The sequence below is a fragment of the Hyperoodon ampullatus genome (genome assembly GCF_949752795.1).
Source record: "Hyperoodon ampullatus genome assembly, chromosome: X".
NCBI classification, from domain to species: domain Eukaryota; kingdom Metazoa; phylum Chordata; class Mammalia; order Artiodactyla; family Ziphiidae; genus Hyperoodon; species Hyperoodon ampullatus.
In genome coordinates this window covers 68002689-68146867 of record NC_136913.1, presented here as the reverse complement: position 1 = coordinate 68146867, position 144179 = coordinate 68002689, and the positions used below count along the sequence as shown (strand labels likewise).

General features: G+C 35.3%; 1 protein-coding gene across 1 annotated transcript; it reads left to right on the top strand.

The window, feature by feature from the left end:
• Positions 1 to 23085: 23085 nt before the first annotated feature.
• On the top strand, positions 23086 to 139777 carry BRWD3 (bromodomain and WD repeat domain containing 3; the record flags this gene model as incomplete). The annotated part of the gene is made up of 41 exons (XM_079727528.1): positions 23086 to 23116; positions 23251 to 23309; positions 23512 to 23541; positions 23943 to 24002; positions 34615 to 34765; positions 36130 to 36228; positions 67054 to 67214; positions 68510 to 68731; positions 72824 to 72924; positions 73431 to 73501; positions 74468 to 74568; positions 77292 to 77332; positions 80929 to 81033; positions 82065 to 82218; positions 86016 to 86150; positions 87178 to 87306; positions 88588 to 88813; positions 90581 to 90748; positions 93042 to 93225; positions 96551 to 96644; positions 98410 to 98559; positions 101263 to 101339; positions 101931 to 102099; positions 102991 to 103104; positions 107410 to 107517; positions 110148 to 110272; positions 117768 to 117850; positions 118934 to 119045; positions 119999 to 120060; positions 120164 to 120319; positions 120986 to 121106; positions 122119 to 122244; positions 122331 to 122409; positions 127370 to 127426; positions 128516 to 128656; positions 129536 to 129610; positions 130954 to 131103; positions 132423 to 132586; positions 132953 to 133050; positions 133596 to 133754; positions 139023 to 139777. 41 exons carry the CDS (start codon positions 23086 to 23088, stop codon positions 139775 to 139777), a joined length of 5403 nt encoding a protein of 1800 aa, XP_079583654.1.
• Between the last annotated feature and the right edge of the window lie 4402 nt (positions 139778 to 144179).

Genomic DNA, 144179 nt, shown 5'->3' with positions numbered 1-144179 from the left:
AATGATGTACACACTATCTAGCAGATCAACAGAATACTAAACATCTAACAACAATTAATGTCTGGCTTCCATAACACAAATATGATATCAGTACGCAGCATAACAGATGGTACTATTCCATACAGATGGTGCTTTGTGCTATATTAAATACATTTGTAAAACTTAGAAAAACATATTTATACTTTATAGCGCTGATATCCTGTAAATTGTGACACTGATAAAATATAATAGAGAATTTGGAGACACAAGGGAGCGTGCTCTTGACTAAGAATATTTCTTAATAACTTCTAGCCTAAAAGGAGTGATTTTTGGTTATGGAGCACCATCTAGAGGAAATGTGAGGAGAAAGAAAAAAAGTCTTTAGGCAAGAATGGAGTTAAATAACAATCATATTTAAAACAATCAAATAAAAAAACCCTAAGGAACGAACAACTTTAGGATTGTATATAATTTTGAATTTCTACAATCATCTAATTCCAATTATTTTTTACTTAAACAGTGAAACCTTAATAGTATTATATATGGTATTTATGGTTTCTATTTCTTTCAGAGGAGTTTTCTACAACACAGATCTTTCTAGAATGTCAGAGCTATAAAGGACCTTAGAAGTCATATGTGCTACTACCCTTCCTTTTACAAGTGAGGAACCTGAGGTCCAGAGTAGAGAAATAACTTACTCAGTGTCTTAATTACACCAAGAACCAGAACTAAAATCTCTGGAATCTCCTGATTTCCAGAATAGTACTTTCTCATTCTAGCACACTATCTTTTAAACTCTATCATAAGTAAACATACATTATTTTTAACTAGAAAAAGGATCAACAATACCACTGAAACCTCTGTAATCCTACTGAAGTGTTTACCACAGAGTGACTAGATCTTTACCCTTCTAACACCCCTGATTTATTTGCATGTAGTGGAGATCAATCTCTTTTCCTTTCTCGTTTAGAAAACTGTTATGAGAAACTGATGAGTTTCTGGTACTTTATATCATTAAACAACATGAAAACTGAGATGGTAGGGTGTAAATTGAGAAAGTTAATAACAGTTTCCCCCAAAGTAAGAATGGAAACTTTTTGATCCACCACCTTCTGCTGGTATTAAAATTTACTGTATAACTCATTCCGACTGGTGAATTACTCAGATGAAGGAAAGGTCAGTAAGTGTGAAAGTAAACTGGTTTTGTTGTCAGAGTTCTGGATTTGAAACTAATTTACACCATGAACTGTATAAATTTGGACAAGTTATTTGAGTTTCCTAGAGAACAAAGCAGGAGGCCTAACCCTCCCAGACTTCAGACAATACTACAAAGCTATGGTAATCAAAACACTGTAGTATTGGCACAAAACAGACATATGGATAAATGGAACAGAATAGAGAGCCCAGAAATAAACCCACACAACTATAGTCAATTAATCTCTGACAAAGGAGGCAAGAATATAAAATGGGAAAAAAGTATCTTCAACAAGTGGTGCTGGGAAAGTTGGACAGCTGCATGTAAACCAATGAGGTTAGAACACACCCTCACACCATGCACAAAAATAAACTCAAAATGGCTGAAAGACTTAGACATAAGACATGCCACCATAAAACTCCTAGAAGAGAACATAAGCAAAACATTCTCTGACATAAATTGTACCAATGTTTTGTTATATCAGTCTCCCAAGGCAATAGAAATAAAATAAATAAATAAATAAGTGGGACCTAATCAAGCTTACAAGCTTTTGCACAGCAAAGGAAACCGTAAACAAAATAAAAAGACAACCTACAGAATGGGAGAAAATATTTAAAAATAAAGCAACTGACAAGGGCTTAATTTCCAAAATATACAAATAGCTCATACAACTCAACAACCAAAAAACAAACAACCCAATTGAAAAATGGTAAAAGACCTAAATAAACATTTATTTAAAGAAGACATACAGATGGCCAAAAGGCATGTGAAAAGATGCTCAACATTGCTAATTATTAGAGAAATACAAATCAAAACTACAGTGAGGAATCAGCTCACACTGATCAGAAAGGCCATCATTAAAGTTTACAAATAACAAATTCTGGAGAGGGCATGGAGAAAAGGGAACTCTCCTACACTGTTGGTGGGAATGTAAGTTGGTGCAGCCACTATGGAAAACAGTATGGAGGCTCCTCAGAAAACTAAAAATAGAATTACCATATGATCCAGCAGTCCCACTCCTGGGCATATGTCAGGACAAAACTATAATTCAAAAAGACACATGCAACCCTGTGTTTATAGCAGCACTATTCACACTAGCCAAGACATGGAAACAACCTAGATATCCGCTGATAGATGAATGGATAAAGAAGATGTGGTACATATGTACAATGGAATACTACTCAGACATAAAAAGAACAAAATAATATCATTTGCAACAACATGGATGCAACAGAGATTATCATACTAAGTGAAGTAAGTCAGAAAGAGAAAGACAAATATCATATGTTATCACTTATATGTGGAATCTAAAATATAACACAAATGAACCTATTTACAAAACAGAAACAGACTCACAGACATAGAGAACAGACTTGTGGTTGCCAAGGGGGAGGGGAGTGGGGGGAGGAATGCACTGGGAGTTTGGGTTTAGTAGATGCAAACTATTACATATAGAATGGATGAACAACAAGGTCCTACTGTATAGCACAGTGAAATATATTCAATACCCTGGGCTAAACCATAATGGAAAAGAATATTAAAAATAATATATAGGGCCTCCCTGGTGGCGCAGTGGTTGAGAGTCCGCCTGCCGATGCAGGGGATACGGGTTCGTGCCCCGGTCCGGGAGGATCCCATATGCCGTGGAGCGGCTGTGCCCGTGAGCCATGGCCGCTGAGCCTGCGCATCCTGAGCCTGTGCTCCGCAACGGGAGAGGCCACAACAATGAGAGGCCCGCATACTGCAAAAAAAAAATAATAATAATAATAATAATAATAATATATATGTGTGTGTGTGTGTGTGTGTGTGTGTGTGTGTGTGTGTGTGTAACTGAGCCACTTTTCTGTACAGCAAAAATTAACACATTGTAAATTAACTATACTTCAATATTTTTTTAATTAGTTTATTTTCCTGAACCTCATTTTTCTCATCTGCCGATATAATACCAACTTCTCAGAGTTGTTACGGAATTAAAGTGAGATAATACATGTAGAACATTTATCACAATGTATAGCTAATAAACGTTAGTTTTTACCTGAAAGATAAGGAATGCCAAAGAATGAGTAAATTCCACATTCATTTCTAAAAATATGAACATTTCTTGGGTATAACATACCCTGTATGATAAGCAATTGTGATTTGTGTGTGGGGAATCCTCAGACCTCTGCTAAAATGCAAATACAGGAATCTTATTTTGAATATTGGACTGAAGGTCACCATGCAACTGTTTACCACGAATCTCAGAATAAGGTTGCAGTGTCTCTGAACCAGGGTGATTTTCCTCCCCAGGGGACATTTGGCAATATCTGTAGACATTGTTGGTTGTCACAACTAGGGTAGGAGGGGTGCTACACACATCTAGTGGGAAGAGGCCAGAGATGCTGTTAAACATTCTACAATGCACAGGCAGCCCCCACCCAACATACAAACATACAACAAAGAATTATCTGGCCCAAAATATCAATAGTGATGAGGTTGGATCAACGTAATGAAATTAGAATTTATCAGAAATTAATAGGTGAATATATGTTTAATTGATAAATGTTCAAGATATTCGCTGTGATATGCACTTGAAAAAATGAGTGATCATCTGTAAAGTATTAAAAAATTACAATATGTTATGCCCTATATAAATGTCCCATTTTCTAGAAAATGTGTCCACACTACCTAGGGATATTTTTTAAGAATGTTACTAGGCTTAAGCCTTTCACCTGTTCATTTTGATTTTTTTTCATTTCTATTATTCTGAGCTCAGACACATTTATCACAAACTTTAGATCATAGCCCTTGACTTCAAGAAGCTTACAGTATAGCTGAAAAAGTAGGACATGCATTCAGAAAACTCTAGTATATTATAAGCTCCATGAGGGCAAGAGTCCTGTCTATCTTTTTTTTTTAACTTTTTATTTTATATTGGAGTATAGCTGATTAACAATGTTGTGATAGTTTCTGGTTCATTCAGCAAAGTGACTCAGCCATACATATACATATATCCATTCTCCCCCAAGCTCCCTTCCCATCAGCCATTAAAAATAATGAAATAATGCCATTTGCAGCAACATGGATGGACCTAGAGATTGTCATACTAAGTGAAGTAAGTCAGACATAGAAAGAGAAATATAGTATGATATCTCTTACATGTGGAATCTAAAAAGAAATTATACAAATGAACTTATTTACAAAACAGAAACAGACTCACAGACTTAGAGAATGAACTTATGATTACCAGGGGGAAAGGTGAGAGGAAGGGATAGTTAGGGAGTTAGGGAGTCCTGTCTATCTTGTTCACTCTTGGGTCTCTTGTGTTCAGCACAGCACTCAGAAATATGTGAATAAAACAATCAGTGAACAAGGTACAGCAGTATATGTTTACATGAAATAAATAATTAATGATATAAGAGGGAAAATACTACATAAGTATGAGTTTGTACTGAAAATAGGTTAGGAAAGTTTCCTTTAAAGAGGGACACAATAAATAAATAATAAAATTGAGTGACTAGAGAGGATGAAAGTGGAAGCTTCAGAGTGGAGGCAATATAGTCAAAGGCAAAGGAATAGCAATGATCTTGGTAGTAGAAAAATTGGCATAAAAGGGTATGATTTCTGTAGAGAAACAGAAAAATAAGAGGTTAGAAGTTGAAAGGATGAACTTTTAAGGAAAACAAAAGATGTCAAAATGTGTTTTTTATTACCCGTACATAGTGAGTTTGATGTTTGCAGAATATCACAAGAAAAATGTCGAAGAAGTAGACAGTTTGAATTTCTGACCTCTGCTTCATTTTAGTCACTCTCCCCTTAAACTTTATGGTCTGGCTAATTGATCTACAATTCTATTATCTGAACTAACTGAAGTCTCCCCAAAACTCTATGCTGTCTATGACACTTAAGCTTTTGCACATACTGTTCTCTCTTCCTGAAATTGTCTTTCTAACTTCTTCCTCCCTTTCAAGGCCCCTCACTTAGTTAACTCCTGCTCATCCTTCAGGTCTCTGATTACATCTTTCCTCTGGGAAGTCCTCCCTGACCTCCTCCAAGATTAGGTTGGCTGTCCTTTTATGCTCCCATAGTACTCTTTACTTCAATTGCAGCACTTATCACACTGTATAATAATATTCTGTTTATTGTTATTGCTCACCACCAGTCAATAAACCTGTTGTGTGCAGTAAATGTGCCTTGTTCACTTTTGTATGTCCAGTATCTACCAATGTCGGCCACATAGTTGGAACTCAGTAAATATCTGTTGAATAAAAGAACGAATTATACAGAATTAAAGTTAGGAGAAATGAGAGGACTACAAACATAGATTGGAATTAATTATATCAGAGATGTTAACTGAAACCATGAGAATATGAGTTATCTAAAGAAGAGAAATAAACAGAAAGTAGCCAAAGGCTAGTCAGACTTTGGTAGTGACAGTTAAGAAGTATGAGCAGAAATTGAGTAAATAAAGAAAATACAGAAGGAAAACATGAAATTTCGGAAGACAATTGGAGTAATATAACATCATGGAAGCCTAGGTAAGAGTTTTAAGAAGTTTCTTCCACAAGCAGCAAAAAAGCAAGATGGAGAAAGGTGGTTGGATTTCATCATTTTTCAGTAGCAGTTGGAATAGAAACCTGATTGCAAACAATTAAGGACTGAATTAAGCTACAAAGAAATAGACTCATCTGTATCAGTCTGGGTTCACACAGTAATTTGAATAGGGAAAGTTTAAGGTAAAGAATTATTAACAATAACAGTGAATGGGAATAGAGGGGATTGGCTAGTAAGAAGCAAATCCTTTAAAGAATGTAAGAATAGCAGAAATAAGGAATAGCTACTACTCCTAGGGCCGAGATAGAGCACCCAAAGTAAAGCATCCCCATCCCACCCCCTGCCCAGGGCTGAGATCCAGACCTTATTGGAGTGGGCACTACCATGACAGAGAAGTCACTGTGGTGTTATGCTGATAGAACTTGCTGGAAATTTGCCTTCCAAGATTTACAGGAAACCACCCTCTGGAGTACCTAAGACAGCTGATCATGTGGAGGTATCAGCTAGAAAAATGCCCAAGGGGGAAGAGCTCAAGGGAAGCTGTGGGATCTGAGCAGTAGAGAAGCCATCTCTGCTGAAGGAGCTAAGTACTTGGGAGGCTACACGTGCTACAGGAGCCAAGCACTGGAGAAACTGCCCTTATGCTGCAGAAGCCGGGCACTGGGGAAGCCACATGTACTGGAGTTTGCAGGTGAAATTTCCAGTGAGGGAAACTGGAGAAGTTGATGTCCTCTTGTGAGAATGAGATTTTGTTAGACTGACAAACAGGATTTAGAAAAAAAGTGGAATTTGCCTACAAGCATCAGGGTCTCCACAAAGCACCCTAGAAGAGAGAAAAGGAAAAATGCAGGAGAATTGAGAGCACTATGGAGTAGGGTAGGGATATGTTGGATGAGTATTTGTTATCTTAAAGGAGGTAACAGAAATAAGAGACTTGCATCTTCACTGGATGGATATTGAAAACTGAAATGGATAAAGTAACGGAGTAGAAGTAAAGATTATAGTCACAGGATTTTAGAGCTAAGAGGAATATATTCATTATATAGTTTATTTTAAGTCTAAATAAGTTATATGATTTGCCTAAGTTCACACAGTTAATGATGGAGCCAGAATTAGAACAAAATTTTTCTGACACTCACTCCATTCATTATTTGTGCTGCATCATGTTGGAAAGAGCTATGTTCAGAAAAATAAAACTACTAGCAAATTCATAAGAATTTCAAAGGACAAAGTGTACTTTGATGTCGTTAGCTCAGGTAGAAAGCAAGTTTACTCAGAATAAGAAATTCACATCAGACACTTTTGTAGGGAGTTTTTGTTTGTGATGCACTTTGAAGAAAGAGGTGATATTTGGGGACTAGGTGATTTGACTTCAGCTAAACTATTTAAAAATATGAAACAATAAACTGAATGAGCAATATGGACTTTAATATATATAAAATTAATCACAGTGAATTTTCATTTTAATCAGAGAGCTGGGGAATTAAGAATTATGGCTTATAATGCCTGATTAATCAGAATTCCCGAAAACTTAAGGTGAAAATTTTATCTTACATTAGTAACTAAGAATGCTGAAATCAACAATATTTCTCTGAAGACTAAAAAATCTGTAGTAGGCTCTTAGATTATCACTGTGTTTTGTGGGATGCCATTCTACAGATTCATTGCATATACAGAGATTGAACTATATATGTCCTGCCCCTCAGATATTCCCTGAAATGTAAAACAAAATTACTTTTTTAAATTTTTTGCTGAAAGTAGAAAATTATATACAATTTTTTATAATGAAAGTTCTCAGTCAGATATGAATGCAACTTTAATATGACTTGTTCTGTTCATATTTGTTGATAACATCTAATAGTTAAATAAGTGGACAATTTTTAAGGAAGAAATCCTTAAATTGTGACTATTAACATTTTTTTTTTTTGGTACGTGGGCCTCTCACTGCCATGGCCTCTCCCGTTGCAGAGCACAGGCTCCGGACACACAGGCTCAGCAACCATGGCTCACGGGCCCAGCCGCTCCGCGGCATGTGGGATCTTCCCAGACCGGGGCACGAACCCACGTCCCCTGCATTGGCAGGTGGACTGTCAACCACTGCACCACCAGGGAAGCCCGACTATTAACTTTTTGAATGATGCTATATAATTTTTCCCCAACTAAAGGAAAAAACTAGTCAAATTTCAAAAAATAAATCCTCTACAGTAAGTTCCCTACATATGAATGAGTTCCAACAGCACATTCGTAAGTCCAATTTGTTTGCAATTTCAACAAAGTTAGCCTAGGTACCCAACTAACACAATCAGCTATATAGTACTAATAGGTTTATAATACTTTTCACACAAATAATACATAAAAAATAAACACAAAATACAAAGAAAACAATTCTAATCTTACACTACAGTACATTGAAAAGTACAGTACTACAGTACAGCAGCTGGCATACAGGGGCTGGCATCAAGTGAACAAGCAAGAAGAGTTACTGACTGGAGGAGGGAGAGGAGGTGGGAGATGGTAGAGCTGAAGGATCATCAGCAATAGGAGACAGAGGGCAAGGTACAATTTCACTCACGCCTGAAGTTGATGGCACAGGTTTTGGTTCCTTGTTGGATTCAATTCGATCTACCCTCTTGAAAAAATGATCCAGTGATGTCTAGGTAGTAGCTCTTTCCTGGGCTTGAAATAAAGATACTGTACTACTGTACTCTATGCACTACCGTACAGTAAAGTATACAAAAGCACAACCACATGTAGAGGATGCACACACGTGACAATGTACGCCAGGCACATGAACTAACTTACGTGATTGGACATGCTAACGCATATTTGCATCTTTGAAAGTTCGCAACTTGAAGTTTCATATGCAGGGGACTTACTGTAGTTTAAGAGGAATGGATTAAAAAAAAAAAAGAGGAATGGAGACGATGGGCATTTGGGTCACTTCTTCATGTCACTTACTTGTGCCTCCAAAGCCCACTTCAGCCCAATCCTCTATATACCACTTCCACTTGATAATGGTGTGTTGCTGTGCATGCCCAACTTTATGGCTTGGTGTGTCAGACAACACTCAGTTCATGATTGAAAGCTTAGGGCACATGGTAACTTGGTGGCCCACGGTGAAGCATTTAGTCGCTGGTAAGGCCCAGTAGCAGGCCAAGAACTCTTTCTCAAAAGGAAAGTAGCTATCTACAGAAGATGGCAGGATATTGTTCCAAAATCCTAAAGGTTTGTACTATAATTCACCTAGACAGGCCTCCCAAAGACTTTAAAGTGTATCCCTACCTGCTTTAAGCACCACTGAAGAGTATCCCTACCTGCTTTAAGCACCATTGAATATGCAGGATCATATGGTCCAAATGGCAGAGCAATTTGCACAGCAACCAGGACCTGTTGCAGAGACTTCTCTTGTTCTGGGCCCCACTAAAAGGTAGCAGCTTCTTGCGTCACTCATTAGATAGGCCAGAGAAATATACCCAAATAGGAATATGTTAACCTCTATAATACAAAGAGGCCCACTAGGTGTTGTGCCTCTTTCTTGGTTGTAGGAGGGACCAGATGCAACAACTTATCCTTCATCTTAGAAAGGAATTCTCAACATGCCCCACATCACAAGATCCCTAGAAATTTCACTGAGGTAGAAATCACCTGAATTTTAATCAGATTTATTGCCCATTTTCTGACATGCAACTCTCTTACCAACAATCTAGAGTAGTTGCTACCTCTTGCTTGCTAGGTCCAATCAACATAATGTCATCAGTGTAATGGAATAGTGTAATATCTTGTGGAAGGGAAAGTTGATCAAGGTCACTGAGAACTAAATTATGACATATGGCCACAGAGTCCATATACCTCTGAGGTAAGACAGTGAAAGTGTATTGTTGGCCTTCTCAGATAAAACCAAAATGCTTCTGGTGGATTTTTATGTACAAGGATATAGAAAAAGGCATTTGATAGATCAATAGCTGCATATCAGGTACCAGAGGATATTTTAATTTGCTCAAGCAATGAAACTACGTTTGGTATGGCAGCTACAATTGGAGTCACCACCTGATTAAGTTTATCATAATCCATTGTCATTCTCCAAAATCCATCTGTCTTCTGCACAAGCCAAATAGGAGAGTTGAATGGGGATGTGGTGGAATTACCACCCCTATGTCTTTCAATTCCTTGATGGTGGCACAAATCTCTGCAATCCTTTCAGGAATGTGGTATTGCTTTAGATATACTGCTTTTCTAGGTAGAAGCAGTTTTAAGGGCTTCCATGTGGTCTTTCACATCATAATAACCCTCACTCCACAGATCAGAGAACCAAAGTGGGGATTCTACCACCTGCTAAGTATGTCATTCCAATTATGCATTCTGGAAATGGGGAAATAACCACAGGATGTGTTTGGGGACCCATTGTGAGATAGATCTGAGTTAAAACTCTGTTGATCACCTGACCTCTATAAGTTCCTGCTCTGATTAGAGGGCCACAGTGACATTTTGGTTCTCCTGGAATCAATGTCAGTTCAGAGTCAGAATCCAGTAGTCCCCAAAAGGTCTGATTATTTCCTTTTCCCCAGTATACAGTTACTTTGGTAAAAGGCCATAGGTCCTTTTAGGTAAAGCTGAGAGAAAGATTAACAGTATAATTTTCAGGAGTGTACTAGGTCCTTCCTTGAAGGAAGGTGCCCTCCCCTTTATTCAAGGGTTTCTGGATCTGTAAACTCTCTCATCTGGGAATTGAGTGATTGTGACTCTCTGTTTCTATGATTTAGGTTCAACTTTGGTTTACTTGACTAAGAACTTTTCTGCTCATATTGATCAACTAAGGTTTTAGTAGGCTTCCTATCTCTTTCAGTTCTAGGAACACTATGATCAATTAGCCAATGCTCTAGGTCTGGACAAGTCATACTTTTGTAAATGCAGCTTTAACTTTGCTGTCCATTACAACAATCATGCCCACATTGCCTTTAAAGTTTGAGTGCAGCCAATTGGCCTCTGTCATCTGGGGATCCAATTATTCCCACTGCACTTAGGTTTCCCAATTCAGTAACTGTAGTTCCCACTGTGAGGTCTGGCTTATAAAGAAGAGTGATCACAGAACTCTTCAAGGATGCTGTGGCTCTCCTCACAAATATATGCCTCCCAGCATTGGCGAAATGTATGTCTTTTGGACCCTCCCAATTTGGGTGGGTTGGTCTTAAGTGACAAATCCACTCTACCATTCTAGTCTCCCTAAGCCCTAAGCCTTTGTAGCCCCTCCTCTGTTAAACCAAGGCATTTCCAGCGTTTTTAATTCACTCATGCTGGTTACATTTTAGCCCTACCAAAAAACAAACCAAACAAACAGAGTATTTTCTAACTCCCCTGGCTGCAACATTAAACACATAATTTCTGTTTAATGAGCCCATATCAATAAATTTGACCTGATTTATTATGTTCCTCCCAGCATTAACCACACCCTTCATATCCATTCCCACACATGTTCCCAGGACTTCTGTTTGTATAAATTAGAAAACTCAAGTAGCTCTTTTGGAATACATACCTCCTCATGGGTCACACATTGTACCTCATCTTTAGGAGCCTACAGGGACTTGAGTCTAGTTATAGGTCTAGAAGCAAAGAGTGGTGGTGGAGGTGGGCTCTGAGGAGAATCACCACTGTCTTACTTGGCAACTGCCTTAGGGAAGGTCTTTAGAGTTTCCTTGGGCAATGCATGGTTAACCCGCTTAGGTGGAGGTAGAAAGCCTGATACTGCTGTTGGTGGAAAAGCTGCTACCAATCAAGGTAGAGATGCCCCTGGCACCTCGCTGCCTCTACTGGAAGTGAAAGGCTGCTTCTGATGGGGGTTGGGAGGCCAATTCTGCTGGGATTGAGGAAGACAATTTCCATTGGTGGTGGGGAGGTCTCTTTGAACGGTAATTAAGATTAATCAGAATTTAGGGGTCCAATGTCCTCAGCCTCATCAGGATCTTCCCACAATTTATGGGATCTCATTCTTTCTCAATCCATGTCCTCACTTTAACAGTAGACACCCTGCAAGGCTGGGAGTTCAACTTGCATTGTAACTCAACCAGTCATAGGATGAGGTTCTACATTTGAATTTTAGCAATTTCATCTCTGCAGCTATAATCAATATGGTCTCCTTCATGACACACATAGAAGTTCTTAGGTCATTTTTGTTCCTCTTGAATTTGTGAATTTGAATCCCTGATCTCTTTTTCTTTCACCATTAGCGAGGTTAGGAACAATCAACCAACATTATACTTATTAGTTTTTCAAAAATAGTGGAAATTATCATATACAGAGTTACCTAGCTCCTTGCTCATTAGTATATTTGAATCTAATGAGATTAGAGAGTAAATTCCCTGAACCACTTTAGAAAACACACCCATAAAATTCTGTCCCTCTAGGAATTGGCTCACATGATTATGAAGTCTTGAGAAGTCCCAGATGTCTCCAGCTTGGAGGCAGTGGTGTAATTCACTCTAAGTCTGAAGCCCTAAGAATAAGGGCAGCCAATGGTGTCAATCCTAGTTAGAGGGCAGGAGAAGATGAGATGAGATGAGATGTCCCATCTCAAAGAGTGAAATGGGGAAAAAAAGGGGCAATTTTCTCCTTCCCCTGACTTTTGTTCTTTTAAAGTCCTGAATGGATTTGATGATGCCTACCCACATTGGGAAGGGCAATCTACTTTACAGAGTCCACCAATTCAAATGTTAATCTCATCCAGAAACACCTTCAAAGACACACCCAGTAGTGTTTAATATAGACACCCATGATTAGTCAAATTGACACATTAAATTAACTATGACAATACTCATAGGATATATTGTCTATAGTTTTCTTGTGATGTGTTTGTTTGCTTTTGAGATCAGGGTAATACTTCATAGAATGATTTACAAAGCATTATTTTCTCTTCTATATTTTGGAGGAATTTGTGAAGAATTGCCATTAATTTTTTAAATGTTTGCTAGAATTCAGGAGTAAAGTTGACTGAGTCTGGACTTTATTTGTTGGAAGTTGGAAGTTGATTACTTGTTGTTTCTGTGAGCTTGGCAATAATGTCTCATCTTTCATTCTTGATTTTAGTAATATGAGCCTATTTTGGTCATTTTTTTCTTGGTTAGCTTATCTAGTTTTCTCAGTTTTGTTGGTTTTTCACATTATCAACTTTTGCTTGCATTGATTTTTCTCTACCATTTTTCCATTCTCTAGTTCATTAATTTTTTTAAAAAATTTTCATTATTTATTTCCTTCTGTGAATTTTGCATTTCATTTGCTTTTCTTTTTCCAGTATATTGATACTATGGTGGAAGTTTAGCTTATTGATTTTGGATCCTTCTTCTTTTTTTTTTTTTTTTTTTTGCGGTACACGGGCGTCTCACTGCTGTGGCCTCTCCTGTTGCAGAGCACAGGCTCCGTATGTGCAGGCCCAGCGGCCATGGCTCACAGGCCCAGCTGCTCCGCGGCATGTGGGCTCTTCCCGGACCGGGGCACGAACCCGTGTCCCCTGCATCGGCAGGCGGACTCTCAACCACTGCGCCACCAGGGAAGCCCAAGGATCCTTCTTCTTTTGTAATATAAGCATTTACAACTTTAAATTTCCCTCTAAGCACTGCTTTAGCTGATTTCATAAGTTTTTGCTTCATTGCATTAATCTAAAATAATTTTTAATGCAATTGAAGAAGCTACAGGACTATGGCTATGCACTTACTCTGGTGAAACTGCCAATAGGACACATTCTAAATGTTTTTATAATGCTTTCCAACCTTATGTTAAATAGTTTTGGACAGTCTCAATGATAGGTGATACATTATCTTTTGAGGGTGAAAGCACATTTGGAGATATTTCAAAAGTAATTCAGAACAAAGTCTAGTGAACAATGGGGGGGGGGTAACACTATTTTTGTTTGAAAATTATTTCATATAGAGGACATTGTAAAACAGAGTAATATAATTCTAAAGTCAATCAATGATTTGAGGTATATTTCTGTACTTCACAGATACCCTTAGAGGTCTACAAAATGAATTTGAATGAAAAGTTTTGAGAAATTCTGTACAAATATTACTACTGAAGACAATGAAAAGAATCAATACTTTCTCTTCTTGTTCACCTAGTTAGCAATCATTTACTGAGACTATAACCACATGCAAGAAAATCTGAAGGTTCTACTGAAGGTTTTGTTGTTTTTTGAAGTCATACTATAAACATCTTATTTTATCATTAGGTACTGATTTCCTCAAAGACTAATTTCCTTAAAAGGTCAGAATATCAGGCATTTCATGTATATACCTCTTGAAACATGGACCAGGACTGTCCTTAAAATTTGATTCATAATAAAAGAGAAATGTAGCTCACATTCCAATTTCTTTTTAAAAGAAATCCAATTTATTTAAATGTAACAATCATCAGATAAATACTCCTTTGGACAAATAAAATTTCAATGCTTTCATCAAAAAAGTGAATAAATAAAATAAATTTAAAATTTCCTTTTGGTTTTCTTTTTTGGTAATTTAGGATTATGCTGTTTAATTTCCACATATTTGTAACTTTCCCAATTTTCTTGTTATTGACTTCTAATTTAATTCCATTTGGTCAGAGAACACAATTTGTATTACAGATCTTCCTTGACTTATGGTGGAGTTATGTCCTGATAAACCCATCATAAGTTGAAAATACTGTAAGTCAAAAATGCATTTAATATATCTAACATACTGAACATCATAGCTTAACTTAACCTCCCTTAAACATGCTCAGAACACTTGCCTACTCTTGGGCAAAATTATTTAACATGAAGCCTATTTTATAATAAAGTGTTGAGTATCTCATGTAATTTCTTGAATACTGTACTGGAAGTGAAAAAGAGAATGGTTGTGTGGGTACAGAACCATATGATGTTTACCCTTGTGATTGCATTGCTGACTGGGAGCTGTGGCTGATTGGGAGCCGCAGCTCACTGCTGTTGCCCAGCATCACAAGAGAGTATTATATTATATATATTCCTAGCCCAGGAAAAGATCAAGATCCAGAATTCAAAGTATGGTTTCTACTGAATGCATATTGCTTTTGCACCATCAGAAATTTGAAAAATCATAACTAGTGTCATCCTAAGTTGAGGACTGCCTGCATTTCTATCTTTTAAAAATTATTAAGGTCAGTCTTATGGCCTAGAATACATCTCTTCCTGATGTATTGAAACTTCTATCATTAGAAAATGTTCCTCTTTATCTCTAGTAACATTTTTTGTTTTTAATTTTATTTCTTCTGATATTAGTATACCACTCCAGCTTTCTTGTGGTTGCTGTTTGCATGATATATATTTTTTTTCATCCATTTCATTTTAATCTATTTGTATCTTTGAATTAAAAGTGTTTCACCTATAGACTGTATACAGTTGGATATTTTTTTAACATCTCTATTGGAGTATAATTGCTTTACAGTTGTGTGTTATTTTCTGCTTTATAACAAACTGAATCAGCTATACATATACATATATACCCATATCTCCTCCCTCTTGTGTCTCCCTCCCACCCTCCCTATCCCTCCCCTCTAGGTGGACACAAAGCACCGAGCTGATCTCCCTTTGCTATGCAGCTTCTTCCCACTAGCTATCTATTTTATTTTATTTTATTATTTTTTAAAATTTATTTATTATTTATTTTGGCTGCACGTGGGCTTTCTCTAGTTGCGGCAAGTAGGGACTACTCTTCATTGCAGTGCATGGGCTTTTCACTGTGGTGGCCTCTCTTGTTGAGGAGCACGGGCTCTAGGCACGTGGGCTTCAGTAGTTGTGGCACGTGGGCTCAGTAGTTGTGGCTCACGGGCTCTAGAGCACAGGCTCAGTAGTTGTGGCATTCGGGCTGAGTTGCTCTGTGGCGTGTGGGATCTTCCCGGATGAGGGCTCGAACCGGTGTCCCCTGCATTGGCAGGCGGATTCTTAAACACTGCACCACCAGGGAAGTCCCTAGCTATCTATTTTATATTTGGTAGTGTATATATGTCCATGCCACTCTCTCACTTCATCCCAGCTTACCTTTCCCCCTCCCCATGTCCTCAAGTCCATTCTCTACGTCTGCGTCTTTATTCCTGTCCTGACCCTAAATTCTTCAGAACCATTTTTTTTTTTTTAGATTTATATATATGTGTTAGCATATGGTATTTGTTTTTCATTTTCCAACTTACTTCACTCTGTATGTCAGTCTCTAGGATAATGTTTTTAATCCAGTAAGACAAAATGCCTTTTCATTGGATTGTTTTTTTTAACATCTTTATTGGAGTATAATTGCTTTACAATGGTGTGTTAGTTTCTGCTTTATAACAAAGTGAATCAGTTATACATATACATATGTTCCCATATCTCTTCCCTCTTGCGTCTCCCTCCCTCCCACCCTCCCTATCCCACACCTCTATGTGGTCACAAAGCATCAAGCTGATCTCCCTGTGCTATGTGGCTGCTTCCCACTAGCTATCTATGTTATGTTTGGTAGTGTATAATCCATTCATATTTAATGGCATTATTGATATATTTGGATTTATGTATCATTTTACTTTTTCCCAACGTTATTGAGATATAATTGACATATAACATTGTGTAAGTTTAAGATGTACAAGGTGATGATTTGATATAAATATATATTGTGAAATGATTATCATATAAGGTTAGTTAACACATCCTTCACATAGTTACTATTTTTGTTGTTGTTATGGTAAGAACATTTCACATTGACTCTCTTAGCAACTTTCAAGTATACAAAACAGTATTGTTAACTATAATCACCATGCTGTACATTAGTGTTGAGAGTTTAGCTAAACTACTCCACAACATTGCTTCCTTGGTATCCATTTTGCATGGCCAAGTGGCCTGCAGGACCCTTGAATTGACATTAGCTCCTCCTGGGAAGACCTGACCTAGAAACAACCTGCAGAGTCACAAGCAAATATAAGCTCCTGATATGACTGATATCAAAAGCCCTTGTGATAAACAGTCCTCACCATCTTCCAGAGCCTTCCCCTCATGCACCCCTTAGATAAAACCCTTGCAAAACTTAGCAAACACCTGCTCTTTTTGGTTTGAATTGATCAATCTGGCTTTAGCCTGGGAATGCCAAAGTGCTCCACCCTCAGACTCTGTTAAAGGCGTGGATCTTAAGTCCTGCTGTTCTCTCTCAGGCTGCACTCTGTTTTGACCTCCCACATTGCCCCTTGAGGCATGCTGTGTACCTCTTCTAGGACCTGGAGTAATAAACTTCACTATTTTTTTAAATTAATTAATTAATTAATTTATTTATTTATTTACTTATTTTTGGCCAAGCCTCATGGCTTGCTGGATCTTAGTTCCTGACCTGGGATGGAACCCTTGCCCCCTGCAGTGGAAGGGTGGAGTCTTAACAACTCTACTGCCAGAGAACTTCCAAAAACTTCTCTGTTTTAATTCCTTTCAGTCTTTTGTTGAACTGAGGCTCACCACCCAACACCCTGGGGCTCTACTTAAAAATAACTTAACACAACAATTAGATTCCAAGAACTTCTTTATCTTATAACTAAAAGTTTGTACCCTTTGACCAATATCTCCTTTTTTCCCCTGCTCCTGGCAAACACCATTCCACTCTATGTTTTTATGTTTGGCTTTTTGAGATTCACATATAAATGAGATCATACAGTATTTGTCTTTCTCTGCCTGACTTCTTTCACTTAGCCAAATGCCCTCAAGTTTCATCCATGTTGTTGCAAATGGCAGAATTTCCTTTCTTACTGATGAATAATGTTATATCGCATATATATATATATATATATATATATATATATATATATATATACACCAGATTTTCTTTATTCGTCTGTTTTTTTGTTTGTTTGTTTTTAGTTCCCTGACCAGGGATTGAACCTGGGCCACCTGCAGTGGAAGCACAGAGTCCTAACCACTGGACCACCAGGGAATTCCCTATCCATTCATCTGTTGGTTGACACTTAGGATGTTTCCATGTCTTGGCTATTGAGGATAATGCTACAAACATGAGAGTGCAGGTATCTGTACAAGACAGTGATTTCACTTCCTTCAGGTATATACCTAGAAGTGGGATTGCTGTATCATATGGTAGTTTTATTTTTAATTTTTTGAGGAAACTTATACTGTTTTCAATGCTGACTGCACTGATTTACATTCCCACCAACAGTTGTATCATTTCACTTTTTGTTCCTTTTTGTTCCTCTACTCCTTCTTTACTGCTTTCTTTTGCATTAAAGTTAATATTTTCTGATGCTACATTTAAATTTCTTTAATAATATTTTCACTATATTTTTGGGAGTTATTTCCATTGTGGTTGTTCTGGAGCTTACTATGTACATCATAACTCATCAGAATCATCTTAAAATTTATATTAACTTAATTCTGCTGAGATATAGAAATGTTACTTCTATATGACTCTACTCCATTTTCCCCCATTTTGTGGTGTTAAACATATTACATTTATAAATTTTTCGATCCAAACAATATATTGTTATAATCATTACTTTATATAATTTAATACTTTTATAGAAGCTAAGAGAAGAAAGAAGAGCTAGTATATATTTATAGCTTTTTTATATTAACCTGATTATTTGTCATTTCTTGCACTCTGCATTTGTTCCTACCGATTTGACGTACCACATGGTATCATGTTCTTAACCCAATACATCTTTCTTCTCACTCACCTTCTTTTTGCTGTTATTGGCAAATATATTACATTTCTATATGTGATATGCCAAACAATAGATTATCTACACATTATTTTATTTTATACAATTAAAAATAATTTAAGAATGTAGGAGAAATATGTATTTTTACTGTCTTTTATAATTACATAGTAATCTTTACAGTTGCACTTTTTTTTCCATGTGGATTTGAATAATTTGAGTTTTTGTCTGGATTCAGTTGCTTTCAGCCTGAATAACTCCCCTTTACAGTTCTTGTAATATGGATCTGCTAGCAACAAATTCTCACACTTTTTTTGTGTGTGTGTGTGGTACGTGGGCCTCTCACTGTTGTGGCCTCTTCCATTGCGGAGCACAGGCTCTGGACGCGCAGGCCCAGCGGCCATGGCTCACGGGACCAGCCGCTCTGCGGCATCCTGGACCGGGGCACGAACCCGTGTCCCCTGCATCGGCAGGTGGACTCTCAACCACTGCACCACCAGGGAAGCCCATAAAGTTGTTATTGATATAGTTGGATTTATGTCTGCCATTTTAATTTTTGTTCTATATATCTCATGTCTTTTTGTCCTATTCTTCCTTTTTTTCCCCTTTCTTTTGAATTAAGTAAATATTCCTTAGTGGAACTTAAATTTTTTTTTGTTTCGTTTTTTGAACTTTTTAAATTATTTTTTCACTCTTTTTAAAGTTATTTTCTTAGTGGCTCATCTAGGGTTGATTGTATACCTCTTAATAGAATGTAGTTCGCTTTTATACTAAATCAGTTCTTTTGAGATATACAAATGTTACTCCTATATAGTTCTATTCCCTCTTCCTTCTTTTTTTCCCCTATTTTTGTTATGCATATCACACCTATACAATGTATTAAAATATGTTAATATATTATTATGTATGTGATATGTTTTAATTCAAGAATACATTATTTTAATAATTACATTATATAATTTTGTTATTTTAAGAAACTGAGACAGGAAAAGAGAGCAACTATTTATTTACAGAGTTTGGTATATTAATATTTTTTTAAAACTTTTTTTTTGGTTTTTGGGCACTCTGAGTGGCTTGTGGGATCTTAATTCCCTTGCGGGACTAAACCCAGGCCCACGGCAGTGAAAGCACGGTGTACTAGCCACTGGACGGCCAGGGAAGTCCCTTAATCTTCTTATTTACTACTTCTGTCCCTCCATCTCAGAATTTCCTATTTTATTTTATTTCTTTCTTTTCTGGCCAGCCTGGGGAGAATTGTTAAATTTTCAAATTTGATCTTCCCTTAAAATGTGATTTTTAAAGAGTCAGAATAAAATAAATGATTTAGTGGGTTTAGTTATATATCTTCCAAAAGATATGCCCATGCCTTAACCCCTAGTACCTGTGAACATGACCTTATTTGAAAATAGAGTCATTGTAGATGTAACTAAGTTAAGGTTCTCAAGATGAGATCATTCTGGATTTGGGATGGGGCCAAAATCCAATGTTTGTTGTGCTTGTAAGAAAAAGGAGAGGGAGATTTAACACAGGGACACACAAGGAAGAAGGCCATGTTAAGCTGGAGGTAGAGATTTGAGTTAGGCTACCATAATTTCCAGGAATGCCAGGAGCCATCAAAAGCTGGAAGAAGGGTTCTCCACCAGAGATTTTGAAGGAATTCTGGTCTGGCGACAGTTTGATTTCAGACTTCTGGCCTCCAGAACCGTGACATAATAAATTTCCCTTATTTTAAGCCACTCAGTTTGTGGTAATTTGTTATGGCAGTCCTAGGAAACTAATACCTATCAGGTAAACATTCCTGATTTTTTCTATGTAAATCAATATTTGCTTTAGCTTATAAAAATTCCCTTCCCCTCCCAATTAAGCCTTTGGCCACAGGGTTAAGACTGGTGATTCTAATTGCAACAAAATAATTCAAAGCATTCGGCTTATCCTAAAGAACAAATGAACACTTTTATGTTAACACACACATTTTAATAACTTTCCTTTTATCAACCTAGTCCTTATAGTCAAGAAAACAGTAGGGAATTTGTGCCAGTTTATTGATTTGTTGCTCATCATCTCCAAATTCTCCATTATTGACTGCTCTACGAAAATGGATCTGGGCTATCTAAATATGTTTCCTTTGGTCAGCGAGAACTGAAGCTTTGTCAGTAGAGCAAACTGGAAATACAGTATAAGAAGAAAAGGTTTTGCATCCCGCTTCTGGAGTGCTTATGGAGTAGGCTGCTCCTGCAGCTTGTGCAGCTTTCTCTAGTGCCTGGTTCCTGTGGTGCATGCTTTTGGTAGCACCCAACAGCCTCCCCTGGCACCTTGCCTCAGGTGGTTTTGTAGTAAAGTGCCTCTGGTGAGACATTTCCCTGTGAACATTATTTCCCAGGTACCCTAGAGGGTTGATTCCAGAAAGTAGGCTTCTAGAAAGTTCCAGAAGTTGGAGTTTCAGCAAGGTACCACAGCATCTTTCCTGCCATTGAATGAGCCTTGGTTGGCTGTGTCCTCTCCAACAATGTCTGGATCTTAGCCCTGGGTAGGCAATAGGGATTGAGAGTACTCTCAGCTCTAGGGTTAGTGGCTATTAAACTATCTGCTATTATATTATATACTATGTCTTCTATTCCTATATTCTTTAGAGTTCTTTTTACACCTTACTAGGTAATTCCTCATTACTCCAATCTCCTGTCATTGTCAATAATTCTGTACCTTAAACTTTCTCTTTTCAAATTACTGTGTGCCTTGTCTCTCTTGATTGCACCCAGACTGATATTGAAGCGATCACTGAAATAACAATGCCCTATACAGTTTGAAATATGACACAAACATATTCACGTGACTTTTACAGCAATTACTGTGAAGTGGGCATGGCAAGTACTATTATATTTTATAGATGAGGAATAAGGTTCACAGAATTTCAGTGAGTTGTCCAAAGTCATATAGTCATTTTTATAACTTGTAAAATGTGGATAACAATAGAAACTACCTCCTAGGGTCATTATAAAGATTAAATGAGGTAAAATATGTAAAGTGCTTAGTACGCTGTAATGGCTTAATGGTAACTGTTGTATATATTATACTTGGTCTGTAAAATATATTTAGTCTGGTGTTTTGCTAAGCTACTTGCAATGAGTTATCTAGGGCTTATAGATCTTTTCAATATCTAATATTTTTCAGTTAATGACATTTGTCTTATCAAGTACTACAGCATAATAACCAAAGATAGACCTATCATATCACATCTTGTGTGGTTCTTTCTTTCTGAGGGGAAAATAATGGCCAGAGTGAGAACTAACCAACCTAGGCTAAGTTTATGCCAGCATAATGCAATTCTAGGCACACTGTGGTCAATGGCTGAACTCTGAGTGAGGAAATCAAAATCCTAAGAATCCAGCCCTAACCTTAAAAGGTGAACCTTCAAATCAATATTTCAATGTAAACAGTACATGCAGCTTAAACAGCATTTCTGGTCTCATCAGGTTCAGCTTCTATTAATTACTTTTTGGTCAGGGCTTGAGGTGTGAATATATTACGTGAGGGAAAGTAGGGAAGTAGACTGTTTACTATATGTATATCAATTACTCTACAAATCCTTTGATCACTTAAGATTTCAGTAACCAACTACTGAAAGTCGGTACTGTACTAAGAGTTAGGGGTTATATATTAAATAACGAAAGTTGCCCCAAACCTGTAGAAAACTACCTTGCCTACAGATATGCAATAATACATAAAAATCCATGGTTAACGTAAAATATTTTGACAGTATTTGAAGACACGATTGAAAATTATCTTATAGGAATGGGACAGATATGGCATGTGTTACACATTCAGAAGGGGAAAAAATAAAATGCTTCATGTCTGCCATCAAATTCTTCCTGAAAATTTATCAGAATCAGGGGACGTTTTGAGAGCTGCTCTTTCTCTATAACAGTATGAGCCCTGCCCTCCGGACTGCTAAGTTCACAGCATTTTCATCTGGTACAAAAATCATTTTAAAGAGAAACAAGTGACAACGAAGTAGGGGCTCCTTTTCTTTCTCAGCACGCGATCCTTTAGCGGCTAGCCTCCTTTCGGTGGAAGAGAGACAAAAAAACCAAAGCCTCCTCGGTGCCGGGAGGGAATCGAAGAAAGCAGCTGAATCAAGTCGGCTCCTCACATGTTCCTCACGACCACGCCAGAGGGAAAGGTCCTCAATAGGAAAGGGCCCGGTTGTCCTCACAGGAAGGGTACCACTCTGGAACTCGCCGAAGGGAACGTCACCACTGAGTTCTACGGTAGCTGCCAGAGAGTCTGCCATCAGTTAGCACCTCCCCTTCCTTCCGGGAGTGGTAGCTAGGTAACTGTCGGCTGTATTGGAGAGCTGAGGACTGGAGGATGCATTAGTGCCTCTGGCGGTGAACAACGAGCGCTGCAGGTCCCTCTCACAGTTTTTACCCTCCCCTCTCTCCACCCCCTTTGCCTCCGCCCACCCCTCCGCCACTTCGGCTCCTCCCTCCTCTTCTCTCTCTCCCTCTCCTTCCTCCTCCGCCTCCTCAGCTCTTGGGCTAGAATATCTATGGGTCGAAACGTGATGCGATGAATCCGAGAGAGACCGAAACTGGGACGAGGAGTGCGGCGGAAGCGGCGGGACTCCTGGGCATGGGGGCTTCACCACAATAGAGGCAGCATCCCCACCCGCCCCCGCCAGCCCCTCTGGAGCAAATCCCCCAAACCCCTTCGGGAAAAGGATGGCGGCGGCACCTACCCAGATCGAAGCCGGTGGGTAGCTGTGTCTGGGGGCTAAGAGGATGGGGGCTTAGCGCGACGGCTGTCAGTTTCTTTTGAAAAAGCTTCTATTTTTTCTTCTTTGCCTCCCTCTCAACCTCTTCCCCCCCCCCCCCCACCTTCCTCAGAGCTGTATTACCTGATCGCTAGATTCTTGCAGTCCGGACCCTGCAACAAATCCGCTCAGGTGAGAAGGGGAAGGAGATCTGGGAGTCTTGGGGAATGGTCCCAGTGGGGAAATCGAGGCAGCGGGGTGTGCGGTTCCGCTGTGGGTGAGGGAAAGGCCGGCCTTGAGTAGCCCTGCCGTCAGCGGCTGGGTTCAGTTTGGGGAGGGAGGAATGGGTCGATGGCCCGAGCTGCCCTCATATCCGTGTTTCCCTTTTGCTCAGGTGCTAGTGCAGGAGCTCGAGGAGCATCAGGTACGCAGCCCCTTCGGGAAGAGGTGGGGACGGTTGGGGTGAGACTGGAGGAAGGGCAAGTAAGGGGCGGAGGGCTAGGGCCGGGAGGAAGGCTTGGATCTGGGCACTCATAGCTGTTGTCACAGTGGTGAACCGGCTTCTTTCCTCAAAAGGGGCGGATATCGCTGGGGTCTTAACTCGCCCCCTCTTTATGCCTGTGGGAGGTGTTTTTTCAGGATTTCCTCCTCCTCGGCCTCCTTCCCCCCACACTCATCTAGCTCTGAGACAACAGCTATCAGGCCAACAGCAATAAAGACGCCAAAGGGTCGAGGACCCGGACCCAAACTGGGTCGGGTTGATGCGGAGCAGAGGCTTGGCCTTTATCGTTGCCCCCTCCCCCCTTTCTTTTCGCCGGCCCCCAGCTTATTCCGCGCCGCTTAGACTGGGAGGGGAGAGAGCACCGAAGAAGCTTCGAGGATCTGGTGAGTAAAGTTTTCATTTCAACTTAACCCAACTCTTTCTCCACTCCCTCCCCACCTTGTTCCCCCAACCCGCCCCCGACCCTTCAACCTACGCGGCTCTGGAGCTCAGTGCTGAGCCGAAGAACTGTCCCTTCCCCCCTCCCGGCGAGTCGGAGAAAGGGTACCTTGCCCTCCCCTTGGCCTCGTTTGTTTCCACCCGAAAACTTTGAAGAATGTGAACTGGTTATCAGAGATGCCGTATTGTGGATTATGAATATTTTACAAACATCGAGAAAGGCCCATTGTAGGGGGGAAAGGGAGAGAAACCAGGGGGTTATCTTGGGGCACGTACCAAGGACTGACGCTGGCCAATGACAGCGTTGGTAACAGCCCGGAGTTCCGGATTAGTGGAAGAAAACTGCTTTCTGGTTGGTCCTGGCTTGAAATACGGGAACAGAGGCCAGGCTGTTTTTTTTTTTTTTTTTTCTTGGTCTGGGGGCGGTGGGCCGCACGGCAGAGGTGGTTCAGGAGGGGAGTTGACGGACCAGGGACTAGGGAAAAACGACACAATTAAAAATAATAGCATCAAGCTAATTTCAAAATTTGCCGGGCGTTAGATAATCGACTACGGAATAAAAGCATAATCGTTGTATATCTCAGATTGTAGAAAATAGCTCATCAAATCATTATTAAATCGCGTTTATGCAGTTAACAGTTTCACTAAATAAGAACGGTGGATTATGAGCTTTTTGAGAATTGACGAAACACGATTTTGGATTTACAAGGAAACAACGATGGTCATATGTTAAAATAGAATATACTTTAGTAAAGGACCAAAAGCATTGGATTGACTGTTGTTTGTTCAGCAAATATAATTCATAGTGTAAATGCACCTTCTGTTCGGCATTGACACACACAAAAAGGTGATCCTTTTTATTTTTGGGAGGATGTTCCCTTGTGTTAGCCACTGGCACAGTCAGTTGGAAGGAAATGAAAGGAGAAAGGGGTGATGTTACTAAAATCTAAGTTCAGCTATCTTTCCTTCCAGTAAGATCCAAACAGAGGAAAGTCAGACAAAGTTAAAGAAAGTTGGAGGGGTATGGTAGACTCTAAATATAAATAAAATGATTTAAAATTTGCTTCCATCAGGAAATAAATTCAAAAGTAATTTAAACAATATTTAAATTACTTTGGTGTTAATTTGATATTTTTCTTTGTATTAAATTACAAGAATGAGGCCATGCTAATTATCACCAAATCTACTGACTAAATTTTTTTTAGTTTTGCAAAGCACAGAAAATGGTATAATAATTATGATAAAGATAAACTCAACCATCTGTAATATTAATGGTAAAAAGTTCTCGGATGGATAAAAAATATTTTTGAAAAACTGCATGCATTACCAGTTTAATTTGTAGTCAGACTTTTTGTTGGACTGAAGTTCTTTCAAAAAAAGGGCAAAAACAACAGTGCTTGCCGGTATGTTTTAATACTTTATGACTAATGTGGTTTTGAAGATAGAGTTTTATACTGAGGTGTATTGACAATATTTTTGTTTATATTTATTTGTTTCTAAGTAGACCATTTTAAGCAAGTAACATTTTATAAAAGGAAAAAGCTTTTTAAAAATTAACTTGACAGTGGCAAAATGTAAATGAGCATCAAAATGATTAAAAATAGTCTCCTAACCACACACATGCATACACACACACACACACACACACACACACAGAGAGAAAAAAAAAAAACAAAGCCCAGTTTACTAGACTTCCTTTCCTTATATTGTAAAGGCATATTTTCATGTAATTGTAATCAATGTCCACTTTATGCTTTATATTTTCTTAGGTAACAGTTTCACATATACTTATCTATATTTGAATAGTCATTGTTATTTTAATGGCAAGGAAAGATTCGGTTGTTTTTAAGTTGCTGTGATTAGAACTCAATTGCTAGTTGAACATTTGGTTTACTTCCAGTTTTTCACTAATATCTTTGCATAGTTAAGTAGTCTTTCTGCTTTTTTCCTTTTTTTTTCTTTTCTTTTTTTTCAGTTGTTTTTCTGGGCTATATTTCTGAAGTGGAGTTATCAGGTCAAGGGACTCATCCATTTTTTAGCTTTTGCTATATATTATAAAATTATTGTCCAGAAGATTATCCTAATTTATAATGTAACCATCTAGATACTTAGAATGAATTTTTAAAATATTTAAAAATCTTTTGGTGGCTTTAATAGGTGAAAATAGTCCTCAATTGAGTTAATTGGTTCTTTTTCCCATTATTAGTGAGGCTTAAACTTTAACAAGTTATTTTTTTAATTGTCATTAATCCATTTGTATATCCCTACATATACTTGATTTTCACCTTTATCTTTTTAATTTATTATTTTTATAATTCCTTATACATTTTTAATTTTTATATACACAGAATTTCTTCTATTGTTTGACTGTTATCTATGGATTAGTGTTATCTGTTTTGTTTTTAATTTACTTTTTGTATTGTACATATAGGTTTTTATTTTTCCACACCAGGATCCAATTTTTGTAGGGATATTACATTTTGATAATATGGTCTTATTTTTAGTCCTATGTCTGTTCTCTGCCTATAGATTTCTTTGTAAGGGAAGATGAGGCAGGGCTGAGAATTGAACAGAAGGAAAAGAAGTGGCTGAGAACTGAGTGTGCAGTGTTTGATTGCTAGATTCATCAGTCGTACTGTTGATAAAAATTATTTCAAATCTGACTTGAGATTTTGAGTGGCTTCATTGTAGGAGAGATGGATTTTTTTCTTGGGGTAGGTTTGTTTTGTTTTGTTTTGTTGTGTTGGCCACACCAAGGGGCATGCAGGGTCTTAGTTCCCCACCAGGGATTGAACCTGTGCCCCTGCAGTGGAAGCACAGAGTCCTAACTACTGGACCACCAGGGAAGTCCCGGGGTAGTATTTTTTAAAGTGCTATTAGAACAATGGATTTATACAGTGCGATCTTTGATTTAGCTACATGTTTTGGATTGAAATTTAGGGCAAAGTATTAATTAGTATAATTTTATAGCAGCACTTCAAACTGAAGATGTACTGGGATATACAAAGGAAAGAAGACACATGCATAATAAAGAGGTGAAGGACTATAAACAAGGATATCAAAATACTGAATTGAAGTTGCATAGTCATGTATACTACATACTTGAAACAAAAAGCCTGCCTTTCTGTCCATATGTATATTTTCATTTGAATTGTCTATACTGCTTAACTTGATTTATCTAGAAGAATATTAAGATACTAAGTTAGATTTCTTCAACACTTCATTACTACTGTTACTATTGCATAGCCTAGAAATCCCTATTTTTTCTTTCTTAAATCTGATTTAGTGTTTTACTTATAATTTGGAACACACGGTAAGGTGCTTTTTTGTTAAAGCTGCTTGCAGCCAAGTATTGACATGCCAAGATCTGAGGTGCCTTTAAAAAAAATGAGTCTGAACGTGAAATGTTTGTCAGTTTATGTTGAACTGTAACGTTTTTGATTATGACATTCAAAAAAATTCTAAATTAATTTTCAGAATTTTGTAATGATACAGGGAGAGATTTGAAGTCAGGGTGATTGTTTTTGAAGTTTGATCTGAGTATTTTTCTTTATTTCTGCTTGACTGTTATTTACAGCATAATAGAATTAGATTTGCTTCTTACATCTTAAGGTAGATAATATAAATAAATACAGATGTCCTTTCATTTGCGGTGACCCTGTTGAATTGTTGACTATTTTATTGCTTCCTCCTTGGAGCTTTATTGGGGATGACAAAACAGAGCAGTGAGGGGCGTGTGTGTGTGTGTGTGTGTGTGTGTGTAAACAAATGAACAGTTTTTGTTAATATACAAATTTTATATATTGGAATGGTGAGTTGGAAACATTTTTTAAAGGCATGCTTTAAGATTTTTGAATCACTGTATGGGTACTCCTATCATAAAACTGAACCAAAGACATAATTATCTTTAGGTGTGGTATATATTTTTACATTTATTCAGCATTTTTCAAATGTAGACTTGAAAGCACCAATTAGTGCTTACATTTGGAGTGACATAGATTTTATTACCTTCATTTTATATTCAAAAGACTTGAAGCAGTTTTCTGCTATTTAAAAAACTTTGGTCAAGATTGTATGTTCACCGCTGTCTTTAGAAATAGTACATCTATGGTGATATATGTCATTATAAGAATTTACATCTGCATTTAACATATTTGACTTTAAAAATGTTTTCACATTATCTCATTTGATCCTCACCAACTGCTTTAAAACACTGTATTTGAATTCCAGACATACCTGCATTTTTTTCTTACCTTACCCAGCTCTTGTTCTCTAGTTACTAGTAATAGCTTAAATTGTCTATTAGAACTGTAGAATGATCTTTGAGTGCTGGTAGCATGGTTATTGCATCTCTAAGTGTGGAAGCAATTTAAGCATGTGTGATTTATTAACTGTTATGTGGACACAGCCATAGTTAGGAGGAACAGAATGCATCATGGGAAACCAAAAAGCATGTGCTGCTTGACTCCCGTGTGGATATAATGTTAACTGATAGGTATTATGGCAGGCAGCAGTCAGTGTCTGTAAACTGGTATTCCTCACTACTGATTGGCTTGAGCCACGTGTACGCTCTTTTCTTTCTTTTTTGTTTGTTTTACCTATTCATCTGGATTGATCACTGGCTTTTTTTTTCCACAATTGGGCTCTAGAAACATACTTTCAATGATTAAAATCCTTTTGGAGATTTAGCACCAGTTCTAGGAAAACTGCTATCTCAGTACAAATAAGATGGTATTAAGGAAACGAAGAGAGCTGCTGTTAAAGAGTAAGAATTTGGATTGTGTGAATGTTTCTTATCAAATTTTGTCCAGAAAGCACCTTTGTGACATTTGAATATTAGTTTAGTTTGTGTGTTTTTGTTGAAGTTTTACTGATGTTGGTTATTGACTGATTAATAATTTTTTTGTAGGGAGCAAAATAGTAATTTAAAGTCAACTTAGTGTTTGTGTCATATTTTAGAGATGCCTTTGTTTGACATTTCTCAAATAGGATTTTGTGGGTAGTAGAAAAGGCCATAAGATTTAGTCCAGGAGATAGTCATTACTTGCTGAGCCACCCCAGGCAAGTTACTTAACCTCTCAGAGATTCAGTTTCCTCATTTATAAAAGAAAAACCCCTACCTGTTTTGCAAGGTTGTTGTGTGGACCAAATGAGTTAAATATGAAAGAATGCAAATGAGTTGGTTACTACATTTTACTACATTTTAAATATAGGACAGAGAGTTTGAATGGTTAGCATTAAAATCTGAAGAACTATGACCCCAGAATTTATGTTTTATTTGGTAATTGGCTAATTATCACCACCCAATTTTCCTAATATTTTTTATAAGGTAAGGGGCATATAAAATAGTACCATTAAAAACGCATTTAGGGCTTCCCTGGTGGCGCAGTGGTTGAGAGTCCGCCTGCCGATGCAGGGGACACGGGTTCGTGCCCCGGTCCGGGAAGATCCCACATGCCGCGGAGCGGCTAGGCCCGTGAGCCGTGGCCGCTGAGCCTGCGCGTCCGGAGCCTGTGCTCCGCAGCGGGAGAGGCAACAACAGTGAGAGGCCCGCGTACCGCAAAAAAAAAAAAAAAAAGCATTTAAAAAGTGTCAGAATTGAGCCCAAAATGAGTGTCTTTGAAGTGCATCTGTGTTAAGCAAGGAATGATCACTAGGTGAAAATATATTTAGTGTTATTTGCATTTTTATGAATTACAGAAAAGTAATTCAATATGATACTGGTATAGTATTAACTCATTTTTAAGAAGTGGGAGGTATGTTTTTCCCATGTCTTGTTGCAGGGATCCTCAACCCTTCTGACTGATCTCTTCTTATCCTAATCTTATTTTCTATACATTATTGACAATTTATTTCTTGTGTTTTAAATTACCTTGTTGAAGATGTTTTCTTATGCCTTTTAGTATCTACCATGGTGCTTTATAATTAGCTGGTTCTTAGTTATTACTTGTTCAATTTTCTTAACTTTTTTAGAAGTGTTTTCTTTTTTTCTTTTTTTTTAAATAAGTCACGGATGTTTGTAGTTTTTTTTAAAATTAATTAATTAATTAATTTTTTTGGCTGTGTTGGGTCTTCGTTTCTGTGCGAGGGCTTTCTATAGTTGCGGCAAGCGGGGGCCACTCTTCATCGCTGTGTGCAGGCCTCTCACTATCGTGGCCTCTCTTGTTGCAGAGCCCACGCTCCAGAGGCGCAGGCTTAGTAGTTGTGGCTCACGGGCCTAGTTGCTCTGAGGCATGTGGGATCTTCCCAGACCAGGGCTGGAACCCGTGTGCCCTGCATTGGCGGGCAGATTCTCAACAACTGCGCTACCAGGGAAGCCCTTAGGAGTGTTTTCATGATATATATTTTTTAGGCTTACTAATCTGCTAGCTAGTATGGAGTTCTTTTTATTGGACCTTTCTCTACTGAGAAACTTCTAGACTGTGGGTGGGTCCCTTGTTCTTCTCTTGATATCATCTGACCTCAGGGTTATAGTACTTTTAGTGCTTTCTTGAGGCAGTATAAACCAGAGAATACTTGAGCCCTACGTGGATTGCTCTGCCTGTCTCATTCCTGAGGAAATCTTAAAACTAATAAAAATAAAAGTAAATGCTATGAACAATGATTAATATTTTCGAAAGAAAATGATAGGAAGTCTTAACACTTTGTAGCCCACCCTGTTAACCAGTGGTATTACTACAATGGAAAGGCCTGCTTTCTTTCCTTTGCTTCCCAGTTTTTCGTTTCTCCTCCTTCAATTTCAGCAAACATTAAAACTCAAATTTTAAATTATAAAGATAATATTGGATTATTGCAGACATTTATATTTTACTGAACAGTATCAAGCAGAAAATAAACTATTAATTTTTTTATATTTTCTTTCATCTTTTTGGTATATGTGTGGGCATTTTTTTCCTTCAAAATCAGATACTCTGGATAGAGTTTTTTATTTTTATTTTTTTTAACTTAATGTTGTGGAGGAGCATCTTAAACGTTGAGGAGATATATGTACTAGTCACTGTGCAAAGTGTGTTTACTGGATGTGGGTGCCTTTCTCTTTGCCTGGAATGCGTTTCCTTCCTTATGTCTGCCTTGTTAACTTTCACTTAGAATTCAGGTATGAAATTGGACAAGAACCCCTACCCCCAGGCTAAATTAGGTACTGTACATTGCTTCCTTAGCTCTATGTACTAAACCTCTGGGCGCTTGTAGATTTGATTTGTTTCTAGCTACTAGTTTGTTTCCCCCACTGGGATTATGGATTTTCTTAGGGCAGCAGTTTAATCTTTCCATTATATCCCTGTACTTCAAATGTCTGAATGAATGAATGCATGAGTGAATGATTTTGTTTTTGTTTTACAAATAATATGAGGTGGTTATCATTACTCCCTGTTTTGCAGATGAGGAAGCTCAGGCTCAGAGAGACTGAATAACTTTGCAGGTCATATAAGTAGGATCCTGGGGATGCTGGAAAAATTCAAATCTAAGACTTTTCTACTGTAGCATACTGCCAGAAGGAGTAACAGCTAGTCAATTTTAGAGCCTGAGTAATCCAGGCTCTTAGACTTCAAAGTACCATGCTTATCTCTACTATACTTATATTGATATATTTAAAGCCTTGCTGTATTTTTCAAAATCTGTTTGTTTCCTGTCCCCAAATATCAAAAAGTCATGTGACTAACTTTATGGATGTTCATTTTCTATTCCCCCCCAAAAAAAAATTTCAAATCTCAGATAAAATGTTTCATTTTACTTCTTCAGCATATGGTCTCAGTTTCATTCTTCATTTTACCTGTGTAGTGTTTTTAGTTAGAAAACAAAACATACAATTTTATTTTCTTTGTTTTTTAGTTACTTGTCTGATCTTATTATTTCGAAAAGCCAAAGGAAGAATGCTATCATGGCTATCTGAAAATTAGTATTTCAAATGTAGCTCTTGGTGCAGTTCTGGCCCCCTGAGATTAGGTACCTTTTGTATTTTATTCAGTGCCCAGCTGGATTCCTTTTAACTAATTATGAGTAGTAGGATCATCTCAGTGAGTTCTCTGGTCTTCTCAGTTGTCATAATGATTCTCAAGTGTGGTAATTTCAGTTGTTAGATTTGCTCTTTAGGTCAGCCAGTGTTCCTATCAAGAAGGTTTATAATCTAGGCTTTGTTTAATTTCTTTCAGTTTATCAAATTTATAGTTTTAATTTTTTGCAGTCTGTGTTACTAATACAAATTTTCAAGGGGGAGAATATGAGAGTAGATGAGCCTTGTTTTAGTTGCTTAATTAATGATTCTGTGTTTTTAAATGATTACTGAGGAATTGATAAAAAATTTATATAACTAGCTGAAAATCAAACATCATTGTTTTTATAAAATGAAGTAGCCAGGGGGCCTAAGTTTAAGATATAAAGATATAATTCTGACAGATTTCTTTAAGAGGGTAATACTAAAAATTCATATCAGAGAACTCCCATTTTCTGGATTATATGTTACTATATATATATATATATATATATATATATATATATATATATATATAGCAAGTTTTAGGGTAGTTAGATTTGTGTAACAAATGAATAACTCTTGAGATGGTAATGAAATGAGGAAAAGAAAATTGATAAAAAAGAAAATGCCACTAAAGACATCAACTACCATTGTGTGTAAAGACTTATAACATTTACTTGGTGAAAAAGTAATGACTGATATCAGAAGCCCAATTTATACAAGACAGTGTTGGGGGAAAAAAGGCACAAACTATTATAGATGTTAATATGCAGTATGTTAAGGCTTTTTTCTTTGAGATATATGTTTTTAGGAGTACTAACTATATTTGCATGTAGGCCTATTTAGGAATGCCCTATTGTGGAGAGAATGAATTACAAACTAGGATTTTAGGACATCAGTGTCTCTAGGTAACAAAAAAAAAAGTCTTTAGATTGAATCATCACGTACTTTCACTTTAATATTACCTGTATATTTTAGTTCTATGTAGTTAATTGCTTGGAAAACAAAACTAGACATGTGTGAAATAACTGAAAGAATTTGCTTGATACTTTGTCCCAATCCAGAAGCTAAACCTTGTAGATGCAAATAATCAGGTTAAGTTGCCATTCTTTTTTTTTTTTTTTTTTAATCTTAGTTCCCTGACCAGAGGTCGAACCCGTGCCCCCTGCAGTGGAAGCATGGAGTCTTAATCACTGTGCCAGGGAAGTCCCATAAGTTGCCATTCTTCCTGACCATCATGACAGTTGCCAGGCCCCAGTGATTTTGGTACATTAAAATTCGTTTTTGCAGGGACTTACGAAAGATAATTGGCAGGAAATAATTTTTTAAAATCACAATAGAATCATTTATTCTCAGATTCCTAAGTACCTGTTGGATTGTAGTTCTTTGACCTGTGGTTCCTAAGAAAACAAAAAAGGCACCCTGATAGGAGAAAGCTTTTTCCTCTGTGAGTTCATATGATATTGCTTATAGGTAGACTTTGGTTTTTATTCATTCATTGATTCAGTGAACCAGTATTTATCAAGAACACACATAATCTCTTCTGGTGATCATTAGGGATGATTTACAAAATTATTCCTTTGTGTTATATTGTTTTTGACTTGGCGGTAATATATTGATATGTGTCCTATGTGATGGTAGGTATATATATGTGTATATATATATATGTATATTTCTCTCTGTAGCACTTATAAAAATTGGCATTGTAACTGTAAGTAGATTTTAGGGCCTTTTGTCAAGATGAGAATGTAGATGTTCTTTTTATCTAAAGATTTTTAATGTTCTAGTTTACTCTTTACTGTTTTAATAATTAGGTATTTATGAAACACATCAGTAACTTTAACATTAGCTTAGATAAAAAATGAAAACCAGTTTCGTTGTTTTATTGTCTCATCCATATCTACATTTGTTAATCATCTTCAGAAATTTACTTGTGTTTTAAAAATGAGTTAATGTTAAAAAATAAATAAAGCACTTGGAGGAAAAAAATGAGTTAATGTTGCAATGAATTTTGAGTACATAGCTTGTTTAGAACATGGTATTTAAAATAATCATTAATTTGATACTTTTTTGAAAACCAATTAACTTTTTTAGGAGAAAGAGTTCTGCTTTAATTAAGCAAATGTGTCCTGTTAATCCTAAAGGGACTTAAGTGAGAGTTTGGTGCAAGTATTACCTTTTGTTTGCATTCTTATCATTTATATAGAATCTAGATTCTCTGATTCTTGATCACTGCTGATCAAGTACTAGTAGAGTTTACCCATCATCTTTGTACTTCTTTGATTTTTAGGCATGCTCCTTTTTGCTGTTTTGTAATGCTTATTGCATTAGATTAACAGCTAAGCAAATGATTTAATCAAGGCACGAAAAAGTAAGTTAAACTGCCATGTCATTTATGTGTTATCATTTGTTTAAATGATGCTTACTTTTTGTAGCTGTTTCTTAAATTTGGTTGAAGTATTAAATATTTAAAATGTTATTTTCCTTGTTTTAAAATTGTACTTTTTTCCATGATGTTTGGTAATGGACTAGATTAATGTTTTTAAACCAAATTTGTTTTCCTGTATTTTACTTATGCTTTTTAGGTGGCAGCCAATGCACACATTCCTCCAGACTACCTCCTTAAAATTTGTGAGCGGATTGGTCCCTTACTAGATAAGGAGATCCCTCAGAGTGTTCCTGGGGTACAGACATTACTAGGCGTTGGTCGGCAGTCTCTGTTACGGGATGCCAAAGGTAAGATTTTTACAGTTTTTAGAGGAAGGAGTCAAGAGTAGTGTATTTTTATGTTAATTAAATGTCCCCATGCTTTTCTAAATACTAATTTTCTTTTAGTTTTTCTTATCTTGCCAACCTTGTTTTTATTTTCCTAGTGTACAAGTAAATTTTTAGAGGCCTAAATGGATCCCTTTTCTGTAAAACAGTGAATACTATAGAGGTAAAGACTATAAAATATCTTTGTAATCCTATGGAATAGAAATCTCAAAAGATTGCTGCTCTGATTAGTACAGTATAAATACATAAAATATTCTTTCATTACATTTTGATGTTCTTAATCTTTGAGTCTTGATATCATCCTAATCACATTGGGTACTTCATAACAGGTAAATAAAAATTATGATATGTAACTATGTTTATAATTAAAAATATTTAAAAAATCAATCCATCAGCATTCAGTAACAGTTTCTCTACTCCACTATTTTTCAGTCTTTTACAGATTTCTCCCAAAGTTTTACACGGAACCCCCATATGTAAATTATATAGATAGAATTTTCTGAACATAAAAATGTGAAATTAGGCGTTTAGGATGACTTAGTGAATTAAATACTTCAGGTCTAGCAACCAATTTATTTCTATGTTTTGTTTTTTTACCATAATGTTTTAAAAATCCTAATTTACAAATATAAATAGTTACATAAATGATGTCAGTTTTTAAATATCTCATTTTATAATTTAAGGAAATTCTTCAATTCAGTTAATTTGAAACCTTTCAAGAGAGTAGTAGAATATTTTTGTTTCAAATTTGAATTATTAGGAATATTTCATATTTGCTTGAATTTTTTGACATAAACATTAAAGATAAAAAACACAACTATTTTTACTCAATTATCATCTGATATGCAGTGTAACAACCTGTCATGGCACAGCTGGCAGGCGCTCCATAACATGAGCATACACGAAGTATAAATGTTTCTGAATTTTACCTGGCATACTTGTGCTGTATTCATTTCCTTGCTTATACAGTTTTATATGAGAAGATGTGTATAAGCCTAAAGATCAAGAAGGGGACAAATGTAAACTTAAAACCTTATTAATCCATGAGATATTTACATAAGATTCAAATATATGTATAATAAAAGCTTTGGTTCTATATCAGCATGAAAATAAAATATCCTGATGACAATATTAAGGCATTGGTGTTTACCTATCATAATATAGATTATAACACTTTTAAACATATGCATGTTATTTCTTATTGTTGTTTTAATAGTTAAAAATGTATTTCAATAAATAAAATTGAAAACAGATATTTGCCTCTGGGGTACAGTTAAAAGAAAACTGTTCTATTCCTTGACTGACTTTTGAATCTTTTTGTATAGACTGTAAGAGTATACTATGGAATGGCTCTGCTTTTGCAGCTCTACATAGAGGCAGACCTCCAGAACTACCTGTAAATTATGTGAAACCTCCAAATGTGGGTGAGTAATGTCCATGTGAGTTATAAACATATTCTTAATTTGTTCCTTCCTGAACTCATTATACAGCCAAAAATACATACCAGAATTAAATTTGAAGTATAAACAAACTGCTTACATTCTTGAAGAGTTTCATGGTTGGTCCAGATTTTTTAAAGCATTTTTTTTTTTTTTTGCGATATGTGGGCCTCTCACTGTTGTAGCCTCTCCCGTTGCGGAGCACAGGCTCCAGACGCGCAGGCTCAGTGGCCATGGCTCACGGGCCCAGCTGCTTAGCGGCATGTGGGATCTTCCCGGACCAGGGCACGAACCCATGTCCCCTGCATCGGCAGGCGGACTCTAAACCACTGTGCCACCAGGGAAGCCCTAAAGCATTTTTATGTAAAGCAAATATAATCATGGTTTTGTAAAAGGTAACCTTTTTTTAAAATTCATTTTCTTTCTTTCCCTTCCCCTCCTCTCCTCTCCTCCTCCCCTTCCCCTCCTCCCCCTCCCCCGTCCCCTCGTCCTCCCCTCCTCCTTCTCTCCCTTCCCCTTCCCCTCCCTTCCACTCCTCTCCTCTCCTGTCTTCCCTCCCTTTCTTTCTTTCTTTTCTCCTTCCTTCCTTCCTTTCTTTCTCTCTTTCTTCCTTCCTTCCTTCCTTTCTTCCTTTCTTCCTTTTCTTTCTTCCTTTCTTCCTTTCTCCCTTTCTCTCCTCTCCTCTCCTCTCCTTCTCTCTCTCTTTCTCTCCCTTTCTTTCTTTCTCTTTCTCCCTTTCTCTGCTTCTCTCTCTTCTTTCTTTCTTTCTCTCTCTCTTTCTTTCTTTCTTTCTTTCTTTCTTTCTTTCTTTCTTTCTTTCTTTCTTTCCTCTTAGCAGAAGCATTTCCTTTTTTATATATTTCAGGTGTTTTTTACCATATGGATGTCTAGTTACATATTTCTGTGCTGAGCTCAAAGATTTTACAGGGAACTATGTAAAGATAGATTTCAGAAGGAAGCAAAAGTACATTCTGCTTACAGCTGCTTGCCAAACTTATAATTATGTAATAAATTTTATGTCTTTATTAAAAGAAAAAAATCACCCTTCCCACTTGTAGTTTACTGAAATTCACATGTCCCGTTCATATTATTCCTGGGTCATCTCTGGCCAGACCATTATGAAGAAATAATAGTAGTGGTTCCCAAGGAGATCTAGCTAACAAAACCATTTATACTAAAGTTAATTCTTGTGAAGAATGTAGAGAACCAGGCAGCTAGATGAGTAACTGCCACTCTTTTCCTATTTTCTCACTCTTCTGAAAAATCACATTATTTTATATAGTGCCTAGTGCCTAGAGAATATGCCTTAAATTCAAATTGAAAAATAAGATTTTCAATTTTTTAAGGAATACTATTTTATATAATTAGCTTATAGAACTTATTTACCCAAAGAGGTTAAATAAATTTAGACTAGAAATAATTTTTTAAAATATTTAGATGAAGTCATTGATAAAGATTCATAAGTTTTATTAAGATAAATTGGATTCTTTGATATATATTGCTAACACTACTCTTCCATAGCATGGATATTACTGGAAAAAGTAGACTACTGGGTTGGGTCTAATTGGACATGGTGTTTTTAACTTTTTTTTTTTTTCATTTTCAGCGGCAGTTTGTTTACCATCCAGAATTTTCTGGTGTTCACTTTTCCCTTAAGCTTTATTCATAATTAATTTATTGAATTGAATTGAGATAGCTTTTATTTTTCATGCATTTATTTATGTTCAAAATATATAATAGTCTTAGTCGTACTATCAACATTGTTTATATGCTTTATACTTCCTTCAGTGGTCACATGTGAAGCACTGAAGAGCAGCCTGTAGAGTATTAGGTTTTCAATATTTCTTTATTCTTTCTTTCCTTCTCTCTCTCTCTTTTTTTTTTTTTTTTTTTTTTTTTGCGGTACACGGGCCTCTCACTGTTGTGGCCTCTCCCGTTGCGGAGCACAAGCTCCGGATGCACAGGCTCAGTGGCCATGGCTCATGGGCCTAGCCGCTCCACGGCACGTGGGATCTTCCCGGACCGGGCACGAACCCATGTCCCCTGCATTGGCAGGCAGACTCTCAATCACTGCATCACCAGGGAGGCCCTCTTTCTCTTTTTTTAAATATTTATTTATTTGGCTGAACCCGGTCTTAGTTGTGGCACGCGAGATCTTCATTGCCTCTTGTGGGATATTTAGTTGTGGCATGTGGGATCTAGTTCCCTGACTAGGGATTGAACCCAGGCCCCCTGCATTGGGAGCATGGAGTCTTAACCACTGGACCAGCAGGGAAGTCCCTTTTTCCTTCTCTTTTAAAAAATTCTTTCTACTGTGCATATACATTCAAACTTCTGTTGGTTTTGTACAGTAAATGCTTCACATTCTGACTTAATTATTTTGTTATTCATAATGATAATTGCTTAGGAATTTTAGTGTCCCTGTCACTGATGCTTTCACTTTCTTAAATCTGCCATGTTATTTGGGGATGAGCTATTGAAATAGAGATAACTCAATCATGATGTATTTTCATGTAGTATATACTAGTCAAGATACTTAAGTTCAACATATTTAGAATTCAGAACCTGATAAAAACTCAGGGGAGTTGACTACGAAAGTAAACAAGATGAGTAGAAAATCTTTTAAAATTTGTTATTTGAGACAGTTTTCTCATTGTGGGGTACAGTTTTCCATAGCTACTTTAAAATCAATTTTATAGTTTCCCTGTATAAATAAAACTTAATCATGAAGGTAAGTCTTGAAGGTTTTATCAAAGAATCTTAGCACTAGAAAGAACTTTTAGCGACACTGTTTCTTGATAAAAGGGTTCCTTGGTCAAGTAAATGTGGAAAACACTAAGTTTAAAAAAATACAGAAACAAATGAATGCATGTAGGACTGCTCAGATCCTTTCATATGCTGAAACGCATTGTGAATCACCTTAAGGGGAGCATTATCTAAGTAATTTGACAGTGGAAATCCTTTTCCCAGAACACCTGTAACATTCTGAAAGTTTCCTGGGAACAGATTTGGGAGACTGGGTTGCAAACCGCTGTTTAGAGCAGAAAAATCCAAAGCCCAGAGAAGTATGTGACTGGCATACGTTACACTGCTTGCCTTCCAGTCTATTTCTAAACCATTTCATGGGGAATTCCCTGGTGGTCCAGTGGTTAGGACTCCACATTCTCACTGCCGAGAGAGCCCAGGTTCAATCCCTGGTTGGGGAACTAAAATCCCACAAGCTGTGTGGGGTGGCCAAAGGAAAAAAAAAACATTTCATGGTCAGATGTTACCAATACTTCCTTTTATAAAAGATCTACACTTAGAACTCAAAAGATAAAGGATTAGCCACATTACTTTTATTTTTTAAGTCATATATTATGGTATATGTATGATTTACATAAAAAGGTTCTCCCCCCATTTTTTTTGACCACGCCGCATGACTTGTGGGATCTTAGTTCCCCCAACAGGGATCAAACCTGTCCTGGCAGTGAAAGCCCTGAGTCCTAACCACTGGACCACCAGGGAATTCCCAAGTTCTGCCTTTTTAAGTGTGCAGTTCAATGAGTTTTGACAAATGAATACATTTGTATAACCACCACCAACACAATAAAAATATGGAACATTTTTATCACCCCTTAAATTCATTTCATGCCTCATTGCAGTCAATCCCCTATTCCTCAATCCCTGGAAACCACTCATCTATCACTGTACTTTTGCCTTATTTAGAATGTCATCTAAACGAAATTATGTAGTATGTAGCCTTTTGTGTCTGTTTGATTTCGCTTAGACCTAATTCTTTTTTTATTCATGCATATCATTTCACCAAGTTGTATTCTGTTGTATAGATACACTGGATTCTGTTTGTCCATTCATCTATTGATGGACATTTGGGTTGTTCCAGATTTTGGCTATTATAAATAAAGACCTATAAATATTCTTGTACAGGTTGTTGCATGAACATCTGTTTTCATTTCTCTGGGTGAATAGCTAGGTAGTGGATTGTTGGATCATATGGTAAGTGCAGGTTTAACTTTAAGACACTATCAAATTATTTCAAAAGTAGCTATCGCATTTTGTATTCCTACTAGCAATGTATAATTTTAGAATTAGCTTCTCAATTTCTATAAAAAGAAGCAACTGAGACTTTGTTTGGGATTACATTGAATTTGTAGATCAATTTGGGGAAAATTCACATCTTAACATTGAGCCTTTCATTCCAGGAACATAGTATAATTCTCCGTTTATTTAGGTCTTTTTAAATTTCTCACAGCAATGTTTTGTGAAATTTTTCCCTAAGGGTTTCTGATGCTATTTTAAATTGTGTATTTTTAAATTTCAGTTCCCAGTTGTTGTTAGTAAACACAGTGTTTTTTTTTTTTTTGTATATTGCTAATCCAAAATTCTCTAACTAGATCTAATAGCCTTTTTTTCTTTTTTGACATTCTTTGAGATTTTCTACATGGATAATCATGTTGTCCACAAATAAAGACAGGTTCACTTTATCCTTTATAATCTTTTATGCCTTATAGTGCTTTTTTTTTTTTTTTTTGCCTTGAACTGTTAGTACCTCAAGTACAATTGTGAATTGAAGTGGTAAGACTGGATGTTCTTGCCTTATTCCTGATCTTACAGGGAAAGCAGTCAATCTTTCACCATTAAGTATGATTGTAGATGCTCTTTATCAGGTTGAGGATGTTCCCTTCTATTCCTACTTCCTTTTTTAAAAAAAAAACTTATTTTATTTTTGGTTGCGTCGGGTCTTATTTGTGGCACGTGGGATCTTTCATTGCATTGCACGGGCTCTCTCTAGTTGTGGTGTGCGGGCTCCAGAGCTCAGGGGCTCACTAGTTGTGGCACACGGGTTCCAAAGCATGTGGGCTCTGTAATTGTGGTGCGTGGGCTCAGTAGTTGCGGCTCATGGGCTTAGTTGCCCTGCAGCATGTGGGATCTTAGTTCCCCGACCAGGGATCGAACCTGCATCCCTTGCATTGGAAGGTGGATTCTTAACCACTGGACTACCAGGGAAGTCCCTATTCCTACTTTCTGTAGAATTTTTATTGTAAACAGATATGTCCCACGTTTAAAATTTTATTCAGTATAGTTGGAATTGTACCAGTTATTTCTTGGCACTCACTTTAACTGGTATTTCATATAGTATAGTGCTACCCAATAGAACTTTCAGTGATTATGGAAATGTTCTATCCTGTCATATCCAAAACAGTAGCCACTAGTCACATGTGGCTATTGTATCTGAGGTCTAAGTTTTTAATTTTATGGGACTTTAAGTAATTTGACATTTAGTAACTGCATAAAGCCAATGGACAGTGCAGATCTAGACCAGTGTGGGAATCCATAAGCAGCCCTCTGGATAGGTGCATAATTTGGTAATAATATATTGCCTAATGATTTACTTTATATACTTAACCTGGAATGTTTCCAATTTTTGTACTTAGAAACTGCCTTTAGCTTTTCCTATTATGATTTTAGTAACTCACTTTAAAGATCACATTGTGCCACTTCTTTCCAATGAAAGTTTTACGATTGTCTCTGGCCCAAACCAATAAAATTCTGACCTTATCTGGACTCTCTACTATATTGGATTATTTATTCAAATGTTCCCATCTTTTGTGCAGTTAATCAGCAATGTTATTTAGTAATTTAATGAAATGGAGGAGAGGGAGCATGGGAATGGAATTTGGGAGTTAATTCCCAGATTACATTCTCCAGACTAACAGCTGTAATACTTTAAATATATGTGTACTTAAATTTACCAGGAATGAATTTCCAAATTCCTATAGGGCAAGACCAACAATGCCTATATTTACATTATTACAGGTCTAAGCTCCAGTCATGCCACCTCATTAGCTGTATGCTTGACTAATCAAGTTGGTTTTGCATTGTGTCAAATTAAATCAGAGGAAAAACATTGAACTAAATTCAAAACAGTACTTTTCATATTAAGTCCCTGTCTTATTCTTTTTTTCTTAACTTTTTTAAATTGAAGTATAGTTAATTTTCAATGTTGTGTTAGTTTCAGGTGTACAGCACAGTGATTCAGTAATATATATATGTATATCTATCTATTCTTTTTTTCAGATTATTTTCCATTATAGGTTATTACAAGATATTGAATATAGTTCCCTGTGCTATACAGTAGGTCTTTGTTGTTTTTCTGTTTTATAAATAGTAGTGTGTATATGTTAATCCAAAACTCCTGATTTTTCTTCCCTCCCCCACCACCATCCCCTTTGGTAACCATAAGTTTTCTATGCCTGTGAGTCTTTTTCTTTCAAAACAGTATCAATACCTAATACCACTCAAAGAAATCCTGGGGCATATGTAATTAATATTTGTAGTATTGTTTGAGATCTTACACTATAATCACTATGTATTGTTATTTCTTCATCCCTTTAAAAATTAGTAGTTGTTTTGGAAACTTTGTATTGGTTACATTAAAACTTGAAAATATAATTTCATATAAGTACATCTCTGCTTTGAGAGTTTGTCAGTACAGAAATAATTTAAAAAATCTGTTTCATGTCTGTTTGAAATGAATATTTGGAAGAACTTGTATTATAGTTATTACCCATCATGGTAAAAGTTTCAGAAATTGTCCTAATTATCACATTCTAAACAATTTTCATAAAATTATCCATAGAAATGGCAGCAAGATGCCTGGTTCATTTTAGTTTGAGACTTAACATTGTACCCAAGGAACAAATGTACATGCTTGTATTTCTAAACTGAGTCAAGGGCATGATGCTGTAAGACTCTAAACCTTTTGTTACCCCTTTTATCTTTAGTACAATTGACATATAGCAATGTCCTGTAATTTATATAGTAAGCCTGTAATTTACAACTTATAAAACTCAGGAGGCTTGTATTAACTCTGTAGCCAAATTAATATTTATCTGTTGCCATAAGCTTCCATTTAACATTGATTGGCTCTTGACTTATTGGCCATTGTATGGTTATATGTCAACTTAAAGCCAGAATTCACTTGGAGGTGGGAAATCTACCTCTTGTTAATATGTAAATGTAAATTGAAAGAAAGTACTCTAAGGTAAACTTTATTTGGTTGAGGTTGGCTGGGTTTCTGCCAGGAATATTTGTCATCCTCCCTCTGATTTTATGTAGTTCTCATCTCTTGCCCATGTATCACACTTTGGCCAAGACTTGCCTTTTGTTGCCTGCTTCCCTCCACTTCACCTTCCTCCTTTTTGTACTTGATAATTATGCATGAAGCAAGTTGCTTCTAAAGTTATTGCTTTCTTGTATCTGGAGAGGAGCAAGGGATTCTTGTCACACCTGCAAGTAATTAGAACTGGAATATAAACTCAGAGTCTTTTGTATGTGCTACATTGTGAGTGCTCACTAAATATTAAATGAATGGAAGTGCTATGATTGCTGCCACATGGAAACGGAAGCATCCCTTTTAAAGGCATTTTTATGGTTTTATATAGCTTGTATGAGTTTCTAGCCCCTTGTATCCATTTCTGGAATCAATATTATATTAATATTAGGATAATAATTTTAGTTCCTTTATTTGAAAGGAAGTAGATTCTGTTGTGTCTTAGTATGATCATGTAAAATATAATGAAAAAATAATTTCTGTTTAATCCTATTAAGAACACTTTTTTCCTTTCCTCATTATTCTTTGTCATTTCTTTAGCTTTTTCTTTCAACATACACCAGAGTATTCTAAAATGATCTTTTAGTATTTGTTCTATACATTTTACCCAGTACCTTATAGAAATAGAACTTTATAGTTCACAAAGGGAAGCTGTAAAACAGTTTAGATTTGTTTATTTGGAGGAAAAGACAGTCTAAAATGTCTGTATAATAACCAAATCAAGTTAAATGGTTTAGAAGAAGATAGTAAAATAAAGATTTAGGATATTTATTCTCAAATTATATTAAGTGAACTTTGCAGAAAGCCTGAATGGAATTAGAAATATGGTTTCTTTGCCATATCTTATATGATATTATCCTAGCAATAAGACATTCAATGACCATGAATACCAATAGCCTGTAGGACTTACTAGGTTTACTTAAATTGTACTGTGGATGGGTGTTAAGGGGTGGGAATGGCATCAGCCTTAAAGACTGTGAAGCTGTTACTCTGTGTGGTTAAGCTTTCAGAGATATAATTTGATTCATAGTAGCATCAAATCCATGAAAGAAATAACTCTGTTGTACTTCTACTACAGTTTTCAGGTTTTATTAAAATTCATTTTTGCCCTTTTTCTGGCTTCTTTTAAGACTTTATATTAATTTGTTGTTAGAGCTATTTTGGGAAATCCCAAACCAAGTTTCACACAGAAAACACTAGTCATTTTAAATCTGGAGTTAACACTGAATTTCATGAGTCAATTTCCAATGTTCTTGGCAGAGTATTTTCTTGGTCTGTTATTGTCCTCTCTACCTATAGGAGCCGACTGATATGTTCAACTGCATTTTAACCAATCATAAGGTCGTATATATGCTATTATGCTATTTTTAAATTAATATTAAAAAATGAAACTACAAATGTTAATCAATTGACTTTTTTGTAAAAGAGAAAAGACTAATCCAAGAATAATTTAGCCCTCTTTAAATACAACCTGTTTCCTGAAAAACTGTTTTTGAAGATGATGTTGATGGTGATGGGTGTGGTGTAAGAAGTCTGATCTGTGAACAATAATCCTTTCTGCCTTGTGTGTATAAAGCCTTAAGTCTTTTATTTGGTTAGCAATTATTGGTTGAGCCTGGTACTGTTTTGAATGCCTTAAGCTTTTGCTGAAAGCACCCCTCTCCCTGCTTCAACCTCTACCTTACCCCCACATTCTTGAGGTTTGTCTTTGAGGTAGGTATGTAGCTACTATTTCTTAGAAGGTCACAATTTTGCTTTATTGTTATGAAGTTGTTTTAGTGGATTTTAAAACATTTCTTGATGCTATAGGCATCATATTAGAACATGCTTTTGGTAATAATGTCCTTTGTCCTTCATTCCTCTCATAGGGCTGGCCTAGCAAAGGGGTTGAGATTATTCTTTAAAATAGCTAGACCTGCTATTTCCAAAGCATTACTGGTAAAGAGGCATTTTTAAACTCCCTGGGTTGTTTATGGCTTCTATGGATATGAAGTTAGTTTGACCTATATTTAAGACAATTAATTCAGTTTATCTTTCAATGCCAGTTGCAGAAGAATTGGAAATATTCTTTTTATATAATCTGTATTAAAGTTTAAAAATTAAAAGTTAGCAAATTACACAAAGATTTCGTGAACACTTTGTATAACATATTATTAGATTGTAGGTGACAGATAAAATTGCTCAAGAGTTATGTGACTCATTTGTGTTAAAAATCAAATAATATCACCAGTTTGTACACATCTGGTTTTTATCTGGAGCTTGATGCCAAGTTGATGATATACTCTTTTTTTTTTTTTTAATATGGAACACTTCACGAATTTGTGTGTCATCCTTGTGCAGGTGCCATGCTAATCTTCTCTGTATCCTTCCAATTTTAGTATATGTGCTGCTGAAGCGAGCACGATGATGTACTCTTTTTCCCAGCAGATATGGTAGTTTCCTGGCTTTGGCAGGCAAAGATATGGTAGATGTCATTATCTCTTAGCATCATTGATCAGATATTTCCTGTGATATAAGCAGTAGAATTCAGTGAGTTATTCATCCTTATTGGCAGTGGACGTTTCTTGTGGTTAGTGATTTTCTGGTTTAGGTTCAAGTGTTTTTAATTAATTAATTAATTAATTATTTTTTTGGCTGCGTTGGCTGTTCGTTGCCGAGCACGGGCTTTCTCTAGTTGTGGCAAGCAGGGGCTACTCTTTGTTGCGGTACACGGGCTTCTCATTTCAGTGGCTTCTCTTGTAGTGGAGCATGGGGTCTAGGAGCGTGGGCTTCAGTAGTTGTGGTGCATGGGCTTAGTTGCTCTGGAGCATGTGGGATTTTCCCAGACCAGGGCTCGAACCTGTGTCCCCTGAATTGGCAAGCTGATTCTTAACCACTGCACCACCAGGGAAGTCCAGTTCAAGTGTTTCTGTTTATGTTTTTGTTTTTGTTTTTGTTTTGTAGCAGGGAGGGCTTTTGTCAGTACTAAACTGCTGAATGTGTAGGGTAATTCAAAATAACTTACCTTGTGCAAGTCTCATCAAACAAAGACCACTAGGAAGAAGTCTGTAGTTTGACAAAATCAAATTTATTGACTCTTAGTGAGGGAATGTACTCCTGAGGCACCGTGGAAGGCCTCTGGGCAAGAGGGAGGAGGGAAGTGTCTTTAGTAAATTGTGGCTTACCACTGAAGAATTTTGAGGAGTGTCTGAAGGAAGCCAGGATTAGTTCTGGATTGGTGGCTGATTCTGAGGTTAATTGAGAGAAGTGGGGGTTAACTAAGGGTTGGGTGCGGTCATGAAGCAGGGCGGTTTAGGAATTGGGTATCTCGCTCCAGTAATAAATGAAAATACCAAAGTGAGGATGGGGGCATCATTGGTAAGAAAGCTGTAATCACCCAAAGAAGGGGTCGCTATGATATTTTACAATTGCTGCATGACCTTGGGAAAAACAGTGTTTCCTGTTAACTTTTCAGCTGGTTTTATCTTTGTCTGTCCTCCCAGCCTGATTAATTGCAGGGCCTCTTTTTTCTTTTTCAGTCCTAAATGACATTTACTCTTTCAGTCCCAGATAAGTTTTGATTCTTTCAACATGTGTTCTTATAAATCTTTTAAAAACACATGGTCAACCTACAACAATTTTTTATTAATTGTGTTTAAGGGCTTTTCTGGATGTTCTTAGTCTGTTGAATTGAAAATCTTTTGTTTTGGTCTACAAACATTTTCTAACACCAGTTCAAAATTCCATGACAGTGTACAATAATTTTAAAACAAACAGATTTTTCTCCACTGTAAATAGAGAATGAGTCGAGTAGAAGAATGGTCTAACAGCTCTGATGTGGCCATCTCAAACCAACTCTTTGGTTCTTGGTGAACTTTCTAGTAAAACCCAATTTAGTAGATACCAGAGTCCCTGCCGATTTTGCTCAGTGTCTTTTGCAGGTAGAGGGAATATTGAGGAATATAATGTAGAATTTTTGATGTTATAGTTATTTCCTATTTCAGGCTCATTATATATTTTCTATAATGGCATTAAATAGACAGCACTGAAAAGTAAGAAGATTGTTGAACTAGAATCAAGAGACCTGGATTGAACCAAGGGTCTGCTATGTATTGATGTTAGGCAAGACATTTTCTTTGGGCTTTAATTTCCTTATTTACAAATTGAAAAAAATGCTTGCCTTCAGATCTCACAGGATTACTGTGAACTCAAATGAGATGTCTTTGGAATTACTTTATAAGCTTTAAAATGTTATGCAAATGTAACTTGTAATTATGATATTGGATCACACATGCTGATAATAATGTTGATAGCGATAATAATTACTCATAGGTTAAAGATCTGGTATTTGAGTTATCATCACAAAAAGATTATCTAGCTCACATGCAACTGTAGTGGGGTGCTTTTTTAGTATCTAAACTTAAGTTTCAGGACCTGATCTTTGTCTCCAAATCCAGTGCCCTTTCCACAAAAGTCTCAGCAAAGTAAGTAATATATATTTCCTAGTTGCCATAATAGAACCCCTTGTAAGAGCCTAGAGTCTGCGGTGGAGATGAAACTGGAAAGAGAGGTTGGGGCCCAATTATTCTGAACTGTCCATGTCAGGAGTCAGCAAAATTTTTGGATAAAGGGCCAGATAGTCAATTTTTTTTTGGCCTTCTGGATCATTTGGTCTCTGTTGCAATTACTCAACTCTGTGGTAGTGTAAAAACAGCTCTAGATAATATGTAAATGAATGACCATGGTTGTTTTCTAATAAAATTGTATTTGTAAAAATAGGTGGTGAGCTGCATTTGGCCTGTGGACCCAAGTTGGCCAACCTCTGTTCTACACTAATGAATTTAGATTTTATACTATAGGTACTGAAGAACCATTGGGTACTTTTGAATGGGAAAATTATATGATTGGATTTTTATTTTGAAAAGATAGCTCAGGTGGAAGAATATAAGATAAATTGGAGAGGAGAGAGAATGGAGGAGGCAGGCAGGGAAATCAGAGGGAAGGCTCTTATTGTAGGTATAGACAGGAGATGATGAGTGTGGGGGTAGTAGCAATAGAAATGGACATAACTGGATTGATTCAAGCAAAATTTTGGAGGTGAGATGAATAATACAGTTTGATTGGATGTGGGGCATAAAAGAGGAAGAGTAAAACTATTAGTAACAAAATTGAGGAGAGGGAAAATATAGAAAACTTGTGATGGAAGGATAATGGACATGATTTGGGAACTCTCCATCTGTGGTACATCTAGGTAGAGGGGAAGGGTGTCTATTAGGTAGTTGAAAATGTGGTCCAGGAGCTCGGGTGAAAGATGTAAGTTAGAGATAAAGATTTGGCAGTAATTAGTATATGGGTAGGTAAGATTGCAGGGACAGCATGAAAAACAAGAAATCCCAGGATAGAATTTGAGTGCACTGTTAGCATTTCATCAAGGGTGAGTCAGGGTAGAAAAAAACAATATAAGAAACTAAGAAGGCAAGGTTTGGAGAGGCAGTAATGATATCTTGAAATGAGAATCAGAAATGATATCTTGTAAGTCATAAGAAGAAAATTGCATATTTGATCAATATTCCATATCAAACCTACTATGGAATTTATATTCTCAATGGTTTTGGAAGGTTGAATACTAGAAATAATTTTTATTCAATTCAGCAAATACTTGAACACCAAATATATGCAAAACCTTTTCTAATGTTCAGGGCAGTCCTTGCTGTCAATAATTTTACTCTTTGTGGAGGTTTAGACAGATGTTGGATTATGATTATAGTACAAGGCATTGTCTCAGTTCTTCTGGGCTGATATAACAAAATAGTATAGGCGAGGTGGCTTATGAACAACATTTATTTCTCACTGTTCTGGAATTTGAGAAGTCGAAGATTAGGCACCAGCAGATTTGGTGTCAGGTTAGAACTGGCTTTCTGGTTCATAGATACCTCACATGGAGGAAGGGGCAAGGGAACTTTCTCAGGCCTCTTATATAAGGTCACTAATTTACTTCCCCAAAGGTACCACATCCTAATACCATCACATTGGATATTAGGTTTTCAATATATGAATTTGGGGGAGGAGACACAAATGTTCTGTCTAAAGCAGACATAGACTAAGTGATTTAATGGAAATACAGTAATGGGCATTAAGGAAGGAAGGAGAGATGAAACTGATTAAGAGAAACATGGAAAGATTTTGAGGAATAAGTGACCTTTGAGATGAACTTTGAAGGATTAATTATAAGTTGAAGGGTGGAACATTACAGATGAGAGGATATCTGCATAGGACAGAAAAGAAGGCTTCTCTGATTTTAAGTGGAAAATTTATGCCCTGGAGGAGTATGAATTATGGTTGGATATTTTGGGAAAGGTGGGACCAGATAATTAAGCAAATACTTGAGGGTCTTTTGCTTCCAAGGGACTGAGCTAGGTCAGTACATGATACATTAGACATCTCTATCCTTAAAGTGCTTGTAATATTAGATCAGAGATATGCACAGATAACTAATACAAGGACCACGATAAGAAGTGAAACAGGAGGGTTTAGTTTTGGCTGAAGTGATTGAGAAAGATTTCATGAAAAAGAATGATTTTAGGCTATGCCTCCAAGGATAAGAAGGATATTGACAAGCTGAAATGGCAGAGGTTAGGCATAAGGCTAAGGGAGTAGCGTAAGCAAAGGTGCTGGGTTGGTAAACTGGGAGAAGTTTAGGTTTGAACTTTAGGTGGAAGTTCATTATTTTTTATCAATGGATGTCTAGTTGCTCCAGCACCATTCGTTTAAAATGATATCCTTCCTCCATTGAATTTGATTTGTACTTTTTTCAAACATCAGTTACTATTTGTGTGGATCTACTTGCTCCTCTATTCTGTTCCATTGATATATGTGTTTATCTCTTTACCAGGACTGCATTGTTTTGATTATTGTAGTTACATAGTAAGGCTTAACGTTGGAAAGATTAGTCCCTCTCACTTTACTATTTGTCGAGATTGTTTTCAACATTCTAGGGCCAGTGCCATTCCATATGAATTTTAGGACAGGGTTATTAATGTCTGTAAAAGCCTTTTGAAAGGAATTGCATTAAGCCTATAAATCAATTTGGGAGAATTAACGTGTTTACTATGTCGAGACTTCAATCCATGGACATGGTATGTCTATTTATTGAGGTCTCCTTTGATTTCTTTCATCAGCATTTTATAATTACAGCATATAGATATTGTACATGTTTTGTTAAGTATATATCCAAGTATTTAATTTTTGGAGTGATTGTAAATGTGTGTGGTTTTTTACACTTTATTTTTTATCAAGGTATAGTTCATTTACAATATTACATAAGTTTCAGGTGTAGAACATAGTGATTCACAATTTGTAAAGATTATGCTCCATCTGTGGTTATTATAAAATAGAGGCTATATTCCCTGTGCTGCACAATATATTCTTATAGCTTATTTATTTTATACAAAGTAGTTTGTACCTCTTAATCTCCTACCCCTATCGATGATATTGTGTTTTTAATTTTGGTTTCTGCATATTCATTATTAGTGTATAGAAATGCATTTGATTTGTGTGTGTTGATCTTATTTCCTGTGACCTTGCTTAGCCCACCTATTATTTCTAGGAGTTTTCAATCTCTTTTAAAACATATTCTATCTTGCTTTTTTATACTATAGTTTTGGGATTAGATGATTTGGCAGATGTAATTATGATCTGGGTTGGTTTGGGCTAGAAGGTTTGGAACACAGTTTACCTATTGGTGCAAATGATAATTTTTAAAATTTTTTTCTCTCATTTTCAGAAAAAAACTGTTATACAATATTTGTTAAGAGATCAGCCTCTGAAGTCATATTGCCTCGATTTGAATCCTGGCTCTGTCAGTTATTAGCTTGGGATCTTGGAGAAATTATTTAACCCCTTTATGCCTCAGTTTCCATGTCTTTAAAAAGAGGATGCTAATAGTACTCACTTTGTAGGGTTAAATAAGTTAAACATATAAAGTGCTTAGCATAGTGCCTGGCACATAAAAAGTATTAAATAAATGTTAAGTTTTATTATATAACAAGGGATTTTTTTTGTCTATTCTGGTTGGCAAAGTATGGATAATATAATGTTTTTGAATATATTTTATTATTTTCTTTAGCATAGAGATTACTATCATTAGAGTAATCGATCTAATACCAAATGTTTCCCTCTTCTCTCCACCCTACCCATTTTGGAATGTGAGAGCACTGAAATTCTAGAGAGGAAAGGAAAGGGAAGAATAGGAATGAAGCTTCACAGAAACTAAGTCTACTGTGCTAGATGTTCTACAAAATTCATGTCACTTAGATAGGTGGTATTATGCCTGTTTTATAGATTTTATAGATAAGGAAGAAGCTAGGCCTCTTGTTCTTTTCTCAATACTATGTTGCCTTTTTACTCCATCATTCTGCCAAAATAGGGGGAATTGGTAGAACCCATTCTGCCAACACCTGTCGAGCTACTTGGCTGGCTCTTGGATTTTCCCACAGGATTACTATTGTATATATCCTTTGCCCTGCTCTCCTTGTCTGTCAAACACATGTCCTCATTTATATTGAATAGTGACTTGGTACCCAGAAAAACAAGGGGATGAGTTCACTGCTTTGATCCATCAGTATCCTTTATTTGGTGGGGGGTAAACATTGCTGATATGCTTAAACATAAAGCACTAACTGAGAGGTAGCTGTGGTATAAGAAAAAAGAACATTGGACATAAGTTCAAGCACCCTCCTTCTCTGTTAATTATCACCTGTATGACTTTGGAAAATTTGCTTCACCAACTTGGATCATAGTTTATTTATATGTAAAATGAGTGATTAGAGTAAAAATTAATCTTTAAAGTTCCTTCAAGCTCTAGCACAATTCTATAACATAACTAGTTCAAAGAGAGAAAGGTAAGTCATGGTTCTGTGTCGGTTACTTTCTAGGGCCTCAGAAATGCTGATTAGCCTCTCAGAATCTTCAATAGTGTTGGCTTGCATTTTTCCTTTCTATTTATTTATTTTTGACAAAAACATATTGTATACATTTAAGTTATACAACTTGGTGTTTTGATATATGTCTACCATGTGAAATGATTACCACAATAAAAAATAAACCTGTCAGTTACCTATTATGTTACCATTTTTGTGTGTGTTATGAGAACACTTAAGATTTACTTTCTTACCAAATTTCAAGTATACGGTAGATTATTATTAACTGTAGTTACTAAGCTGTATATTAGATCTCCAGAATTTTTTTATCTTAAAACCGAATGTTTGTACTCCTTAAACAGTATCACCTCCTCTGTCTCCCCCCAGCGTCTGACCACTACCATTCTACTTATTGTTACTATGAATTCAACTTTTTAAAAAAGATTCTACATATGAGTGAAATCATGTAATATTTATCCTTCTCCATCTGGTTTATTTCACTTAGCATAATGTCCACCAGGTTCATCCATGTTGTCATAGACAGCAGGTTTGCATTTTCTGATCGCCAAAGGCAGCTGTTTTTCCTGTCTCCTGCATTTCCTGTGTCTAGAATTAAAGAGCACAAAGCTCAGTTACATTTTAAATGTAAATCTCAATGAAAAATTTCATAAGACAGAAAATGATTACAAATATTAAATTTCTAATTGTACCTGTTGGCAAATGTCTCTTCCTGTGGTTGAATCAAATGCTTATTTGAGCCTATGCTTTTTATAAAAATGGGCATTTTTAATGCACATTTTTAAATTGAAATATATTTGTTACACATATAATATTGTGTAAATTTAAGGGTGTACAACATGTTGATACATTTACATATTTTAATATGATTACCATTGTAATGATAGTTAGCACCTCTATCACATTACATAATCATCATTTCATTTTAATGATTGGAATAATTAAGTTCTAAACTCAGCAAGTTTGATAATTATACAACAGTATTGTTGTCTATATTCACTATACTGTGCATTAGATCACAAGGACTTATTTACTGTTTACTAAGTTTGTGCCCTTAACCATCTGTCCTATTCCCCTACTCCCCAGCCCCTGATAACCACCATCTTACTGTCTTTATACAGTACTTGTCTTTCTCTGACTCATCACACTTAACATAAAGTCTTCAAGGTCCATACATGTTGTCAGAAATGGCAAGATGCCCTTCTTTATCATGGCTGAATAATATTCCATTGTATACCACAACTGCTTTATCCATTCATCTGTTATGGGTACGTAGGTTGTCTCCATATCATGGCTACTGTGAATAATACCAGAATAAAAGTGAGAGTGAATCTCTTCAATATTTTGTTTTCATTTCCTTTGGGTATATAGTGAAAAGTGGAATTGCTGGGTATTATGGTAGTTTTTTTTTTCTTTTCTTTTTCTTTTTTTTTTTTTTGGCTGTGCCATGTAGCATGTGGGATCTTAGTTCCCCAACCAGGGATTGAACCCGTGACCCCTGCAGTGGAAGCGTGGAGTCCTAACCACTGGACTGCCAGGGAATTCCCTGGTAGTTCTATTTTTAATTTATTGAGGAACCTCCATATTGTTTTCCATAGGGGCTGAACCAACTTACATTCCCACCAACAGTTCCCTTTTCTCCTCATCCTTGCCAGTGTGTGTTATCTCTTGTCTTCTTGATGATAGCCATTCTAAAAGATGAGAGGTGATATCTCGTTGTGGCTTTGCTTTGCATTTCCCTGACAATTAGTGATGTTGAGTATCTTTTCATTTATCTGGTGGGCATTTGGATGTCTTCTTTGGACAAATGTCTGTTTAGTTCCTTTGCCCAATTTTTTTTTTTTTTTTTTTTGTGGTACGCGGGCCTCTCACCGCTGTGGCCTCTCCCACTGTGGAGCACAGGCTCCGGACGCTCAGGCTCAGTGGCCATGGCTCACAGGCCCAGCCGCTCCACGCCATGTGGGGTCTTCCCAGACCGGGGCATGAACCCACGTCCCCTGCATCGGCAAGAGGACTCTCAGCCACTGCACCACCAGGGAAGCCCCTCTGCCCACTTTTTAATCAGATTTTTTGTTATTGAGTTTTATGAGTTCTTTATATATGTTGGATATTAACCCCTTATCAGATATATGGTTTGCAAAAATTTTCTCACATTCTGTAGGTTGTGTTCTCATCATTTTGATTCTTTTGCTGAGCAGGAGCTTTTAAGTTTGATGTCCCACTTGTTGATTTTTGCTTTTGTTGTTTATGCTTCTGGTGTCATATGTGAATAATCATTGCCATGACCAATGTCAAGGAGCTTCTTCCCTACATTTTCTTTTAGAAGTTTTATGGTATCAGATCTCTGATACATTTTGAGTTAATTTTTGTAAGTGGTGTAAGATAGGGGTCCAATTTCATTTTTTTGCCTGTGTTTATCTAGTTTTCTCAGCACCATTTGTTGAAGAGACTATCCTTTCCCCATTGAGTGTTCTTGGTTCCCTTGACTATGTTTTTGAATATTAGTTGACCATACATGGAGGGTTATTTCTGGACCCTCAATATGTTCCATTGGTGTGTGGGTCTGTGTTTATACCAATACCATACTGCTTTAATTACTATAGCTTTATAGTATAGTTTGAAATCAGAAAGTGTGGTATATCTGGCTTTGTTCTTTCTCAGGATTGCTTTGGCTATTCTGTGTTTTTTTGTGGTTCCATACAAATTTTAGGATTGCTTTTTCTATTTCTTTGAATTATGCCATTGGAATTGTTTTTTCTGAATTTTGAATTTTATTTTTAATTATGCCATTGGAATTTTGATAGGGATTGTGTTGAATCTACAGATAGATATGGGTGGCATGGATATTTTAACAATCTTTGCATCCATGAACATGGGATTTCTTTCCATTTGTTTGTATCTTCAACTTCTTTCAACAAAGTCTTGTAGTTATTTATTTATTTATTTAGTACAAATCTTTTACTTCCTTGGTTAAATTTATTCCTAAGTATTTTATTGTTTTTGATGCTATTGTGAATGGGATAGTTTTGTTTTCAGATGTTTTATTATTAGTGTATAGAAATGCAACTCATATCTTTATGTTGATTTTATATCCTGCAACTTTACTGAATGTGTTGATTCCTTATAACATATTTTACTTGAGTCTTTGGGATTTTCTATATATAAAATCATATCATCTGCTAATAACAACAATTATACTTCTTCCTTCTCGATTTGGATGTCTTGTAGTTCTTTGTCTTACCTAATTGCTCTATCTAGGACTTTTAGTACTAAACTGAATGAGAGTGGTGAGAGTGAGCATCCTTGTCTTGTTCCTGGTCTTAGAGGAAAAGCTTTTGATTTTTCACCATTGAATATAATGTTAGCTATGGGTTTGTTGCATATGGCCTTCATTATGTTGGTATGCTCTTTCTATACCCAATATGTTGAAAGTTTTTATCATGAAAGGATGTTGTATTTTGTCAAATGCTTTTTCTTCATCTATTGAAATGATTATGTGATTTCTATACTTCATTCTATTACTGTTATATATTATATTTATTGATTTGCGTATGTTGAACCATCCTTGCATCCTAGGGATAAATTCCACTTGGTCACTTTCTTTTTTTAATTAATTAATTAATTAGTTTTATTTTTGGCTGTGTTGGGTCTTTGTTGCTGCATGCGGGCTTTCCTTTCTTTAGTTGCAGGGAGCGGGGGCTGCTCTTTGTTGCCATGCATGGGCTTCTCATTATGGTGGCTTCTCTTGTTTTGGAGCACAGGCTCTAGGCACTCAGGCTTCAGTAGTTGTGGCATGTGGGCTCAGTAGCTGTGGCTTGCAGGCTCTAGAGCATAGGCTCAGTGGTTGTGGCGCACAGGCTTAGCTGCTCCACAGCATGTGGGATCTTCCCAGACCAGGGCTCAAACCTGTGTCCCCTTCCTTGGCAGGTGGATTCTTAACCACTGTGCCACCAGGGAAGCCCTGGTCATTTTCTATGATTCTTTGAATGTGTTCTTGAATTCCATTTGCTAATATCTTGTTGAGAATTTTTTACATCTATGTTCATCAGGGATATTGATCTGTAGTTTTCTTTTCCTGTAGTGCTCTTATCTGCCTTTGGTATCAGAGTAATCCTGGCCTCATAGAATGAGTTTGGAAGTGTTCCCTCCTCTACAGTTTGAAAGAATTTGAGAAGGACTGGCATTAAGTCTTCTTGAAATTTTTGGTGGAATTTCCCTGTGAAACCACCTCTCCTGGGCTTTTCTGTGTTGGGAGGTGTTTGATTACTGATTTAGTCTCTTTACTTGTTACTGATCTGTTCAGATTTTCTATTTATTCCTGCATCAGTGTTTGTAGTTTATGTGTTTCTAGGAATTTATCCATTTCTTCTATGTTATCTATTTGTTGGCATATAATAGTTCATAGTAGTTTCTTATGAACCTATGTATTTCTGCAGTATCAGTTGTAATGTCTCTCATTTCTAGTATTATTTGAGTCTTCACTTTTTTTTTCGTAGCCTAGCTAAAGTTGTCAATTTTGTTTATCTTTTTGAAGAACCAGCTCCTAGTTTTGTTGAACTTTTCTATTGTTTTTCTGGTCTCTATTTCATTTATTTTCACCCTGATCTCTATTATTTCCTTCCTTCTGCTGACTTGGGGCTTACTTTGTTCTCCTCTCTAGTTTCTTGAAGTGATGTTGTTTATTTCCAGTCTTTCTAATTTTTTTAATACATGAATTTATCACTATAAACTTATCTCAGAACTGCTTTTGCAGCATCTCATAGGATTTAATATGTTGTGTTTCCATTTTCATTTGTTTACAGATAGTTTTTTGTGTCCTTTTTGATTTTATCTTTTACCATTGGCTGTTCAGAATTGTGTTGGTTAGTTTCCACATATTTGTAGACTTTCCAGGTTTCTTCTTGTTGTTGATTTGTAGTTTCATATGATTATGGTCAGAAAAGATAGTTGGAATGATTTCAGTCTTAAATTTGCTAAGACTTGTTTTGTGTCCTGTCATATGATCTATTTAGGAAAATGTTTCATGTTCACTTGAGAAGAACGTTTCTTCTGCTGCCATTGGATGGAATGTTCTATATATCTGTTAAGTCTATTTGATCTAAAGTATGTTCAATTCCAACCTTTCCTTATTGATTTTCTCTCTGGGTGATCTATCCATTGCTGACAGGGGACTATTAAAGTCCTCTAGTATTGTTGTTTTGTTGTCTGTTTCTCCCTTCTGACCTGTTAGTATTTGCTTAATATATTTAGGTGCTTCTATGTTGGCTGCACATATATTTACAATTGTTATACCTTCTTGATGTAATGACTCCTTTTATCATTATATAATGACAGTTTTTGTCTGTTATCATTTTGGGCTTGAAGGTCTTACTTTGCTTGATAAATATGGCTACCCCCACTTTCTTTTGGTTTCCACTTGCCAGTAGTATCTTCTTCCATCCATTTAATTTGAGTCTATATGTCTTTAGAGCTGAACTGAATTTCCTGTAAATGGCATGTAGTTGGGTCTTGTTTTTTTTTACCCATCCAACCACTCTATGCCATTTGATTAGTGAATTCAACCATTTACATTTAGAGTGATTATTGATATGTAAGGCCTTACAACTGCCATTTTATTGTTTGCCTTGTGGTTGTTTTATGTCTCCATTGTTTCTTTTTCCCATTGTTTCTGCATGCCTTGTAAATTGTTGGTTTTCCATGGTGGAATACTCTGTCTGTCCTATTTTTAGTTTCATGAATCTATTCTAGATTTTTGCTTTGTGGTTACCATGAGGCTTACATAAAACATCTTATAGATAAAAAAAAAAACAGTCAATTTTATGCTGATAGCAACTTATCTTCATTCACCTTTAAAGATTTCCACCCATTTTCTCCTCCGCTTTTCTTTCTTTCTTTTTCTTTTCTTTCTTTTTTTTTTTTTTTTGGCTGTGCCATGCAGCATGTGGAATCTTAGTTCTCCAACCAGAGATTGAACCCATGCCCCCTGCAATTGAAGCAGAGTCTTAACCACTGGACCACCAGGGAAGTCCTTCTCCTCCACTTTTATATTTTCAGTTTCACTATTTACCTCTTTTTATGCTGTGTATTCATTATCAAATTATAGTGGTTACAGGTTTTTTTTTTTTGTTTTTTTTTTGTTTTGTTTTGTTTTTTGCGTTACGCGGGCCTCTCACTGTTGTGGCCTCTCCCCTTGCGGAGCGCAGGCTCCGGATGCACAGGCTCAGCGTCCATGGCTCACGGGCCTAGCCGCTCCGCGGCATGTGGGATCCTCCTGGACCGGGGCATGAACCCGTGTCCCCTGCATCTGCAGGCGGACTCTCAACCACTGCGCCACCAGGGAAGCCCCTACAGTTATTTTTAATAGTCTTTCCTATTAACCTGTATCTAAAGTTAAGTGGTTAACATACCATTCTAATATGGAATTACAGTTTTCTAATTCTGTCCATTTTTCTCCTTTAGTAGAGTGTTTCATATGTCATCATCTCGCTTTTTAGTTCTTTCGTTTCAGTTGGAGAACTCCTTTTAGTGTTTCTTTACAAAGCAAGTCTAGTGGTAATGAACTCCCACAGCTTTCATTTGGCTGAGAAAACCTTTATTTCTCCTTCACTTTTGAAGGATAACTTTGCCGGATAAAGTATTCTTGGCTGGCAATTTTTATCTTTCAATAATTGGAATATGTGAGTCCACACTCTCCTGGCCTATAGAATTTCTGCTGAGAAATCTGCTGATAGGCTAATGGGGTTTCCTTTGTAGGTTACTTTCTCTTTTCCTGTTGCTGGCTCTAATATTCTTTATCATTGATTTCTGAAATTTTCATTATAATGTGTCTTACAGAACGTCTTTTTGCATTGCAGTAATAAGGTTTTCTATTAGCTTCATGAACTTGTATGTCCAAGTCCTTTCCCATGATTGGGATGTTCTCGATTATTATTGTCCAATTAGTTGTTCATCAGAGGGGAGAGAAAAAAAGGAAAACTCAACTGTTATGATGCTGATGTCATTCCCCTAATGCACTTTAAATTTGGATTCTGCTATTGATAGCTGTGTCTTAGCAAGAAATCATGTGGAGTATGAAATTCTATAATACTCATTCTAATTCAACATTTTCTTTATTAAGTATATAAAATATAAAACCTTAAATTTAGTATAAAATACAAATATTTTATACTTTATTGGAATTTTCCCCAATTTTAAACTTACTTACTACTTTACAGTTTTTGTCCTCTACCTGTTATATAATTGTTTCAGTATGTTTTAGCTTAGGCTTCCTAATCACTTTTTTTTTTTTTGGTCTAATAATGTTCTATCTTTCATGTATGAAGATAATAGAAGGAAATGTGCTTTGAGGTATTTTTTCACAGAATTTATTCACTTGCAATGATCCTTCTATTTCTTTTTGCTTACTAACCTAGGTGTGTTGATATGATTGACTGAATTTAGGAGAACAAACTGTGTGGTCTTGAACTATTGTAGGAATAAGCTGATGTACTAATACAGTTTTTTTTTTTTGGTACAACAACCCTGTAATAAGTCCTCAGTTTGGATTTACTGTTGTTAAGTGTCCTTGTTATTGATTCTTCTAATTTTTAAAGTTTTTTTATCACCATTTAATATTTGAGGGTCTAGTACTAACCTTTGAAATCAAGAGAATAAATAGTATATCTTGTGCCACACTCAACAAATGTTCTAAAATGCACACACTTTTTTCTAACACTAGAATTTTATAGGTTATTGGTAGATTTTACTTTCTTTCCTATAAAATGGTGGGATGGATAACTAATGGAGAGGACAGTAAAAAAAGAGTAACTTAAGAAAAGAAGCACATCCTTATAATTCAGGATGACAAAAAGTGAGGAAGGCAAAGCTATTATTGAAGACGAGATGAAAAAAGTCAGTCTGGTTCTAACCTTATTAATTTGGGACACAGTGTTCCATATTGTAATTTTGAAACAAATAGAATTTGATTACATAAAATGGTGCATTAATATCCAACATACACTAGAATATTATACACTTCAAATTATGATATTTTTATGTTCCTTTTTTCAAAGACCATTCAGTATTATTAATTTCTAAAGGTAATTAAATAGCATTTAAAATATTAATAGAAAAAATAGATTTCAGGAGAATCTTTATGTGCATTTTATTCATTTTAAATTAATTCTTTAATATGTTCTTCATAAAATTTGAGCCTTCTTGTGGGATAACTGTTACCTTGTATTCTCTCCCTTTTACTGTTCATTACCACTTCTAATTGATATGGAGAAAGCACAGGAAATTAAGCCAAAATAAGTTAATTTTACCATTTGTTACTGGACTAGTAAAATTACCCATAAGAAAAAAAGTTATATGATGAAGTATAGCAGGTATAACATAGGGAAAAGATCCATAAAGGAGGAAGTGGCCAATAATTCATGACAGAAAACATACAGGTTAGGCAGAATATTTACAAATATTAGATATAATGCAACAAAGTGCACTAGAAAATTTAACATAAATACATTCAAAACTTGTAATGGTATTAGTACTTAAAGTGTGATGAGTGGCGATACTTGGTCATAAACAAACATATCTAATAGGAAGGTAAGGAGTAGCAGTGCATGTTAAATGTATTTACAAATCCATAGGCCAAACTGTGGCTGTGCTATGAAAAACAGTGTGTAGAGGTTGAGTGAGAAATTTATATTGGATTATATTTACATTACAGACTGGACAGTATGGATGATGCTTTCCTAATGGAGAGGTAAAAAAGCAGGATATCTATATCAAACTAATAATGAGTGTCCTTTTATTCCTCCCACTCCAATTTAGTTATTATGTTGAGCCATTTAAAATCACTACTTCTATTTGTAGAAAATGGTTGAATACCAACAATTTCATATGGTTCAATCCATATAAGAATACTCCCAAAATACCTTTAAAGTTCCAATTAGCATATGGGGAAGGAACCTATAGATTTATTAAAAAGGAATAGATGGAATACATTTATCACTAAAATGTAAGTGCTGGGCATAATTATATTTTGCTTTAGTCTTCTCTATCAAAGAGGAAGATCTCTAAACTGTAAAGGATAGAGCTAGCATGGTTAAAAGAACAGAAAACCCAAGATGCATGAGTACCTAGCTGCTTTAAGAGTCCCAAATGAATTAAGTCACAGTATACTAAACTAGTTTTCACTGGCAGGTATTCTTTGTGAAATCAGAGTAGACAAGAGAAATGGAAATGACCAACGGACAAGTATACAATAAGGGAACAAAGAACAGATCTTTAAATTATTGATTGGTGAACTTAGCTTTAACCCCAGGAAAATTTTAGACAGGCTTATTTAATAAGTGGTTTGTGTACTTTTAGAAAAGAAGGAGGTGATCACTAGGACCCCAAATACATTTACTAGAAAAGTATGTCAAACTAACTTTAATCTGACTATTAGACAGCGTAAGGCAGCTGTTTTAGAAAACTAATGTAGTCTTTGCAATCTTAAATTGCATTTATAGAGGCATAGCTGGAAATAATCCCCTGTACTCTGTGCTGATCAGACCACTGGGGATATTTTGCTCAGTTGTTTTTTTTTTTTTTTTTTTTTTGGCCGTACCACGCAGCATGCGGGATCTTAGTTCCCTGACCAGGGATTGAACCTGAACCCCCTGCATTGTACGTGTGGAATCTTAACCACTGGACCATCAGGGAAGTCCTCGTAACTTTTTAAGAGGCTCAGACATTGATGAACTAGAGACTTACCAGGAAAAAGCAACCACAGTAGTGTTTATGGTGAAATAATGTTTTTTTCTATAGGGAATGATAGGAAAGAAAGGTGTTTGTAAATTATGGCTGTGAGTAATATAGAGGGGACCTCACATGTTGAGAGAAGACTTAAGGCACAAATGATAGCTATCTTTAAATATTTCATGGGTTACCATATAACAAAGGGATTTGACTTTTTTTTTTTCTTTAAGTGTAGCTCTCAAGGGCTAAAACTGTGATTCTCTGGAACGTGTAGGGAAGGAAATTGAGCTCAGTGAAAGGTAGAGTCTCTGCAAAATTAGAGCAGCTCAACATATAAATCATTCATTTTTGAGAAATAATATTCTCTTTACTAGAAGTGTATAGGCAGAAGCTGAATGGCTATCTACCAGATACATTATAGAAAGGATAATTTTGTGGAGAGGGAAGTTGGACTAGAATTGGTAGTTCCCAAATTTGGCACAGTATCAGCATCACTTGCAGAACTTATTAGAAATAACATTTTCAGAGATATATATTTCTGCAGATCACTTCATTAAAGTATCTTATTCATTCCTGAAATTGAGTAAATGATGAAAGCTTTTGCCCAGTGGAATAATGTAAATTCCACAAGGATGGGAATCTTGTTTGACTCGTTTATAAGTTTTATTCTAGTGTCTGTCACAGTGCTTTAGCTCATAGTAGGTTGTCAACAAATACCTTTTAAAGAGAGAAAGCAATTATTCCATTTGTAGCTGTTTATTAATCTCTGTGACTTAAAAAGTTTATAAAATACACTGAATAAGTCTTAGCTTGTTATTACTTGAATCTTTAAGCATTTTGGTCTCTTGTTGGGTTAGTTCATATATCATTTTTTAGAGAACAGTTTGGAAGCTTATCCTACAAAGATTTAAAGAAAAAACTTAGGAGACATAGTGGATTCTGAATGCAATATTTTGTATTTAAATAAATTTTATATGTATATATATTTGACTAGTTTATCTACTAAGTGAATTTGCCAGCATTGCTAAATACAAAGAAATTATTATGACATCAAAGATGTTTTTCTCAAAAGTTCTTAATGTATTCCAAGACAATGTTGGCACGTTCACATCAGTACTCAAGAGAAAATGCTCTGTAGCTGATTGTTCGAACCTGACTATAACCATATCAGCTCCCCAGATAGAAAGGTGTCATAATTAAGGTGTACTATTTTTCAAGGTTGCCAGATCCTTAACAACAGTGGATGGAGAAGCAGGCATTTTGTTCTGACTAAAATGTTGATTGATTGCCCCGTTCTAACCAGTGTTTTGAGGGTTGTATTGTCATTTCACTTTTGTAACTTTGAGAGCTACATTCCTTAGTAAATTGAAGCTGAGATGACGTTTACTCTTTATAGTGTTTTTAAAATACTTAAATAAGTAATCAAGGTAATTAATTATATATACTAAAACTTATTACATACCTTTGAAATACAGTAGATTTTAGAAGGCTTAATATTGAGATTGCAATAATGAATAGTGGATATATTGGCATAGGATTGTGGGATTTTTTTTAAAATTTGTAGTTGTTTCTCATTAATATTCTACTTTGTTAGGGTGAAAGTTTAAATTGCTCATCTCTAATCTTGCATTCTGCTTATAATAGAAGAAGAAACAATGCATTCAAATAGTACATTTGATAGATATTTATTTTTTAATTTTTTTAAAAAGGGTATATATTTTATTTAATTAATTAATTTATTTGCTCTGTTGGGTCTTTGTTGCTGTGTGCAGGCTTTCTCTAGTTGTGGAGAGCAGGGGCTACTCTTCGTTGTGGTGCACAGGCTCAGTAGTTGTGGCTTGCAGGCTCTAGAGCACAGGCTCAGTAGTTGTGGTGCATGGGCTTAGTTGCTCCATGGCATGTGGGATCTTCCCTGACCAGGGATCAAACCCATGTCCCCTGCATTGGCAGGTGGATTCTTAACCACTGCACCACCAGGGAAATCCCTTATTTTATTTTTGACTGTTTTCTTTTTATTTATTTATTTTTTAATTGAGGTATAGTTGATTTACAATATTAGTTTCAGGTGTATAACTGATTCAAAATTTTTTATAGATTATACTCCATTTATAGTTATTATAAAATATTGGCTATGTTTCCCTTTGCTGTACAATATATCCTTGTAGCTTATTTATTTTCTACATTGTAGTTTGTACCTCTTAATCCCCTATCCCTAATTTGCCCCTTCCCCCTTTCTTTTCCCCATTGGTAACCACTAGATTGGTTACCAATGGTCTATTCATATTTTCTATTTCTTCCTGGTTTAGTTTTAGGAGATTGTACATTTCTAGGAATTTGTCAATTTCTTCTACGTTGTCCACTTTATTGGCATATAGCTTTTCATAGTAATCTTGATAGAGACATTTAAATACAACACGGTGATAATTGTGTGTGTGTGTCCCTTTATTTTATTACTAATTTTGAGGAAAGGAATAAGGACTCTAAGCATCCCTCTCCCCTGAAGGAGCTATATAATATTTATGCTAGAAGAATGAGATCTACTTTCTAGTAAAATACTCAAGGATTGGTCAAAAGTGAACTCTTTTTAATTGTATTTTTAAAGTCAGTTATCAGCCATTACAAATTTCAGAAAATGTTCTTGATAAAGGATTCTTTAGAGATGTAAGAAAAGCAAAAAGCATCAGTACTGAAAAATAGTGGCTAAATGGAGAATACATGCAAAAGAGTGTTGACCGAACTCCTTATTGTATATAGAGCCTAAGGCTTGTTGACATTACCAAATGACTGAGAAAAATGTATAAATATTATCATCTCAGGTGCTATAGGAATAAACAGAAATCGCTGAGATAGGAAAGAAGGAATATTTGATGATCCTGCTGTTGAATATGCAATATACCATATATAGGAATTTTTTGAATAGCTGTTAGTGGACTAGAGAACCTAATAGAAAACTTGAATTTAAGATAAAAATGTACTATTAGAAGAGTGTTAAGTGAAACTTAAAAAAAATTCTATACTTTTATCACAAAGCAGTTGGTTTCATTTTTCTTTTTCTTTCTAGTCTTTATACATATATGTATGCATTTTTTGTATAATTTAAATCATCATCTACTTACAAGTTCATATTTTATATTTTTTGCTTTGTAGTGCCTAAATTGTTCCACATTGATGGAGTTTTCATATTTTAATTATTAATTTTTACAGAATAGTCCATCATATATTCTGTAATTCTGATTCTTTCTCTATCTCTGCTTTTCTGATTTTTTTCTTCATGTTGATGGTGTTTTTTTTTGTTTTTAAGCTTCAAATTGGTTTTCAACCAGGGACAGTTTTTCCCCAGGAGATGTTTGGCAATGTCTGGGGATATTTTTTGCTTGTCACAATTTGTTGTTGGTGGGGTGTTAATAGCATCTGGTTGGTAGAGGCCAGGTATGCTGCTAAACATTCTACAATAGACAGACAGCCCCCCACAACAAAGAATCCTCAGTCCCAGAGTTCCAAAGGCCAATAGTTCTAAGGTTGAAAAATCCTTCCTTAAAAGTAACACACCTTTTCCTCTATTTATTTACAGAATATGAATGTAAAAAAACAAAGCAGAAGTAATGGTTGATTGTTTCAAGGAACTCAGAACAGTAAGAAATGTTTGACTGGAGAGGGAAGATTGCTAAAGTCCGAAAGTTACGGTGCCTGCTCTTCCCATCTTAGAGTTGTGGCCATTTCTAGAGGTTGGCATAGGAAGCAACTGCCAAAAAGGAAACCTCTTACCTAGTACTGATGCTTATGGATTTTCCACCATTATTTATTCAGCATCTCGACATAAATACTCAGATTTCTAATGTGTTCTTATGATTTGCATTCAAAATTGGATTTTTCTATTCATCATTCAATTTTTGTCATTTTGTCAGTTTAAGGTGGCCAGTGGATTGACCTTTGCCTGAAAAAGACTTCATTACTTTTAAGATTGAGATGTTGAAAGGTTTCTTATTTTTGATTGTGGCATGCTTCTAATTGTACTAATCTAGCTACAACTCAATTCTTGCCTTAATTTTGCTTTGTTTCAACATAAAGCTATTATTATTTATACTATATTATTATGAAGTATGGTAAAATTTTGCCTTGCCTCAAGGTCACTTTAACTTTTAAGGCTTCTATGTTTTGATTAAAATATAATATGTTGGATGCTGAATAATTTCAGTGTATAAAGGAAGACTGGTGGAATGTCACAGAGCAAGTAGGTACTTGTATATCCTTACATAGGGAACAAGATCTTCGTTTTAGGGAAGTGAGTAGAATCCAGATGGTATTTGGAGGAGAATTTTGCAGACTTATGCTTTATTCTGGCTGCTTTTTAAGAAAATTAGAACACAAAACAAACAAACAAAAAAGGAGACAGGATCTAAGTTGACCTTATAAGAGATGAATTCTCAAAAGTTCATTGATTAGAGGGAGAGTCTATAGTTTCTGAAACCAAAAAGAGGGAGAACCTATAAAGTATAGAAAGGATTGTTTGTTACTGAAAACCTATGTGGTATTATAGCTTCCTTCCTCTTTTTACTGTATAAATCTCTTGTATTGCTCTTGAATTTTTAGGCACAACTGTTTACAGGGTGGATGGGTATATGAAGGTAGGACACGAGTTCATAGAATTTCCTATATACATTTTAAGATGTATTATACTTAACCAAATACCGTTTTTATTCTAAAATTATTTCATGTTATGGTAAGATTTACCTATATATATTTAAAGTTACAGTGTCTTTGACTGAAGTATACCAAGAAAGGCAAAATGGGATTGTACTTGGGAAACCATAGTAAGGTAAACAGAAAATCAGACTTCTGGGATTTGAAAGAAGAGTATTCTTAGTGCTTTGTGATAGTGAACTTGAGTTCATAAAATCGTGAAATGTGTGATGGAATTTAGACTTCTCACAGCGTAGAATTGCCATGGTGTGTGTACCCTGTTTTGTTTCATCATAATACTGATGATTTAACTTCATGTTAAATGTAGTTTTCACTTTTAGGCTTTAAGAAGTGAATCCTCTGTTTTCTGTTTTTCAGTGAATATCACCTCTGCCAGGCAATTAACCGGATGTAGTCGCTTCAGCCATATTTTCCCTTCATCTGCTTACCAGCACATTAAGATGCATAAGAGAATTCTGGGGCACTTGTCATCTGTCTACTGTGTAGCATTTGACCGAAGTGGGAGAAGAATTTTTACAGTGAGTTTAAAATTAATGATACTATAGCATATTAGAGATTTACAACAATGGAAGCTAGGCTTCATGGCATTGAATTATGCTTTGTAAGCAGTTCTTCCTTTTTAGACACAATGCATGCAAGAAAAGATGAGTGGAAATTGAAAATCTTTTCTCTTTCTATATAAATAAATGGATGAACTATAATTAACTCAATATTTGGGAAATCTAATTTAAAAAAAATAAATCTTCAGAAGGCCTTATACTCTAGAAGTGGTTAATTTATGTGAAACAAGTTTATCTACTCAATTGGTTTCATTCCATTTTAGCATTTATTAAAATGTATTTTCTATTGGTGCCAGTTCTGCTTAATTAATGATTACATCATCCTTATAGTTGAATAGTTGAACTACATGTTTAGTAATGAAGATTACAGTTATTGTATATATCTCTCTTTGAATTCAATAGTAATTATTTTTAAAATTGGACTTTTATTAACCAGATCATATTGTGTGCTTTTGAGCACAAAATAGTAGCACACTAATCTTTCCAAGTAAAGGCTTAGTCTCATTGTTTCAGTACCAAGTTAATGTAGAAGTGTAGGTAATAGCATACTTTTCTTTTTAAATTCCTAGGCTACAACAAAGGAAGTGGTTTGTATTTTGAGAAGTACAACTTCTTGGAGTTCATTACAGACTCTTCCATTGATGTTTTCATGACACAAAATGCATCACCTAAGTATATGGGTGTTGATGATGATGAGGATGATGATTTTCATCTTTTTATAAACAGATAATTATTAAATAGCTTATCTACCGCAGTAGAATTGCTTTTTACTATTTAAAGCTCTTTTGAAGTTCTCAGTAGGAAGTTCCACATAATATTTTCCCCAGAGATTATTAACAAAGTCTCATGTTTGCATGTAGATTTTAGGTTAAAGTTTTAAGTATTTGTAGAGAAAAAAAAATTCAAGCAATTAAGAAAAAAGACTGTCAGGTATAAGGAAAGAAATAATGGCAGAGATAGTTAATGCCAAATCAGTTAAATGTAAAAAAATATTTTGAGTTGTCAGGATTGGTAGTAGTTTTGCGGAGTTATTCATATATGCCATTATCAGTTTGGACAGTGCTTTGTCAGTGCTGTCATTTGGACATATTTTATATTTTCTACTCGCTCCATGTTATATGAAGAAAAGAGACTAAAAAGAAAAGGCTTAGAAGTAACTTAATAAAATTCTCCTTTGTTTTTGCTTTTATTGTGGGGGGAGGGTGCAAATTTCTGCTTTATTGTAAATCTTCTGTCCTTTTGTGTTGCTGTAGGGTTCAGATGACTGTTTGGTGAAAATTTGGGCAACAGATGATGGGCGCCTTCTTGCTACACTTCGAGGGCACTCTGCTGAAATTTCTGACATGGCTGTTAACTATGAAAACACTCTCATTGCCGCAGGCAGCTGTGATAAAGTTGTAAGAGTGTGGTGTCTTCGAACTTGTGCACCAGTTGCAGTCCTTCAGGGACATTCAGCTTCTATTACTTCCATACAGGTAAGAAAAATAAAAAGATACCTCTAGTAGATGTAATAAGAATGAGAATTCTCTTGTTTTTTGTTACATCGTGTGGATTATACAAAGAATGGCAACAGAAAAATATTGATCTCTTAAGGGCTTTGTCCCTACCTTGCAGACAGGTATTTTTTAAAGTTCCCTTTTCATATAAATCTGTTCCCTTTAGAAATAAGTAAAAAGGTCATTGAAAAGGTTTTTCAAGTGCAGTGTAAGACATCTTCTTTATCTCATTTGTATTTGTGAAGAAGGGAAAAGACTTGGAATTGCCTTAAGGAACAACACCAGTACCTTTTAGGCAGGATATAAGTAGCTTCTAATTTGAATATTGGCATACTTTGTGTTAATATTTAATACAAAATGTTTATCAGTTCAGATTTTGTGTGTGTGTGTGTGTGTGTGTGTGTGTATGCGTAGTTTAATATTAGGGAAATTTTTATTCTTAGTTTCAGTCATTTCTTATTTCAACTTGATGTTTGACATACAAAACATTGAGTTTTTAAATATTTGTCCATATAGTGTTTTTACCAGATGTTGGTAGTGTAAGTCCTGGATACTCCCCAAAGAACTTTGTTCTCTTCTTTGTGTTGACAGCAAAACAGAGGAATCCTTCTGACACTGTCTTTTATTTTGGGCAAGGAGATCACTTTTGCAGATGAGATAATTACTCCCATTCACTTTTCTTTGTTCTTTAATCACTAATAAATATGCCAGTCATTTTTTTGTGTGTTATTTAAATAATATATCACCTGTTTATGAGGGCCTAGCAGGAATTGGATTCAACATATATTGAATTTGAATATTTTTATGTCAAATTTTTGATGAGTTGAAATTACTTTTTGGATTTTGTTTTGGGATATTACTAGTTACTTGTGTTCCCACAATCCTATCTGACAGACTGTTTCTGGAATTTGGAGATAGTCTTATACAACATAAAAAATATGAATATTTGTTTATACCGGAAATGTTTATGGAACTGTTTGGCTCCTTCATAGTTTAATTTGCTAGTTTCTGTCTCATTTGATTTATGTGTGTAAGTGCCCTAGAGATCCATGGACCTCTTTGTTTTGTTTTGTTTTGTTTTGTTTTGTTTTGTTTTGCTTTTGTGGTACGCAGGCCTCTCATTGTTGTGGCCTCTCCTGTTGCGGAGCACAGGCTCCAGACGTGCAGGCTCAGCAGCCATGGCTCACAGGCCTAGCTGCTCCACGGCATGTGTGATCTTCCCGGACCAGGGCACGAACCCGTGTCCCCTGCATTGGCAGGCGGGCTCTCAGCCACTGCACCACCAGGGAAGCCCTGTTTTGTTTTGTTTTTGTATAGACCTCTTTTCTTTAACATTCTTTCCCTTACTGATCTCATCAACTCTCATGGCTTTAAATTTCATCCTGTATGCTGATGACTCCAAACTTGTATTTCCATCTTGGGGCCTATCTTTTAGCTCCATACTTGTACATTCAACTATCTACTTGGCATCATCACATGAATGTCTACGAGGCATCTCAAACTCAACATCTTCAAAACTTAACCCCTGTCTTCCTTCCTCAGATTTACTCCTCCCAAAGCTTTCCCCATCTAAACAAATGACAGTTTCATCCTTCCAATTGCTCAGAGTAGTCATCCCTGACTTTTTGTTTCTCATAGCCCACATCTAACTTGTTAGCAAATCATGTTGGCTCTACCCTCAAAATATATCCAGAATCTGAACAAATTCTCATGACCTCTATCATTACTACCCTATTTCAAATTACTATCATCTGTGACCTAGATTTTGGAAGCAGACTTCTAACTGATCTTCCTGCTTCTTCCCATCCCTCTTTTCTGTCCCAGTCTAGCCTCTGTGTAGCTGCATGAGTGATTTTACGATGGAAGTTTAAAAAAAACAAAGTTAAATCATGTCACTGATGCTCAGAACCTTTAATAGCCTCCAAATTCAGAGTTAAAGCTGAAGATTTTACAATGACCCACAAAGCCTTACATACTCAGCCTCTTGCTCTCTTTGACCTTATCTCCTACTACTTATGTCCTGTTCTCATTCTGCTTTAGCTGCTTTTTAGACCACTCTAACTACACTCCTGTCTTTGCTCTTGCTGTTTCATGTCTCTGAAATGGTCCTCTTTGGATAGTCACATGGTTTATTCCCTTACTTTCTAAGTGATGGAAATGTCTGTCACTTTTCCAGGGAGACCTCCTCTGACAAACTTACCACTCTAAAATTGTAAATCATTACCCCCCCAGCACTCTTTCATTTTTGTTCATAGTAATGATAACTGTCTCTGTTAACATCATAGTGTATTATTATTCTTTCAGTTTCTTTCTTTCTTTTTTAATAAAATTGAGGTAAAATGGTATGATGTTAATAGCGGTTGCCTCTGGGTAGTGGGATTATAAATAGCTTTTATTCTGTTTTTCTATATTTTCTAACTTTTCTTCAATAACTGTGTATTAATTTGTATTCAGAAATGCACATATGTGTTTTTATAATCTTAAACATGATTTCTCATTTAAAAACAATCCAGTTAAGGTACATTAATGGACTGAATTCCCCTTTGTGATTGAAACATTTTAAATATGAGCATAATAAAGGTTTTAGTGATTCTTCAAACTTAATAAAATCATTACATTTCATATTTTATTTTCTCATTCCTATAGATCCTAGAGCAGCAAATTTACAGGCCAGATAGTAAATATATTAGGCTTTGAAGGCCATATGGTCTCTGCAGCAGCTACTTAACTCTGCCTTTGCAATGCAGAAGCAACCATAGACAGTGTAAGGTGACTGTGTTCCAATAAAACTTTATTTACAGAAATGGGCAGGAAGCTGGATTTGGTGTGTGAGCCTTAATTTGAAGACCCCTACTATAGATTGTGGATTAAGCTTTCTATTGCATGCTTCTCTGTCAGAAATGAAAATATAAGCAGGCTACCTGAGTACTTGGTTTCTTTAATGTTCATCAACTATTAATGGATAATATTAATTGATATTTTTTGTTTGATTTAAACTCTGTAGTCTTTAGAAGTTCTGTGCTTCCAAACAAGAAAACTAAATAAATGACTTCTAATATCTATAATGATCATTTTCTTTTGATTTGAGTTTAAAATTTATTCAAATCCAATGATCCTTAATTTTCATCTCATTAGAAGGTATTCATTATGTTTATTTGGGATTTTAATTTTTTTTAATTTTTTATTTAATTTTTATTTATTTATTTGCCGTGCTGAGTGGCTTGCAGGACCTTAGTTCCCCAACCAAGAATTGAACCTGGGCCATGGCAGTGAAAGCTCCGAGTCCTAACCACTGGACTGTCAGGGAATTTCCTATTTGGGATTTTTAAAGCTCATGAGCATGCTAGAGACCCTGGTTTGATTTTCAACCCTTTCCTGTGTCCCAGGTATCAGGAGCCTAGTTGGCTTTTCCCTTCTCTGATTCTCTTCTGAGGACCTGTAAAATACTGAGAGTTAGAGCCTGAGAATCCTACATGATAAAGACCATCGGATAGTAGTCATACTTTAAATTGGCAACTCAAGTATATTTTTTTAATCTCTTTTTTCCACAATGATACAAACAGACATCAGACCTATTTTATGTTATCCATTAAAACACGTGAAGATGATTTAAATTTAAGAATGGTGAAATTTCTATCATACTTCATTGAAATTAGAGTTTAAAGTAAAATGTTAAAACTCAATACTTAGACATTAACTTCCTTATCACTGTTTTAGACTTACTTCTGATGCATGCCTTTTTCATGTGAACTATACAAATTTTATATGGTTGCTATATAAGCGTATATTCAGCAGATTTGTAATGGTTTAACTAGTAATGACTTTGTTTTTTTTCTCCATTAAAAGTAGTAAAATAATAATATTAAAGTGTGATGTTGAATAATTTTAAAATAATTATCTTTAGGGCTAAAATATTGTATCCTAAATTCAATGAATGACTTTTCTAGTTTTTTGATATTTTCAATTTTTATAAGGTATTCATTAATCTAGGAAATTTAAATAAATAATTTCTTGAAACTGAAATTAAGCTTGAACATGAAAGGTTTCTATTTTAATTAATTTTTTTTCCAGTTTTGTCCATCAACTAAAGGCACAACCAGATACCTCACTTCTACTGGTGCTGACGGAACTATCTGTTTCTGGCAATGGCATGTAAAAACAATGAAGTTTAAGTAAGTTTAAAATTGGGTTAGAAATTTTTCTTTATCACCTTGAGAGATTCTTGATAGTCAATGTATGTAAGTATATAAATTTATATATGTATGAGTGTGTATGTACATATCCATACCTACTTCAATTTGATGTTAAATATTTTAGAATAAATTTTTTATGAAACCAATGTTGAAGAGACTATTTAATTTATGCACAAAATTTTGATAAGGAGTATTTCTTTCATTTCTTACTCTGGTAAGAACACTTTGAACCTTTCTTCATGATGGTAGTAAGTAACATGGTAATTTGTTTGTAAAGCTAACATAATAATACTGATAGCATAAAATATATTTGTAAGTTTAAATGTATTTTTAACTTCAATAATGGGAATAGTACTTACTGACTACTTCAGTTTTGTGGTTTCTATAATATTGATGATAAATCTGTCAATATCTAGCAGTATGCTAAAATTCTTGCACATTAAATGTACATGATGAAAAATAAAAACATTTTACTTTTCTCTTAGAGATCGCCCAGTGAAATTTACTGAGAGATCTAGACCTGGAGTTCAGATATCTTGTTCATCTTTCAGTTCTGGTATGTGTAAAAATTGAATGTTTTGAGTACCTAAAATATTGAATAATCCAGTTATAAAAGATTTTTCAATTGTAAAATATTTTTTTAATTTTGTGGAGAAAAAATTCGTATGTTTGAGAATTAATGGAAACATGCTAAAAATGTGAACCATATGTTATAATAGACAGACCTTTGTAGACTCTAATTAACATGTAATAGATTTTGAGTTGTTTTCTTATTTACAATTAATATGTTTTTATATAATACAGAATTTAGTTGGTAAAAAGTACAGCCTTCCCCCAATACTCATACACAATTCAACACTAAAATTCTGCCCTGACTTTTCAGAAAACATGTACAGTGGCTCCATGTAAAAGACATGTTCACAGTATATAAACAGTGCTTTTCTACTACTAAGAATTATGTGATGGTTAACCTTTTCTTTTTTGTTGTGGTAAAATATAACACGAAATTTACCATTTTAAGAACATTTTTAAAGTGTACAGTTCTGTGGCATTAAGTATATTCACATTGTTCTACATACATTACCACCATCCATCTCTAGAATTTTTTTCATCATCCCAAAAGCTGCTGAGTTTTCACACTCAACCACTGTAGCCACTATACAAAGAATTGTAGATATAGGTTATTTTATAAATAATTTTGGAACATTATGTTTTTACATAAAATATGAAGAAATGAATTCCTCAACGCCTTTAATGTTTATGATCCAAAGGCCTGTATTTAGTGTATAGTTGGTCGATTTTTATTGGGTGAATGGTATAGTTGTTATTTAAATATTCCTCTTGTTTTTCTTGAATTTTACTTATTTTTCTTCAGAAATGTTAATATGTCTTTAATGGTTAGAAAATGACCTTATGTTTCTTGAAGGCTTTTTAATTAACAAGGTAACATATAACTAAGGAAGCCATCAGAGGGTTTTTAAAATTCTTTGGTACAATGTTTGTTTGTTTTTTAATCCTCTAGGTGGTATGTTCATTACAACAGGTAGCACTGACCATGTGATTAGAATATATTATTTGGGTTCTGAGATCCCTGAGAAAATTGCTGAATTAGAGTCACATACGGTAAGAACAAAATTAGAAAATTAAATATGTTGCTTTCTTTTTAAACATCCCTGGAAAATTGGTTTTATTTCTTCTTTTCTGATCTCTACCCTAATTTAATATAGATTGGTACTGAAACCTATATGGTAAGATGTCTCTTTGGTAATGAAGATCAGTGTAAAATTCTGGATTTAGTATGGTTGTAGTATTTAAGACAATTTCTATCTGACTGTATGGGATGGGAAAATATATATATATATATTACAGTAATAATTTACAAAAATCCTCTTCTAGCTTGTTTTATTTTATTAATTATATAAGTGTTTGTTACTTCGAAGTCTATACACTTATTAAAAGACACATTAAAGTATGTCTTAGGAAAAAAAAAATTCTTTTTACTGAATTTAGCTCATTGATCTTAGTTTGATTATTTTCAGAATGCCATCAGACTCCTGAAATCTAATCCCACTTAGTTATCAAAAACAGCCTTCCATACAGGGGACAATTTTATGCTGGGGTGACAGCCATTGGTGCCTGGCATTTTTCCTCCCAATCTCTTTCCACTCTCCTGTGACATTTTCAGGAATCTTGGAGCCACTACTGTTTATTCATATCCCTGTGTACCTTTCACTTCTTCCTTCAGTTTATTTCCTTACCTTCTCCAGGTAATTATTTACTGTTGAATATGGGAGTATTTCTGTTTCAGCTCACTGTATATCTCATGTTTCTCATTGTCAAAGCTGTATAGTCAGCATTTGAAAGTACTCAGCTTTACAAGTCTTACTGTTACTGTTCCTACTACTATTGACACTTGATTTGGAATAGTATTAGTACATATCAATAAAACACATAATTCCCCTGAAAGATGACTTTTAAAAAAAGATACTTTGTGAGTTCCAAAATCAATCATGTTCCCGAAATTTGTAGTAAAAGAGACCCCTGTTAGAAACCTTTTCCTTGAGCTTTTGGAAACACCCTCCTGCTTTTGTCTCACCATATAAACATAATTGGATATTCTCCTTATGAAAAGTTACTGAACCTAGCTGAGCTCTCACCTTGCTGTTACTTATTCCTAGATACTAAAATCCTGGAATATTATGTAAATTGTGAAAGAGAAAAACTTAGGAAATATATAAAGATCTCAATCTGAGACTATCCAGTAGGAAAAATCCACTTGTGCTAGAGCACACAAAGGAGGCATATTTACAGTTACCACCCAAGCAAGGTGTGTATACAGTTCAGTCAAATTTATTGAGAGCTGAGAGAGGAGGAGGTAATAAATGAATGGGAAATAATTGATGGGGGAAAAGATGAAGAAACACTGATTGGTAGGTTTTTTGTTGGCAAGGGCCTAGCTAAGAAAAAAGTCAGAAAACTTAAACATTCCCTGTTGAAATCAGTGGCGGTTGTTAGTCATTGAAAGTAAGATATCCTTCCAGAACATCTAAAATCAGTTATTGCAACTGGCAGTTAGAATCCCGAATCTGTCAGGTAAATACTCAGTGAAATCATGGTACAGTGTGAATCACAGATACATCTGAACATATGAAGACGGTTTAACACGTTTTTAAAATGAAAAAAAATAATTAAATACGAAGACATTTAGTATCTGAGCTTTATATTAAAAATTAAGTTCAGGGCTTCCCTGGTGGCGCAGTGGTTGAGAGTCCGCCTGCCGATGCAGGGGTCACGGGTTCGTGCCCCGGTCCGGGAAGATCCCACATGCCTCGGAGCGGCTGGGCCCGTGAGCCATGGCCGCTGAGCCTGCGCGTCCGGAGCCTGTGCTCCGCAACGGGAGAGGCCACAACAGTGAGAGGCCTGCGTACCGCAAAAAAAAAAAAAAAAAAAAATTCAGTTCAGGGCTTCCCTGGTGGCGCAGTGGTTGAGAGTCCACCTGCCAATGCAGGGGACACGGGTTCGTGCTCCAGTCTGGGAAGATACCACATGCTGCGGAGCAGCTGGGCCTGGGAACCATGGCCGCTGAGCCTGCGCATCCGGAGCCTGTGCTCCACAGCGGGAGAGGCCACAACAGTGAGAGGCCTGCATACTGCAAAAAAAAAAAAAAAAAAAAAAAATTAAGTTCAAATAAAAAAAGAAAATTAATTAAAAAATTAAGTTCAAATGTAGTTCAATAATTGTGGTTTATGAAAATATTTACACTTGAAGGTGCATTACTATAATATAATCACTACAATGCACATTATATTTGTAAAAGTATAGTTTAGTCATTGTAAAGGAAGGTTCAAACAACAGTATCTAAATTATAGAACCTAAAGATGGTCAAATGAATTCATTGTAAAATAATTAAATAAACCATGTAAGAAACAAATTATTGATTTGTTTTCTAAAATTAAAAAAAAATGTTGTGAGGAACTTAATTCAACTACTATTAAATGAATTATTTTAAGTTGGCGTTTTAGATTAGTGTGCTGTCTTATTATGGGGGATATAATAAACTATCACCTATTCAGAACTATCTGTCTCTTGAGATTATGGTTTAGAAACAGGTTTGCTTATGTCTGGTTTTTCTCAAATTACTGCTGATAAGTATTCCTCCTTAGTTAATGTATTGTTTCAGCCTTCATTAATTTTTTAAAGAAAATTAGAGGGTTTTTTTAAAGAAAATTATAGCATTAAAAAATCTACTCCATGATACTTTCATATGTGAATATGACGGTAAGAGTACTTTATTCGTTTTAAAAATAAATTAATTCTAACCAAAAATCTATTGTTTTATGTTTTAGGACAAGGTTGTTGCTGTTCAGTTCTGTAACAATGGAGACAGGTAACTATGTAGTACATATCTGTATAAACAGATGTTTCACATATTTTACCTGTATTTCTTCAGAAAACACTACTTCTACTACATTTTTTTTTTCTGTCCAGTCACTTAGGCTGAAAGCCCTTGTCTGTCTTTTTTTTTTTTTTTTTTTTTTGTGGTACACGGGCCTCTCACTGTTGTGGCCTCTCCCGTTGCGGAGCACAGGCTCCGGACATGCAGGCTCAGCGGCCATGGCTCACGGGCCCAGCCGCTCCATGGCATGTGGGATCTTCCCGGACCGGGGCACGAACCCATGTCCCCTGCATTGGCAGGCGGACTCTCAACCACTGCGCCACCAGGGAAGCCTGCCCTTGTCTGTCTTTGATGACATTCTTACCCCAGGTCTTCTAAGCTCCCATCCAAGTAGTAGCCATAGTCTCTCAGTTCTTCCTTTATTAGTGATTTTCCTTTTTCCATTTCTGTTATCTCACACCTTAGTCAAGAATTCCATTATTTGACCCATTACCTTCAGTTTTCTTTTCCCTTCTAAATGTATCTTGTCCATCTCTGTCAGATGAGCATTGCCCTGTTCAGAAATCTTCAGTGTTTTCTCTTTGTTTATAGAATTCAAATGTTTTAGCCTGGCATTCAGAATTCTCTTCAACTTGACTTAGACCTACATTCTTTTCTTATCTACTATTCCCCATTTAAATACTTAGATCCAGCCCAATTGATTTAGTCATCATTATTATTACATCCCATATACATTCTCTTATCCATTCTTTCACTTATACTTTACCTCACACCAGAAATAATCATACCCTACTTCCTTTCACTCCTTTTCTATAACGCCTATGTCCTCCCTCTTCCTTCTGCTCTCCTTCCTTTTATTTTCCTTCTCCCTCCTGTCTCTTTTTCTTCTCTAAGTTCTATCTTCCTTTTAAGGTTCATACCCTACCTGAAGCCTTTCCTGACTGCTTGAGATTTTAGCTGTCTTTTCTTCCTTTGAGCATCTGTATTGCTTACTGTCTCTACTACTCATATGATACACAATTTCCTATGTCTGTAAACTCAGAAATTATATACAGGTATTCATGTACCCTCTCAAATGTCTGGTCCCCAGAAGGTGATAATCTTCTGCCCTGGTCTACAAATTGACCTAGAATAGATTTAAAAATTCAACCACGTAGCATAAATTTGTATCCTTATCTGTCTATATAGACTTTATGTGGGTGACCATGTTTTATTATTAAATATTTTTCAAACACTGGGTGATTACTATGATGAATGTGTTCATCTTTGTTAAATGCGAGAGTAAATAATGATGGTCCACAAAGAGTGATGTTTTTATTAGGAATGAGAAATCCTTAAAATAATTTTTAAGTTGGTTTATTGCACCCTACTGAGCTACACACTGGAAGGTTTGTACAGCTACTATTCTTTCATTCTAGGAGTATATGAATTTTTTTAATTCTTTGCCTTTTTCCTTAAATGAGAAACATTATTTTATCTTAATTAGTTATGTGGCCAGTAAATACATCAAAAGATGTCCAATTTTACTAAAAATCAGAGAAATACAATTTAGAATAACAGTAACAATTTTTTTCTTTCAGAATGACAAGATATTGAAGAATGATAACACCCAATATTGACAAGGGTTTAGGGAAAATAGACACTCCCCCACAACCTTGATGATACTGTAAATTGTTTTTAAAAAAACTTTGCAGGGAAATAATTTGGCAGTATGTCAAAAGCTTTCAAAATGTGCCTATCCTGAAGGGGGAATATAAGGGAGAAAAGATTCAGGAAGAGAGTATAAATTCTTTCTGAAAGGGTCCTTTATACTGTTATACTAGGAAAATGTCATTGATTTGACAGCTCCCAGTGTGTGCATCTGTGACCAAACCGGAAGCTGAGACAGAATAAAGCTTTTCTTTCTTTAAAAAAAAAATGTGCCTACCCTTTGACTCAGCAAAGATATATATAAGGTTTTACAAAGATGTGTATAGAGATATTCATCACTACATTATTTATAATGGCAAAGACTGGAAACAGTAAAAATATTCATCATTAGGAGGTTGATTAAATAAATTTTGATACATCCGTATTGTTGAACATTTATTGAAAGTGATGGTAGTTTTTATATTTGTAAACATAGAAATATATTGACAAAATAGAGTTGACCCTTGAAAAGCATAGGTTTGAACTGTGCAGGTCCACTTATGCAGATTGTTTTTCAATAAATACATTAGAAAAAGTTTTGGAGATTTGGGACAGTTTGAAAAAACTCAGACAAACCATGTAGCCTAGAAATATCAAAAAAAAAAAAAGAGAAAGGTATGTCATGAATGTATAAAATATATGTAGATTCACATATAACACACAAAATAAGTGTTAGTCAAGTGTTTATGTTATTGGTAATTCTGCTCAACAGTAGGCTAATAGTATTTAACTTTGGGGGAGTCAAAATATACACGCAAAGTTTTGATTGTGTGGCAGTGTGGGGTTTGGTGCCTCTAATCCCTACATTGTTCAGGAGTCAAACTGTACACTTAAATTAAAGAAAAATATTATAAACATTATATGTAGTGTAATTCTATTTTCCTTAGGGGGAATATCTAAGTATATATATGTCTTTAATAAAGTCTGAAAGAATAGAAACTAAATTATGAACAGTGATAGATTTATGGGTTAATGAATGTATTTTTATAACAGTTTTATTGAGATATATTCCACATAAAATTCAATTTTTTTAGTATATTCACAGGGTTGTGCAACCTTCACTATGATCAATTTTATTTTATTATTTTTTAATCGAAGTATATTTAATTTATAATACTGTATTAGTTTCAGGTGTACAACATAGTGATTCAATATTTTTATAGATTATACTCCATTTAAGGTTATTATAAAATAATGGCTATATTTCTTCATGCTGCACCCTATATCCTTGTTGCTTATCTGTTTTATACATAGTAGTTTGTATCTCTGAATCCATAGCCCTAGAACATTGTCATCACCCTAAAAAGATTTCCCATATCATACCCTTTAGCTTTCAATCCCCAATCTTTTTACACCTCCACCTTCAGCTCTGAACAACCATTAATCCACCTTTTTGTTTTTATAGATTTGCCTATTCTGGATGTTTCATATTAATGGAATCATACAATATTTGGTCTTTTGTGACTTTTTCCACTTAGCATAATGTTTTCAAGATTCATCCATGTTGGAGCATGTATAAGAACTGGATTCCTTTTTGTGGCTGTCAAGCATTCGATTGTATGGATAGACAACAATTTGTTTATCCATTTATCAGTTGATCGACATTTGGGTTGTCACCACTTTTTGGCGTATAATGAATAATATCATAAATATTCGTGTACAAGTTTTTGTGTGGACTTATGTTTTCATTGCTCTTGTATATTTATGGGGGAGTAGAATTGCTGAGTCATATGGTACTGTTTATCATTTTGAGGAACTGCCAAACTGTTTTACAAAGTGTACCATTTTTATTCTCTGCAGAAGTATATGAGGATGAATGTATTACTTTTATAATTAGAAAAATAGTGATTTCCATTTTAGAGGGAGGTAATAAGGATATTTTAACTGTTTCTTTGCAGTTTAAGATTTGTTAGTGGAAGTAGAGATGGAACGGCAAGAATTTGGCAATATCAGCAACAAGAGTGGAAGAGTATAGTGCTAGATATGGCTACTAAAATGACTGGGTAAGATTGGATGTTAGATATTTTAGTGGTTCTCATATGGTATAGTATGTTTTACATTATTGAATTCTATTTAATAATGAAAATAAATATCTTTTTAATTTGGAATTAATTGGTAGATGTGAAGTTTGCATCTGTATATAGTCTCTAAGCACTATTGCCTTTTGCTGTTGGTGGACAGATTGGATGATAGGAACATAGCTGACTCATTGAAAATTCTGGTCTCTTGTGATCCAAAGGTCTCTGTGCTTTACTAATGCCCATATAATCATTCTCTGCCCTGATTTTGTATGAGTCATTTTTTATATCTATTTATACTATTTTCTACTTGGAGGATTGTCCCTATTAAATGTCATCATATGTTTAGATATTTCTCTGACATACTGAGGATACCTTTATGTTTCATATTGCTAACATTCCTACTTGACATTATAAATACAATTAATCAGAATTCTGTTTCATCATCTTCACTGTTCATTGGAAGATATATAATTCCTCTTTAGGATACTTGCAATTCCTTTAGGGTATGACCGGGAAATTAATTATCTTCCCATTAATAACAATATAGAGCCAACTTTGTGGTCATAGTCAGCTACTGATAATGTCATTCAATTAAAGCAACAGTTACTGAATTTCTTACTGCTTTTTTATAAGACCTTTTAGTTTCAAAAATGAATATTTAAGAATAAAGTGTCCATTATATGTTTTCTTCTTATTTTCTGGTAGCAAATCTAACCTTGTACTTTATTTTTCAAGGTATCTGCAGATTCCTTTCTAATTTCACTTTTTTGTTGTTCTCATGTAACTAACTCTAAATTTTTTTGTCATTTTGTGTTTTTTTTCCACCCTAAAATAATCTTATGGGTATTGCCCTATGTGTTACTCTTATTATTTTATTTCATGAATAGTTAAAAGTATAGTTTAGGAGTTTTTAATTTTCAAAATTGCATGCTCCTGGAGAGATTTTTGCCATAATTTGCTCTGTTAGATGCACCTTTGTTCAAAATTTATGAACCTGAAATCATTTTGTTTAGGAATAATTTGCCATCTGGAGAAGACAAGGTCACTAAACTTAAGGTGACTATGGTGGCTTGGGATCGCTATGATACCACAGTTATTACTGCAGTGAACAATTTCCTTTTGAAAGTATGGAATTCTATCACAGGCCAACTTCTTCATACTTTATCCGTAAGTATTCTATTTTTGGAATAATTAAAATGGTCACAAAGGACATTATTCTAGAAGACAGGAAATTTCAGTGTTCTAGTTTACTTTCTATGGCTTACTGTCCTTTGGAGAAGTAATTATTCAAGTTACCTCTGTTGACATATCTACAAAATAGGGATGGCACATGGTGTAGCTGCTAAAAGCAAGTATGAAAACTTCTTAAGATCCTTTCCAAGACTGATATTTATTTACGCATTATGTTATCATATGTGGTCAAGGGTATGTAAGTTATTTTGTTTTTAACATGAGTTGGGATTTTTTGTTATTAATGTTTTAAGTGTAGAGCTGACTTTATTTTAGCAAGGGTATCCTGTATTTTACCTTTGGGGATTAATTTATGCAAGAAGTAGAGGTAAGAGGAAGAAGTAGGAGAAAATGGTGTCTTTCCTTCTTTCTTTTATAAAAAGGCATTTGTCATAGTTGAACTATACTTAAAAGCCTATTTCCTATCAGCTTCAATAATCGATTCATAAGTACTTTCAGAAGGGCCAAGTGACTGCCATATGGTTTACACAGTAGTAAATGATAGGGACTAGATACCAATTCTCATGACTCATTTCTTTGTTGTATGCCATAGTATCATCCTTATTTGATGCCTATGTGAGATAATCTTTTCTAAGGCCTGTGAGGTTTCTAAAGATTTGTTTAATTTTGGGAGGATTTGCAGTTGATCTTTCATATACCTCCCAAGTCCTCCTTCCTAAATAAAACCCTAACACTGTGTTAGGGGAGTTTTAGATTCTTCCTTTTATCTGTTAAATCAATGCTTATCTCATTCTGGCTTTCACTGTTCCCTGATACAAGTTTCTATTAATATGTGTGGAAAAACCTATACTGTTTGCTTTATTACTTACTAGGAAATGTTTGTCTATGTCAGCACAGTCCAATAAAAATATAATATGAGCCATGTATATAATATTAATTTTCTTAGTAGCCACAATAAAAAAATAAAATGTAACAGGTAAAATTAATTTTAATAATATATTTTATTTAACCCAGTATATCTAAAATAGTAACATTTGAACATGTAATTAATATGACATATTAATGAAATTGTTCACATTTTTTCGTACTAAATCTTTGAAATCTAGTGTGTATTTTACAATTATAGAACATCTCAGTTTGCACTAGCCACATTTCAGATGCTTAGTAGCCACATGTGGCCAGTGGCTGCAGGTCTTTATCTCTAAAAATCACAGCTTCAAACGCCATGTTGTAGCCATTGGTTTTATAAAATTCCATCTTAATAAATATCTTAATTTAGAGTTCTCTTTAGTGGTACACTTCCCATGGGCTGACTCATGGGTCATCTGTTTCCAGTGAATTTTAATGAAGAAATTTTAGGACAGACTATTTTTAGTCCTTGTAACAGTCAAATCTGCTTAGTTTTGGTATAGAATTTATATATTATGTGTTAACAATTTGTATGTCAGGGTCTTAACTAGGGCATAAAGTTCTTCCATTCAGCAAATACTTACTGAGTATCCACTGTGCCAACCATTGAGTTAGGAGTAAATGTTAAATTAAAGGGTCCCCATCCTCCTGGAGTTTACAGCTTATAAATATTTTTTTTTTTTAAAAAAGAAAGAAACAAGCATTTAATAAATAAATGCTAAGAAAGAAAAGTGCAAAGCAGGTTTCTAATAGGATGACCAAACCTGGTCTGGCAGGGTCAGGAAAAGCTTCCTGAGGAAGTGAAGTTTGGGTTAAGATTTGTAGCTCTCAGCCTAGATGTCACCTCCTTGACAAGCCCTTCCCTGATCAAACAATCTAGAGTAGCCTCCCAGTCATTGTCCTGCTTTATTTTCATCATAGTGTTTATCACTACCTGATATTTTCTTACTGTAATTTTTTGTTTGTTTATTTTCTGTCTCAGTATGGTCAATAAATATTTGGTAAATTACATATGTGAGAAGGTTGAAAGGTCCCTCTAAGAAGAGGGAAAAGCATGTACAAAGTTCTTGAGGTAGAAAGGAGGAGAAAGAAAGCCAATTTTTGGCTAGAGCACAGAAAGCAGAAAGAGTGTCACCCCATAGGACTGGAGAAATGGACAGGGGCCAGACCATACCAGGTCTTGCAGGATCTATCCTGAGACCAACAGGACACCATGAAAAGGTTTAAAAGCAAAAGAATAGCATGTGAATTTTGCTTTTGAAAAATACCCTGTAATTCTAGCAATAGAGTAGAGAGAATAGATTGGAATGAGATAAGAATGACTCTGGGTATACTGTAGTATTCTGTGATAGGATGGGCCATGATGATAATTTGGATTGTGTGGTAGTGGTGGAAATAGAGGTGTGCTTGATAAATAAAAATAGGGCAGATGATAAATGTTAAGACATGACTGAAGCTGACTAGGTTTTGTTTCCCATGACCCAGTGACTATATCATTTTGGCCAAATATGCAACCCCATATTTAAAAGCCTCTCTTTCCTAATGTACACTAATGTAGTTGTATCACTATCATTTGAGTTTAACAGTGTAATTTTATTATTTACTAATTAGGAAACTGAGGAAGTATTTACTATATCAAATTGGATATTCAACAAGAGATTTTGTTATGATAAATAAATAATTTTTTGGTAGTCATTGGGAAAAAGTTTTGTGATCATATTTATTGTAATGGATTTTACCTCCTCATCTTCCACTTTTCATTTTGAGCCATTCTGAAGTTACTATTAGATTTTTGTCCATAATGGTGATATGGTAGGATACTCTATTTTTGTATACAATGATTTGGGATAAAATGCACTTTTTAGGTTCACAATATATGATCATTTCTAGAAGCCCCTGATATGTAATATGCTGACGTGTTCCTAAGTGAAATCCAATTTCAGGATTTCCTGCGTGCTTTTCTAAGACTTTGAGCCTGTTGTTAATGATGTACTCTCTAGTCAGGAGTTTAGGAAAATCAACAATGATCTAAATCAGGTTTTGGCAAACTTTTTCTTTAAGAGGCCATATAGTAAATATTTTAGGCTTTGAAGGCCACATATGGTCTCTGTTGCATATTCTTTCATTTTTTACCACCTGTTAAAAAATGTAAAAAACATCTTTATCTCTCAGGCTGTATGTCCAGAAACATACTGGGGCTAGATTTGGCTTGAAGTTTATAGTTTTCAGACTCCTGATCTAAGGTCTATAGAGATACTGATATTACTTGATTTATTGTCATGGAAACATATGAGCATTGGTTTTCAAACTTATTTTTTTTAGCAGCAAACCCATTTTTCAGATAGTATATTAGATGAAACCTTCAACTATAAAGTAGATAAAGGTAAAAAGGACAAGCTATAGCTTGTTTGAATATATCATGGGGCCTCCCACGATACAATATGAATACCAGTGATAGAGAGTGCTGGATGAAGAATAATGAAGGTTTGTCTGTTATCACTGTGTTAGAATTGGGTGTTAATAAAAGATTCTGTTTGTCACATATTTTGTAACCTTTTAATAGCAGAGTCCTAGAAATAAGAATTCCACTTCAGGGACCTGGTTAATGAACTGTAACTGATTTTGACTGTCTTTATTTTAAACACCTTTTCAGATATTCTCTCTATTGAATATTTTATGAAATCAGCATTTAAATATATAAGGAACTCTAAACTATTTCTTATAGCGTGCATGTAGTAAATGCTGTTAAATTTGTGTACATGAATTCATCTGAATCAGATTGATAGCGTACTCCCAAGATCTTTTAACCAAATAAGCCAGATACTCAGTGTTGCTTTTCATTTTTAATATTGATTTTGTCACAGGGACATGATGATGAAGTATTTGTTTTGGAAGCACATCCATTTGATCAAAAGATCATACTTTCGGCAGGTCATGATGGGAACATTTTTATTTGGGACCTTGACCGGGGGACCAAAATTCGGAATTATTTTAACATGGTAAGGGAAATCTATGCTTAGTTGATATTAAAACAGACTTCTCTTATGTGACAACTTGGCAATTAAAGTATACTTAGTGGCAAGGAACCTCTTGTCATCTGTTTAAATCCATGTAATAACTTAGAGAATGACTCAAGACCCAAGAGTAAGGCCAGTTGAGAAATGCCTTTCAGGGTGTCTCTGTTATTGTGGTGTTAGCACTTTCCAAATTCTTGTTCCCAGCTCTTAATTCTAGAAACTCAAATTTAATAAGCACTTGGAGCTAACACTAACCAAAATCACAAAAAAGTTAATGTTTAAACTATAATCCTAATTAATGAATCACAACAGTGACTGTATTGTATCTGTCTCTGGTAAGCCCCATATAGCTTAGTTAGTAATCAGAAATCTGTTTGGCACGCATGGAATTGGAGATATGGATACTTCTAAGATATATTTCATACAAACTATGGAAAAATATGGTGAGCCATCTCTTCTTCCAGTAGAACACCCTCCTGTGGTGATGGGAATACTCATATTCACCATATTTAGTGTTCCTTTCTGAAGAATAGTTCTGACTAAACGTTTCTAAATTGTTGGCCTTTGAGCTCCCTTTTATAGGCTTTATACAGATTCAGAGTGTTAATAATAATCCTCTGCCTTGTGTTAGTGAGATTGATTTGTGTACTTTAATTTTAGGATGGTTCTTTTAAAACTTGCATTACAATTTAAATATGAAGATAATATCTTGACTTTGCTGAGATAGCGCCTTTGTCAATTTGGTTGTGTTTAGGTCTTTATTATTCTCTTCAGTCATTCACGCAGTTCTTCTTCAGATATGACATTGCTAGTAATGTTTGATGTGAAATTCTCCCTAATTTCTTTTAGAGCTTTACTATTACAGTAGGGTTCTGGCTACAGTAGTCAGAGAGTACATTGGAATGTTGATGCATCACAGAATCCAAGATATTAGCAAGCAGAAGCTATTGACCACTTATTATTTGAAAATTACCTCTTAAGATGACTTAAAGTGACTCTTAAATTTCAGATTGAAGGTCAAGGCCATGGTGCAGTGTTTGACTGTAAATTTTCACCAGATGGAAACCATTTTGCCTGCACTGATTCTCATGGGCATTTGCTGCTTTTTGGATTTGGATGCAGTAAATACTATGAAAAGGTTAGTATATTTAGTTTTTGTTGTAGATTGCAATTTTGTATTGTATCATTCATAAATTTTATTTGAAGTATTCCAGTTAATAAGGGTCACTCTGTGTCAATAGATATAAAATAACAAAGTCACCTTTTTTGGTAAAATTTTTCATCACTGGCAGAACATAAAGCTTGGCAGTTCAAATTACTATTAAGATATAGGATGATGTAGATATAAAAATTCATTAGGAGGGACTTCCCTGGTGGTGCAGTGGTTAAGAATCTGCCTGCCAATGCAGGGGACATGGGTTCGAACCATGGTCTGGGAAGATCCCACATTCCACAGAGCAGCTAAGCCCATGTGCCGCAACTACTGAAGCCTGTGCTCTAGAGCCCATGAGCCACAACTACTGAGCCTGCGTGCCACAACTACTGAAGCCCGCGTGCCTAGAGCCTATGCTCTGCAACGAGAGAAGCTACAACAATGAGAAGCCTGCACACTGCAACGAAGAGTATAGCCCCTGCTTGCCACAGCTAGAGAAAGCCCGCACATAGCAATGAAGACCCAATGCAGCCAAAAAAAAAAAAATTCATTAGGAAATCCTTTTGCTTAGAACATATTCTCTGTACTGCCTTTCAGGTGTAATAAGAGAACAATTTTACCAGATTACATCCTCTACTTATCCTAAGTTGGGAATAAACAGCTGGTGACTGAATGCTTATATTCTTGCTTGGCTACTTTACCTATTATTGATCTTGTTAAAATACTTTGGAAGCTAACTTAATTGGTTTCTTATATTTTAGTATCTGTGACTTTAGGATAGATTATAGAATCTTGGAGTTGGAAAAGAGCTTAGAATCTTTGAGTTCAGCTCAATACTTGTATCACCTTTGAGTATCTTTCACGCAATTGATATTTACCTGTCTCACCATTTATATTATACTCCATCAATCCTTATTTGAATAAAAATAAGCAAGAAAAATAGTTATAAAAGTTTGTATTTTTTTGCAACTTAAAAAATAACTAACTCTATCTACTGTGTTGTTGCTTTGCTTCTTCTTATTCTAATTGGAAAAATACGATATTGGAGGGCCAGAACGTAATATAGATTGTAGAGTTTTGTGGAGAAAAGATAGGATTATGATCTAGGTGATTCACTTCTACCTAGAGGGAACATATGACTATAGAGGACTATAAAGATAATGCAGAAATTGTGTGATTTGAAAAACACCTGTGCTCTAGGAATGAAAATAAATGCTTATTTATAAATTTCCTGTGCATATTAAATACTAAAAATCTGTCATAAAGATTCCAGATCAGATGTTCTTCCATACGGATTATCGACCTCTTATCCGTGATGCCAATAACTATGTATTGGATGAACAAACCCAACAAGCTCCTCATCTCATGCCTCCCCCATTCTTGGTGGATGTTGATGGAAATCCGCATCCCACAAAATTCCAAAGGCTAGTACCAGGACGGGAAAATTGTAAAGATGAACAGCTTATACCACAGCTGGGATATGTGGCTAATGGTATGTTCTCTACAAAATTAAATTTAAAACATTTTGCAAAATGTTATACTTGCTCCTGTTCTCTCTATAATATATCCCCATGCTAAACTCTGTAGAAGGTTATACTATATTTTACCTAATACTTTATTAATTTTCAGTTGCATAGAACTTTTTTATCTTACCAGAGTACTTTTACACTGTTTATCTCAGCTGGACACAGATAAATGGACTAGGACAAAGAAGAGTACACTCAAACAAAGAATGTGTTGACCTGCTTTCTTAGAACCCTGAACATATGTATGATCCTGTTGTTTATAGTATTGAAATCTAGTGATGATTAAATGTACTAACTTTAATGTGTCAAGCTTTTATAATTGGTGAAATTCCACTGCTCATAGTATTAGTATTTTAATTTGAGAGTACATAGTTGATGGACTGAAGAAGAGGAAATTTCAAGAACTACAAACTGGGCAGTGGCTGTTTACCCATCCTCATGTTTGAAATGTAAAGAATTATTGAGTTTTGGGGTGGGGGATGCTGAGTGTTTAAATAACACTCAACCTTGGAGGATATTGAAGCAGTGATGAGTGTGATGCATTATGGGAATGTAGCAGAAAAAGACATTGAAATAAGCTATTCTCTATTAAAGCAACTCTTCTGGTTGGCATATTTCCCTTAGGTATACTGCCTCCACACCACCCCCCACACCAGAATGCCTTCATACCTTAGTTTGTTACTTGTAGGTTTTCTTCTAAGTATGAGGTAATAAGTTATTTATTTTCAAATGGATTTTTTTTCTTTTTTTTTTTTTTTGTATTTTGGCTGTGCCATGTGTCATGCAGGATGTTTCCCTGACCAGGGATTGAACCCAGGCCTCCACAATGAAAGCAATGAATCCTAACCATTTGCAGGGAACTCCTGCAAATGGAATTTTATATCCTTACTAGGGAATTAAGACTTGACCTTTCTAGAATGAAATGTTGCATATCCTTTTTTATGTTCTCTCTCATAAAGATTTGTAGAGCAATGAAATGGTGTTACACACGTGCCAATAGTTACTTCTTTGATGTCATATTTATTAAATAAGGGGGAAAGGCATGAATATTAATAGGAGATAAAACTGAAAGCATATGAATAAAAAATCTGTAATTCATATTTTACTTCCAATAAGACCTGATCACTTGGCTACTCTACTAGATGCCATTTAATCTGACTAGAGGACAAGATGAAAAATAGGTCTAAGATGTATTTAAGAAAGAAAAGGATCATAGAAATAAATAAGTTTTTATTCAGACGTAATCATTGAATTTCATTATAAGAAATAATGTCTATACTCATCAATATACTGAGGTATTCTCAAAAGAGACAATATTTGAAAGACCATAATTGATTTCTTTCAGAAAGGAAATTCTCACGAAAGATGCAAAGCATTTTTGGTATTTTCAGTTCAACTTATTAAAACCTTACTCAAATCTCTACTCCCAAATTTTAGCATGGAATATTCTATAGAGAAAATTCATTTTTAAGTTAATAATTTAATAATTTTTCTTTAAGGTGAGAAGGCTCTCATAATACTGTCTAGTTTGGGGACATTGGTTAAGTTAAACACACAAGCTGACATATTTAAAAGTTCTTTAAAAATATTTTATTTGCTATACGTTTTATTTTCACTTTAATCCCTTTAAAACTATTTGTCTAGAAACTTATAGATTAAGCTTGAGTTTACTATATTTATGGTACACTGAAATGTAAATAATTTTGTGGCTTTATATCTTTGGTCTAATTAAGGTGATGGTGAAGTAGTAGAACAGGTAATTGGGCAACAAACCAATGACCAAGATGAGAGCATTCTTGATGGAATAATCAGGGAGTTACAAAGAGAACAAGATCTGAGGCTAATTAATGAAGGAGATGTTCCACATTTTCCAATTAATAGATCATATTCTGCTAATGGTGGTAAGTATGTATATATTTGTAAAAGGTATGATGAATGTACTTTAATTATTTTACTTGTACCAAGTAATTACATGTGAGGAACATTTTAGGTTTTTAAATAAAAGCAACATTTTTGTTAATTTACAGTTGTGATATGATACACTAAAGTGCCATACTCTCATTATCATTTGGGGCTAAAGTGATTTAGCATCTCCTAAGGAATACAGGTGCTGTATTTTATTTTATTTTGTTTTTATAAATTTATTTCATTTATTTATTTTTGGCTGTGTTGGGTCTTTGTTGCTGCGTGTGGGTTTTCTCTAGTTGCAGTGAGCTAGGGCTACTCTTCGTTGCAGTGTGCAGGCTTCTCATTACCGTGGCTTCTCGTGTTCTGGAGCACGTGGTCTAGGCGTGCGGGCTTCAGTAGTTGTGGCATGCGACCTCAGCAGCTGTGGTTCACAGGCTCTAGAGCGCAGGCTCAGCAGTTGTGGGCTCAGTTGCTCCGCGGCATGTGGGATCCTCCTGGACTAGGGCTCAAACACGCATACCCTGCATTGGCAGGTGGATTCCTAACCACTGCACAACCAGGGAAGCCCACAGACAGTGTATTTTAATATACTGTTTTCTGTTAACTCAGTTATGTATTTGCAGTCTTTACTTTTGTTCTAATAAGCAAGGTGCTACAATAAGTCCAGCACCTTCTAAGGTAACCGACCTAAAAGTTTTCAAAATTAAAGGCACTTTAAAAATTAATACAAAAAAAAATTGCCCTCCTTTGTTGAAAAGGACGCAACATATCATCTGTCTCTCGAGTTTACAAAAATACACTGGAAGACAAGAAGCCCTCTTCTTAGGGAATACAGATACAACTTCTCTTTTTTTGTTTTTTTCTTTTTTGCGGTACGCAGGCCTCTCACTGTTGTGGCCTCTCCTGCTGCGGAGCACAGGCTCCGGACACGCAGGCTCAGCAGCCATGGCTCACAGGCCCAGCCGCTCCGCGGCATGTGGGATCTTCCCGGACCGGGGCACGAACCCGCGTTCCCTGCATCGGCAGGCAGACTCTCAACCACTGCACCACCAGGGAAACCCCAGATACAACTTCTTAATTGACTTTGACAAGTTTGATTCTAATTACCACTATTATTCCAATCTATTGTATGTCTTCCTTCACTTTACATGAAATGTGTCTATGCATCTGAGTTTTATATAATCTTAGCCTATGTCAGTTTTACTTTTATCAAGAACTATTAGTTCTGTTTACAATTCAGTCCTCGTGGGATTTTGGCCAATGTGTTTCTTTTTATATTTACATAATTGAGGACATTTATTTGGGTATTGTGACATTTTGGAGTCCACAGAAATGAATAAGGTGATTTAGATTTGAGGTGATTCACAGGGTCTTTTACTCATTTCCTGATTTCTTTAGTATCCCATAAAATTAAAATAAAAACATTCTTTGTTCATTTCACTTGGAGCACCTAGCTCAGATAAGCTTTCCTTAACCTGGAACAAGATAAGAAGCGGGCTGATAATCCTATATATCCAGGCCATTTGTTCCTAAGACATAAAAATTTCTTAGAACCCTGATTTAGAGGTCAGTAATTTCAATGCTAGGTTTCTGTGGTTAGATTTGAAATGCTGTTAGTCAAAGGGACCCCACTGACTTCTCTTTGCAATGTTCATTTGTTTGTTTGTTTGTTTTTCTGGTGCTTATTTTAACAGTTTAATGTTTCAGTTTCCATTTTTGTTTTATTTGCAATAACAACAAAAATAAACAGGGGCCTTACTGGTGGATTAAAAACAAAAGTAAATTTTCTATTGCTCATTTCCCCTTTCTTTCATTCCTTGTCAATTTTGAAAATGAAATTTTGATAGGTTAATTTTTTAAATATTTTTTTCATACTATTTTAGAAAGCTTTATTGGAGTTCTATTCAAAAATCTTTTAATGGGTTAAATAAAGATAGAATTTAGATTAAAAAGCTGCTTTCTGAACTAGTACTAATAACATTTATGAATCTACCAAATATGTTAAATACACCTTTTGTACTTACTGAGCATTTAGTAGATGACAGATGTGAAAGTCCTCTGAAAAAAAATTAAAAGAGCTATAGAGACAGTAAACATTTATTGAGTGCCTGCTTTATCTATAAGATTGTAGAAACCATAAAGGGGGTACAGAAAACGTATAAAAAAGGGATAGCAATATTGTCCAGCAGTACTGTCTTTGAATCTCCTATTTTATTTAGAGTTCTGATCTGGAAGAGTTTGGTGCCTTTGCTGAGAGAGTGGTGCCTTCCTTTGTTTTTGTTTTAGCTCTGAGAAATCCAAATATGGACATATCTTCTTCCCCAAACATTGGACTCCGACGTAGTGGTCAAATTGAAGGTGTCCGACAAATGCATAACAATGCTCCTAGAAGCCAGATGGCCACTGAAAGAGATCTCATGGCATGGAGCAGAAGAGTGGTGGTCAATGAACTAAATAATGGGGTTAGTAGGTGAGTCAATATGGTAACATTCTTTCTGAGTAAGTAAATTAAAATGTACTCTTTTTTGACCCACCTCCTAGAGAAATGGAAATAAAAACAAAAATAAACAAATGGAACCTAATGAAACTTAAAAGCTTTTGCACAGCAAAGGAAACCATAAACAAGATGAAAAGACAACCCTCAGAATGGGAGAAAATATTTGCAAACGACGGAACTGACAAAGGATTAATCTCCAAAAATTACAAGCAGCTCATGTAGCTCAATATCAAAAAAACAAACAACCCAATCCAAAAATGGACAGAAGACCTAAATTGACATTTGCCCAAAGAAGATATATGGATTGCCAACAAACACATGAAAGAATGCTCAACATCACTAATCATTAGAGAAATGCAAATCAAAACTACAGTGAGGTATCATCTCACACCAGTCAGAATGGCCATCATCAAAAAATCTACAAACAATAAATGCTGGAGAGAGTGTGGAGAAAAAGGAACCCTCTTGCACTGTTGGTAGGAATGTAAATTGATACAGCCACTATTGAGAACAGTATGGAGGTTCCTTAAAAAACTAAAAATATAACTACCATACGACTCAGCAATCCCACTACTGGGCATATACCCTGAGAAAACCATAATTCAAAAAGAGTCATGTACCACAATGTTCATTGCAGCTCTATTTACAGTAGCCAGGACATGGAAGCAACCTAAGGGTCCATCAACAGATGAATGGATGAAGAAGATGTGGCACAGATATACAATGGAATATTACTCAGCCATAAAAAGAAACAAAATTGAGTTATTTGTAGTGAGGTGAATGGACCTAGAGTCTGTCATACAGAGTGAAGTAAGTCAGAAAGAGAAAAACAAATACCATATGTTAACACATATATATGGAATCTAAAAAAATTAAAATAAAATGGTTCTGAAGACCCTAGGGGCAAGACAGGAATAAAGACACAGATGTAGAGAATGTACTTGACATGGGGAGGGAGAAGGGTAAGCTGGGATGAAGTGAGAGAGTGGCATGGACATATATACACTACCAAATGTAAAATAGATAGCTAGTGGGAAGCAGCCACATAGAACAGGGAGATCAGCTCGGTGCTTTGTGACCACCAACAGGGGTGGGATAGGGAGGGTGGGAGGGAGGCACAAAAGGGAGGAGATATGGGGATATATGTATACATATAGCTGATTCACTTTGTTGTAAAGCAGAAACCAACACGCTGCTGTAAAGCAATTATACGACAATAAAGATGTTAAAAAATGTACTATGTTAGGCTAATAACTAAGGTATTTTTCTTTAATTTAGCTGAGGCATGCATTAGTTTTTCCACATTATTTCTTTAGTTCATTCCATAACAACTATTTAAAGATTATCTTAAATTTACTTAGCTTTGTGATAAATGTTTTGGGGAATACTGAAAAATGAAAAAAACATAATCTCTGTCTTCTTTGAATTTATAGTCTAGGTTAGAAGATATGAAAAAAATACTATTAAGTAAGAACATGAGGCCATATGTGATTAAATAATGTCAGTGATACATGGACCCAATATTCAACAGTGGTTCTGAGGAAACTCAGAATTGGAGCAGTTTGGGAGTGCAGTATAGGTATGTAGTAGACCCAGTGCTTAGTGTATATTTAGAAATATCATTTAAGTAGACTTCTTTGGATGAAACGACTTCATTAAGATGAATTTCAAACTTAGAATCCCTATCCTTATTTGTAAACCTTAACATTTACTTTAATATTGACTCCAGATGATGCACAGCAACTAGAAATAGATTTGGAAAACAGAAAGGACATTGACAGAGAACATAGAAAATCCATTCAAATCATGATATCTTCCTAGCAACACCTTTTTACCAGCTGAGCCAACAAAGTAGCAAAATTAATTTGGTTTCACCTTTTCTTTCTTTAGCAGTAATAAGAAAAGGGAGACATAGCTAATATATGAACTGAATGCTACCCCTGGCAGTAGAACAATATGAAATAATTCTCTGTTCAAAACGTTAGAAGTAGAATTGAAAGCAAGGACTCAGATACTTGTATGCCAATGTTTATTGTAGCATTATTTCATAATAGCTGAATTGTAGAAACAATTCAAGTTTCTGCCAACAGATGAATGGATAAATAAAGTGTGATATATACATACACTGGAATATAATTCAGCCATAAAAACTTCTGATACTTGCTATAACATGGATAAACATGGAAAACATAATGCTTAGTGAAATCAGCCAGACACAGAAGGACAAATAGTGTATAATTCCACTTACATGAAATATCTAGAGTAGGCAAATTCATAGAGATATGAAGTAGATTAGATGTTAGCAGGGGCTGGTGAAAGGAGAAATAAAGAGTTTTTGCTTAATGGTTATAAAGTTTATGTTTGGAGTGATGCAAAAGTTTTGGAAATAGTGATGATGGTTACACACCATTGTAAATGTCATTAATACCACTGAGTTACATACCTAAAATGGTTAAAATGTCCAATTTTATATTTAAAAGTGTTTTTGTTATCTAGGTTTTTTTGAATTTTATTTTATTTATTTTTTTATAAATGAAGTTCTTGTCATCAGTTTTATACACATCAGTGTATACATGTCAATCCCAATCTCCCAATTCATCACACCCCCACCCCTACCCCCTGCCACTTTACCCCCTTGGTGTCCATATGTTTGTCCTCTACATCTGTGTCTCAATTTCTGCCCTGCAAACCAGTTCATCTGTACCATTTTCTAGGTTCCACATATATGCGTTAATACACGATAATTGTTTTTCTCTTTCTGACTTATTTCACTCTGTATGACAGTCTCTAGATCCATCCATGTCTCAACAAATGACCCAACTTCATTCCTTTTTATGGCTGAGTAATATTCCATTGTATATATGTACCACATCTTCTTTATCCATTCATCTGTCGATGGGCATTTAGGTTGCTTCCATGACCTAGCTCTTGTAAATAGTGCTGCAATGAACATTGGAGTGCACGTGTCTTTTTGAATTATGGTTTTCTCTGGGTATATGCCCAGTAGTGGGATTGCTGGATCATATGGTAATTCTATTTTTAGTTTATTAAGGAACCTCCATAGTGTTCTCCATAGTGGCTGTATCAATTTACATTCCCACCAACAGTGCAAGAGGGTTCCCTTTTCTCCACTCCCTCTCCATCATTTGTTGTTTGTAGATTTTCTGACGATGCCCTTTCTAACTGGTGTGAGGTGATACCTCATTGTAGTTTTGATTTGCATTTCTCTAATAATAAATAAACCATTGGTTTGCTTTTTGATGATTTTCTGTTACTTTGACCTTTGATTTGTTATTAGGGTTCAGGAAGAATGTCGAACTGCTAAAGGTGACATAGAAATAAGTCTTTATACAGTCGAAAAGAAGAAAAAGCCATCTTATGCTACCCAAAGGGTAAGTTTAGGCTTACAGTACTTTGCAATACACTATTTGTAAATATTTGCAGATACTAGGTTTTTGAAAGGTGGCAGTTATGTATTAAGGGATTATTTCAATAGGTGTCTGTATATAGGGAAACTATTTTTTTTAAAACCCCAAATGGAGATATATGGTTATTATTAATAAGGATAAAATTACACAAAGTTAGAACTATCCCCCCAAATCTAGGATATGTGGTCATTGTATGTATAGGATATTTGTATTAAAATACCATTTTCATATGGTTAAAGTAGAACTTTAAAATTAATGCTGGATCACTAATCACAATGTAAAACAAATGTTCAGATACCCTAGGCCAGAGGTTGGCAAACTGCCCATGGACTAAATCTGGTCTACTGCCTATTCCTATTAATAAAGTTTTATTAGAGCACAACCATACCTATTCATTTATATATTGTCTATGATTTCTTTCATGCTATATGGAGTTGAGTAGTTGCCACAGAGATCATATGACCTGCAAAGCCAAAATATTTGTACTCTGGCCCTTTACAGAAAAATTTTGCTGACCCCTGCCCTAGGCTTACTCCTGGCCTACCTAATTAGGAGCAAAATCTGTTCTATATACATTAGGAAGATTCATATTCCCAGTAGAAACTGCTAATCAGGGAATAAGATTCCTGTACTCCATTAGGTGCATGTTAAGCCCCTTACTAGTACTCTGAGGTTGAACAAACTAGTGGCATAAGAATATAGTTTTGTTCCCAGAACTAATAACTATAACTCCTGAAGAGTATGGTAAATTGGAAAGTCTAGGTTGATTTTAATCTTATTAAGGAAATATAAGCAATGGGTACTGAATTTTAAGTGTCTTTTCAGTATTGATAAATACAATTTCAGGTAATTATTATATGAATATCTCTATTCTTAGATTATTTTGATACCCACTTTCTTAATTTGTATTCAGATTTTATTAGCTTATATGATGTTCTCTGATAAGATTATTTTCTTAGAGATTTTGAATGACTCACATCCATGATTTATATTCTTTTTTCCTGCTAAGCTGATTTGTCAAACATCAGACTTGTCTGAGATTAATAAACAGGGTAGTTGGATCTGTAAACATTTTTATTTATATTGAAAATGAGAAACGTTTACATGTAAGATAAGAAACTGGCCCTTGATACTGATTTAGAAGACCTTTAAGCTTGTTTACTCCTGATGACATATTAGGGTTTTGACATATGGTGTATCAGTAATAATATTTTATACTTGTAAAGGGTAGAATAAAACAGTTTTTACTTTACATTTTTGTTATTAAAAATTAAATTTTTATTTTGACTCGTATACTAAATGTAGTTTTTTATAGAACTAAAGAAATACATGTTATATTAAGAATTATATATACACATACATATGATATATATATCTTGCTTCATCCTGTAATAAATTGTAGATAATATGGTATATGTAAATTCTGAGTGGGCAGATTCTTGCAACTTAGAATTTCAGCACTGTCTTTAATTTGATCACAAAGTTTTCAAAATATGGAAAGTTATCAGTATTAATGGAAGTGGGTTAAATATATAAAATGAAGTATATTTTTAATGTAAAAACATAGTATAAAAATATATCTTGGGTTTTCTTTTTGGGAATTTATAACTATCTCTCACCTCCACCCTCACTCCAAATCAAGCCCAACTGATTCGCTTTATATATGTTCTTTTGTGTATATTCACTGAGACTTTCATTTTTTAAAATTTCTTTTCCTTCTGTTTTATAGAATGATTATCCGCCTAGCTGTGGGCGGTCTTTACGAAGGACACAACGCAAACGTCAGCATACTTACCAAACACGATCCAACATAGAGCATAATTCACAAGCATCATGTCAAAATTCAGGTGTACAGGAAGACTCAGATAGCTCCTCAGAGGTTAGATATCTGCTATTATTTACTCAATGTAATTTTTTGTTTCCCAGTTAGTGTCATCACTTTGGGTTTACTTATTTTTTTAAAAGTTTTTCAAGTAGTTTTAATAACATGAGACTATCAATGAGGTCAATATCCGAGACCTTGTAAAATCACAAAGAAGTTAAGGCATATCTGATACCTAGATTCCTTTTCAAACTTTTTTTTTCTATGAAAGGCTGAAAATCGACATATCATGAAAGAAATAGCAATTTGATAAACTTTGGGTTTATTTTTAAGGGTCAATTTAATAGAAAATTATTTTAATGACTTTCTTATGAGTATTATTTATTAATAAGACATTTAATAGGCAAATTTGGGCATTATATTGAATTCCTTTAGATATCTTCTCTTATTTGTACCTAAGATATTATCTTGGTTTAGGGTATCAAATATGCCAGGAAAAGTTTGGCTTTGGGACAGTAAGAAAAGAGAGTGAGAGCAAATCTGCCTAGAAATGGAAAGAAGTGGAATATTAACTGAGATAACTAGTTATACAGTTCCAGAACTTGTTGACTGTGTAATCATAATATACATGTTTTCTGTTATTGTTGACTTTACCAGTCATGGAGATTACTGAGTGATGATTTTTTTCAGACCTACCTTTTTCATGGTAATGAAATAAAGACTATAGCAGTTCTTTTCCTCATATTCCTCTCTTCTCCAGTCCTTTCTTTTTGTTCTCTTAATAACTATAATATTTAAGTGAATGAGTGTTTAATTATACATTGATAATGTATGGTACCCTCATTCTTCTCCCACCATTCACAATTCTTTAACTCTTATCAATGATATCCCTCCTTATCTCCCCCCACCCATGAAAATATTGATCTGAAAAGAATGATCACGTATTCAAGACTATCATACAGAGTGAAGTAAGTCAGAAAGAGAAAAACAAATATTGTATATTAACACATATGTGGAATCTGAAAAAATCGGTTTAGACAATCTTATTTACAAAGCAGAAATAGAGACAGACGTAGTGAACAAACGTATGGATAACAAGGAAGAAGGGGGGGTGGGATGAATTGGGAGATTGGGATTGACATATAAACACTATTGATATGTATGGAATAGATGGCTAATGAGGACCTACTGTATAGCATGGGGAACTCTACTCAGTGCTCTGTGGTGACCTGGATGGGAAGGAAATCCAGAGGGGAGAGGATGTGTGTGTGTGTATGGCTGGTTCACTTTGCTGTACAGTAGAGGCTAGCACAACATTGTGAAGCAACTATACTCCAATAAAAATTTTAAAAAAGAAAAAAAAAACCAACTATTGCCTCTGAGCCATGGACTTAAAAGAATTAAAACAAAAAGACATTGAATGTAGATGGATTAAAGAGTCCTGTTGCATGAGTGTCACTAAGACAGATAGGCAAGGAGAAATTCAGGGCAACATAGCAATTTAAGATGGTTAAGAAAACTAAAAATACATGAAAAAGAAGAAGAGAGAAGAAAAACGAAGATTACTTGGTACAGATTTTGTTGTTCAAAGGATGTGGTACTTTGACAAGAGTACCAAGACCAAAAGTAGATTGGTGTCTGCCAGGGGCTTGAGGTAATGGGGAGTGAGGGGTCCTTGCTAATGGGTTTAAGGATTATTTTTGGGGTGATGAAAGTGTTCTAAAATTAGTGGTGATGGTTGAACAGCTCTAAATATACTAAAAACCATTGAACTGTATACTCTGAAGGGGTGAAGTTTATGGTATGTGAGTTCTAGCTCAATAAGGCTGTTATTAAAAAAGAAAAAAAAATGTTATCTTTTTAATGTAATAATTGTGTTGTGGTTATGTTTTTAAAAAGAATCCTAATCTTAATAAATATTTATAGTGGGAATGCTTTTTTTTCACAATAATCCCTGAGGTATGAGGCAATTGGTCAGGGTATATATACAAGATGGGCAGTGAGTTATTGTCTAAACTGGAGATTGTGTACACAAGGATGTTATCTATTTCCTCTACTTTGGTACGTTTGAGATCTTACATAATAAAAAGATTAACTTTTTTATGGAGAGTAATTATATTAACTTGGTAGAGGCATATAGGTATTTTTATCTTTCTTTTGTGTAGGTATTTTTTAAAATAATGACTTTCTATAAGGGAAAAGAATCTGAAAAAGAATATATATATTCATATAAATTCATATTTTTTTCATGTATATATATACATATAAAACTGAATCAAGAGAGAGGGGATATACATATACATATAGTTGATTCACTTTGTTGTACAGCAGAAACTAACACAACATTGTAAAGCAACTGTACCCCAATGAAAAACAAACAAAAACCGAATCACTGTGCTGTATATCTGAAACTAACACAGCATTGTAAATCAACTATACTTCAATTAAAAAAAGAAAACAGTGGTTTTAACAAAATTTAAGAGGGTTATATTTGTGTTTCTTAAGGAGTCTGTTGCATCTTTGAAATAAGAAAAGGTGTCTCATATCAGTAAGATAGTAGATGCTAGAAATCTTTAAATACTTGGTAGGCTTAGTTATGAGTTACAAGTATATATAGAAGAATGATTACATACATTTTAACTAGAACTTTTCTTTGGAGGGGGGAATACAAAAAGTGTTATAAGACAGGTAATATATGCTAATTAATAATATGCTAGTTAATAATAACCATATATCTCAATTGCTGGCTCTTTATTGCAGGAAGATGAAACAGTTGGCACAAGTGATGCTTCTATAGAGGATCCTGTTATTGAATGGCAAAGTGAAAGTTCCTCCAGGTAGTTTTAATGGTTTTGATTTGGTCAATATCATTTGACAGTTTTAATGTGAAATTATGTTCTTGTAGGAATTTGGTAAAGGCAGAGTTAAAATAGTATGTTATAGTAGAAAGAGTATTGGGTTGGAAGCCCAGAGACCTGTTGTTTTATCCTAGCTCTACCAATATCTTTTTGCGCATGTCATCATGGGCTTTAGTTCCCTAAAATAGTTCCATCTGTAAAATAAGATTCTTTGTAAATCCAAGATTCTACACCTTGGCAGGCTATGTGTATTTATTTCAGGTTTAAAACAACTATATTTAACCATTTCCAGGGATAAGGAACATCTTTATTTAAAGAAGCTTTTGTCATTTGGACAGGAATTTTGAATTTTAAATCCTGTTATGGGAAACTAAGCATTATACTTTATCCAAGAAGCATTTCACTAAAATCACTTAGGTAATGATCAAAATTCTATATTTGATATTTTTTTTATCTTTGGTTAGAACAAAATCAAACCATGTCATTTATAATGCTGTTTGATTACAAAATGATCATCTTTCAATCATGAGGCAAAACTATTCCTTTTCTGAACTTATGTATTATTTACAGTGATTCATCAAGTGAATATTCTGATTGGACAGCAGATGCTGGAATAAATTTGCAACCTCCAAAAAGGCAAACGAGACAGGCAACACGGAAAATATGCAGCAGCTCTGAGGAGGAGAATTTGAAGTCACTTGAAGAACGGCAAAAGAAACCTAAACAGACTAGAAAGAAGGTTTGTAACTTTACAGGTTGTTTTTCTTTTTTTTTTTTTTTTTTTTGGTTTTGGCTTTTTCCTTTGATACTTGAATATTTAACAGTAACACTTCACTTTTATCTAAAAATAATATTCCATCTGAGAAACTAAGTAAAATTGTATAAAAGATGTAAAGATTTTTTAAATTTTTTCTGTTGTCAAAAGTAGAGGCTAGAATATTTTCATTATTATTTTAACATTAAATAAATACATTTTGACAGTTGTTTGTTAAAATGTAGTAGAGTTAAAAAACTCTAGAGTAAAAAATAAGCCACTGTAGTATAAAAGGATTATTCTTTTCATGTCACCAGTCATAAATTTCTATATATTTTTGACTTGTAAAATGGAAGCATATGATAAATCATGTAGGGCTTCTTCTATTTCTTTATGTTTTCATTTCATCCCAATGATGTTTTTTTCCCACTATAATTTCATTTGAATGATGTAAAAACTTAATCCACAGAGTTCCTTGAATATTAATTTAAAAATGGATTCTGTATTCATTCTGTAACCTCTTGCTTTAGTAGACAGAATTATCTTCTTGATGGTCATCATTTAATTGGCAAAAAGTTATTGTGTTACTTGTATTTGAATTCCTTTGATATACTAAGGACATGAAGAGTAAAATTTGTGGTTTTTAGATAGTATATAGTGTCATATTATCTGTCAGCCAAAATTGAACAACATGTTACTCACTTGGTTGTTTTATTGGTACAAAAGTTATGCATAATTAATTGGTAAAAGAAAATGTTTAAAATTTGTATATTTTGTGTTTTATTATAACCTGATGTTTTTAACATTTTCTACCTGCTATTTTTTCTACAACTGTCCATATATTTACAGTTTATATGTTTGTGAACTATATTTTAGAAAGGAGGACTGGTTTCTATGGCAGGTGAGCCCAATGAAGAATGGTTTGCCCCTCAGTGGATCTTGGATACCATACCACGACGTTCCCCGTTTGTCCCACAGATGGGAGACGAGGTAATTGTTTTCTGTTAAATAACGTTTTTCTCTTGGAACCTCAAGAGTACTCACTTTAATATCAGTCTTAGGCCATCCATATTCTCAATTCTATTATAGTTATATGTTCACCGTCTTAACTGTGCTGCTCAATTATATATTTATTGTGGACAGTGACTGAATCTTACTAATTTTTGTGTCCTTTGTAGGGCCTGACACAGAGTCTTTAGTATAGTAGATGCTCAATGAACATTGAGATAAATTGATTGGCTAGTGAAGCCATGAAAATAATTGTCTTTATTTTTATCTTAATTGCCACATAGTAGAATTGAGTGGTATTTTGAATCCTAATCAAGTCCTAATACTGTTGTTTTTGTTTTGTTTTTTTTGTTTTTTTAAAAGAAGCCCATGCTCAACCTGATAGAAAATATTCTAGAGGATGATCATCACCCCTTTCAATGCTTACGGGGAAGTCATTTCACAAACAAGGCCTTCCTACTGAACCTATGATTGAGTAACAGCCATATTTATGATTGGTCAGTCAAACACTGATTTAAATTCTATACAGTGAAAAATTTTTATTTGATTTTCTTATGAAAATCATGGTAGCATTGTTATATTTTGAACCCTAGTTGGCTTGTATAGTCTCTGACATATTGACTAATCATTCATTTTTGAATGATTAAATGCTTACCCACAGTTGTCAACTTAAGACCCATAGTAGGAATGTAATATTATCATCGTAATAAAGAAGGAGCAAAACCTTGGAAATGGTTCTAAAAGTCTTGGAACCAATAAAAATTTTACCAAACATTTCTATAATTGTCTTCTATAGATATTTTGTACCAGAGATAGCTACCAAGTAGCCTTACAATTAAACTATTGCTTATTATAATATCTTTTGATATTATTAAAATGTTTCCTTTCCTAAGTGTGTCTTCTTGTAACTGTCGGACTTTTGAGCAATGCTCGTTTGTGTGGTTATTTTAGTAAAACGTGTTCTGGATGAATGCTGTATGAAAAAAAAACTTAGAAGAGCTTTCTTAGGGGTATATCCATAAATCACTATTTCTTATATTTATTGCCTTTTTTTATGGAGGCTTAAGAGAAATAATTTTGAATTAATCTTAGAACAGGGGGACTTCCTGGCGGTCCAGTGGTTAAGAATCCGCCTTCCAATGCAGGGAGTGAAGGTTCAATCCCTGGTCAGGGAACTAAGATCCTGCATGCTAAGGGGCAACTAAGCCTGCTTGCCACAGCTACTGAGACCGCATGCCACAACTAGAGAGCCTGTGTGCCGCAACTACAGAGCTCATGCGCTCTGGAGCCTGTGCACCACAACTAGAGAGCCCATGCACTGCAACTAGAGAGAAGCCCACATGCCACAGCAAAAGATCCCATGTGCTGCAACTGAGACCCAACACAGCCAAAAATAAATAAATAAATAAATAAATAAATAAGCAAATAAATATTAAAAAAAAATCTTAGAACAGAATAAGTATCTGTATACTCTATGATCTGAGACTCCTCTCTATTTTATAGGACCATATTTACCTTTCCCTTTATTTTGTTAAACTTAGTGCATGATTATATGCTTCAAGACTAATGTGTATTAGGTAATGACAGTTGTTCAGGTAATGGAAAAGGTGTATAAGTGAATCAGACAGTGAAATACGTGAATTAAATAATGTTTTTAAAGAACCCATAAAGGCAGAAACATACTTTTATATAATCAATCTGTTAATGACAGCATTACTTTTTACTTTTAAGTGTTAAGCCTTCATTATTTTGCCTGGAATATCCCTACCCACAGGTCATTGCCTCTCAAAAATGCTCATTTTTCAAGGTTTAACTTAAATGCCAACTTCTTTTGGATGTTATCCCTACTTACCATTTGCTTGCCACTCCTTCTTCCTGTGCTTTCCCATCTAAATTATTTCTCTCTTATGATACATACTACATTCTGCCTTGTATCATACTCATATATCTACATGTCTGTCCATATCCTTGAGGGAAAGGATTTTATTTTGATGTCTTACCATAGCACCCAGGGCCTTGTACATACATATTTGATCAATATTTGTTGAGTACTAGAATAAATATATAATAAAGGATATCTGAATAACATGCTTATCATGTTATTGGCAAGCATGGTAATGACTTTTTTTTACCACTACAGTTGTGTTTATATACTAATATTTAAACCTTTAAAAACATTTTACTTGTATTTTTAACTATTAGAAATTCTGACTTAGTGTTGATTGCTAGAATATGTCAGTGTATTTTTAAAATCTCCATAGTATGGTATTTTTTACGTTACTTTCTTCTATTTATCTCTACCACCCCTTTAAAAGTATTATAGGAAACATAAGGTTTTTTTTTCTTTTTTTAAACATTTTTATTGGAGTATAGTTGATTTACAATGTTGTGTTAGTTTCAGGTATACAGCAAAGTGAGTCAGTTATACATATACATATATCCACTCTTTTTTTCTTTTTTGATTCTTTTCCGATATACACCATTACAGAGTACTGAGTAGAGTTCCCTGTGCTATACAGCAGGTTCTTATTAGTTATCTATTTTATATATAGTAGTGTGTATATGTCAATCCCTATCTCCTAATTTATTCCTTCCCCCCTTATTCCCTGATAACCATAAGTTTGTTTTCTACATCCGTGACTCTACTTCTATTTTGTAAATAAGTTCATTTGTACCCCCTTTTTTTTTTTAGATTCCACATATAAGTGGTATCATAATGATATTTGTCTTTCTCTTTCTGACTTACTTCATTTAGTATGACAAATCTAGGTCCATCCATGTTGCTGCAAATGGCAGTACTTTGTTCTTTTTTACTGCTGAGTAATATTCCATTATATATATGTACCACATCTTCTTTATCCATTCCTCTGTTGAACATTTAGGTTGCTTCCATATTGCTTCTGGCTATTGTAAATAGTGCTGCACTGGACATTGGATTGCATGAAACCTAATAAGATTTTGACAAATTACTTCTCTGTGCCCTAGTTTACTCAACTGTACAGTGGGGATAAAGGTATCTACCTTATAAGGCTCTGGGAAGGATTAAATTAAAGGATATTTGTAGGGCACTTAGGATAGTACCTGAGGCATGCTAGTCTCTCTGTCCTTTGTTATTGTTTTTAATCTTTCAAACACCCCTGCCAGCAGAGTGTCCTCTTCATTTGACAGGTGAGCATGTGGAAGGCCAGAGCCACATGGCCTGTAAGGGTGGAACCAACAGCAGTCAGGTCTCTTGACTTCTTCCCTGTCCCCATGGTTGCCTTTGTGTAATGATTGTGGGGTGTTTGGATTAATAATAAATAAAGGAAGCAGAGTGGGAAAAGCGCCTACAAAGTAGGCCTGCTCTTTGGAAGAAGCTACATATACAAGAAGGGTGGCATTACTTAAATATTCTACTTGCAATCTGATCTTAAACTTCTCAGGTACAGAGTGCACCCAGGGATATTTAGGGAACATTACTGCAAGGCCATTCGCACTGGCATTGTTCTACCCTGGTGGGCACAGGCTTGGGACAATAAGCTGTATCCAATGTTGGCATTCACTTTGGAAATGTTTGCTGATTGTTTAGTCAGATTCAGTATTCTGAGCCTTAAAGGAGGCTAAGATTTTTGTGGTTGGGAGGTGATTTGAACCTGTCAGTATGGTGTGAGGCTGAAAAAAAATTATTGTGGGAAAGAAACTTTTTTTAATGAATCAGAATATGGTAGTGAATGCTGTCCTAAAGAGGTGAACAGTTTTATCAAGCACTTGGATTCATTTTCCTTCCATACCATGCTAGTTCTGATATTATTTCTTACAAAAGAAAAATTTTAATTTGTCTAGAAATTACTGTATTTAGTAGCCTGTGGTTAGAATATATATATATATATATATATATATATATATATATATATATATATATATATATATATATATATATAATGTGTAGGCTATTAAAATGTTGATGCTTTAGAATGTCAATTACAGATTGAAATATATTACTTTAAAATATGACCACTTTTGTGTACATTTGTCATTAGTCTATTTCTTCAGAAATTTATGCAGGTTCTAGGGAGAAAAAGGACTGTGTGTGTTTTTATTATGCAATATTTAGCACAGGGCTACATAGGCATGAGTACTGAATGAACATTATTTGATTATAAGTACCTTTACTGTATATATTTTTTTCAAAATTATAATTATTTATACTCTTTGTAAACAGAAGAGGACATTTGTAGGAATATCTTGGGACGTATAGAGGTGTTAAATGGGATGCTGCTGTTTAATACCTCATGTTTTTTGTTTTAGCTTATATATTTTAGGCAAGGACATGAAGCTTATGTACGGGCTGTAAGAAAATCAAAAATATACAGCGTTAACCTACAAAAACAGCCATGGAATAAAATGGATCTCAGGGTAAGTTCACCAAATTAATAAGCTATGCAATTGAAGTATCTTGGGAATTGTTATTAGCCTATAGGCTTATTCTCAGTTTCTGGATATTTCACTGTTGATTGTGCAGCCAGGATAAAGTGATGTACCATACACTTGTACAGCTGAGTGTTATGGGTCACATCTTATGGTTCCCGAAATTTGTATGCCACCTGTTGTCTTGATTATTTGACCTAATTTCCTTCAAGCTTCAGGTCCTGTAGTGTATACCATTCTTTTGATATAATTGGAGCAAAGCAGTAGTTCCATGGTGTGGATATTTTCCACAGCAGCTTTGTACGTTCTCGAAGCTCTATAAACTGTGACTGCATGTGTGGACCACAAACACCCTTGAGATTATGGCAGATTTAAGATAAAGTAAATATCATAAATCCTAAGAAACTCATGACTTTGTGGTGCTTTATTTATTTCTTTTGATATAGTACCTATGTAGCTACATGTCATTGAATAAAACAGATGTTTATTTTTTAGAGAAGGATTTTCTCACTGTAAATACATATTCATTCACTCATTCATACTTATATAAATACAGACAAAGAGACATAGAGATACATACACCATCATTTCTACTTAGGTTTACATTTGTTTTTGTCATTTTGTTTTTTCGACACTGAGAACAAGAGACTAAAGGGCAATTTTATGATAGTTTTCCAGGTAAATGAAGGGTTGTTGTGTAATGATGCTTAAAAGGATGCAAGAGAGAATGTATATATTTATTGAAATAAAGATTTGACACTTATAAAAATTGTATTAAAGTTATAAGGTGCTAAAATTTCTTATCAAGTGAGCTTTACATAATCATCTCCTGGGAAACAGGAATGCTACCATCTGTTCTGAGTCAGGTGAAAATTGAGGTTTTTGTTCTTGTTTTTTTTTTTTTTTTTTTTTAGAATCAAAGGAATAAATAAACCATATGATTTCCTACTTTAAATTCTAACCCTGTGGTTATAGGATATTTTAGGAGGCAGCATATATGTGGTATAAGAGCCTGGGCTTTGGAATAAGACCTGAATTTCAATCCCAGCTCTGCTATATACTAATGTGTAACTTGAAACAAGTCACTCTACCCATGAGGCTCAGTTTTGTCATCTGTTAAGTGTGACTAATAATGATGTATAAGGATGGTATTATAAAATAATATTGTAGGCATTCATAAATGTAAGTCCTTTTCCCAAACATATACATAACATGTCCATCTGCCTACTTACAAACTGTATTTCTGCTAGAGGAGTGATTCTTTTCTTTTTTCAAATAGAAATATCACTTTTATTGACAAGATAGGGCCACAATGGGCAGCTCCACAGAACACAAATAAGACAGTCCCAAGACAAGAGTGTAAAATTGCAGCAGACAGGTTAATAATCTTTACCCTCATCCTCTCCCTCAGCACTATCCGCTCCAGCCTCCTCATACTCCTTCTCAAGGGCAGCCATGTACTCACGGGCCTCAGAAAACTCTCTTTCCTCCATGCCCTCACCCACATACCAGTGAACAAAGGCACTCTTGACATACATCAGGTCAAACTTGTGGTCCAGGTGAGCCTTCTTGCCATAGTCGACAGAGAGACATTCCATCAGCAGGGAGGTTAACCCAGAACCAGTTCCCCACCCAAACTGTGGCAAACCAGGAAGCCCTGAAGGCCTGTGCACTGGTCAGCCAGTGTCCGAGTTTGGTCCAAGACAAGGTCAATGATCTCCTTGCCCATGGTGTAGTGACCTTGGGAATAGTTATTGGCAGCATCTTCCTTGCCTGTGATGATCTGCTCAGGGTGGAAGAGCTGGTGGTAGGTGCCAGTGCAAACTTCATCAGTGATTGTGGGTTCCAGGTCTACAAACGCTGCCCTGGGCACATGCTCTGTCTCACTGAAGAAGGTGCTGAAGGAGTCATCTCCTCCCCCAGTGGTCTTGTCACTTGGCATCTGGTCATCAGGCTGGATGCCATGTTCCAGGCAGTAGAGCTCCCAGCAGAAATTGCTGATCTGGACACCAGCCTGGCCAACATGGATGGAGATGCACTCATGCATGACTGAGACTTGTAGGGTTCCGTGGGGCTGGAGGAGGCGAGAAGACGGCCACAAAGATCTCCCACTGGCAGAATATCAAGGAGTTCGGGGAAGAAGTAGTGACAAGAGGAGTGATTCATAACCAGCAGAGCAATTTTTAACTCCCCAGAGAAAAACCTGGGGAGTTTTTTCAAAATATATATGACTGAGCTTTATACCAGACATAGGATATTCATAGGAATTCAATTCCATAGTAGTAGGGTTTAGGAACATGAATTTTAAAAAGGTTCCCAAGGAGATTCTGCTGTTTATCGTTGGTTTATAGCCCTGCCCTAAACTACAAATTGCTATTAAGGGGTCAAGAGCCATGTCTTATTACCTTTAATGCTTAGTGGAGTGCCTAGTATCTGGTGGGTATTAGGATAATTTTTATTTATTTATTTATTTTTATTTTTAAAGTTTTATTGGAGTACAGTTGATTTACGATGTTTCAGATAATTTTTAAATTGTTCAAATAATAATGAAATAATATGCAAATGTTAGGCAATTATTTATATAGAAAGTAATAATTTATTGTTATTCACATGAATAGGAACAAGAATTTGTTAAGATTGTAGGAATCAAATATGAGGTTGGACCACCTACACTGTGCTGCTTGAAGCTTGCATTTCTGGACCCCATTTCAGGCAAAATGACTGGAGAATCTTTTTCCATTAAGTGAGTACCTATCTTGGATTGCGTGTGTGTGTGTGTGTGTGTGTATTTTAATCCCTATCATGTATTCTGCAGAGTACAAGTCTTAATGGGAAGGAAAACATGACAGCACTACAGGCTTTAGAGTTTAAAGACCAAGGTTTAATGTTTAATTCTTGCTTTGTATAACTCTTGCTTTGTTTCTCCACTTAATAGCTCCCTATCTATCTATCTATCTATATCTCAAGTGAAAAACGTACAATGTGAGAGTTGTGGGTTTCACTTTTATCTGGGGACTTACTTAGGACTATAGTCTAGGAGACAGACTCTCAGATAGCTCTGACAATCTGCTCTCAAGAGGTAGGAGGGAATGAGCCAGTGTATATATGATTTTTGGGGGGCTGGGGAATACATATAGTCAAGCACACATTCTGCTAGTTATTGCAAGTCACAAGGATCAGATATCTCAGTTAATGAGTTTATTGCTTTTCTATATATGGGAAGATGGAAGAATCCTGGGTCATTGAAATTCTTCATTACATATGCATCTTAAATATCTAGGGGCCCATATATCCAAAACACAGAATGTTTCATCTTGAATTCCTTTCAGGGTGTGCTGTAGGTCAGAAACTACAGTGGCTAATGACTTGACCCCTGTAGAACTGGAGTGGCAGGCAACATATTTCTGTTTACAGTACACCCCGTTGGTCATAAATTCAACCAAGGTTTGGGAAGAATGTCATGACCCATTTGTCCCATGGCATTATGAAGGCTTATTCTTAGGTCAGGCAAGGACTTTGTTGATAGGCCACTCAATGTGCTATTTCTGGATTAGGCTTGGGATCATTAGTTTTACTAGACTCTTATAATCCAGGAAATATTCTCCTTGTTGCTTCTTCCCATATCTAGAGTTGCGCTATTACAATTAATTTTATATGAAACTATGTATGTGATCAATTGCCTCAAGACATTTAAGCATCATTAGTTTTGTTGAAGACCTGGTTACATAACTGGGTAATGTAAGAAACAACTATCTTATAAAATAGGATAAAAATAATATAGCTAGTGATATCAGGCTTCCTTGATGGCACAGTGGTTAAGAATCCACCTGCCAATGCAGGGGACATGGGTTCCAGCCCTGGCCCGGGAATATCCCACATGCCGTGGAGCAACTAAGCCACAACTAATGAGCCCGCACTGTAGAGCCTGTGAGCCACAAGTACTGAGCCTGCCTGCCACAACTATTGAAGCCCACACACCTAGACCCTGTGCTCCACAACAACAGAAGCCACAACAGTGAGAAACCCGCACACCACATTGAAGAGTAGCCCCTGCTCACTACAAATAGAGAAAGCCCGCATGCTGCAACAAAGAACCAAGGAAGCCAAAAGTAAATAAATAATAATAAATAAATAAGTAAGTAAGTAATATAGCTAGTGATATAAATAATGGCATAAGGGAGAGTTGAGGAAGATGGCGGAGGAGTAAGACACGGAGATCACCTTGCTCCCCACAGATACATCAGAAATACATCTACACGTGGAACTGCTCCTATAGAACACCCACTGAATGCTGGCAGAAGACCTCAGACATCCCAAAAGGCAAGAAACTGCCCACGTACCTGGGTAGGGCAAAAGAAAAAAGACAAAACAGAGACAAAAGAATACGGACGGGACCTGCACCAGTGAGAGGGAGCTGTGAAGCAGGAAAGGTTTCCACACACTAGGAAGCCCCCTCGTGGGTGGAGACTGCGGGTGGCAGAGGGGGGAAGCTTTGGAGCCAGCCGCAGAGGAGAGCACAGCAACAGGGGTGTGGAGGGCAAAGCAGAGAGATTCCTGCACAGAGGATCAGTGCCGACCAGCACTCACCAGCCCGAGAGGCTTGTCTGCTCACCCGCCGGGGTGGGCGAGGGCTAGGAGCTGAGGCTCAGGCTTCAGTCGGATCACAGGGAGAGGACTGGTGTTGGCGGCGTGAACACAGCCTGAAGGGATTAGTGCACCACAGCTAGCCAGGAGGGAATCTGGGCAAAACTCTGAAACTGCCGAAGAGGCAAGAGACATTTTCCTCCCTCTTTGTTTCCTTTTGTGAGAGGAGAAGGGATTAAGAGCACTGCTTAAAGGAGCTCCAGAGACAGGCGTGAGCCGCAGCTGTCAGCGCAGACCTCACAGACGGGCATGAGGCGATAAGGCTGCTGCTGCCACCACCAAGAAGCCTGTGTGCAAGCACAGGTCACTATCCACACCTCCCCTCCCGGGAGGATGTGCAGCCTGCTACTGCCTGGGTCCCGAGATCCAGGGACAACTTCCTGGGGAGAACGCACGGCACGCCTCAGGCTGCTGCAACGTCATGCCAGCCTCTGCTGCTGCAGGCTTGCCCCACATCTGTACCCCTCCCTCCCCCTGGCCTGAGTGAGCCAGAGCCCCCAAATCACCTGCTCCTTTAACCCTGTCCTGTCTGAGCGAAGAACAGACGCCCTCAGGCGACCTACATGCAGAGGCGAGTCCACATCCAAAGCTGAAACCAGGAGCTGTGTGAACAAAGAACAGAAAGGAAAATCCCTCCCAGCAGCCTCAGGAGCAGCAGATTAAATCTCCACAATCAACTTGATGTACCCAGCATCTGCGGAATACCTGAATAGACAACAAATCATCCAAAATTGATGAGGTGGACTTTGAGAGCAAGATTTATTATTTTTTCCACTTTTCCTCTTTTTGTGAGTGTGTATGTGTATCCTTTTGTGGGAGATTTCGTCTGTATAGCTTTGCTTTCACCATTTGACCTAGGGTTCTGTCCATCCGGTTGTTTGTTTGTTTTTTCTTTCTTTCTTTCCTTAATTTTTTTAATAATTATTTTTTATTTTAATAACTTTATTTTATTTTATCTTACTGTATTTTATTTTATTTTATCCTCTTTCTTTCTATTTTTTATCCCTTTTATTCTGAGCCATGTGGATGAAGGCTCTTGGTGCTCCAGCCAGGATTCAGTGCTGTGCCTCTGAGGCGGGAGAGCCAACTTCAGGACACTGGTCCACAAGGGACCTCTGAACTCCACGTAATATCAAATGGTGAAAATCTCCCAGAGATCTCCATCTCAACAACAACACCCAGCTTCACTCAACGACCAGCAAGCTACAGTGCTGGATACCCTATGCCAAACAACTAGCAAGACAGAAACACAACCCCACCCATTAGCAGAGAGGCTGCCTAAAATCATAATAAGGCCACAGACACCCCAAAACAAACCACCGGATGTGGACCTGCCAACAAAAAAGACAAGATCCAGCCTCATCCACCAGAACATAGGCACTAGTCCCCTCCACCGGGAAGCCTGCACAACCCACTAAAACAACCTTAGCAACCGGGAACAGACACCAAAAACAAGGGGAATTACTAAACTGCAGCCTGCAAAAAGGAGACACCACACACAGTAAGATAAGCAAAATGAGAAGACAAAAAAACACACAGCAGATGAAGGAGCAAGGTAAAAACCCACCAGACCTAACAAATGAAGAGGAAATAGGCAGTCTACCTGAAAAAGAATTCAGAATAATGATAGTAAAGATGACCCAAAATCTTGGAAATAGAATAGAGAAAATGCAAGAAACATTTATCAAGGACCCAGAAGAACTAAAGAGGAAACAAGCAATGATGAACAACACAATAAATGAAATTAAAAATACTCTAGAAGGGATCAATAGCAGAATAACTGAGGCAGAAGAATGGATAAGTGACCTGGAAGATAAAATAGTGGAAATAACTACTGCAGAGCAGAAAAAAGAAAAAAGAATGAAAAGAACTGGGGGCAGTTTCAGAGACCTCTGGGACAACATTAAACACACCAACATTCGAATTATAGGGGTTCCAGAAGAAGAAGAGAAAAAGAAAGGGACTGAGAAAATATTTGAAGGGATTATAGTTGAAGAGTTTCCTAATATGGGAAAGGAAATTGTTAATCAAGTCCAGGAAGCACAGAGAGTCCCATACAGGATAAATCCAAGGAGAAATATGCCAAGACACATATTAATCAAACTATCAAATTTAAATACAAAGAAAACATATTAAAAGCAGCAAGGGAAAAACAACAAGTAACACACAAGGGAATCCCCATAAGGTTAACAGCTGATCTTTCAGAAGAAACTCTGCAAGCCCGAAGGGAGTGGCAGGACATAGAATTAGAAACGAAAAAGGAGAAGTAACAACTGACACTGCAGAAATACAAAGGATCATGAGAGAGTACTACAAACAACTCTATGCCAATAAAATGGACAACCTGGAAGAAATGGACAAATTCTTAGAAATGCACAACTGAGATGGAACCAGGAAGAAATAAAAAATGTGAACAGACCAATCACAAGCACTGAAACTGAAACTGTGATTAAAAATCTTCCAAGAAACACAAGCCCAGGACCAGATGGCTTCACAGGCTAATTCTATCAAACATTTAGAAAAGAGCTAACACCTATCCTTCTCAAACTCTTCCAAAATATAGTAGAGGGAGAAACACTCCCAAACTCATTCTACGAGACCACCATCACCCTGATACCAAAACCAGACAAAGATGTCACAAAGAAAGAAAACTACAGGGCAATATCACTGATGAACATAGATGCAAATATCATCAACAAAATACTAGGAAACAGAATCCAACAGCACATTAAAAGGATCATATACCATGATCAAGTTGTGTTTATTCCAGGAATGCAAAGATTCTTCAATATATGCAAATCAATCAACATGATACACCTTATTAACAATGGAGAAAATCCACATGATCATCTCAGTAGATGCAGAGAAAGCTTTCGACAAAACTCAACACCCATTTATGATACAAAGCCTGGAGAAAGTAGGCATATAGGGAACTTTCCTCAAAATAATGAAGGCCATATATGAAAAACCCACAGCCAACATCGTCCTCGTTAGTGAAAAACTGAAACCTCTTCCAGTAAGATTAGGAACAAGACAAAGTTGCGCACTCTCAACACTCTTAAGCAACATGGTTTTGGAAGTTTTAGCCACAGCAATCAGAGAAGAAAAAGAAATAAGAGGAATCCAAATTGGAAAAGAAGAAGTACAGCTGTCACTGTTTGCAGATGACATGATACTCTACATAGAGAATCCTAAACATGCTACCAGAAAACTACTAGAACTAATCAATGAATTTTGTAAAGTAGCAGTATAGAAAATTAATGCACAGAAAACTCTGGCATTCCTATACACTAATGATGAAAAATGTGAAAGTGAAATTAAGAAAACACTCCCATTTACCATTGTAACAAAAAGCATAAAATATTTAGGAATAAACCTGCCTAAGGAGACAAAAGACGGGTATGCAGAAAATTATAAGACACTGATGAAAGAAATTAAAGATGATACAAATAGATGGAGAGATATACCATGTTCTTGGATTGGAAGAATCAACATTGTGAAAATAACTCTACTACCCAAGGCGATCTACAGATTCAGTGCAATCCCTATCAAAATACCACTGGCATTTTTCTGAGAACTAGAACAAAATATTTCACAATTTGTATGGAAACACAAAAGACCCCAATAGCCAAAGCAATCTTGAGAGTGAAAACTGGAGCTGAAGGAATCAGGCTCCCTGACTTCAGACTATACTACAAAGCTACAGTAATTAAGAGAGTATGGTACTGGCACAAAAACAGAAATATAGATCAATGGAACAGGATAGAAAGCCCACAGATAAACCCACGCACATATGGTCACATTATCTTTGATAAAGGAGGCAAGAATATACTAGTGGAGAAAAGACAGACTCTTCAATAAGTGGTGCTGGGAAAACTGCACAGTTACATGTAAAAGTATGAAATTAGAACACTCCCTAACACCATACACAAAAATAGACTCAAAATGGATTAAAGACCTAAATTTAAGGCCAGACACTCTCTAACTCTTAGAGGAAAACATAGGCAGAATACTCTATTACATAAATCACAGTAAGATCCTTTTTGACCTACCTCCTAGAGAAATGTAAATAAAAACTAAAATAAACAAATGGAACCTAATGAAACTTCAAAGCTTTTGCACAGCAAAGGAAACCATAAACAAGAGCAAAAGACAACCCTCAGAATGGGAGAATATATTTGCAAATGAAGCAAGTGACAAAGGATTTTCTCCAAGATTTACAAGTAGCTCATGCAGCTCAATAACAGAAAAACAAATAACCCAATGTGAAAATGGGCAGAAGACCTAAACAGACATTTCTCCAAATAAGATATACAGATTGCCAACAAACACATGAAAGAATGCTCAACGTCATTAATCATTAGAGAAATACAAATCAAAACTACAATGAGCTATTATCTCACACCAGTCAGAATGGACATCATCAAAAAAATCTAGAAACAATAAATGCTGGAGAGGGTGTGGAGAAAAGGAACACTCTTGCACTGCTGGTGGGAATGTAAATTGATACAGCCACTATGGAGAACAGTATGGAGGTTCCTTAGAAAACTAAAAATCGTACTACCATACGACCCAGCAATCCCACTCCTGGGCATATACCCTGAGAAAACCATAATTCAAAAAGAGTCATGTACCAAAATATTCATTGCAGCTCTATTTACAATAGCCAGGGCATGGAAGCAACCTAAGTGTCCATCATTGGATGAATGTATAAACAAGATGTGGCACATATATACAATGGAATATTACTCAGCCATAAAAAGAAAGGAAATTGAGTTATTTGTAGTGAGGTGGATGGATCTAGAGTTTGTCATACAGAGTGAAGTAAGTCAGAAAGAGAAAAACAAATACTTTATGCTAACACATATATATGGAATCTAAGAAAAAAAAGAAAAAAAGAAAGGTCATGAAGAACCTAGGGGTAAGACAGGAATAAAGACACAGACCTACTAGAGAATGGACTTGAGGACCTGGGGAGGGGGAAGGGTAAGCTGTGACAGAGTGAGAGAGTGGCATGGACATATATACACTACCAAACGTAAAATAGATAGCTAGTGGGAAGCAGCCGCATAGCACAGGGAGATCAGCTTGCTGTTTTGTGACTACCTAGAGGGGTGGGATAGGGAGGATGGGAGGGAGGGAGACGCAAGAGGGAAGACATATGGGAACATATATATATATATATATATATATATATATATATATATATATATATATATATATGTATAACTGATTCACTTTGTTATAAAGCAGAAACTAACACACCATTGTAAAGCCATTTTACTCCAATAAAGATGTTTAAAAAAAGGAGGAAAAAAAACCAAGCTAAAAACAACCCCAATAAACATACACTGTAATAAAGAAAATAAAATACTTTATGCAAATATTAAGAAAATAATGTCATAAGTAAATATTTAAGCCAAACAGATCAAACAGATGGGGTTTAATTTAAGTAAAGGCATTCACTGGGACCTTGAGATTTGCAACATTTTGCTCATTACCTCCACATTAAGCATATATTCCTGGATGTTTAGAAAGTAACTTATACTGTTATATCTGTATACTGAATAATATGTACTTTACTTTCTCCTCAGGTATCATGACATGCCAGATGTCATTGACTTCCTTGTGCTACATCAGTTTTATAATGAAGCCAAAGAAAGGAACTGGCAGATTGGTAAGTATAGAATTCTCACTGAATAATTATTGTTTGAAGTAGAGTAAGTAACTTTTAAACCAATTTAACAGAAAGAAACCAGTAGACTGAAAAAGCTGTTAGCCAAATTAGAAAAATTAAATTAAATTTTTCTTTTCAGTTACATTTCAGTGATTTTATGAACATTGTAAGTGGCATAAAACCTTTTCTGTGAATACCTACTCTATTAGAATACAAATCTGTATTAAAAAGAAAACCTTGAAATGTCAATGGCCATGAAATGGAGTACTTAAGACTTGGGCTCTTAACAGACCTTTACTGATTGTGGTTTTCTCTCTCCCTTGTCTTCCTCTCTGCCCCCCCACCCCCTCTCCGTCTCCTTCTTCCTCCTCTTCTACCTCTTTCTATCTACTCCTCTGCCTGCCTCCTCTCTCACTCTCCTTCTCTCCCTTTTTCTCCCTTTCTCTCTTTCCCCTTCTTATTCTCTCCCCCTCTATTCCTCCCCCTTCACTAGCTGTTTAACGTTGGGCAAGATTTTGACCTCTCTCTGCCTCAATTCCATTATCTGTAAAATGGGAATCACATCAGAATCTACCTATAAGGTCGATATGAATAAAATGGTGCCTGACACAGAGCAAACACTATGTTATTATCTGCTATTAGTACTTTAAATTCTCCTTTCTTATGTGGGAGAAACATTTTTGTCCACGTGGTTGGTTTTGTATTCCTTAGCCATTTAGAGGTACAAAACTAGTATGAAGGGATTTTTAAAAACAAAATGGTGAAACAAAAAATAGAAGAAACCACTGTAGTATCATATGTGCAGTACAAAAAGCAGTATGTCTAATGATCCCAAGTAATTGATAAAAGTTAAATTATATGCGGTAATATGTGATTTATTTCAGAATAATTATTAGCATTTGGAAATCAAAATCCTTGAAGAGGGTAAAATATAAAATTCACATATATGGAAAACTCAGATTGAAACTTCTAATAATGCTGGATACAATGCTGCTTCTGTATTCAACAAAAACTAGCAGTTTAGAGTGGGAACAGAGTGATTATTCTCAAGAGCACTCTTAAGAATTTCTAAAAACATTGTAGGTGATAGATTCCGCAGTATAATAGATGATGCCTGGTGGTTTGGGACCGTGGAGAGTCAGCAGCCTTTTCAACCAGAGTATCCTGATAGTTCTTTCCAGTGTTACAGTGTTCAGTAAGTATATTTATGGTCTTTTACACCTGATATAATACTTTAGTACTATATGGACTTTCTATAAACCCTACCTTACCTAGCCTTATAAGACTTGTACCTGTAAGGAAGTAATCATAGTACCTTTAAGGAAGGAATTTGGTGATAAACCTTTTGGTCCAATATGCATGCTAACACAAAGCAGGAACTGAAGACTTATTTCTGCCTCCCTTATTCCTGTATTTTCTCTTAAGTATTTCTATTTTAGACAAGAATTACAATTATTATTTCATGAAGAATACTGAAATCAATTCAGTGTTTAAATTAATTGTTACAGCTGGAATATAATACTGAATATTTACATAGTCTTTTATTTAATGGTATGAATTCTAGACAGGAGTGACTGCATTATGTTTGGATATACTGTTTGTCTACAATTTACTTTTGCTCTTCATGAAATACCAGAGTTGTAAGATTCCTAATAAATAAAGTTTTCTTCTCAAGAATGATAGAACAAATGTTTATTCTATGAAGATTGACTTTTAGTCTCCATATTGTAGATCAAAGGGAATAATAAACTTTTGGAGAAGCTATAATACTCAACCTGTTAGAATAAAGTAGGTTATCTCATAGAAAGATGTGATCTATTAAATCGACTTTTTTAACCTGAAAGGAATTTTCCAAAGAGATCTTTTTATTCCGTACCCTGGCTTAACATTGAACGTATGCTTGGTTGGAATTAAAAAAAAAAAAAAAAAAAGCCCAGCAGAACTAAGAGTAAGCTTATGACTCTCTTTCATATTGATGGGCCATGTTTTCTCTATTAGAGGCTTATTATTATCTTTGTGTAAGCAAAGTTCTACTTCAAGGAAACTGTATTGTCCCTTTACAAATTTCACCCCCAAGAAGTAATGCAAATTATGCTAGTATATAAAGTGTCACCTGAATTTGATTTGTATCTTGTTATTTTTTAATAGCTGGGACAATAACGAGAGAGAAAAGATGAGTCCCTGGGATATGGAGCCAATTCCAGAAGGAAGTAAATATGCTTTTAAAAAATGAATTATAATTTTTCTAAAAGAAAAATGGCAATAGAATGATTCTAGAAACTAATTATTTCTGATATTTCACTTTATGCGTAGCTGCCTTTCCAGATGAAGTTGGTGCTGGTGTTCCTGTGTCCCAGGAAGAATTGACTGCTTTGCTATACAAACCTCAGGAAGGAGAGTGGGGGGCTCATTCCAGAGATGAGGAATGTGAACGAGTTATTCAGGGCATCAACCACCTTCTTTCCCTGGGTATGGTGAATGTGAAAGAATATTAGGAAGATGGGAAGAAATAAGGAAAACCGGCAGAATTATAAGTTCTGTAAAAGGAAATGCATTTTCTCACTGTATTCTTTTAACTCAAGAGGCACGGTGATTCTAGTTTTAATAATAACATTTTTATTTGCTTGGCCAAATTAATGACTGGCAAACTTTTTCAGTTCTGAGGCTATAATAGTGAAGGCAGCCATATAGGTGTCTTTTACTTTCTTGAGTCGTTTTGGCTTTCTAGCTATTCCCTGAGCTAAGTTTGGATCGATTTTTTGGTAAAGACAGTGGGTGCAGTAATATATTTTACTCCATGACTACTTATATTTTCTGAAGTATATCACAAGACATTTGACATTTATCCAGAAAAGACATACATTTGAAGTTAAACACAGTTCCCCTTTAATTTTGTCTTGTTTTTACCTGATTTGAACCAGTGTATCATGAATGATTGATTCATAGATAGAATGTCCAAATAAAAAGAATAACATTATAATAGTATTGGTCTAGTTTTTGCATAATTGAATCATCAGCATTTTAGAAATGTAGTATTATATCACCCACCCTTCTTGTTTATATGTGTTTTTGTTTGTTAACATGAAATGTTAGTGTTCTTTATAATTGTCTTTTTTTATTTTGTAAATGTTGTAGATTTTGCCAGCCCTTTTGCTGTTCCAGTGGATCTCAGTGCCTATCCCTTGTATTGTACTGTAGTTGCTTATCCAACTGACCTCAACACCATCAGGCGGAGACTTGAAAATCGCTTTTACAGGTCTATTTAGTTTTTATCATTTCCTAAAAGCTTGTATAGTTTTATATCTTTTGCTTTCCTTTTTGCATAATGATACACTGAGATCTTTGTTTTCATAGTGTAAAATAACCGTTCAGAAGACCCGCTCCAAAATTTCTCCTGAAAATTTGGAACACTGATTTCCCTTTATTCAGTAGATTTTCACTCTTCCAGGGTAAGAAGGGGTATGGACAGGGAGGAAATTATGACTAGCACAAGTCACATATGAAACAAAAACTACAGTTAATTTTAGCTTATTAAAGGCAGATTAAGTAGTTTGTGGATTCATCCTGATTATGGTGCTCCAGGAACTTGGAGCATGTTTTAAATACCCTGTTGGGGAATTAGGCATTAGTTAATTAGATTTAATTACCAGCCCCAAAATGTGTATAGAAAAAGCCAAGTTATTTTTTCCTTGGGTTTGGTTGGGAGTGGGGTGATTATGGGAAGGCAGTGGAGGGCAGCTTTTGGTAACTCTCTCACCCTAGAGTCTACTGTATCCTAACCACAATTATTCCATGAAATGGTTATAAATATAACCAGTTGGGTGTATTTTATATCTTTACCTATAATTTCATTCAATAATATATATCATAAAAGCAATGAGATAAAAATCTGTCCTTTTTGTTCTTTGCTTTTCTCTGAAAACGAAACATTCTTCTGTTGATTTATCAAAGCAGTATTTGTTTGTTTTTATTACTTTGACCTTGGTCAAATCACTATTTACTCACAATGTTGTGGGTTAGTTCTTTTCCATGTTTTCATATCCAAGTTTATAGTCCAGTGGTTCTGAACTCTTGCCTGTGCTTCAAATACTCTAACTATATACCTTTATTAGTGCACATTAGTCACACACATATACTGAGTCACATACATATATTTGAACACCTTTGACATATCATGATTAAATGCCTAGTTGTTCTATGTTGTCTAATCCTAGAATAGACTTTAAATGTATGAACCAAGAGTAACAGGGTATTTTTTTCTTTCATAGGAGAATATCAGCATTAATGTGGGAAGTACGCTACATTGAGCATAATGCTAGGACTTTCAATGAGCCAGACAGTCCTATAGTTAAAGCAGCCAAAATTGTAACTGATGTCTTACTTCGATTTATTGGGTAAGAAGAAGCTTTATCTCCCACAGAGGCTGACTTCTGACTTCTAAAATTTATTGAAATGTATTTTAACTTATCTGTCTTCTCAGGGATCAGAGCTGTACTGATATACTGGATACTTATAATAAAATTAAAGCAGAAGAGCTAAACAGTACTGATGCAGAGGAGGTAAGAATCACAGCATGATTAGTAGGCATGAATTCCTTTTCTGTCATTTAAAGTACAATAAGTATTATATGTAAGTGTTAAAACTAACTATGAGCAGTGAAACTGATTTCTGAAAGCTGACTGAACACTTGCATTTTTTGTATTAAACTCTTTAACCTATATGTAGGTAATATATACCAAAAATATAGTGGTGCTACAGTCAGAGAGAGGTGGTCAGTCATCCTTTTTGACATAGTGGGTTTCAGTGATGAGAAATCAATACTTTATTTTCCAGCCCTTGAAAACAGGACAAAGCACTAATCAGTGTTTTAAAAGAATGGTTAGTTGATGGAAGTTTTAGTAGGGATTAATTTTCTACACAGTATATATAAAATTTTAAAGTATTTTATAATTTTAAACTTGAAAGTCTACATTTTTAGTAGTTTCATGGAATTGCTATTTGATTTCCTTTATGAAAATTTGCAAACATAAACCAGTTTTTCTTAATGAAATGGAATTAGTATTGTCAGTAGACCCTCATGTATCTTATTTCCCCACCCAGTCATATCCCTAATTTACATTAAGCTATTTGTGACTAGAGGCCATGATAGAGAGAAGCAAAAACCAAGATAAGAGGCTTAAACAGTAATGAAAAGTGATAATTCAAAAATATTTAATGGAAAACAATTCATCCCGGAGATGAGTGACTCAAATATGCTGGATTTTATTGCAGTGGCTATTATTGTACAGAGGTATTTTACATGTTTATATTTTCTGTACTGTTAATTCCCAGAATGGTAAATCTCCAGTGTTTTTATTTTTACTTTTTATTTATTTTTCCCCAGTGTTTTTAAATTTTACAAAAATGTATTTGACTATAAAATGTTGTAAGTATTATTGAAGTTAAATGTTATTTACATATTAAGGAAAACTCAGATATGCCAATTAGATATTATCCTCCTGAAACTAATGAAAAATTTATCATTCTTACTCCTGATATTTTCTCTGACCTTTCATATAAATGCATTTTGATTCAGAATTTGATGTAGCAAGAATACCACTTCAAAGTAGCATTACTTGGATTAGAATAGGAAATTAAAGTAAAATGTAATTCAGCAATCTCATTTTTCCTTTCTTCCTCCCTCCCTCCCTCTCTCCCTTCCTCTCTCCCTCCCTCCCTTCCTTCCTTTCTTTCAACATTTAAGTTCTACTCTTTAAGTAAATTGCAGTTATACAATACAGTGTTATCAATTATAGTCACCATGGTTTACATTAGATCCTTATATACTCAGACCTTATTCATCTTCTAGCTGGAAGTTTGTATCCTTTTACCACCCTCTCCATATCCCCACCCCCCACCATCTGGTCCACCACCCAACCGATTTTCTGTACTCTGATTCTATGAGTTTGACTTTTCCTTTTTTTTAAGATTCTACATATGAGTGATACCATGCAGTATTTGTCTTTCTTTGTCTGACTTATTTCACTTAGCATAATGCCCTCAAGGTCCATCTGCATTGTCACAAATGGCAGACTTACCTTCTTTCTTAAGGCTGAATAATATTCCATTGTGTATATATATACACCATATCTTCTCTGTCCATTCATCTGTTGACAGACAGATTGTTTCCATATCTTAGCTATTGTGAATAATACTGCAATGAACGTGGGAGTACAACTTTATATCTTTGATATCTTGTTTTTATTTCCTTTAGATATATACCCAGAAGTGAGATTGCTGGATCATATGGTAGTTCTGTTTTTAATTTTTTGAGGAACCTCCATACTGTTTTCCATAGTGGCTGTACCAATTTACATTCCTACCAACAGTGCACAAGGACTCTCTTTTCTCCACATCCTCACCAGCACTTGTTATTTCTTTGTCTATTTGATAATAACCATTCTAACAGGTGTGAGGTGATATTTCACTGTGGTTTTCATTTGCTTTTCCCTGATGATTAGTGATGTTGAGTGCCTTTTCATGTACCTGTTGGCTGTTTGGATGTCTCCTTTGGAAATATGTCTATTCAGTTTCTCTACCTATTTTTTAATTGGATTATTTGTTCTTTTGCTATCAAGTTGTTTATATCTTTTGGATATTAACCCCCTATGAAATATATGATTTGCAAATATTTTCTCCCATTTGGTACATTGCCTTTCATTTTGTTGATGGTTTTCTTTACTGTGCAGAAGTAGTCAAGTAGTCCCACTTGTTTATTTTTGCTTTTGTTTCCTTTTATTACCTTTGGATTTTGTCACATCCAAAAACATCATTGTCAAGACAAATGTCAAGCAGCTTACCCCTCTGTGTTTTCTCTTAGGAGTTTTTGTTGTTGTTGTTGTTGTTTTGTTTTGTTCACGGTATGCGGGCCTCTCACTGTTGTGGCCTCTCCCATTGTGGAGCACAGGCTCCGGACGTGCAGGCTCAGCAGCCATGTCTCACGGGCCCAGCCTCTCCGCGGCATGTGGGATCTTCCTGGACCAGGGCACGAACTCGTGTCCCCTGCATCGGCAGGTGAACTCTCAACCACTGTGCCACCAGGGAAGCCCTCTCTTAGGAGTTTTATGGTTTCATGTCTTACATCCAAGTCCTTAATCCATTTTGAGTTGTGTTTAATGTATGGTGTAAGATAGGTGTCCAGTTCCATTCTTTTGCAGGTAGATATCCAGTTTTCCCAGCACAATTTATTGAAGAAACTATCCTTTCCCTATTTTATATTCTTGGCTCTTCTGTTGTAAATTAATTGACCAATATGCATGGGTTTATTTCTGTGCTCTATTCTGTTCCATTGATCTCTGTGTTTTATGTCAATATCATACTCTTGTGATTACTATATATTTGTAACATAGTTTGGTATCTGGAGGTGTGATGCCTCCAGCTTTGTTCTTCTTTCTCAAGATTGCTATTAGAATTCTTTTATATGGTTCCATATGAATTTTAAGATTATTTTCTATTTCTGCAAAAAATGCTGTTGGAAATTGTACTGAATCTGTATATTGCTTTGAGTACTACAAACATTTTTTTTTATTAGTTTCTGCTTTATAACAAAGTGAATCAGTCATACATATACATCTGTTCCCACATCCCTTCCCTCATGCATCTCCCTCCCTCCCACCCTCCCCATCCCACCCCTCCAGGCGGTCACAAAGCACCCAGCTGATCTCTCTGTGCTCTGCGGCTGCTTCCCACTATCTATCTACCTTACGTTTGGTAGTGTATATATGTCCATGCCTCTCTTTCGCTTTGTCACAGCTTACCCTTCCCCCTCCCCATATCCTCAAGTCCATTCTCAAGTAGGTCTGTGTCTTTATTCCTGTCTTACCCCTATGTTCTTCATGACATTTGTTTTTCTTAAATTCCATATATATGATATTCATTTTCCCAATCCATGCGCATGGACTATCTTTCCATTTATTTGTGTATTCTTCTGTTTCATCAATGTCTTATAGTTTTCAGTGTCCAGATCTTTCAACTCCTTGGTTAAATTTATTCCTAGGTATTTTATTCTTTTTGATGCAATTATAAATGGCATTATTTTCTTAATTTATCTTTCTGATAGCCCATTATTAGTGTATAGAAACACAACTTATTTTTGTATATTGATTTTGTATCCTTCAACTTTACTGAGTTTGTTGATTAGTTCTAGCAGTTTTTTGGTGGAGTATTTAGAGTTTTCTATATGTAACATTATGTCATCTGCTAACAGAGGCAGTATTACTTCTTCCTTTTTAATTTGGATGTCTTTTGTTTTTCTTGACTAATTGTTCTAGCTAGGACTTCCAATACTATGTTAAATAAAATAAAAGAGTGGGCATCCTTGTCTCGTTCCTGATCTTAGAGGAAAAGCTTTTGGGGTTTTTCCATTGACCATGAAGTTAGCTGTGAGTTTGTCATATATGGCCTTTATTATGTTGAAATAAAATCTATACCTATTTTGTTATACCTTTTGGATATTAAACCCACAGGGAGTTTTTATCATGGATGGATGTTGCTCACCTCAGAATGGCACTCTGGGTTAGAATAGAAAATTAAAGTAAAGTGTAATTCAGCAATTTTAGAAAGGGAAACCAATGGCTCATGAGCTACTTTGCTTTTTTTAAAAAAAAAATTATTTGGGTATAGTTGATTTGCAATGCTGTGTTAATTTCAGGTGTACAGCAAAGTGAATCTATTATACATATACATATACATATATCCACTCTTTTTTAGATTATTTTCCCATATAGGCCATTACAGAGTATTGAGTACAGTTCCCTGTGCTAGACAGTAGGTCCTTATTAGTTATCTATTTTATATATAGTAGTGTGAATACGTCAATCCCAATCTTCCAGTTTATCCCTCCCCCACCGTTACCCGCCTGGTAACCATAAATTTATTTTCTACATCTGTAACTCTATTTCTGTTTTGTAGATAAGTTCATTTGTAGCCGTTTTCTAGATTATCCGAGGCATTACCAATGTGCTTCACCATCACCAAGTTAATAGTGGTGTGTGGGCCTTGCCTCTTTGTATTAAAAAACCAACCCTCAGAGGGATACTTAACTGAATCTTATGTTTTAATACACATTCATATTTTCCCTATAGAAAAGAGATGTATTTCTTGAAGTAGCAAAATATTAATCATGAGTAATTCATGATTATAGTATATTAAATTAGCATGTCATGTAAAATAATTTTAAAAAAAATACTAACATTTAGGTACAACTTTAGATACCAATCATTGTACTTCCCCCCTCACTTCCTATTCTGATTTAAAGAGAAACCTCATTTACTCTTCTTCTCCCAGTATATTTTCCAACTTGTATATAGCATGTAGGTGAAGTTTGGAGTGAGTCTCCCTCCCAACTTTGTTCTTCTGTTGCCTGGTCCAATGAGGGAGTTAATTGTGATTATATTTGTCATTTCTTTGTAAATTTTATCTAATTTGTAAGACTAATTTATAAACTTAATATCTTCTCCCACTCTTCCATTTTAATTTTAGGATACAGAAATGGTTGATTTAGATTCAGATGGTCCTGGTACTTCATCTGGAAGAAGGGTAAGTGGATAAATGAACTGCTGATAAGAAAAAATTCAGGCTTCCTGTGTCAGGGATCCCTAAGACCAACTCCACATATTTGGAGAATTGCTAGAAAGACTTATGGAACTCAGTATATATACTTGTTAACTCATTGCTAAGGTTTATGACAGTGACACAGTAAGGATACACAGCTGGATCACAGGGAAAAAGATACAGGCAGAGTCTGGAGGAATCCATGTGCAGTTTTCTTTATGTTCTCTCTCTCCTCTGAAGGGCCACACAGAGTACATTCTTTCCCCACAGTGAAAATATAGCAACATGTGTGTGATTAGAGACTGAGCTCCCAAAGAATTTATTGGGAGCTTGTTATGTAAACCCCATCTAGCTAGCACATGCCAAGATTCCAGACTCCCAGAAAGCAGGAAAGCATAGGAAATGTACAGGCAAGTGAATGTTCGGCACAAGTGACATTCTTTGTACAAACAGTGTGGGCACAGTAAACCACCTTTATTATTTAGGAAAGAGTTCAAGTACCAAGTTCTTAGACGCCAGTCAAGGGCCAACCTTATAAGCAAGCCCTGCTATAGAGAGCCTCAGGTCTGTTATGTTAACTCTGTTCTGCACACTTCTCCTCTATGATAATTAGACAAACATTTGTTGTATATAAGGAAAATGTTTCCTTTCGAATACTGAAACAGATTGTGTAAAAATGGCATCAAATAGTAAAGGCAAGAATATATTATGACCACAAAGGATTTACTTAAGAATATATATATTGTTCAAGTGTTATTTTAAGAAAATTACGGTGCCATTGTCAAATATTCTTAACTAGCAGCAAAGACTAAGGTATTAAAATTATTGACCTTGTAGATTTTCTTAAAATGAGAATTCAGAATGCTAGAATTCTTGCTGTTTCTAAGAATATAATATCCAGTTTTTATTTGTTTATATTTTTGCCAGGGAGAATGATGTTTAATCTAAACTAAGAAACTTTTAAATAGCAGCTGCTCTATCTTATATAGATATATATTAACATAGGAAGACAGGAGAAAATCAATGAAGACTTAAGGAAAGAGCTTTTAGATATAATTCTTTTAAAATCTACAGGTCAAATGCCGAGGCAGAAGACTGTCTTTAAAGTGTAATCCTGATGCTTGGAGAAAACAATGCACAGAACTGTTGGGCCTCATTTATGAACGTGAAGACTCAGAGCCATTTCGACAGCCATCTGATCCTCTTTCCTACCCAGTAAGTATAGTTATTTAAATAATTACCAATATGTAATTTCCCATAAATGTCCATGCTAAGTTCTAGTTAAGAGCCCTTTCCCCCCTTTCTTCCTTCCTTCCTTCTTCCTTCTTTGTTTGTGTATCTTTGAATTGTGAAAGTGGGTAGTGTGATTAGTCATGACTTTTTTAAATGCCTGACATGTACTTTGTAAATTACACAGTTGTAAACCAAATTTTAATCTAAACATCTTTGAATTTCCTTGCTGCTTTTATTTTGCATATTTGTATAATGTATCTTATTAACTTCTAATAAGCTTCTACACACTGGAAACCCTTGATAACATATACCAGCCCTATTTAATTTACAATAAATAAGTTCTTCAATATGATCACTTAGAGTAATCAATATGCCAAATTACTTTTCGTCAAAGATAAAAGCATGAGAACTTAAATTAGAGGATTCCTTTTCTAGGAGTATATCTATTTATATGTTGAATAACCTTTTAGTATAGATAGCAAATCTGTTTTAGCTTTTTCAGAAAAAAGGTACAGCAATATTTCAGAAATACATCAAACTATCCTCTGAAATTAGTAAACATCAGTATTCTCTGCATACACAGGTTTCAGTTGGGAAAAAATATTATTCAAATAAGGAACAAAATTACATTCAACAAAACTTGATTTGTTTTTGTAGGGGGTTTAGGTAGAATAAATTAGTTTTGTGTTTTTCATGGTAGAGGAGAATGGTGAATGTAGAATTCCTTCATCTTAAATTATAGTCAGTAAAAACGTAATTCCTGTTTATGGATCTTTGAGCTTTAAATCATAATTGCATTGCAAGTCTTGATATTTTGTTGTGGTGGCCTGGAAATACAATATATCTTCTTTACCCTAATAGGGCCATCAAGAGCAAGAGGGTGAATCCTCTGAGTCAGTTATTCCAGAACGACAACAAGATCCATCTCTTTGTGAGGTAGGCCTAGTAGTCTCTTAAAAGGCATATATGTTCTGGTTGTTTTTGTGTTGTTTTACTTTTTTTAAATCCCCATACTGTAAATAAACCTTTTACAATTTGTAAAGCTATTTTTCAACTTTGCTCACTATCTTTTTACCTTTGTTTGAGTTTTTGGTTGTTTATTTTTTGTTTTTTAAACAACACATGCTCTGGAGAGTTCTTTGTAGCATCTGGGTAGATGTTTGTTTCTATAGGTCTAAAACTACTGTAGCAGAGTAGAAAACATAATTACACAACATAATTATGTCTGTAACTGCAGCTGATTGTTCCTAGTGGGACTTTATTCAGCAGGCTGACTGGGTCTTTTGAGTTTTGGTCATTGTATTACATGAAGTTCCGATATTTTTTCTCTTTGAAAATGTTTGTTTCATAAGCCATATTATGTTGAAATACACTTTGGTTTTTATGATTTAGCAAAAAAATTTAAGAAGATACATTAAGATCAACTGTGGTTTCTCATACTTTGAAAAATACTTTCTCTTTTTTTAATACCTTTCTTCTGCCCCTTCATCTGGCCCTTTGGATTCTCCTTTGAGAGAAATGTTGTGCTTTTATTTCTTAATGATTCTAAGTAGGATGAAGGATCTAATATTGACTATGGTTTTCACTCCAGAACATGTTTATTATTGGTGGTTGTGGTATACATAAGTATATATTTCAGATGTAATTCCATATGATAACCCTAGGAATATCTTAACTAGACTTGAAAGATTTAGGTTAAAATAGAAAGAATCTTCTCCTACCACTAACTAATAAAGATCAAACTAATTATGAATCTGAGACTGAAGACTTTAGATGAAGCACAAGTGTCACATTTATTAAAAAAACAAAAAGATAGGAGAAAGGCACAAACATGGCCAATTTGATTTTGACCTTCAACTAATGACAGTTTAGGTAGAATACCCTCATGCCAACTCCCTGGCACATTGCTCAATGAAAGTAGAAGATGGGATTATTCACACAGAATTAAATAATTCCATGTCACAAATTCGCTACCTATTTCCAAGATATTCCCATCTATGTAGAGATGAAGCCAGTGGCTGTGGATTTTCTGTTCTGTCCCTTGAGAGAGTCATATGGTTTTCCATTGAAAGGTGAGGGCTAAGACCCTCCCACAGACCCCTGCTGTTTCCCTGAGCCACCAAAGACCTCTATTAAATGGATGGTTTGGGACTACGAAGAGGTAACTGGCAGATTGAAGAGCAGTGTGTTTGTTTCATGATGATGCAAATCTCAGTCCCATTGTATTATGTAGTGTTGTTACTCAGCCTGTGTGTTTAATAACACATTCTTCTTTGTAGGATTGTCATGTTATAGACACTCCTATGGACTTCAGCACTGTGAAAGAAACTTTGGAAGCAGGAAACTATGGTAGTCCTCTGGAATTTTATAAGGATGTTCGCCAAATATTCAGCAACTCCAAAGCTTATACCTCTAATAAAAAGTCAAGGGTATGAAAAAAACAATATTAGGTGGATTAATTACCTAAGTGTTTAGTTATATATATCAGGCAATTTTCTTTCACCAGTTTTAAAATTGCTAAACAAGTATGTTCTACCATTCTGACATAGTTTCTAAAGTTTGATTCTCAGTACTTTCCCTGAAACAGTTTATTAAGCATGCATTAAAGATACATTTAGCATAGTCATTCTGAAATTAAACCCTTCTTCCTTTCTCCTACCTGCCTCTTCTTTACTCTTAAGTAATACCTATATTTGCCAGAGAGAAGTCAAGGAAAGTAGTGGTAGAAATTTGAGTACTCTTTAATATGTCCAATAAATAATCTGATAAATAAAAATGGTTGATTGGATTAATTTATATGAAATATTTAGATTAGCTCTGAATATTTATGTTCCTTTATTATAACAAATTAGTGAACTATATTGGGAAATTATAACTGTTTATTCATACTCACATTTAATACTTTCTCTGTGTTTTGTCAGTATTTAAGCATCTTGAGAATGAAAAAGTAATAATTTTTTGTGTTTTCTAATCACTAGTATCTGATTAACTTTAAAATCAATTGCACAGTAGGTATATACATGCTCACTTCCACTTCATATGACATGAATTTTCACTGATTTCTGTACACATAATTTTTCACACTTGATTTATTTTCTACATTTACATGTGTACTGATAAATATTTGTATAATCTTTAAACAGTAGGTTTTATATTTTGAAGCCTTTTTAAAAAATATATATTATGAATATTTTTCCATCTTATTATTACTCTTTGAAAACAGAAGAGTAGGTGGTTTTGTGTAGGTGGTTTTGTGTTGTTTAACCAGCGTCCTGGTGCTAGAGATTTAGGTTGTTTTTAGTTTTTCACTTAAAATGGATAATGCTGTGTCTAACATCTTTAACATCCTTGAACGTAATTATTTTTTGTGTGTAATTCTCTGATATTTCCTTAGGATAGATTCCTAAAGAAGAAATTATTAGCCAAAGGATGTATATATTTTAACGTTTTTGGCAAATATTGCAGATTGTCCTTAGAATGTTGTTCAAGTTAAAATACCCACTGGCAATGTATAAGAATGTTTTTTCCTCCCCTTCCCAACATTGGATATTATCTTTTAAAAATCTTTATTAATTTGTAGGTGAAAATGGTATTTTGTTTAATTCTTCAGGAAGAATTTTTCAAGTGTAAGAAGCACATATATTATGTCTGAAAGGATGATGTTGATATTGTTCAGGCATGTTTATAACCTGTTATTTTTATATAATTAAAGTAGTTGGTAAAACAAGACTAATTTCTACCTTTTCAGATCTATAGCATGACATTGCGATTATCTGCCTTATTTGAAAGTCATATTAAAAATATCGTCTCTGAATATAAGTCAGCAATCCAGAGTCAGAAGAGGAGAAGGCCACGGTACAGAAAACGTCTAAGAAGTAGCAGCAGTTCATTATCTAGTAGCAGAGCTCCTAGGTATATTACATTGACATAGCAGTTTAGTTTTCAAAGCATCTTGTATGTATTACCTCACTTCTTAAAGTTTATTGACTGCTTTGAAGGAATCCAAGAGTTTTTTTGTTGTTGTTGTTAGAACTCTTATACCTGTGTAAAGGTGGAGCTGGTAACCCAAAGCCTTGTTTATATGGATTTTACTATACCAAAACCTTTTTTTTTTAATTTTAATGATTGAAATTTAACTTTGTCCTATTACCAATTTGAAGTATTTCACTTAAATTATATTGCATTTCTTCTTTGCTTAGCTTAAGCATTTTGTATCATACTATCATAATATATTGCTAATAGAAAAAATTGTTCATTATTATATATTTTTACTTATAGTCCAAAAGGGAAACAGAAACAAATGAAGTTACAGCCTAAAAATGACCAGAATACCTCAGTGTCTTATGCCAGGACTAGCTCTCCTTTCTCATCTCCTGGTAAATATGTCTTTTGTTTTTAGTGTTCTGTATTTTAGTTTAACTAAAGAATATAGAAGAGGCAGCATGGTTTATAATGCAAGGAGCAGTGGATTTGGATGTATCAATAGAAAAGTTGCATTTTATCCCCAGTTCTCTGTGGCCCTGGGTAAGACATTAGGTCATAGGACTTAGTTTCTTCATTTTTAAAGTGAGGGTGTTAAGACTAGATGAATTTTAAAGTCACTTAGTTTTAAAATTATGTGACTTTATGATTTTTAACATCTGTAATATCTCAGACCACTCATCTATAATATATTTGCCAACCTAAGAATTGACGATTCATAGTGTGGGGAGGTGGTTTCCTTGGACAAGGTTTTCTGACAAACTGTGCTTGAAAGCTTAATGATGTAATAAAACATTTGTTCTCAAAATATTCATATTTTCTTTAAACAGTTTGTAATTTTGATGTTAGAGTGAAATAACTGAGATATAGTTTTTAAAAAAGCCTGTTTAAATTTCTGAAAAGATAATTATGTTAACATTACAATTTTTTTAAATGTAAGTTTCAGATGCTGCTGAAGGGCTGTCACTGTATTTACTTGATGACGAACTGGATGGGCCATTTTCTTCATCGAGCTTCAGTGGATATAGCCGAAGTGGAAATAGCCATGACCCAGGGAAAGCCAAATCATTTCGAAATAAAGTTTTGCCGATTAAACAAGGTAAGAAATAAATATGGACAGGGCATTTATTCTTTGTTCCTTTATGATGGCAGACAAATCATTTAAAAGCTGATGTATTTAGGTAGTAAAAATTAGCATGTTCTTATAGTTAATGAGGATTTCAATATTGTCAGACTTGAGTCATATAGGGTTTCATATGCAGATTTCCAAACATATCTTAGTCTTTTAAAATAAAATTTTAAATGAGTAGGGAGAAAAAACTAAATGAAGAGATCTTTCCCCAAGCACAGTAAAAACTAGACTGTTTGACACATTTAGGGTTTTTCATATTATTAAACCATATGAATAAGAAAGGAAAAAGAATCCAAAATCACCTTTAAATAGGCCTCATATATATATATATATATATATATATATATATATATATATATATATATTTAGGCCTCATATTTTTAAGGGCTACCCCAATTTTACAAAAGGGTTTGTGTTGAAAAGTGAGCCTTCTTTCAGTCAACATCCACTTCTAAAACCTTCCTTTGGTTTTCCAGTTATGTTACTCAGATATTCTCTTCCTTTGGGGGCCTGCTGTCTCAATAATTCAGGGGTTTTCAGACTGTTCTACCTATTTCTGGATAATCCAAAAAGGTACTTCAGAAATACTCAGAAGAACTTTCTCCTTTCAACCAGAACAACTCTGTTTTTTATTTCATGTGATGAGCTTTCATATAACTTTTATTTGAATTATAATTTTCACTGCTTAAAAAGAAATCACAGACCTAATAATTCATTATCAGGTACATCCATTTTGGACCATGTCTGAGGGCATCGGTTATAAATACTGGAAGGTTATTGTTGTTATGCAGACTTTCTTCTTATACTTAGTCCTATGTTATGGACCCTGAGCATGTTCACAGAAAGTTCTAATATGTTCATCTATTTGAAGTTTGTGAAGAATGATTAATATGCTTTTATAAATATCTTTATTGGAATATATATTTCTATTTTATATAAATTTTTAATGAAAGATTAAGTAGCTTATTCATTGTTATTGAAGTATCAAATAACTTAAAAATAGATGTTCTAAAGATATATTTTATATCAGTTATGTAAGAAATATTGAAACTTCAGATTACTTTAAAATAATTAGTGCCTTTATTTTTCCAATTTATATCTTTACCCTCTCCTCTGATCCTGCTGCCATTGCATACTCATGGCACTTCTCTTTTTGCTCTATCCTTCACTGTCAAGCTTTTAGAAAGAATAGCTTATACTTCCTACCTCTATTTTCTTTCTATTTAAACATTCCTTTATGCTTTGTAGTCTGGCCTCTTCCCATACCACTCTCCAAAAGCTTTTTTCCCCAGAATCACCAGTAATCTTCAGTGACCAACCAGTGTCCTTTTCTTAGTCCCCATCTCCTCGATCTCTCTATATCGTTGCATGCTATTGACTACACCCTCTAGGAACTCCACTGCCTGGCTTCTATACTCTACTGATCCTATATCTCTGTTTCTCCTATATTTCTATATTTTGTCTTTTCTTTGGCCTTTCATGCCACCTATTTGCAGTTTCTCACTTTTTTGTCTTCTACAAATAAAGGAATTTAATAACTACATCTATCATCTTTATGCTCATGACTCCAAATTCATATATCTAGCCCTAACATCTCTTTATTCTACCAGTCTCATTTCCAGTACTTCTTAAAAAAAAATTCCCTTGAGTGCTTATCATCCATTTTTTTTAAATTTTTTTATTAGTTTCTGCTTTATAACAAAGTGAATCAGTCATACATATACATCTGTTCCCACATCCCTTCCCTCATGCATCTCCCTCCCTCCCACCCTCCCCATCCCACCCCTCCAGGCGGTCACAAAGCACCGAGCTGATCTCCCTGTGCTATGCGGCTGCTTCCCACTAGCTATCTACCTTACGTTTGGTAGTGTATATATGTCCATGCCTCTCTTTCGCTTTGTCACAGCTTACCCTTCCCACTCCCCATATCCTCAAGTCCATTCTCAAGTAGGTCTGTGTCTTTATTCCCGTTTTACCCCTAGGTTCTTCATGACATTTTTTTTTTAATTCCATATATATGTGTTAGCATACGGTATTTGTCTTTCTCTTTCTGCCTTACTTCACTCTGTATGACAGACTCTGGGTCTATCCACCTCATCACAAATAGCTTAGTTTCGTTTCTTTTTATGGCTGAGTAATATTCCATTGTATATATGTGCCACATCTTCTTTATCCATTCATCTGATGATGGACACTTAGGTATCATCCATTTTTATGTTTCAAGATTGCTTCTTTTTTTGCACTCACTATTTCAGTTAATGGCACCATCATCTTCTGAGTCATCCAGCTTAAAATCTTACAGTGTTCTTTGACTCACCTTTTATCCCTCATAAGTGTCAGTTGCTAAGTTTTGTGAAGTCTACAACTTTTTAGTATCACTCAAATCTCTTGCTACAGTTTGTATTGCTATCCCCATAGTCTCTAGCCTAGTATAATAGTCAACATGGGCTGTCACAGCAAGATCCCACAGATTGGCTTAAACAACAGATGTTCATTTTTTAGCAGCTATATTGAGATACCATTTGACATATAAAAATTGTATATATTTAAAGTGTACAATTTGATATTTTGATATACATATACACCATGAAATGGTCACCACAATCAAACTAATTAACATATCCATCACCTCTACATAGTTACCGAGTGTGTGTGTATGTGTCTGTGTGTTCAGGAGATTTAAGGTCTATCCTCTTAGCAAATTTCAGGTATACGATACAGTATTGTTAACTGTAGTCACCATGCTGCATATGTGATATCCAGAATAACTGAATCTTTGTACCCTTTAACCAACACCTCCCCATTTTTCCTCCCTCCAGCCCCTGGCAACCTCCATCCTACTCTCTCCCTCTATGAGTGTGACTGTTTTAGATTATAGATATAAGTGATATCATGCAATATTTCTCTTTCTGTGTCTTGCATATGTTGCTTAGCATAATGTCGTCCAGCTCCATGCATGTTGTCGTAAATGGCAATATTTCCTTCTTTTATCCATTCATCTGTAAAGAGACATACAGGTTGTTTCCATGTCTTGGCTGTTGTGAATAATGCTACACTGAACATGGGAATACAGATATCTCTTCAAGATGCTGATTTCAATTTCTTTGGGTATATATCCAGAAGTGGGTTTGCTGGATCAAATTGTAGTTCTATTTTTAGTTTTTTTTAGGGAACCTCCATACTGATTTCCATAATGGCTGTACTAATTTACTTTCTCACCAACAGTGTACAGGGGTTCCCTTTACTCCACATCCTCACCAACACTTGTTATCTTTTATCTTTTTGATATTAGCCACCCTAACAGGTGTGAGGTGATATCTGATTGTGGTTTTGATTTACATTTCCCTGATGGTTAGAGATGTTGAGCACCTTTTCATATACCTACAACAGACATTTATTTTCTCACAGTTCTGGAGGTTCAAAATCCAAGACCAAGGTGCCAGCAGGGTTGGTGTCTAGTAAGGGCTTTCTTCCTGGCTTGCTCATGGCTACCTTCTCCCTGTGTCCTCGTGTGAGGTTTTTCTTTGCATACACAGACAAGGAGAGCAAGTGAGCACTGGTGTGTCTTTCTCTTATAAGGACACAGGCAAGTCCTGGTGCATTAGGGCCCACCTACCCTTATGATTTCATTTAATTTTAATTACTTCCTTAAAGGCTCCACGTACAGTCATATTGGGGGTTAGGGCTTCAACATATGTATTTGACGGGGTGGGGTGGGCACACAAAATTCAATCCATAACACCTAGACTATTAGATTAATCTTGTAATTGTGGTTACCATACAACCCTACTCTTTGCTCTCTCCAATTTTGCCAGTCCACTTTCCTGTTTTCCTCTTACCTCACTTATTTTTGCCAATTGTTCTTTATCTTTAAATGTTGGAATATACTAAGTCTCAGTCCTCAGCCACCTTCTCTCTCTTTACTTGCTCTCTCAGTGAGCTTTCTTATTTCTCTTTGCCCTAAATGTTATCTCTTTACTGAAAATTTCCAAAATTATATCTCCAACTCTATCCAAGTCTCCCCTGAGTTCTGAACTGGTATATCCACTTGCTTTTTTTCTTTTTCTTTTTTAAGATGTCTTGACTTGGATTTCTAGTAGTATTTCTATCTGGAATCTTGATTTTTTCTTTCCACCAGATTGCCCAAATCTATTCTCCTTCATTGTTCTCTAACCTAGCAAAATATCTCTACCATTCACCAACTTACTCAGGCATAAAACCTAGGAGTTGATCTTCATTTTGTGCTTAACACTTGACATCCAATCCATCAGCAATTTCTGTCAGTTTGAACTATGAAGGTTGGTTCTGGTAGCTCCCCCAGAAGGAAATATTCTAAATCTAATCACTTATCATCACCTTTATTGATACATCTCTCATCATCTCTTACCTAGACCATTGCAATGTACTCCCAACTGATCTCTGCTTTCAATCTTGCCCCTCCTATATTCCATTATCTATACAGCAACCATAGCACTCTTAAAAATGTAAATCAGATCCTGTCATTCTCTAGCTTTAAAACTCTCCACTGGCAGTCATCTCCTACTACTTCTTATTTTTCTCTTCCACTCTAATTATACTGGGTTCCTGTTTCCTTCAGTGGTATGTTCTTTCCCCAGATCTCACTTCATTCAGTTCTTTTCTCAAATACTGCCTCAGCAGAAAAGTCTTCCCTATCTAATATACCCCCCATACATACATTCACACTCTTTTTTTTACCCACTTTTCTTTTTCTTTGTAACCCATATTAGTACTTGAAGTTATATTATCTATTTGTTTACTTCATTGTCTATCAGGGTTTCCACACTAAAATATAAATTCAAAGATCAAGGACTTTGTCTCATCATTGCCATATTCCAAAGTCCATACAATGCCTGGCAGATAGTAGGTAATCAATAATATCTGTTGAATGAATGAATAAAATTATTCTGATGCATGTTCCCAGATTATTCCTTCTAGAGTTCAAGCCCTTAAAATTTCTACCAAGCTACCTCACCACCCATCATCCCTCTACACTCCCCCCATCCCCTGCAAAAAGCAATTAGATAAAAATTAAAACCTTAGTATCTTTAATTTCAAACAGATTTAAATTCATACTCCAGCACTCTCCATGATTTTACCCCATCTATCTTTGGGCACCAAATATATTTTGATAGACTTTTTATTTTACTTTTGAACCTAAATAACCATCTTATCAATGTCAAAGCTTAACTTTAAAAATTATTCATCTTGATTTAGATCACTCCCTTGATGGACCCCTTATAAATGGTGATGGCAGAGAGCCCCGGGCAGGAATCAAGAGGAAACTACTTAGTGCATCAGAAGAAGATGAGAGCATGGGAAGAGAAGAGAAAGAGAAAAAAGAAACAAAAGAGAAATCACATTTATCTTCCTCAGAGAGTGGAGAGTTAGGATCCAGTTTAAGTTCTGAAAGTACCTGTGGTTCTGATTCTGACTCTGAATCAACTTCCAGAACAGATCAAGATTACGTAGATGGCGACCATGACTATAGCAAATTCATACAAACTAGGCCTAAAAGAAAACTCAGAAAGCAATATGCCAATGGAAAAAGAAACTGGAAGACGAGAGGCACGGGAGGAAGAGGCAGATGGGGCAGATGGGGTAGATGGAGTAGAGGAGGCAGAGGAAGAGGAGGCAGGGGACGAGGCAGTCGAGGAAGAGGTGGAGGTGGCACGAGAGGGAGAGGGAGAGGGAGAGGAGGAAGAGGTGCTTCTAGAGGAGCCACCAGAGCCAAACGTGCACGTATTGCAGATGATGAATTTGATACTATGTTTTCAGGACGTTTCAGTAGACTGCCTCGAATTAAAACAAGAAACCAAGGCAGGAGGACTGTTTTATATAATGATGATTCTGATAATGACAATTTTGTGTCCACTGAAGATCCTCTAAATCTTGGTACATCCAGATCAGGCAGAGTCCGTAAAATGACAGAAAAAGCCAGGGTTAGCCATCTCATGGGATGGAATTATTAACAGTTAATAAATTTAGAATAATTTTAAAAATTTAATGGCCTTCTACTGCAGGGAATTTACCAGGAAATCTACAAAGCAAGTTGTGTGGGGACTTCTGCTTCCTTTCACATTGGTGCTTTTCCATTATGCCAGTATACATTTGTTTCAAGACTTTTGATCTCCACACTTCATTTGTTCAAACAAGCCTTATTCATTAGGCCTTAAATTTTAAAAAATTCTACACACACACACACACACACACACACAGACATACACACACACCACAGACACACTACAGATTTACTACATGAAGGGAGCATTCAGCTTCTTAAGAGTAGCATGACATTTTTATCTAAATGGAATATCCCTCTTTTGCTTTTGTATCACAGAAGTATAGCACCTTCTTACAGAGTTTTATATAGTTTGTTTTTGCCATTTTGATTCCTGTACCAGTAATAATAACTTTTGCACAATACACCAATCCTAAAGGCAGCTATTAAATGTTTACAGTTTCTATATTGTAAGAACGATCTGGATTATTTTACTCTTCCCAGGCCAAACTTTCATGAATTGTACTGAACTGAAGTATATATTTATACTACAGTTTTTTTTGGGGGTGGGGGATTCTTAATATGCTTTTCATTGATTTGCTTAATTCATGTTAAAGGTGAGAAAGGGTTGGTGCCTTGTAAATATGTAGCAAATCTTTGTGGTGTGTCCTGATGTGTGCATTAACTTTATTAAAAAAAGAATACTTGAGGTATCAATCTAGACAAGGTGCCAAATGCAAAAGTTTCTTGCATCCATTTTCTTTTTCCTATTATATTTTATTGCATTAATAGAACTTGTGTAGCTTAAAAAATAACTTAAACATTTGAAAAATCCTCATCCACAAAGAATAACTTAATAGTAGCTCAGCTACCTCTATTAACTACAACTACTGGAAACATTAAGAAAAATAGATGCTGTCATTCATTACTAAGGAGAAATAGAACAAGCTTGATAGGAGTGAATACTCATAAGTTATAAGCTGAGAGGTTAGTAATTGTATTGGTTCTCAAATTAATAGTTGTAATTAACAAACTTTCTTTAGTATGCTCTACCTTATTAGTCTTTTCTTAGAACATATTTGTATAAGTAGACTTGATCTACTACTTATATATCTCTGCTACCACTTACTATTTAACAGCTGTGAGTGACTAGTTTTGAATTTTAAAATGTAACACAGCACCTAGTTTGAGTTGGAATGTTTTGGCTAGCTAATATTTTGAATCAACTTCAATAGGGTTCTGCTCATACCATTCCAAAGGGTTCTTCTGTGATAATCTTTCAGAATAGAACCTGGTTGCACTGCACACTGATATTTTGAGTCATTATTTTATAGATTAAAACACTTTAAACCGTATGGTCTTGTTTACAGCAGTAGAGTGCACATGGTTCCATAAGTGAGCTTGAGTTCCAAGATCAATTTTACTCTTCAAATTTGAGAGATTGCAAATTCGCTAATTCATTAGATTCTTAGATTTTTTGAGGTGAGAAGGATAATATTGATCTCTGTTTTTGTAGCAACCGATTTGTTGCACATAGATCAGTCTTGTGGGATAAAAGAAACGTTTTAATGTATGCTTAGTAATCCCAGGATATTTCCTAAGCTAATGTATTTGTCTCATGCTTTCAATCATTTCATGCATCTGAAAATCCTTAAGTGCAGAGGAAGGAGTACACACATAACTTTGCTTTTTTGGTTGGGTTGGGTGGGGGTTATTCTCGGACTAACATCTTTAAGCAATTTTCACTTGCAGTAGAAATGATGTTCAGGCTTTAAGAAAGTATTGTGAATTAGTATTGTGAATTATTAATGGAACTAACTTCTGTTACTGGACAGTAGATCAAGCTGATTTTTTGTTGTTGTTGTTGTTGTTGTCTACTTTTCACTAAACCAAAATTACTTCTGTTTGTAACTCAGCTGCCACTTTTAACCATAATATAGATTCAAAAATATTCATGTTTAAAACTCTACATTTGATTTTTGCTAAAATCTACTATTTTAGTTGTTCATATCTTAGACATTTAGACTAAATGTGTGCCTGTGTTTTCCTGGAATCGATAACACTTTGGCCTACCCTATTCAAAGTAACATAGTTACTTAAATTCATGGATATACTCAAATGTGTATCATGTGTATCATTTTAGTGTGAAAAAAAATTTTTGACATTCTTCTATGAAGAGCCGACCTCTTGAAATGTAGAAGAATTGCCATCTGTGTGATTTAGCTATCTCAAGCTTTATTTATAATTTATTTTGAAAAATAAAAATGGCACATTTATTTCCCAAACGTCAAGATTTTCTAGGTTTAGATAATTAGAATAATAAGGCTGAAGACATTTTTAAGCATATTTTATATGTAGTGAGATACTGTGAAAATACTAGTGAACAGCATTTTGCTGTGATATTGATTTCAGTTATTAGGATTTAAAGTTAGTCACCAGGGTATGTTAGATGAGCATAGTTATCATTTATTACAAAACAAACAGATTGTTTTCTGTTTGCATGCAAATTATTTTAATAAGTGTGAAAATAAAAGTTTGGAAGACAGTATTTTTACTTTTATATCTGGACTCCCTCCCCCCCCCATTTATACTTTGCTTTTTTTTTGTAATACCACCTCCTGTGAATGTGTTGTAATTTATATCGCATTGATATTTTATCACTTTAATTTTTTAGAGGTCCTTAAAACCTAAATAAGATCTGGGTTTAGCCATAGCAAAGAAAGTAGGAAATGAGCTAAGAATTTTGAAGAAAAGTCTAAATCTTAAATGAATTGCTAAGAAAAAAACAGTTACATTTAGGCCCATGAGACCATATACATGTACAAGCCTATTCATATGCTAGATATTAACAGTCAATGAATTGTAATATTTCTCATGAATGCTAAAAATGTTTTAATTCCCAGCTTTAAGATCCTAGCATGTGTATCTGTTTATGAAAACAGAATTGTGTGTTTCTTCTATGGCTTGCTGTGTGTATCTCTTCCAGCAATAGGATGATTTCCAAAACATTCACTAGCCTATTAATGTAATGACTAGATATGTTTGTGTGTGTGCACGTGGGTGCTCGTGCCTGCACGCACACACACACATGCATAGGTCTATATGTAGATTTTTCCCCCCAACTTGACACGCTTTATCTCAGACATTAAAAAAAAAAGTTTGTATGGAAGACAGCCGTTTTCACTGTCTACCAATTTATTGCCTCTCTTGTAAAGTGCTTAGCCTGTATATATACTGCTTGATCATCCATATCATTATGCCTTCTAGATAAACAATCTAGGTTTTGTCGTGTACATGTGTCCTATTTTTTTTAAATCTAATTTGCCCTTCTTTCATATGTTTCTTTGTCTGTTTCCCTTCCCAGAGATCAGGCTTGTGCTGGAATTCTTCCATACAGCACTTTGTTTACCCAGAGGCTAAGAAACTGAGTAAAATTAATAAATCTTATTCTGCACAACTGTGTGCTCAGATACCTAACTCAGCCTTCCAGTACTTTGAAGTAAATTTGAGTCATTTACCTTTGTTTTTGTTTTTGTTGTAATCCTAGGTTGTCATCAGACAATAACAGAATAATTAAAAGAGAAAGATGTGAATGCTACTTCTAGCTTTTTGATAAAAACATTTTTGAGCATTTTTCAAAATTTGTATGTTGTGGTAGTGATAAAATTAAACACCTTGTTACTTGCTTATATATCTCGGGAATTATTTTATGCACATTTACCAACTGGTACTTATCTTTAAAGTTGGAATTTTCTTTTTTTTTTAAGCTGGAATTTTCACATCCACAAAAAGACTTACATCCTGTATAATTTTCAGTATAATTTTATATCCAGCCTTTTAAACAATTACCAACATTTCAAGTTCTGAAATAAATAGTTTACTTCTGGGGGAAGGAATGGAAATTTCAACATTTAAAGTTCATTGTTTTAAATGTTAACTCCATCCCCAACATCTTTGTGTTACATGAGGGTTTATGAAAGTTATATTGAAAATAGAATATTCTAACATGGTTTTAAGGCTTGTTTTAAAAAATAGTGTGAAAATATTTTCATGCTTTTTTGCTTTTCACCTCTCAGTAAAGTTTCTTTACCAAGTTTAATTTACCAAATTTAACAAGTTTTGTTTAAATTCTAATTATGAGGTTAAATTATTTTCATGGTGCTATATTTTGTATAATATGGATTGTCCTCAAATTTTTTGACATTTATTTCTTATATAGTCTTAGCCTTGATTATTTCCTTTTCTATCATTTCTCTCCTGCTTGCTTTTATCCTCATTTCTCTTTCTGCAATGAAGAGTGCACCTAATTTAGCAAACTTCAACAAGACTGGCAATTTATGATTCATTGATGGAAGAAGTACAGTAGAAAGGCC